The sequence below is a fragment of the Salarias fasciatus genome, chromosome 3 (genome assembly GCF_902148845.1).
Source record: "Salarias fasciatus chromosome 3, fSalaFa1.1, whole genome shotgun sequence".
Classification (NCBI taxonomy): domain Eukaryota; kingdom Metazoa; phylum Chordata; class Actinopteri; order Blenniiformes; family Blenniidae; genus Salarias; species Salarias fasciatus.
Window position 1 is genome coordinate 25,715,658 of NC_043747.1, and position 139,086 is coordinate 25,854,743.

Consider the following 139,086-nt stretch of genomic DNA (forward strand, 5'->3'; position numbering starts at 1 on the left):
TAACAGCATTGTGAAGAAGAGCCGCTTCCAGAATTTGGGGGAGCTTCAAAGACCAGTGGACTGAAGCTGGAGTCAGGTATCAAAAGCCACTGTTCACAGACGTGTCGGGAAATGGGCTACAATAGCCATATTCCCATGGCAGAGCCACTTTGAACCTCAAGACAACGGAAAAAGCGTCTGACCTGGGCTATGGAAAACAAGCACTGGACAGTTGAAGAGTGGTCCAAAGTCCCTCTTTTCAGACGAAAGCAAGTTTTGTATTCATTTGGCAAGTCAAGGCGCCAGAGTCTGGAGAAAGGCTGGAGAGGAGCAAATCCAAGTTGCTTGAAATCCAGTGTGAAGTTCCCAGCGTCAATGGTTTGGAGCCATGTCCAGGCTGCTGGTGTTGGTCCACTGTGTTCATCAAGTCCAGATAAATGCAGCTGTGTACCCAGAGAGTTTAGAGCCTACGACATGCTTCCTTCCGCTGAAAAGCTCTATGGAGATGATGATTTCATTTTCCAGCATGATCTGGCACCTGCCCCATGCCAAACCAGCAGTAACTGGTGTACTGACCATGGCATTACTGTCCTCGATTGGCCTGCCAATTCCCCTGACCTGAACCCCATTGAGAATTTGGTGGGGTATTGTCAAAGAGAAGCTGAAAGACAACCAGCCCCAACAATGCAAATGAGCTAAAGGCCGCTATTGAAGCATCCTGGGTATCCATAACACCTCAGCAATGCCACAGGCTGACTGCCTCCATGCATGATGCAGTAATTCGTGCAAAAGGATTCCCAACCAAGTACTGAGTGCATTAATGGGACATTTTCAAATGTTGATTTTGTTTTGCTGTTATAATTTTGTTTTTTTACTTGGTCTGAGGAAATATTCTAATATTTTGAGATAGGATTTTTGAGTTTTCTTAAGCTGTAAGCCATAATCAGCAATATTAAATAATAAAAGGCTTGAAATATCTCAGTTGATTTGTAATGAATCCAGAATGTATGACATTTTTGTTTTTTTAATTGCATTTTCAGAAATAAGAACTTTATCACAATATTGTAATTTTCTGAGACAGTCCTGTACATGGACGCAAACCAGAGGCACAAGCGTTTTTTAACTAACGTGCAGTTACACCCAAGGCCTGCAGGGGTCATTGTTTCGTATGAGACATGAAAACTCCTTAATTCACCTTTAAGTGCTGAAGTACGTTTACTTAGTTACTTTACACCATTGGCCTTTGCAAATAAAGAATAGAGCTAAAAATTGCTAAAGCCACCCTAAACACGAAAGGTCTTTAAGCCTTTAAGCCACTTTATAATTGATGTGGGAGGTAAAAGAAATCAATGCCGCTGAAGCGGAGGCTGAATTACTAAAGGCAGGCTCACTGAAGCAGACTGAGTCACAAAAAAGTGCTTCAATACCTGTTCCTCTCCAACAGTGGCTTCAGAGCACAGCAGACTACTTGAATGATCAATCAAATCTGTTTTCTAACTATCCAGATTATTAAAGAATAACAATAGATTTGCCATCATAAATTTTAATTTGTAAATCACGTTTTGCATTTGGTTGAAATCTCCAAGTGCTTCTTAGAAGATGAAAAAGAGATAAAAACAAAACTAAAAAACAAAAATTCAAGCATGATAAGAAAATTTCAAGGACATGTTGAATCAAAGGCTTTGTAAAGGAGAAAGGCCTGTAGGCCTTTTTATAGGGCCCTTTCACACCAGCCCTGTAAAATCCAGATTTTAGACAAATTCAGGATTTTCTGGGAGAATCCTCGTCATTTATGCATGTTTCAATGCTCCCCTGAACCCAGATCCACATTTTTTCAATTTGATAAAATTACTTACAGTAATTACTTACCTTCGGTAAGCCATACTTTAGTAACTTAAAGCAGAACTATGCAAGATTGCTTAGTGCTCCCCTACGGGTCTCCTGTAAAGCTCACTGTCGTAAACGTCCTCGCATCACCCCCCCACACCACCGCCCCCCGCGTGCAGAGAGTGTCCCACTCCCGTGTCCTTTTTTTTTTCCGCTTGTTACACAAAGTTTTTTTCTGTCTTTTTGGTTCTGCATCCGTGAGCACCTCAGGGTGGCGTTGCTAACGCTAGCGAGGGTTTCAGTTTGTGTACGCGCTTTTGTTAAATCTTCTCTGCAGCAGCAGTTCCTCGCGCTGCCCCAGGAACTTCCTCCGGTTGCTCCCTCTGTCGTAGACATGCCTGCCTCGCACACTCGAAACTTACTGGAAAACAAACATACTCGGAGACATGCTGCTTTCAGCTCAGGCAGCAAATTCACCACCGCGCTCCCTCTACGTCTACGAGAGGAGGTGCCACTCCTCTTTATTTTTCAGTTACCAAACGGATATTAGAACCAATCAACACACACGCAAAGATCGTCTATTGCAACACAACACAGATATCGCACTCCAACAGCTTTTATACTTGTAATCCTGTATGAGTGCCGTTAAAGGCAGGTTGTTCTCGTAGATGTAGTCGGGTCAGAATCCTCTGAAATTGCAAGTGCTGTTTTCAGGACACAGACCCCGGGGGGAGTGGAAGGGACAGCGAATCACCGTGACAAGCCTTTGTTTACCCCACAGGGATTCTGAAACACATTTATTGAGGTAAAAAAAGTTGCATAGTTCTGCTTTCATGCGAATTGCCAAACGTAAACCCCAACATAATGGTGGGCCCGTGTGAGGCCGTTTTAAACCAGACTGGTCACATAAAACTCCATAATTTAAACCTGAATTGTTCCTTTTGTTGTTTTCGTTGCCGTTAACTATTCTGGCAGAATTTGGTTTCAGAGAACGTGTTGCAAAACTGTCGAACAGAGTCAGTTGTGGTTGTGAAGTGGCTGTGGTTTTTCTTGTTAAATGCTGCATCACATGCATTTTTAACTCTTCTGGCAAAGTAACAGTCAAGTATTGCTCACCAGGTTTTAGACTCGTTACTAACCTGATCAGGCTGCAATAGAGCATTACATAACCTCATAGGTTTGTAAGTCACAGGTATCGGCTCATCTGTGCATTTTAACAACATGTTGCACATGCAAGCTCATCAATATTGAGAGTAAGCCTCTATTATAATGGATAATCAGAGCATTCAGAGATCAGGAGCAGAGGCGCTGCAGACGCCTCTGGAGCCAGCCCTCACGGTGCAGCAGCTGCTCTCACATTCCTCTGTGCCAGAGAGGAAGACGCTTCAATGACTTCAGCACTGAAGAGTGTGACGAAGAGATCCTGAGACTGGGTGAGAAGTAGTGATGGCAAGATGAAGCTTCATGAACCACTGTCTTTATTTCTGAAGCCTCTAGATGGCACTCTTGGTTGTAAGACTGAGGCTGAAGTACTGGCTTTCAAACATTTCCTGAAGGGATAGCACCATCTAGTGGCTTCAGAAAATTAAGACAGTGGTTCATGAAGCTTCCATCTCACCAACACCAGTGAGAAGCTCACCAGCTGGACGGCACACAGCCGAGCGTCATCACGTGCACTTTAAACGAACTTATGCTGCTCTGTCAAACTCTGATTTGAAAAGAAATATAATGGCAAAGAACACTTTGATGACTTGCACCTGTATTTTCAGGAATGTTCTTCCCTCCTGGCTCTTAGCCTTTGAGGATGTATGACTAAATCAATATTTGTCAGAAGAAATCCAAATGTTTCTTTATTAATAGTTGGCATTTCTCAAACCCTCCTGAGTGTCAGTGTTGTATAAGGTGGTAATGAAGATGTTATGCGGTGATTCTTGTTCCATGACTACATAATAAAGAGAGTGGTGTATGTGCCTCAGAGGAGGCTCTCACCTGAGGGTTGATCTGTCCATCAGTAGGATCTGGCTTTGGATGCAGTTGCTGCAGTAGCCTGTGTCCACAGGGAATCGCCTTCAGGAGATCCAGACAGATGGAACAAGAGAACTTCAGTGGATCCAGCCGAGTTATTTTCTCCTCTCACAACAGCCAGAGTTTGAAGAGATCCTCTTCCTTCTCAGCAGTTGTTAAACCTCACAACTGAAATCAGACACACCTTAAATTTCTTGGTCCTTTGCTCTGATTGGACCAGGTTGAACTTTGGCTGCAATCATGTCGATAAGAATTTATATTTTCAACCTTTTTTGAGCCAGGGAACATTTTTTCATTGAAAGAATCACAAGGCACACCACTTAATTAAAAAAAAAAAAAAAAACTCTGTAGTCTGTATTACAATAAAATCGTTCTTGTCAAAGTGTCTTCAATATCAATCGAAGACAATGAAAAAATTGCCTTTTTGGACGATTATCGCTTAGTGTGAGTCTCATTAACCTTTGTGGTTTTTCTCATTAAAGTTTCCTGTTTTGTCACATGCTCCTGCAGGCAGACAAAATAAAATTAAAAAAACTGTGTTAATTTCACATTGAATGTAGTTTTGTATTTTCTTCCCTCCTCTTCACCACTTCTTTTTCTAAGTGCATCTTCCTGTTGCTGTAAAAGTCCCTGTGGTGTCAGGAAAAAAGGATTAAAAGCCTGCTGACATTGCAGCCGCAAATACAGCCAATGTCCAACAAGTTGTTGGAGCTCTGTCACTCTCCCCCATGCTTTACTCACAGGAGTATTTTATTTGGTAAACCTGTTGAGCTGCTGCTGTTCTAGCAGCCATGTACCACCATGTGGCACCATGTGGTGAAGCCATGCATGGAATTCTTGATTTGTGTTTTGAGCCTCTCGGGCTTCCTTAGCCATTTTCTGTTCAAAGTTTTCAGAGTTTTGTGGCGTTCTTCTTCCACAAACACGTTTGTGAAGTTTGCCGACTAGGCCCCCGCAGTGGGTCACATATCGGACAATGATGAGACCCACAGCAGAGAGGAGATCCAGAACCTGATCCAGTGGTGCTCAGACAACAACCTTGTTTTGAACAGAAGCCAGACTGAGAGGTCATCGTGGACTACAGGAGGTCAGGCAGGACAGGGCACACTCCTTTCCTCATTCAAGGGAAACAACAACCTGACCTGGTCCCTGAACAAAGCTTACCTGGTAAAGAGAGCTCAACAAAGACTCTTCTTTTCTGGAAGCTGAAACATGACCTGGATGTTCTGGTTTGTTGTTTGTTCTATCTGGGGCAGGTGTTGTCATTTTGTGTGTAATGTACAGTGGTTGTTGGTGTGTAAATGTATTTTTTGTTTTTATGTTTCTTCAGTTCATTGTTTAAGGCAGTCTTGTGGGGAATCCTGTCATGATGATTCACACTGCGTTCTCCAGTTCTATCATTCCCTTATTGCCGCTCTGTACACTTATATAATGTACAATAAACTTCACATCATAAAAACAAAAAGCATTGTTGTTCAGATCATGTTGCTTCATATGAATGAGATGAGATCCCATAAAATCAAACAGGCCTTAGTTTCTTGGTCCTGTGCTCTGATAGGATCAGTATGAACTTTGGCTGCAATCATGTTGACAATAAATTATATAATAAGTTGTTTCAACCTCCGTTAAACTATGAAATTCAGCTGTTGGTCACATGAGACAGACAGTTCAGATCAAGTGGTTTTCATGTGAAGCAGAGAAAGTATTTGTAAAGTTTTTCAGCTCAAACTGAGAGACAACAAAGACTAGTCTGGAGAGAAGAGAAGCTCAGATGTCTTGGTGTCTCTCATCCTGAACAGCCTCTAAAATCAGTCTGGTGTGTGTGTGTGTGTGTGTGTGTGTGTGTGTGTGTGTGTGTGTGTGTGTGTGGTGTGTGTGTGTGTACCTTGAACATCACAGATTCTTCAAATTAAGTCTTCTTTGATTTTCCATTCAAATATTTTATATATTATATAATTTTAATGTATTTTAAAGGTGCTGTAGGCAGGATTCATCATCTCCGCCATCTTGCTTAAGGTTACCTAAGTAAGACGGCGATTTGAAACCCAGCACAGCCAATCCTGTCCTGTTTTCTCTGACATCACGCCCTTACGCAAGTTAAGCCCCTCCCACAAGAACGTGGTGACGAATGCCCCTCGACCAATCAGCATTCAGAAGCTTATTAAAACTTTGGACAAGCGTTGCACGTTGCCATCTCGTAAATATTTCAGCAGAGTTGCACTGCCTGGTCTGCCTGTATGATAAATGTTATGCTGAAGTGGAAAAAAGATGTCGCCACAGCTGACTAGTTTGCCACAACAACTGATCTGTGGTCAAGCCGCAGGATGGAGCCATATACATATCCCTCACCTTACATTACATCAATGAAGATTTCAACATGAAGACAAAGTGTCTTCAAACAGCATTTTTCCCTGATGACCACACAGGAGTAAACATTGCTGATGGTTTAAAGCAAGCTATGGCTGCGTGGGATTTAAAGGAGAACCTTGTGTGCATAACCACGGACAATGCATCAAACGTCAAGCTGGCAGCTGAACTGAATGACTGGACAAGGCTGCAGTGCTTCGGGCACAGACTCCACTTGGCTACAGGTGAGAATTTTCCTTCTTCCTGACTGTGTGACGTGTGATGTTATTTATTACATAGTAAATTAGAACGTGTCAAACTACTACCCTAGCAAACATAAGGGTGGGTCAAGATGTTCACATATTATGCAAATAAAAAATAAACATAACTTAAATATTTTACTTGAATGATGTGGAGTGGATGTAAAGTAGCAGAAAATGGAAATATTAAAGTAGCATAACTTGCTTTTTTTTTCTTTAACATAAAATACACTTTCTGCATAACTGAAAATAAAGTGTGGTTACAGTATTGGCCCGAATATAAGACAACTCTGTAAGACGACCCCTATTTTTCACATATCATTTTGTGAAAATAAAAATATGTTGAGATTAAGGTTACTCATAAAACAACTTTTTACCGTACATTTCTAGGAAAACTCACAACAGAGATAACATTTCATGTGATTTAAGATAAAGAAATATACTGCAGTATTAAATAAATAACTATATTCTCTTTCTCAAAATCTGAGGCTATGAATAAGCAACAAATAAGAACCTCAAAGGTTCAATAACTGCATTAAAGATGTAAATAACTTTAGAACCATCAAATTCAAGTTCTAACATTAATAATTCAGTCTAATATATCTTGGCTGCTTGGCAGTTATTTTTTGACTCTGCTGTGTTGAACCATCAGTTTAAAGTTGGCATCAAAACTTGACCTCTGTTGTTTGCTCACTTGTTTAGAGTTCAAGCTCCTTCATTGCAGATGGTCACGTTCCTCCATTTTTCATCAGATCACTGTGACCACAGACTTCATATGACTGTGATGCTTGATTCGCTTTCTGGTCACCGGTACTTTGTCGTTATACATGCACACCGTTAAATGGAGCCAATCTATTCCTCGATTATAGTACAACCCCATTTTGGAGAACACGGTTTCTTGAAAAAAATATCGTCTTTCTAGAGGAAAATACAGTATTTTCCTCTCGATCACTAAACCTAATTCCATTATGTGAAAATAATTCTTGATTTGGATCCCCTCAGTCCCCCCCTCAGGATGTGGATCTTCTGAAGTCCGTCTTGGCCTCTTTCAGGTTGGGTCACCCACCAGTCGGGATGAGAACTGAGAGTCGATTTTTTGGAGAACCGATTCCCAGTGACTCGATTCCAAGGAATTGTTTCTCTGTCTCCTTGACGGTTCCGCTGTGTGCGTGATGACGTAACATGCGCAGAGCGTAAGGCTGGGCTCATGCCGGGCTCACACCAGCCACGGTGCGGCTGTGGTCTGGCTCCGGCACCACTACGACTTTCAGCAGGGTCAACTGGAATTACAAGTATTACTTAAAATTGCACCTTTGCAACAGAAATGGTTCCTGACATAAACAGTAAATGAATGGGTGACTGTCAAATCTGTTTTGAATTTTAATTGTTACATCAGGGTTTTTTGCTTCAAGGGTGTTTGGGTGTAAGATGAAAGGCTAAAAGAGATTTGAGTTTTTTGTGTGACCAATGTGCATAATATGTGTGGATCTCCGTAGATATATGTGAATGTTGTGTATCTCTGCTGACCTGGGAGCGGTCTTGTATTGTCTGTTTGTTGTTGTGTTATGTATTTTTTGGTGTTTTTGTTTTGTGTTGTATTTGTATATGGATTGTTTTGTAGATAATGTGGCTGCATTGACACACTGTGAATATGTTGTATGGACCCCAGGAAGAATAGCTTTGGCATTGCCATGCTAATGGGGATCCAAATAAATCAAATCAAATCAGCAAGGATCCTATTTTTCCGCACCCTGGAGCACCATCGTGTCAAACAGAAGCAAGTTGGGTGCCAGAAGGAAAGTAGATATGTGTTCCAAAATAAGTGCTTTTAAAATAAAACCTGTCGTGTTTTTGCCTCAATATTCTTTTTTTTTTTTTTTATTCTGGTGGAATATATAAAAAAATAACGCAATCTAATCCCTATATGCATTAGAAGAATGAACGATGTTGTACAAAGTCATTGTAGGAAAGTCAAATGACTCCAAAATTGCACAAAACAATTCTATGACCAGAGCGGCTCTGTGTTGCCAGATTGGGCGGGTTTCGGCCAAATCAGGGGTCTTTTGAACACATTGGGTGGGTTGATGAAACGGTTATGTGCTTGTGACATGCTTTTTTATTATGCAAATCCGGTTTTCGTGATTTTAACATGCATTTTCTACAGAGATGGAGATTTAGGCTGCTGTCTATTGTTGGACAGTTTTAACATTATGATTTAATCTGGCTTTTAATTAACCTTTTATAGTTCTTATCTCCATCATTTTTATTTTTTATTATCATTTTTATTTTAATCTATTTATCCTATTTATTCGTTCTATTTTTATTATGTTCTTCTAACTTATTTTAATTTTTTACTTTATAATCTTATCTTACTATTAACTTCGTATCATGTGTTTTTATGTTTTAGCTGTTTTAACTCCAGTGTTTCCTCAGGGGGGGTCCTTTACACCGGGAGTTGGTCCTGGTCCTCTGCTGGGGTCACTGCGCTCAAGTCCTCTGGTCCTGGCTGGCCTGGGGGGGCTCCACACCTCGGTGTGCGGGTTCCCCTTGGTGTGACGGGGTCGGGGGTCGAGCGCTGGGGCCCCAGTATTAATGACCGCCTTCTCCTGGTGTGGACAGCCCCACTGGTAGTGTTTTCCCATGATGCTTAGTGCCACGCCATGTCTCCTCTGCTGTGTGCAAATAATTCAGAGTGTGTGTGTGTGTGTGTGTGTGTGTGTGTGGTGTGTGTGTGTGTGTGTGTGTGTGTGTGTGTGTGTGTGTGTGTGTGTGTGTGTGTGTGTGTGTGTGTGTATTGTTGGTGCGGTTTTTATTCTTTTGTTTTTATGACTGTTTTTACTGTTCAGCACTTCGCGTTGTTTTTATAAATATAAAAAAGTGCTCTACAAATAAAGTTTGATTTGATTTGATTTGTTTTGATTATGTTTGGGCTGAGAGAGTTACAGATCTGGGTAACCTCCTTCAGCGGACAGCAGACGCACCTGAGCCGGTGTAGTGACAGTGCTGCGGTCATTCCGTGCCGGAGCTGGACCAGACACGCACCGGCATCAAGCCCAGCATAATTTGGTTTTGAGGTTTCCAACATGGTGTCGAGGAAGAAGCACTCCAGAGTTTGGCTGTATTTCACACGAAAAGATGAAACCGGGGGTGCTTGCAACGCTTGCAAAGTTTTCATTTCATCGTCGCATGGATGTTTTTTTTTCTCCTGTTCAGGCCGCTCCACAACTGGCTTCTGGAACGAAGTCAAGTAGCTGCTTGTGAAAAGATTTCTTTAAATCTGACAGAAAGAGCTGATCAGTATCTTCATAAGTGGTGTTAATCCTTCCAGTCAAATTCTCTGTAATGGTTGGCATAGGGCTTGATGTCAGGAGAAGGTTCTCATTCTTGGCACCATGGAGGGACTGTCTGCTTTGACTCTGTGTGAAGGGGAAGGGGCTTCAGGAACATCTGCAACATCTGGGGATCTCTGGGATTGCTCTGACCTGGATGTTCTGATTTTGTTGTTTGTTCTTGTCTGGTGCAGGTATTGTCATTTTATGTGTGATCTACAGTGGTTGTTGGTGTGTGAATGTAATTTTTCTTTGATGTTTCTTCAGTTCATGGTTTAAAGCTGTCTTGTAGTGAATCCTGTCATGATTAGTCAGTCTCACACTGCGTTCTCCAGTTCTCCAGAGTGGAAACATCTTTTCCCTATAAGTCTTTTAGTGCAATGTCTAACGATGCCTTATCTTGTATGTTACATGCTCTGTTGAATGTTCTTTTATCTTTATATTTCTGCTCTTCATATGATTTGTTTCTACCACTGTAAAGCACTTTGTGACTGCTGATCTGCTAAAAGCACTATATAAATAAATTTTACTTATCTTCTACCATTATTAAACTGTGAGCTTTGAAGTTTTAATAAGTATTTTGAGTTTGTTGCTGGTTATAATGGGGGTGGATGGAGCAGGCTGGAGTGACTCACAGTAAAAATAGTCTCTTTTGTCATCAAGGCCACATTTCTCAGTCAGTCTTATATTATGCATCACGATTTACCTTTAACAGGCCTTCTACTTCAAATAAGGAGTCAGTTTTGTCTGTCACATGAATGGTTGTCTCTCAAAATTCATTTGTTTGAAGCAAGCACCATTTTTCCTTCCATCTGCTGCCATTCAGTTTTGACAAAATTTTTTGCTGAAACACCGAAGTTCAGACATTTGTCTGAATTGATTGCTGCCACATGGATGATCCTCCAGACATGAAAATGTTGCAGTAATTCCATGATCTCTTTATGACTCCAATAGTTTAAATGTTTTTCAAACCTGTCACTTGGTCATTGAAAGAGTTGTTTTTCAAAACTCTCCATCTTCCATTGAGCTCTGCTTTCTCTTACAGCTGTTTTGTAACTATATGTGGCCTCACCTCACGCAACACACACACACACACACACACACACCTACCTGCTTTTGCAACTATAGATCCTGCCAAAGTCAGCTACAGGCAGTTGCAGGCTGTTTTAGCACCCATGGCACTATGGAGTACTTTTGTATCAAGAAATATTGGTAATTCTATATACCGTGTTTTCAGCACAGACATCAAAAACTCAATTTCACAAAACCATGCCTCTCCTCATATTGCCAACTCTCAGGTAAACATGTTACCTAGAACCAACATAGCAGCATAACTGCAAGACCATGACGTAGACCCAGGGCTGACAGTGGAGGGACATAGAGCTAAGAAAAAAAACTATCACCTACGTACCTAATTTTCAAGTCTTTTCCAGCCACCATGTTGTGGAAGGAATTGGACTCACTGCTGTTTGTCAATGTTTGATCACTTTTACGTTGTTTGGCTATGTTCAGTGTTGTAGCTGTTTTATTGTCTTTTGAAGACATTTCAGCCACTCCACTGCCATTGTTGGAGCCATGTGTTATTTCTATGTTTGACCACTAGGGGGAGCATGATGTTTGGAAATGCAGATCAGGCAGAAACAGGTGATGAGTTACAGTTGTGTGAGACGGGAGGCAAGAAGCTTTTTGACTATTCGAAGGAAACACATTACAGAGGAAGAGAAACTTACCCCTCATGCACACTGGATGCGGTCCGGCTGCATTCCGGCTGCAGTCCGGCTCTGGTCCGGTACACCGCAGCACTGTGATTCACACTGCCTGCAGTGTCTCTGCAGTCCGCTGGAGGAGGTTGCCAGATATGTCGCTCTTCCCCATAAACAATATGAAACCTGTTTAACTCAATAGAAAGCAGCCCAAACCGCCATCTCGGTTGAAAATGCAAGTTAAAACCATATTTTTATAATAACGAACATGTCATAAACAGATAATCGTTTCATCAACCCATCCGACGTGTTCAAAAAAGAAGCTTGATTTGGCAGAAATCCGCCCAATCTGGCAACACAGAGCTGATCCGGTCACAGAGCTGTTTTGAGCCAATTTGGTGTCAGTTGACTTTATAGCAGTGATGAAGTACAAAACCGTTCATTCTTCTACAGCGTATATGATTACATCACGTTGTTTGTTCTGTATTGTGGCGTTTGAGCGGCAACTTGTGGGCAAGAAGACGAGGCGAAGTCTGCTCTATTGCTCAATCAAAGCTTTATGGTGAAAACAACCAAGCAAGGGAACATGACACACCCCAAGTCACCCCCCAAGTAACCCCCTAGACCCACGGTCCGACACGTCTAAAATAAAAGGACACAAACAGCACACAACAATAATGCAAAACACAACCATAATGAAAGGAAACGCAAATAAACACAGAACCCCCACATATGGCCCCAAAAGTCCCGAATGGGGAGCTCCCATCATGCCCTGGGGCCTCCCCAGAACAGCAGTTCTGGGGCAGTGGCTCTCTAGCGCCCCTAGCGACCCCCGCGGTCGCTACAGTATTCTACCAGAAGAAGTAAAAAAAAAAAAAATAGAATATTAAGGCAAAAACATGACACCGATTTTATTTTGAAGTCACTTATTTTGGAACACGTATCGCGTTTCCTTCCGGGCACCCGACTTGCTTCTGTCTGTATTGACGCGGTAGGGCTGCGGCTTCCGGAAAAATAGGATCTTTGTGGAAAGAGACCGGAGCTCCGCAGAGGCTCCGCAGCCGGACCGGAGCCGGACCGCAGCCGGTGTGCACCACAGCATTGATTTTAATGACTCCGGATTAGCTGCGGTGTCCGGACCGCTGCCGTTCCGCAGCCGGACCGCATCCAGTGTGCATCGGGGGTTATCTGTGAGCTCACCTGAACAACTTTGGAACTGGATATTTTGTACCTGTAAACAGTGAGTTTATCATTTGCATCCGAGGAAATTATATGTGTCACCACACTCATAGATTGAACCTGTTTGTGTGGAATATTGGTTTATTGGCTCACCCTGAGCATGCGTTCAAAACGATTCTTCCTTCTCACTCATCAGTAGAAACCCAAAAATGTAGTCATATGGACTGGAAAGGACTGTACTGCCATTGTAGAGGGTTTTTTTTTTTTTTTTTTTACCATTTTTAGGAGGTTTAGTTGTTTGTGTGCTTTAATCCATTTCTGCCTGTACTGTTGGCATGTTTTCCTGTTATTTAACTATTTGGCCTACATACTGGGTTGTAGTCGTATTGTGCCAATAACAACACCGTCTGATGCTGGCCCGGCCCTGGGCATAGGCGACCTCGGCGTCTGGCAGGGTCGCCATGCACCGGGAGGGGCGCCGAATTGCAGTCCCAAATTAATATTATTATTTTTTGGGACTGCAATTCGGCGCCCCTCCCGGTGCATGGGCTGTTTATTTATTTTTTGATGGGCTGTTGTGTGCCCCCTTGTGGGCATGTGGAAGCACAGCAGTCAAGGCTTGTGGTAAATTTCTCATCATTGAATGAATGAATGAATGAATGAATGAATGAATGAATTCTTAAGTTTGTGTGTTTATAAACCAGATCTGATGACTGACCTGAAATTCGCCCCAAGCAGCAGCTGTTAAACGGCTCTGGTTGATTTAATTTCATGTCATTCACTTACTGTTAATCACTGATTGGTGGAATAATACTAAGACCCGCCTCCTCGGGACAACTTTTCTGGCACTCCAAGCTGTTTGTCTGCTCTTTCACTGCAGATTGTTTACAGAAAATGAAGCGCAAACATTATTAGTATATTATTATTTAGCATTAGAGATTATTGAGTGCCAGACACGCCCGCTTCGATCACACAGCCACAGAGAGGGAGGGGGGCATGGGGAACACACAGCAGCAAACTGAGACAGAAACCGCGGTTTTACATTGTCATCCTTTCAGTGGTCTACAGGTTTGTTGTTTTCACAAATTTAAACCAGTTTTTTTTTCTTTTGATGGTTATGTTTCACAATGTCAGGTAATTTAGCACGTTTTTACTTGTCTTTTTTTAATTGTGTGAATGCTGAAGGCATTCACACTATTACATTCCTCTTCTGACTTCTTCCGCCGTTTTTTGGCACGCTTCTCCTCCTACAAATTTTGTCCAATTTGAACCATTCATATATCAAATTGTGCAGCTTTTTGAGGACATGGGTGCTATGTTCTAGCTTTTTAAAATCTTTTAAACTTTTTGAAATATTTCAACTTTTGTGCAACTTTTTGCCCCATGTTAACGGATGGAGATTTTTTCAAACTTTGGAACCTTATAGCTTCTTCAAATCTTAACCGATTTTAACCATTCAACTTTTAAAATATTCAACATTTTAAACCCTTTCTTCAACCTTTTTAAACTTTTTCAACTTTCTTGAACTTTTTGAAATATTTCAATTTTTTTAAATTATTTTTAACATTGAAGTGGATGGGAAAACCCTTCAACTGACCTTTCAACCCCTTCAAATTTGAACCCTTATTACTTTGTCATACTTTCACATAGACTAGTCATTTTACTTTTAAAACGTAGGCATTTTTGTCCTTTATTCAGGTATGTAGTATCATCTCAAGATCTTTTACCAAATTCAAACTGTGGGCCTTAAAGTACAGAGAGAATTTCAGTCGCCTTTGGAGTTTACAATGGGTGTGTATTGGAAAAGCTAGAGTGGGAGAAAGGAATTTAGAGTGCGGGAGGCTCTGAATTTTAACCAAAAAAAATTATTTTCTCGTCCGTACGGCCACATTTCTGACTCAATCTGCACAAATTATAGCTCAAAACGTAGGAATTTTTCTTGTGACCCGTAAAATTGACTCACTTTGTCTCTACCTCAAACGGTTCTCTCTCCAGAGGCATTTGTTTGAGGAGAGTGCAGAATTTTCTCCCATCCGCTCCAATGCATTTTCGAGACGCCTGAATCCAAAACTTCTCTCATGTTCGCACCATCGCCGTGGCTGAATGGATGATCCTACAGACATGATTCCTGCACCATTAAATTCATGAAAGGCTTCTGAATCTGACTGTGTGAAAATCGTTTTCAATTTCACCTCTGGGTTCTCCAGGCACGACATTTTCTCAACCATGCGCACTCCATTAAAAAGTGCTGATTCACTGTCATGGCTGCTGTGCAGCTGGTCTCCATAGCAACAGACACACCTGTTGTGCTGACTGCTGCTTGATTAGTCTGGATTTTTCCATTAAGACTGGAGCTCTATTGATCCTCTGTTACTCTGACACTGACTCCACTGCTTCTTCTACCTTTTTCAACTTTTTGCAGTGTTTTCAAACTTTTTCAACCTTTTTAGCTTTTTCAACCTCTTTCAACTTTTTGCAGTGTTTTCAACCCTTTTCAACCCTTTTCAACTTTTTACAGTGTTTTCAAACGTTTTCAACCTTTTTCAACTTTTTTACAGTGTTTTCTAACTTTTTCAACCAATTTCAACTTTTTGCAGTGTTTTAACACTTTTTGAAACTTTTTCAACCTTTTTACAGTGTTTTCAAACTTTTTAAACCTTTTTCAACTTTTTACACTGTTTTCAAATGTTTTGAACCTATTTCAACTTTTTACAGTGTTTTCAAACGTTTTCAACCTTTTTCAACTTTTTACAGTGTTTTCAAACATTTTCAACCTTTTTCAACTTTTTTACAGTGTTTTCAAACCTTTTCAACCTTTTTCAACTTGTTGCAGTGTTTTCAAACTTTTTGAAACTTTTTGAAACTTTTTCAGCTTTTTTCAAGTTTTTGCATCGGTTTCAACATTTTTCAACCGTATTCAACGTTTTGCAGTGTTTTTAAACTTTTTCAACCTTTTTCAACTTTTTGCAGTGTTTTCAACGTTTTTCAACTTTTTACAGTGTTTTCAAACATTTTCAACCTTTTTCAACGTTTTTACAGTGTTTTCAACCTTTTTCAACCTTTTTCAACGTTTTTATAGTGTTTTCAAACTTTTTCAACCAATTTCAACTTTTTGCAGTGTTTTCACTTTTTGAAACTTTTTTGACTTTTTTACAGTGTTTTCAATCTTCTTCAACCTTTTTCAACTTTTTGCAGTGTTTTCAACCTATTTCTCCCTTTTTCAACTTTTTTGAACCTTTTTCAACCTTTTTTGACTTTTTGCAGTGTTTTCAACGTTTTTCAACTTTTTGCAGTGTTTTCAACCTTTTTCAACCTTTTTCAACTTTTTACAACTTTTTGCAGTTTTTTCAACCTTTTTCAACTTTTTGCTGTGTTTTCAAACTTTTTCAACCATTTTCAACTTTATTTCAGGATTTTTCAACTTTGCTGATTGAGCTTTTTCTGCATTACAGTTTAACATTTTCAGCTCAGCATTCACACTTGCAGTTTCTTCAGGAACTGCAATTTTTTTCTAGTTTAACTTACTGTTACTAAACTGGTAAATATGCAGGAAGCAGCGCCCCCCCCCCCCCCCCCACTCGTAGTTTCCGCGGTGGACAATGCCCACCCACACCTGGCATCCTCGTAACGTCACTGGTAGGAAGGAAGAGAAATTATGACTTTCATGAAGTTTTTATGAGGTAGCCACTCACTAACAATGTTAAACGCTCATTAACGTCCATTATTCATATTAGGGTTCCTTTCATGCATCTGGAATTTTCCATGAACTGCTGGGAGTTCACTCATACTCTTAACTTTTACTGGTTCTTTACTGTCAGCAGCAAGTGGCAGGCACACACAAAATTTCATCTGAAATCTTCAAGTTAGTTCTGTTGTTTCTCCAATGAAACCACACAGAGCTGTGTTTCTGATGCCTCTACCGTACAGACTGATCTGCTCCTCATGGATCACCTGAAGGCCCCTCCGTCTCTTCATGTGGAACCTTCCTTATTTGCTGAATCAGCTCAGTCTTCTCTCTCCTTGTGTCTTGTTTCAGTCGCTGTTCGATGGAGCCGGGTCAACATTTCCCATCTGGACAGATTCTGACCCTCCACCAGCCCTGGACTGAACCCAAGACCCTGCTCCACATACCAGGTAAACACAGTTGTCCGCATCCCAGACAGTGGGATGCGGCTGCCTCAATGCTCTTCATGTGTGAATGCTGTCCTGTCACTTCACCTGAGCAGGTGTTTCAGCTTGGCCCTCCCACTGAACTCTCTTCAACTCAAACCTTCCCACAATCCTCCTGTGGCATTCATAACCAGTATAACAATGAGACTGAGGACTGACACGATCTCCATGATCCCAGAGAATCATTTTATTGTCTTTTCACATCACACACTCTTCATTCAATGGCAATGACGCCACCTGCTGGATTTCTGCAGTACGAGCAGATTGACTGTTTAAAGTTCAGGAATCAGAAACAGTCTCAGCATCACACAGAAAGAGAAAAGATCACAGGATTTACAAACATCATCATTATCATCAGTTATTCAACTTTTTTCAGTGATTCCGGAACACTCAATATGACCTGAAATAACAGTCTTTGATGTGATTTTCCAAAAAAAATCAAAGTTTACAAAGGTTTGATTCACTGATTATCTGCTGAATAGTATCCGTATTACACATTAACCTGGTTCATTGAGGTGGAGGACGAGGAGCCCAGACATCCAGCAGCTTTAATAACATCAGCACAGGAAACTTTTCTCAGTCTCACTAACTCAGCTTGTTTCTGTCTCTCCACACTCGTCTCAGATCCTTTCGTCCATGTAGAAAGTCTCTGAGAAGACGGCCGAACATCTGTTCGTTTCAAATCTTCTTCCTGTTAGAAATCTCATCGTCTCAGCTCAGAAAATGTGGAGGCTCCTTTAGAAAACTAGACTAGAAGATTTGATGGAGTCTCTACTGAAGGTTCAGGAACTCTGCAGAGTTTCCTTCATCAGGAAAACAAAATCTAATTCCAGCGTATAGTGGCTGGGTGAAGGGGCCCCTTATGGTGCTCAGGAGAGTCATGGTTTCAGAGACGCTGTAGAAAGACAGAATATCTTCTCTGTGATCCAGGTACACTCCCACTCTGGAGGACTTAGGACCTAAGGGCGAATAGTTATCGCCATTGTACCAAAATTGAAATCTGTCAGAATTCCAACATAACGCCCAAGATTTGCCATTTGATCCAAATAGACATTCTTTTTTCTTCCCTGCTCTGCTGATGTCCTTGTATGTGAGTGCTACATAAACTCCTTCTCCTCTCCACTCCACCTCAAAGTAATGACGTCCAGTCAGACTCTCTCTGCTCAGAACCTGGAGATCTTCAGTGAATCTGTCTGGATGATCAGGATAAGGCTGTTTTTCTGATGTAAAACTTACTTTTCTGTTGCTTTCAGACAACAACATGAACCTGTTTGCAGAGTTTGGATCCAGTGTGATCTGCTGAGAGTATTGTAAGAACTCTGCTCTGGTCTTTGGCTGTGGTTGAAGCAGTAAAAACTCCTGTTGAGCGGTTCTCACTGAGGTTTTAGTCCCTGTGTCTCTGCTCTCTGACACAGCTGCTGCCACATCCTCAAAGTATCTGAGAGGAGCAGTCTGGATGCTGGAGGAGTGTGTGGGCTCACTGAGTGCTGACACTGAGGGGTAGCTGAGCAGAAACTGGGTGTGGTCCTCTGTGTGAGCCAGCTGCTCCAGCTGGACGTCTTTCCTCTTCAGCTCAGCGATCTCCTGCTGAAGCAGCTTCACCTCTTTCTCTCGCTCCTGGATTCTCTGCTGGATGTTTAGTCGACTCTCCTCCAGCTCCTTCTGCTTCTGCCTCCTCTCTGCTGCAGCTGGGACTGTTTCATGGCCTCTGTGTTGGTCCATGGTGCAGAGGTAACAGATACTCTGCTGATCGGTGCGACAGAAAATCTTCATCACCTCATCGTGAAGAGAGCAGATCTTCTCCTGGAGCTTCTTGGAGGGCTCCACCAGCTGGTGCTTCTTCAGTGGAGCTGCTTTGTAGTGAGGTTGAAGGTGTTCCTCACAGAAAGAGGCCACACAGACCAGACAGGACTTGACGGCTTTCAGCTTCCTCCCAGAGCAAACATCACAGGACACATCTTCAGGTCCAGCAGAGCAGAGATCAGCTGCAGCAGCTTGGAGTTCAGTCTTCTTCAGATCCTCCACTAACTCTGCTAACAGGAGGTTCTTCTCCAGGTCAGGTCTCTGTCTGAACTCCTTCCTGCACTGAGGACAGCTGTAGATTCCCTTGATCTTCTCTTCATTCCAGTGTTCTTTAATACAGTTGCTGCAGTAGCTGTGTCCACAGGGAACCGTCAGCGGATCCTTCAGGAGATCCAGACAGATGGAGCAAGAGAACTTGTCTGAGTCCAGCTGAGATCCTCTCTGAGCCATCCTCTCCTCTCAGCAACAGCCAGGGTTTGAAGAGTTTCTCCTCCTGCTCAACAGGTTTGAAGCTGGACCCTCTGGTTTCCTGAGACGTCAGTGATCCTCAGCTGGGAGATCTGTGAAAGAGGAGGAGGCAGAGAAGGGAGAGGCCGTCACAGGCTGATTACATTCAGGAGACCCAGCAGCTTCACTTCACCTTCCAGCCGTCGTTCAGCAGGAAGCTGAAGCTCTCAGCTTCTACTGTTCAACTCACTCTAATAATCACATCTGTGAGGGACTGAGTGACTACTGCGACTCAGGATGGGATACATCTGGATATGGTTTGGAGGATTTGAAAACAAAAAAACACTTAAACTTCCATCTAAACAGATGGAAGTTTGGAGTTTCTGAAAAATTACTCAACCGTTTATCAGATGCCCTTTGCCAAACATTGTCCAATAATTGACAAACGGACTAAATTCACTGCCAGCCTCACAGTGAGGGAGCAGGAATGAAGCAAGAAATCAACACAGCGAAACCTCAATCGGTGTAGTCAGGACCAGTTGGACTGAAACCAGGATAAGGGATTAAGCCGGCAAACTGTTGTTATCCTGTGGTAATCTTGTGGTTATCCTGGACGAAGTTAGCCTCAAGTCGATTGTACAAAAGCTGGCCAAGTTTATCCCGGACAAGTCACCATGGTGACTTATTCTCTGCAGCTAACCTGCTCCACAACAGGCTAACTACCCAGGATAAGATTAAACTGCTGTCAACAATGTGAGAAGTGGGTGTGGTTTACAGCATTTCCTTGATTTTTCTACACATTACATAATTTAATCATCCTGCAGCCAAATCTTATTACTGTAGTCATTGCATCTGCAGGGTCTGGTTGACTTTAGTATTATTTTCTTGCTCAGATTATATGAAGACCAACATAACTTTCAACACAGACGTTTCAGAATCCTGTCTTTATTAATACAAGTCCGACAATAAAAGGTTCACAATTATTGTAAAGACAATGGAAAAAAAAACCTTAATGAAATTGGTACTAAACCACACTGATGTAAAAAATAAAGAATAAGAAATAAAGTAAAACAACCCTGAAGCTACACAATGAGTAAAATGAGAAACAAAGGAAAAATAAATGTATCACACCACTGAAATGGACGACAATATAACAGACAGCATATCCTTTTGTCTTAACTGTCTCCTGAAAATAGGAAAATCGTCCTATTTCAGGACTCCACCTTTAGGAGTGAAAGGGTCCCACATCATTCTGACGCCACTTTTTTAACGGCTAAAATCAGACAGAAATTCATTCTCAGAAGACAACAAATTTATCACTTCATTTGATAATTGCTCTTTGGGCGACACTTAAGTAACCTGACTGCAGAATATTTTTATGTTTGGTTTTCACCTGCTGCAGGTTCTTTTCTGGCCGGACAGTTTTGTTCTTCATGACAGATGAGGGATGAAACAGAACACAGCAGGAGGACAATTGATTCAATAGATAGCACGGACACAGAGTTGAAATTTTCTTAAATAAATATCCTAAATATTGGCAAAATGCTGTTTGACCCCTTGTATTTCCTGTATTTTATTATTATTATTATTATTATTATCATTTTTGTATGATCATAATCATGGATCATATGCAGAATTAGGCCATTTTTAGTGGATGATCTGAGCGTCATTATTTCACTTTAATGAAGCTGCGGCCTGCATGCAGTACCTGTCCTCACCATTGAAGCGTGGGGGCGCTATGCCTTAAACGCCACTTAAAGCAGACGTACAGGCTGTAATATATGGAGTGAAATTAATGGACGTGTTTTGTGTAAAGTCCTTGCTCTGGGGCACCCCCCTTTTTAAGTGAGCCCCCCCGACAGCCGCGGTATAGTCCGCACACTGCTGCTCATCCCGTGTGAAGTAAGATGCTCGTCCTTGTTCCATTTTCAATCTGTGATTCTGTGATCGATGTCGTGGTCTTCTGAAGAACGCCGTGAACGCGCACTTATCCTGATGCTCCACACCTGGCTGGAGTAAGCCGCGTTTTTTCATCCTGGCTTGGCAAACGTACAACCGATTAATCCGAGAAAACACCGACTAGGCTGACTCAAGCCGCGCATTTTCATTTATCCTGGATGTATTTATCCTACTTTTGTGCAATACCCCCCTGCTCACTCATCCTACGACAACAGAGGAAGTGTGAGAGAGTAAAGCAGCTGCTGTGTTTCTTGTAAATCCCCCTCAGTGAGTCCTGTCCTCATCAAACTGTTTTCTACTCACATCAGTAGAAATCCTCAGGAGGCGTCCAGACTCTCTGCTGTCGGCCTCTCTTCTGGAGAAATGAAACTCTCCTGCAGTCTGATCTCCACCCAGGCAGTGTGTCAACATGTGAGCTCCACCCACTGATCTGAGGGAGGGGTGGTCAGGCTGCGAGCAATCACTAGGTGCGTTCGACATGAGAAAGCCAGAGGCAGACCTTTAAGACTTTTGAGCCGTCCCGCCCAGATGTGGCCCGGCGTCACTGATACGTAGGACCTACGGAGGGCATCGAAAACTCGCGAGACCCAAACGAGATCGGTCACAGAGGTAGCCGCGTGAGCTGCTGGAGAGCAACTCACCGCGGCTACCTGGCCCACCTCTCTGTTTCATACAGGCAGGGGATTGGACCCGAGCCCACTCCTCATCAGTTTGATGACAACACGCTTTATTTGCATAAATAAACACCCAGTCCCGGCTCCAGTCCAGTGTAGGGGGGGGGGGGGGGGGGGGGGGGGGGGGCTACAAATGGAGGGGGGGGAGGGTGCACAAAGGTGGCGAAAAAGTAACGGAGCAACACAAAAACAGAAAATAACCAGCTCTCACCTTTAGTAGAGCTGGAGTCTCCTCTTCTTTTTTTTTTTTTTTTTGGAATTTTGAATAGCACAACACTTCATATTGATTTGACCAAGCCAGTGGAGTTTGCTGTTGTTTTTTTAAGCATATAATAGACTGAAAACTTTATTTATTAATTTTTTGGACTGAGGGGGCGAGGCAGTCTGCCCCCCCTTGACGCCTGGTCCGCAGCAGCAGCACGCTTCACATAACAGAAGCCAAAACGTAACTTAAAATTATTTTGTTTTTCTAAATCTTATTTATTTCAGTTAACTGAATATGAATTAACACAATGTGACACACAAAAGAAATTATGAATTCTTTTGTTTTTAATAAGAAAAACAAAATTACCCCTCTGACAGCCAGGGGGGGCAAGGAGGCACAGGCGGGGGAGCATTGCCACCCCGGACGCCGGGCCTGTAAACACCCCCCACGGTGGGAGTCATGAGAAACACAAACATGGAGAACATAGGGTTGTCCGAGTTGGAGGCAGACTTATAACTCCGCCCCACGGCTGCGCCGTCTACTTCGTCTAGCTCCGTCCACCTCTGGCTTTGCCATCGTGAACGCACCTAATGTGTTAAACCGCTTCTGCACAGTTAAAATCACGTCACAAAACAGGTTTTACTCATGGTCAATGATATGCATTCTGGCAGCTGTAAATTGAAGATATGTTTCAGTTCTTTGAACACACATATTTGCTTTTGTAATTAACAGACTGTGTGCAAACTGCAGTGATTAAATCTCAATGCCTGAGTCAAGCACACCTCTTGGTCCTTTGCTCTGACAGGATCTTTTGAACTTTGGCTGCAGTCATGTTAATAATCAGTTTGAACTTTAGTTGTTTCAGCCTCCATTAAACTGTAAAATTCAGGCATTGGTCACTGGAGACAGACACAGTTAAGGTCAGGTGGTTTTCATGTGCAGCAGAGAAAGGATTTCTAAAGTCTTTCAGCTCTTTCAGCTCTGTTCTGATCCTCTTCCTCCATCAAACACTGGTCTGGAGAGAAGAGAAGCTCAGACGTCTTTGTGTCTCATCCTGAGCATCCTCTGAACTCAGTCTGAAGTGTATGTGTGTACGTGTTTGTTTTGAACATTACAGATTTGTTAATTAAAGTGTGCTTTCATTTTCCGTTCAGACCAGATGGAATTTTGGTGAAAATCACCCCAAGATAAATCAGCCCTCATTGCATCACTTTGCATGGGGAAGCGCAGGCGCAGAACAAATAATCCGCCCATTCAACATGATCCGCTGTCTGCAGGTGGTTACAGTGGGACCAAAACGTATTTAATCATCCACCAAATGTTCAAGTTGTCCCACTTAAATGTTGACAGAGATCTGTAACATTCATCATAGCTCCGCTTCAGTTGTGAGAGACTAATGTGAAAAAAAAAATCCAGGTAATCACAGAAGATTTTTAAGGAATGTATTGGTAAATCATTGTAGAAAATAAGTATTTGGTTGATCACAAAAGTTCAACTCAGCACTTGTGTTTGGCAATAACAGAGGTCAAAGGGTTACTGCAGGTCTTCACTCACTGCAGCTGGTATTTTGTCCCGTTCCTCCAGCGGCGCTCCTGTAGAGCAGTTCCGTCTAAGATGGTGCCGCGCGAGTGGCAGCCTGTTACAGCAGCTCCTACTAGGTCGTGATTAATTTCCCTCCTTTCGTTTTTTTTTTCTTTTTCTTTTTCTTTGTATTCTGTGGTCTGCTTCACGGTTTCCGCACCATGAGAGTTTGCTTTGCTCCTTCTTTTACTTTTTTCACTGTTTTCCACCACGTCGGGTCAGTCTGTGCAGAGCTCTATTGTTTACAGTATGACAGTATTTACGTATGGGCGGCTGTGGTCCAGTGGGGAGAGCAGTCGTCTCTCAATAGGGAGGTTGTTAGTTTGATTCCTGTCTCCCTCTGTCTGCATGTCGAAGTGTCCTTGGGCAAGACACTCAAACAGATGAGATGAAACAGATAAGTAAGTGGTCCCTACCCTCACAGTCTGTGGGTACACTTACAGCTCCTCACCACTGCCTCTTCAGGGGAAAGGAGATCACAACATGGTTCATCTCCCGCCGGTGTACACACCTCTTGTGCACAGTCATCCTGCTGTGACCCGCACAGTGAAGACGTGGTCTGCTGAGGCTGAAGAAGCCCTCAGAGACTGTTTTGAGATGACTGTGTGGGAAGAACTCTGCACTCAGGACAGAGCGGTGTTTCTCCAACAATAAGCCTTGGATTAATCCAGAGATGAAGGCTCTCCTTAAGGAGAAGAAGAGAGTCTTTAGATCTGGTGACAAGGAGGAGCTGAACTCTGTGCAGAGGGAATTAAGGAGAGGCATCAGGAAGGGGAAGGATCAATACAAGAGGAGAATGGAGGAACAGCTGCAGCAGGAGAACACCGGAGAAGTCTGGAAGGGCCTGAAGACCACCTCTCCTTTCTCTACCTCCAGCACACAAAGACTGCCTCCTGCTTCTCCTGAAAAATGTCCCGCCCCCCCCCCATCCCCAAAGCCTTTCCCTCACTCCCTCCCAGGTGAGGAATGAGCTCAGGAGGATGAAGACAAAGAAAGCGGCTGATCCGGATGGTATCAGCTTCAGGCTTCTCGAGTCCTGCTCAGACCAGTTGTGCAGCATCATCAGGCTCATCTTGTCACGGTCCGTGACACATCTTCAACGTGAGCCAGAAGCTGAGAAGAGAACCACAGCTGTGGAAGACGTCTAGCGTGGTACCTGTACCCAAAACATCTCACCCCAAGGACTTCAACAGCTACAGGCCGGTGGCTCTGACGTCTCATCTGGTGAAGGCTCTGGAGAGGCTGGTCCTCGCTCATCTCCGCCATCCAGTGAGCGCATCGATGGACCCGCTGCAGTTGGCCTACCAGCCTGGCATTGGGGTGGACGATGCTGTTGTCTTCCTCCTGGACAGAGCTCTGTCCCACCTGGAGCAGCCTGACAGCACTGTGAGGATCATGTTCTTTCATTTCTCCAACGCTTTCAACACGATCCAGCAGGTTCTACTGAGGGACCAGCTGGAGGTCACAGGGGTGGATCACCACCTCTCGGGCTGGATCCTGGACTACCGCACAAACAGACCACAGTTTGTCAGGGCCCGGGACTGTGGTGGACTGCAGCACAGGAGCCCCACAGGGATCAGTCTTGGCTCCCTTTCTGTTCACCCTGTACACTGCAGACTTCATGTTCAACTCGGCCAGCTGTCACCTGCAGAAGTTCTCTTAAGACTCTGCGATTGTTGGTCTCATTTCAAATGATGACGATCGGGAGTACAGAGGACTGATGCAGAACTCTGTGGACTGGTGCCAGCAGAAATGCCTCCAAATTAACTGGAAAGACCAAAGACTTGGTGGCGGTGTCACGCCCTGTGCCCCTGTGGCCAGATGGGGGCGCTCAGGGTCTGTTTTGTGTTTGTCTGCTCCTCATGTTCTCCTGCCTAGTCACCTGTCTCGTTACCACCCTAATGTGTGACGCCTGTGCTCTCCTCTTTTTAAGCCCTGCTTCCCTTGCTGTTTCCTGTCGGTTCCTTGTGGGTCTGTCAGCGTGTTCAGTCTGTGTTCCTTGCCTGTGCCAGCTCTGCTTGTTCCTGTGTTCCGGTGTTTTTGGAATTAAAGGAGTTTTTGATCCACCTGGCTGCCTGCGATTGGGTCCTTCCTTCCCACACTATGACAGGTGGCTTATATTGTACAAAAACGTCTGTCTTAAATTTCTATATAGTCTATATTTAATTTTTCTATATAAGGTTGGCTTTTTAAATGTTAACATTTCTATTCTATTTCTTAATTATTTTTCCTTTTTGTTATACTACTGCTGGAACACTGAAATTTCCCCCAGAAGGACAAATAAAGGACTTTCATTTCAATTTTCAATTCAGTTCAACGTCCTGGGGACTTTGAAGTCCCTCCACAGATTTTCTATGGGGTCCAGGTCTGAGGACTGGCGAGACCACAAAGATGGACAGAGTTTGGACTGGACTTTTAATGTGTTTATCTGCACTTTGAAATTTGGCATTATTGAATGGGTTCCAAGGGGACTCGGATTCTTTGAGAAACCAACATCAGCTTTTGTGTTACAGCTTTTCTACACTTCGACATTGGCTTCATTTTTCAACACCAGAGGTTGGCACCTGGTTAAAGCCCTCCATCTGTAATTGAGCTCTTCTTTGTCTCACAGTTGCTTCAACACTACCAAGTCCAGGAGAAAATAGACTGGGAGTCATGACACTCTGGTGCTTCCACTGTCAACAAAGACATGGAGCCCGAGCATTTCCAGAAAGTTGCATTTTCATTGGCCCAGAGTATTGTTGCCATGGTAACAGGCCCTGAGTTTTTCCTGGACCAGCATTCGGGATGTTTCACAATGACAGGTGATTGCTTGACTGAAACGCTGTTTCTGATGGTATCTCTACCTTACAGACCGATCTTCTCCCCATGGATCACCTGAAGACCCGTCGTCTTTTCATCTGGAAAACTGATTGTTTGCTGAATCAATTCAGCCTTACCTCTCCTTGTGACCCAGCTCCATGTGCCAGGTAAACACAGTCACGCTGCCAGAGGCCGGTTGCTCAAAAACTAAGATCAGGGATTAAGCCAAGATATCTTGTCCATGCGCCAGTTGCACAAAAGTGAGGTAGGGGAAAGTGGGACATACTCTGACCTAAGCTAAGGTATCACTGATGCTGCCATGAAAGAACCAAACCAGCATCAGCCTCAAGAGGTTTTTGGAATATATCTTTATTTTACATCACAAATTAAAACTAAAACTGGCTTCATGTTGAAATTGTTGTGATTTTAACTTTTGATTATTTAATTTTGTTAATATGTAGATAATGCATGAAGAAAAACTTTCAACTCTAAATTTATATATACTGTATATTATTTTTAAAACATTTTTTTCTGATCAAGATGAATGTGGGATGTTTATGGCACCTGATGGGTTTGATGACCTTTTCACTTAAAATGCCACATGATGGAAAAAAACTATTTTTGACAGATTGAATCTTCCCTTCTGGCTCTTAACCATGGAGGATTTCTAATAAAATCAATATGCTACGAGAAGAAATCCAATTATTTTTTCCTTAATAGTTGGCACAAGTAGCATTACACAAACACTCCTGAGTGTCAGTGTGGTGTAAGATGGTAGATCGAGATGCCACACTGTTTCTTGTCCCATGAATACATGATAAAGGCAGAGTGTGTGGCATCAGTGTTGGTGCGTCTGATCAGTGGGATGTGGCTGCCTCGATGCTCTTCATGTGTGAATGCTGTCCTGTCACTTCACCTGAGCAGGTGTTTCAGCTTGGCCCTCCCACTGAACTCTCTTCAACTCAAACCTTCCCACAATCCTCCTGTGGCATTCATAACCAGTACAACAAGGAGACTGAGGGCTGACACGATCACCATGATCCCAGAGAATCATTTTATTGTCTTTTCACATCACACACTCTTCATTGACTGGAATTTCAGTGGCAGTGGCGCCACCAGCTGGATTTCTGCAGTACGAGCAGATTGACTGTGTTACGTTCAGGACTCATAAACAATCTCAGCACCACACAGAAAGAAGAAATCACAGGATTTACAAACATCATCACTATCATCGATTTTTCTACTTTTTTCAATGACTCCAAACCATTAAAAATGTAGAAAGTCTCTGAGAAGACGGGCGACCATCTGTTGGTTTTCCTCCTGTCAGAAATCTCATCGTCTCAGCTCAGAAAGTGTGGAGGATCCTTTAGAAAACCACACAAGGAGATCTGATGGAGTCTCTACTGAGGTTTCAGGGTCTCTGCAGAGTTTCCTTCATTCGCAAAGCAAAATCCAATCCCAGCGTGTAGCGGCTGAGTGAAGGTGGTCTCGACGCCGGAGGCGTAAGTCATTTTGTCAGAGACGATGTAGAAAGACAGAACACCTGCTCTGTGATCCAGGTACACTCCCACTCTGGAGGACTGAGAAGCTGAGTTGTTACCTCTGTGGACTAAGCACCACGCATCATGACTGACTGAAGAATAAACATTTTTGTTCCGAAAAGACAAATGTTTATCATACAGGAGAGCCCAGGATTTCTCATTTGATCCAAATACACATTCATTTCTCCTTCCTGCTCTGCTGATGTTCTTGTATGAGACTGCTACAAAAACTCCTTCTCCTCTCCACTCCACCTCAAAGTAATGACGTCCAGTCAGACTCTCTCTGCTCAGAACCTGAAGATCTTCAGTGAATCTGTCTGGATGATCAGGATAAGGCTGTTTTTCTGATGTAAAAGTTACTTTTCTGTTGCTGTCAGACAACAACATAAACCTGTGTACAGAGTCTGGATCCAGTGTGATCTGCTGAGAGTATTGTAAGAACTCTGCTCTGGTCTTTGGCTGTGGTTGAAGCAGTAAAAGCTCCTCTTCAGCGGTTCTCACTGAGGTTTTAGTCCCTGTGTCTCTGCTCTCTGACACAGCTGCTGCCACATCCTCAAAGTATCTGAGAGGAGCAGTCTGGATGCTGGAGGAGTGTGTGGGCTCACTGAGTGCTGACACTGAGGGGTAGCTGATCAGAAACTGGGTGTGGTCCTCTGTGTGAGCCAGCTGCTCCAGCTGGACGTCTTTCCTCTTCAGCTCACTGATCTCCTGCTGAAGCAGCTTCACCTCTTTCTCTCGCTCCTGGATTCTCCGCTGGATGTTTAGTCGACTCTCCTCCAGCTCCTTCTGCTTCTGCCTCCTCTCTGCTGCAGCTGGGACTGTTTCATGTCCTCTGTGTTGGTCCATGGTGCAGAGGTAACAGATACTCTGCTGATCGGTGCGACAGAAAATCTTCATCACCTCATCGTGAAGAGAGCAGATCTTCTCCTGGAGCTTCTTGGAGGGCTCCACCAGCTGGTGCTTCTTAAAAGCAGGAGATTGATGGTGAGGTTGGAGGTGTTCCTCACAGTAAGAGACCAAACAGACCAGACAGGACTTGACGGCTTTCAGCTTCCCCCCAGAGCAAACATCACAGGACACATCTTCAGGTCCAGCAGAGCAGAGATCAGCTGCAGCAGCTTGGAGTTCAGTCTTCTTCAGATCCTCCACTAACTCTGCTATCAGGATGTTCTTCTCCAAGTCAGGTCTCTGTGTGAACTCCTTCCTGCACTGAGGACAGCTGTAGATTCCCTTGATCTTCTCTTCATTCCAGTGTTCTTTAATACAGCTGCTGCAGTAGCTGTGTCCACGGGGAACCGTCTGCGGATCCTTCAGGAGATCCAGACAGATGGAGCAAAAAAACTTGTCTGAATCCAGCTGAGATCCTCTCTGAGCCATCCTCTCCTCTCAGCAACAGCCAGGGTTTGAAGAGTTTCTCCTCCTGCTCAGCAGGGTTGAAGCTGGACCCTCTGGTTTCCTGAGACGTCAGTGATCCTCAGCTGGGAGATCTGTGAAAGAGGAGGAGGCAGAGAAGGGAGAGGCCGTCACAGGCTGATTACATTCAGGAGACCCAGCAGCTTCACTTCACCTTCCAGCCGTCGTTCAGCTGGAAGCTGAAGCTCTCAGCTTGTTTTTAACTGTAATAGTCACATCTGTGAGGGACTGAGTGACTACTGCGACTCAGGATGGGATACACCTGGATGTGGTGTGGAAGATTTGAAAACACAAAAACACTTAAACTTCCATCTAAACAGATGGAAGTTTGGAGTTTCTGAAAAATAACTCAACCGTTTGTCAGATTCCCTTTGCCAAACATTGTCCAATAATTGACAAACTGACTAAATTCACTGCCAGCCTCACAGAGAGGGAGCAGGAATGAAGCAAGAAATCAACACAGCGAAACCTCAATCAGGCCCTGTCCCAATACTCGCACTCCCACCCTTGTGCCCCTCAATTGCGCGTTCCCGCTGAGGGGTGTGAGTGCGTGGGGTGTCCCAATCCTCCAGAGTGCTCTTTGGCCCCGCCCCCTTTGCGCCCTTGATCCACACTCCAGCGAAGCCCGCATCGGAGCGGACTCAGCCGAAGGAGATTACCCACAGTTCCTAACGGCCGACAAGACAGAAAAACATGGCGGTGGTCAGCGACACTCCAGCGCCAAAAAAATGTATTTTCAAGTGTAAGTATTACGATATTTGATTTTTTTTATTATGATGTACCTGTGGGTGAATTGAAGTTAGCACTGTTACTTAGAAAGATACATCGAATGTGAATTATTATTTCACTGATAAATACACCGTTTTGTATTTACGGATACTGAATTAACCATAACGTGGAGTGGAATGACTGAAATAAAAGTGCAAAAGCAAAAGTGAAACTTGCACACATGTTTAGTATATTTATATTTACCATTTATTCATTTTGTGTATGGAGGTAAGCCCCCTTGAGATTCACCATCTCGTTTTCAAGGGGATGCTTCACATCAGCTAAAATGAAACAAAAGACAATAGATTAAAATTACCGGTTGACGAAAGTCCGGCGCAGCGGCGAGTGCCTGGCGAATGAACCACATTCGTTTCTGGCTCTTCTTTCTCCGTAAAATCATCAACTGGTAATAATGATAATAATAATAATAATGCATTGGTTTTATAGAGCACTGCAGTGCAGTTTTGCAATCATTTTCAAAAGCAAAATTCCGAAGACAACGCCAACTCCCGCCATGATTAGTGTCGCATATCTGATGCAGTGACGCAAAGCGATGACGTAACCATCACCGTCCCAATTCTTCAATTTTTGCACCCTTGTAACCTACGCACTCGAACCCTTACGCGCACTTCAACTAAGTGCACACTCCACTGAGGACCGTAGGGCGTAGTGTGGGTATTGGGACAGAGCCTCAGTGTAGTCAGGACCAGTTGGACTGAACCAAAACTCTGGCTGGGGGGGAGGGTTGTTTAAATACAGTAAATTAACCATCAACAAACATGAAGAGAGTAAGTACAAAGAAAAAGAAATTGATATCACCTCAAAAATGTACTATATATTGTTTGCACACAGCAGTTCCCTAATATACAGTATACACACAAACATCAAAACAGTGCACCCTGTAAACCTGACCTCTGCTGTCAGACCGATATACTGTTCCTGTAAACCTGCTCACTCATCCTACGACAACAGAGGAAGTGTGAGAGAGTAAAGCAGCTGCTGTGTTTCTTGGAAATCCCCCTCAGTGAGTCCTGTCCTCATCAAACTGTTAGTTTTCTACTCACATCAGTAGAAATCCTCAGGAGGCGTCCAGACCCTCTGCTGTCGGCCTCTCTTCTGGAGAAATGAAACTCTTCTGCAGTCTCATCTCCACCCAGGCAGTGTGTCAACAAGTGAGCTCCACCCACTGATCTGAAGGGAGGGGTGGTCAGGCTGCGAGCAATCACTGTGTGAAACCGCTTCTGCACAGTTAAAATCACGCCACAACTCACAAAACAGGTTTTACTCATGGACAATGATATGCATTCTGGCAGCTGTAAATTGAAGATATTTTTGAGTTCTTTGAACACACGTATGTATCTGCTTTTGTAATTAACAGACTGTGTGCAAACTGCAGTGATTAAATCTCACTGATTCAACTGATCTGACAGGATCTGTTGAACTTTGGCTGCAGTCATGTTAATAATCAGTTTAAACTTTAGTTGTTTCAGCCTCCATTAAACTGTAAAATTCAGGCATTGGTCACTGGAGACAGACACAGTTAAGGTCAGGTGGTTTTCATGTGCAGCAGAGAAAGGATTTCTAAAGTCTTTCAGCTCTTTCAGCTCTGTTCTGATCCTCTTCCTCCATCAAACACTGGTCTGGAGGGAGGAGAAGCTCAGACGTCTTCGTGTCTCATCCTGAGCATCCTCTGAACTCAGTCTGAAGTGTATGTGTGTACGTGTTTGTTTATTTTGAACATTACAGATTCGTTAATTGAAGTCTGCTTTGATTTTCTGTTCAAACCAGATGGAATTTGGGTGAAAATCACCCCAAAACAAATCAGCCCTCATTGCATCACTTTGCACGGGGAAGCGCAGGCGCAGAACAAATAATCCGCCCATTCAACATGATCCGCTGTCTGCAGGTGGTTACAGTGGGACCAAAACGTATTTAATCATCCACCAAATGTTCAAGTTGTCCCACTTAAATGTTGACAGAGATCTGTAACATTCATCATAGCTCCGCTTCAGTTGTGAGAGACTAATGTGAAAAAAAAAAATCCAGGTAATCACAGAAGATTTTTAAGGAGTGTATTGGTAAATCATTGTAGAAAATAAGTATTTGGTTGATCACAAAAGTTCAACTCAGCACTTGTGTTTGGCAATAACAGAGGTCAAAGGGTTACTGCAGGTCTTCACACACTGCAGCTGGTATTTTGTCCCGTTCCTCCAGCAGCGCTCCTGTAGAGCAGTTCCGTCGAAGATGGTGCCGCGCGAGTGGCAGCCTGTTACAGCAGCTCCTACTAGGTCGTGATTAATTTCCCTCCTTTCGTTTTTTTTTTTTCTTTTTCTTTGTATTCTGTGGTCTGCTCCACGGTTTCCGCACCATGAGAGTTTGCTTTGCTCCTTCTTTTACTTTTTTCACTGTTTTCCACCACGTCGGGTCAGTCTGTGCAGAGCTCTATTGTTTACAGTATGACAGTATTTACGTATGGGCGGCTGTGGTCCAGTGGGGAGAGCAGTCGTCTCTCAATAGGGAGGTTGTCAGTTTGATTCCTGTCTCCCTCTGTCTGCATGTCGAAGTGTCCTTGGGCAAGACAGTCAAACAGATGAGATGAAACAGATAAGTAAGTGGTCCCTACCCTCACAGTCTGTGGGTACACTTACAGCTCCTCACCACTGCCTCTTCAGGGGAAAGGAGATCACAACATGGTTCATCTCCCGCCGGTGTACACACCTCTTGTGCACAGTCATCCTGCTGTGACCCGCACAGTAAAGACATGGTCTGCTGAGGCTGAACTCTGTTCAGCTGCCCCCCCCCCCCCCCCCCCCCCTTTCCCTCACTTCCTCCCAGGTGAGGAATGAGCTCAGGAGGATGAAGACAAAGAAAGCGGCTGATCCGGATGGTTTCAGCTTCAGGCTTCTCAAGTCCTGCTCAGACCAGTTGTGCAGCATCATCAGGCTCATCTTGTCACGGTCCGTGACACATCTTCAACGTGAGCCAGAAGCTGAGAAGAGAACCACAGCTGTGGAAGACGTCTAGCGTGGTACCTGTACCCAAAACATCTCACCCCAAGGACTTCAACAGCTACAGGCCGGTGGCTCTGACGTCTCATCTGGTGAAGGCTCTGGAGAGGCTGGTCCTCGCCCATCTCCGCCCTCCAGTGAGCGCATCGATGGACCCGCTGCAGTTGGCCTACCAGCCTGGCATTGGGGTGGACGATGCTGTTGTCTTCCTCCTGGACAGAGCTCTGTCCCACCTGGAGCAGCCTGACAGCACTGTGAGGATCCAGCAGGTTCTACTGAGGGACCAGCTGGAGGTCACAGGGGTGGATCACCACCTCTCGGGCTGGATCCTGGACTACCGCACAAACAGACCACAGTTTGTCAGGGCCCGGGACTGTGGTGGACTGCAGCACAGGAGCCCCACAGGGATCAGTCTTGGCTCCCTTTCTGTTCACCCTGTACACTGCAGACTTCATGTTCAACTCGGCCAGCTGTCACCTGCAGAAGTTCTCTTAAGACTCTGCGATTGTTGGTCTCATTTCAAATGATGACGATCGGGAGTACAGAGGACTGATGCAGAACTCTGTGGACTGGTGCCAGCAGAAATGCCTCCAAATTAACTGGAAAGACCAAAGACTTGGTGGCGGTGTCACGCCCTGTGCCCCTGTGGCCAGATGGGGGCGCTCAGGGTCTGTTTTGTGTTTGTCTGCTCCTCATGTTCTCCTGCCTAGTCACCTGTCTCGTTACCACCCTAATGTGTGACGCCTGTGCTCTCCTCTTTTTAAGCCCTGCTTCCCTTGCTGTTTCCTGTCGGTTCCTTGTGGGTCTGTCAGCGTGTTCAGTCTGTGTTCCTTGCCTGTGCCAGCTCTGCTTGTTCCTGTGTTCCGGTGTTTTTGGAATTAAAGGAGTTTTTGATCCACCTGGCTGCCTGCGATTGGGTCCTTCCTTCCCACACTATGACAGGTGGCTTATATTGTACAAAAACGTCTGTCTTAAATTTCTATATAGTCTATATTTAATTTTTCTATATAAGGTTGGCTTTTTAAATGTTAACATTTCTATTCTATTTCTTAATTATTTTTCCTTTTTGTTATACTACTGCTGGAACACTGAAATTTCCCCCAGAAGGACAAATAAAGGACTTTCATTTCAATTTTCAATTCAGTTCAACGTCCTGGGGACTTTGAAGTCCCTCCACAGATTTTCTATGGGGTCCAGGTCTGAGGACTGGCGAGACCACAAAGATGGACAGAGTTTGGACTGGACTTTTAATGTGTTTATCTGCACTTTGAAATTTGGCATTATTGAATGGGTTCCAAGGGGACTCGGATTCTTTGAGAAACCAACATCAGCTTTTGTGTTACAGCTTTTCTACACTTCGACATTGGCTTCATTTTTCAACACCAGAGGTTGGCACCTGGTTAAAGCCCTCCATCTGTAATTGAGCTCTTCTTTGTCTCACAGTTGCTTCAACACTACCAAGTCCAGGAGAAAATAGACTGGGAGTCATGACACTCTGGTGCTTCCACTGTCAACAAAGACATGGAGCCCGAGCATTTCCAGAAAGTTGCATTTTCATTGGCCCAGAGTATTGTTGCCATGGTAACAGGCCCTGAGTTTTTCCTGGACCAGCATTCGGGATGTTTCACAATGACAGGTGATTGCTTGACTGAAACGCTGTTTCTGATGGTATCTCTACCTTACAGACCGATCTTCTCCCCATGGATCACCTGAAGACCCGTCGTCTTTTCATCTGGAAAACTGATTGTTTGCTGAATCAATTCAGCCTTACCTCTCCTTGTGACCCAGCTCCATGTGCCAGGTAAACACAGTCACGCTGCCAGAGGCCGGTTGCTCAAAAACTAAGATCAGGGATTAAGCCAAGATATCTTGTCCATGCGCCAGTTGCACAAAAGTGAGGTAGGGGAAAGTGGGACATACTCTGACCTAAGCTAAGGTATCACTGATGCTGCCATGAAAGAACCAAACCAGCATCAGCCTCAAGAGGTTTTTGGAATATATCTTTATTTTACATCACAAATTAAAACTAAAACTGGCTTCATGTTGAAATTGTTGTGATTTTAACTTTTGATTATTTAATTTTGTTAATATGTAGATAATGCATGAAGAAAAACTTTCAACTCTAAATTTATATATACTGTATATTATTTTTAAAACATTTTTTTCTGATCAAGATGAATGTGGGATGTTTATGGCACCTGATGGGTTTGATGACCTTTTCACTTAAAATGCCACATGATGGAAAAAAACTATTTTTGACAGATTGAATCTTCCCTTCTGGCTCTTAACCATGGAGGATTTCTAATAAAATCAATATGCTACGAGAAGAAATCCAATTATTTTTTCCTTAATAGTTGGCACAAGTAGCATTACACAAACACTCCTGAGTGTCAGTGTGGTGTAAGATGGTAGATCGAGATGCCACACTGTTTCTTGTCCCATGAATACATGATAAAGGCAGAGTGTGTGGCATCAGTGTTGGTGCGTCTGATCAGTGGGATGTGGCTGCCTCGATGCTCTTCATGTGTGAATGCTGTCCTGTCACTTCACCTGAGCAGGTGTTTCAGCTTGGCCCTCCCACTGAACTCTCTTCAACTCAAACCTTCCCACAATCCTCCTGTGGCATTCATAACCAGTACAACAAGGAGACTGAGGGCTGACACGATCACCATGATCCCAGAGAATCATTTTATTGTCTTTTCACATCACACACTCTTCATTGACTGGAATTTCAGTGGCAGTGGCGCCACCAGCTGGATTTCTGCAGTACGAGCAGATTGACTGTGTTACGTTCAGGACTCATAAACAATCTCAGCACCACACAGAAAGAAGAAATCACAGGATTTACAAACATCATCACTATCATCGATTTTTCTACTTTTTTTCAATGACTCCAAACCATTAAAAATGTAGAAAGTCTCTGAGAAGACGGGCGACCATCTGTTGGTTTTCCTCCTGTCAGAAATCTCATCGTCTCAGCTCAGAAAGTGTGGAGGATCCTTTAGAAAACCACACAAGGAGATCTGATGGAGTCTCTACTGAGGTTTCAGGGTCTCTGCAGAGTTTCCTTCATTCGCAAAGCAAAATCCAATCCCAGCGTGTAGCGGCTGAGTGAAGGTGGTCTCGACGCCGGAGGCGTAAGTCATTTTGTCAGAGACGATGTAGAAAGACAGAACACCTGCTCTGTGATCCAGGTACACTCCCACTCTGGAGGACTGAGAAGCTGAGTTGTTACCTCTGTGGACTAAGCACCACGCATCATGACTGACTGAAGAATAAACATTTTTGTTCCGAAAAGACAAATGTTTATCATACAGGAGAGCCCAGGATTTCTCATTTGATCCAAATACACATTCATTTCTCCTTCCTGCTCTGCTGATGTTCTTGTATGAGACTGCTACAAAAACTCCTTCTCCTCTCCACTCCACCTCAAAGTAATGACGTCCAGTCAGACTCTCTCTGCTCAGAACCTGAAGATCTTCAGTGAATCTGTCTGGATGATCAGGATAAGGCTGTTTTTCTGATGTAAAAGTTACTTTTCTGTTGCTGTCAGACAACAACATAAACCTGTGTACAGAGTCTGGATCCAGTGTGATCTGCTGAGAGTATTGTAAGAACTCTGCTCTGGTCTTTGGCTGTGGTTGAAGCAGTAAAAGCTCCTCTTCAGCGGTTCTCACTGAGGTTTTAGTCCCTGTGTCTCTGCTCTCTGACACAGCTGCTGCCACATCCTCAAAGTATCTGAGAGGAGCAGTCTGGATGCTGGAGGAGTGTGTGGGCTCACTGAGTGCTGACACTGAGGGGTAGCTGATCAGAAACTGGGTGTGGTCCTCTGTGTGAGCCAGCTGCTCCAGCTGGACGTCTTTCCTCTTCAGCTCACTGATCTCCTGCTGAAGCAGCTTCACCTCTTTCTCTCGCTCCTGGATTCTCCGCTGGATGTTTAGTCGACTCTCCTCCAGCTCCTTCTGCTTCTGCCTCCTCTCTGCTGCAGCTGGGACTGTTTCATGTCCTCTGTGTTGGTCCATGGTGCAGAGGTAACAGATACTCTGCTGATCGGTGCGACAGAAAATCTTCATCACCTCATCGTGAAGAGAGCAGATCTTCTCCTGGAGCTTCTTGGAGGGCTCCACCAGCTGGTGCTTCTTAAAAGCAGGAGATTGATGGTGAGGTTGGAGGTGTTCCTCACAGTAAGAGACCAAACAGACCAGACAGGACTTGACGGCTTTCAGCTTCCCCCCAGAGCAAACATCACAGGACACATCTTCAGGTCCAGCAGAGCAGAGATCAGCTGCAGCAGCTTGGAGTTCAGTCTTCTTCAGATCCTCCACTAACTCTGCTATCAGGATGTTCTTCTCCAAGTCAGGTCTCTGTGTGAACTCCTTCCTGCACTGAGGACAGCTGTAGATTCCCTTGATCTTCTCTTCATTCCAGTGTTCTTTAATACAGCTGCTGCAGTAGCTGTGTCCACGGGGAACCGTCTGCGGATCCTTCAGGAGATCCAGACAGATGGAGCAAAAAAACTTGTCTGAATCCAGCTGAGATCCTCTCTGAGCCATCCTCTCCTCTCAGCAACAGCCAGGGTTTGAAGAGTTTCTCCTCCTGCTCAGCAGGGTTGAAGCTGGACCCTCTGGTTTCCTGAGACGTCAGTGATCCTCAGCTGGGAGATCTGTGAAAGAGGAGGAGGCAGAGAAGGGAGAGGCCGTCACAGGCTGATTACATTCAGGAGACCCAGCAGCTTCACTTCACCTTCCAGCCGTCGTTCAGCTGGAAGCTGAAGCTCTCAGCTTGTTTTTAACTGTAATAGTCACATCTGTGAGGGACTGAGTGACTACTGCGACTCAGGATGGGATACACCTGGATGTGGTGTGGAAGATTTGAAAACACAAAAACACTTAAACTTCCATCTAAACAGATGGAAGTTTGGAGTTTCTGAAAAATAACTCAACCGTTTGTCAGATTCCCTTTGCCAAACATTGTCCAATAATTGACAAACTGACTAAATTCACTGCCAGCCTCACAGAGAGGGAGCAGGAATGAAGCAAGAAATCAACACAGCGAAACCTCAATCAGGCCCTGTCCCAATACTCGCACTCCCACCCTTGTGCCCCTCAATTGCGCGTTCCCGCTGAGGGGTGTGAGTGCGTGGGGTGTCCCAATCCTCCAGAGTGCTCTTTGGCCCCGCCCCCTTTGCGCCCTTGATCCACACTCCAGCGAAGCCCGCATCGGAGCGGACTCAGCCGAAGGAGATTACCCACAGTTCCTAACGGCCGACAAGACAGAAAAACATGGCGGTGGTCAGCGACACTCCAGCGCCAAAAAAATGTATTTTCAAGTGTAAGTATTACGATATTTGATTTTTTTTATTATGATGTACCTGTGGGTGAATTGAAGTTAGCACTGTTACTTAGAAAGATACATCGAATGTGAATTATTATTTCACTGATAAATACACCGTTTTGTATTTACGGATACTGAATTAACCATAACGTGGAGTGGAATGACTGAAATAAAAGTGCAAAAGCAAAAGTGAAACTTGCACACATGTTTAGTATATTTATATTTACCATTTATTCATTTTGTGTATGGAGGTAAGCCCCCTTGAGATTCACCATCTCGTTTTCAAGGGGATGCTTCACATCAGCTAAAATGAAACAAAAGACAATAGATTAAAATTACCGGTTGACGAAAGTCCGGCGCAGCGGCGAGTGCCTGGCGAATGAACCACATTCGTTTCTGGCTCTTCTTTCTCCGTAAAATCATCAACTGGTAATAATGATAATAATAATAATAATGCATTGGTTTTATAGAGCACTGCAGTGCAGTTTTGCAATCATTTTCAAAAGCAAAATTCCGAAGACAACGCCAACTCCCGCCATGATTAGTGTCGCATATCTGATGCAGTGACGCAAAGCGATGACGTAACCATCACCGTCCCAATTCTTCAATTTTTGCACCCTTGTAACCTACGCACTCGAACCCTTACGCGCACTTCAACTAAGTGCACACTCCACTGAGGACCGTAGGGCGTAGTGTGGGTATTGGGACAGAGCCTCAGTGTAGTCAGGACCAGTTGGACTGAACCAAAACTCTGGCTGGGGGGGAGGGTTGTTTAAATACAGTAAATTAACCATCAACAAACATGAAGAGAGTAAGTACAAAGAAAAAGAAATTGATATCACCTCAAAAATGTACTATATATTGTTTGCACACAGCAGTTCCCTAATATACAGTATACACACAAACATCAAAACAGTGCACCCTGTAAACCTGACCTCTGCTGTCAGACCGATATACTGTTCCTGTAAACCTGCTCACTCATCCTACGACAACAGAGGAAGTGTGAGAGAGTAAAGCAGCTGCTGTGTTTCTTGGAAATCCCCCTCAGTGAGTCCTGTCCTCATCAAACTGTTAGTTTTCTACTCACATCAGTAGAAATCCTCAGGAGGCGTCCAGACCCTCTGCTGTCGGCCTCTCTTCTGGAGAAATGAAACTCTTCTGCAGTCTCATCTCCACCCAGGCAGTGTGTCAACAAGTGAGCTCCACCCACTGATCTGAAGGGAGGGGTGGTCAGGCTGCGAGCAATCACTGTGTGAAACCGCTTCTGCACAGTTAAAATCACGCCACAACTCACAAAACAGGTTTTACTCATGGACAATGATATGCATTCTGGCAGCTGTAAATTGAAGATATTTTTGAGTTCTTTGAACACACGTATGTATCTGCTTTTGTAATTAACAGACTGTGTGCAAACTGCAGTGATTAAATCTCACTGATTCAACTGATCTGACAGGATCTGTTGAACTTTGGCTGCAGTCATGTTAATAATCAGTTTAAACTTTAGTTGTTTCAGCCTCCATTAAACTGTAAAATTCAGGCATTGGTCACTGGAGACAGACACAGTTAAGGTCAGGTGGTTTTCATGTGCAGCAGAGAAAGGATTTCTAAAGTCTTTCAGCTCTTTCAGCTCTGTTCTGATCCTCTTCCTCCATCAAACACTGGTCTGGAGGGAGGAGAAGCTCAGACGTCTTCGTGTCTCATCCTGAGCATCCTCTGAACTCAGTCTGAAGTGTATGTGTGTACGTGTTTGTTTATTTTGAACATTACAGATTCGTTAATTGAAGTCTGCTTTGATTTTCTGTTCAAACCAGATGGAATTTGGGTGAAAATCACCCCAAAACAAATCAGCCCTCATTGCATCACTTTGCACGGGGAAGCGCAGGCGCAGAACAAATAATCCGCCCATTCAACATGATCCGCTGTCTGCAGGTGGTTACAGTGGGACCAAAACGTATTTAATCATCCACCAAATGTTCAAGTTGTCCCACTTAAATGTTGACAGAGATCTGTAACATTCATCATAGCTCCGCTTCAGTTGTGAGAGACTAATGTGAAAAAAAAAAATCCAGGTAATCACAGAAGATTTTTAAGGAGTGTATTGGTAAATCATTGTAGAAAATAAGTATTTGGTTGATCACAAAAGTTCAACTCAGCACTTGTGTTTGGCAATAACAGAGGTCAAAGGGTTACTGCAGGTCTTCACACACTGCAGCTGGTATTTTGTCCCGTTCCTCCAGCAGCGCTCCTGTAGAGCAGTTCCGTCGAAGATGGTGCCGCGCGAGTGGCAGCCTGTTACAGCAGCTCCTACTAGGTCGTGATTAATTTCCCTCCTTTCGTTTTTTTTTTTCTTTTTCTTTGTATTCTGTGGTCTGCTCCACGGTTTCCGCACCATGAGAGTTTGCTTTGCTCCTTCTTTTACTTTTTTCACTGTTTTCCACCACGTCGGGTCAGTCTGTGCAGAGCTCTATTGTTTACAGTATGACAGTATTTACGTATGGGCGGCTGTGGTCCAGTGGGGAGAGCAGTCGTCTCTCAATAGGGAGGTTGTCAGTTTGATTCCTGTCTCCCTCTGTCTGCATGTCGAAGTGTCCTTGGGCAAGACAGTCAAACAGATGAGATGAAACAGATAAGTAAGTGGTCCCTACCCTCACAGTCTGTGGGTACACTTACAGCTCCTCACCACTGCCTCTTCAGGGGAAAGGAGATCACAACATGGTTCATCTCCCGCCGGTGTACACACCTCTTGTGCACAGTCATCCTGCTGTGACCCGCACAGTAAAGACATGGTCTGCTGAGGCTGAACTCTGTTCAGCTGCCCCCCCCCCCCCCCCCCCCCCCTTTCCCTCACTTCCTCCCAGGTGAGGAATGAGCTCAGGAGGATGAAGACAAAGAAAGCGGCTGATCCGGATGGTTTCAGCTTCAGGCTTCTCAAGTCCTGCTCAGACCAGTTGTGCAGCATCATCAGGCTCATCTTGTCACGGTCCGTGACACATCTTCAACGTGAGCCAGAAGCTGAGAAGAGAACCACAGCTGTGGAAGACGTCTAGCGTGGTACCTGTACCCAAAACATCTCACCCCAAGGACTTCAACAGCTACAGGCCGGTGGCTCTGACGTCTCATCTGGTGAAGGCTCTGGAGAGGCTGGTCCTCGCCCATCTCCGCCCTCCAGTGAGCGCATCGATGGACCCGCTGCAGTTGGCCTACCAGCCTGGCATTGGGGTGGACGATGCTGTTGTCTTCCTCCTGGACAGAGCTCTGTCCCACCTGGAGCAGCCTGACAGCACTGTGAGGATCCAGCAGGTTCTACTGAGGGACCAGCTGGAGGTCACAGGGGTGGATCACCACCTCTCGGGCTGGATCCTGGACTACCGCACAAACAGACCACAGTTTGTCAGGGCCCGGGACTGTGGTGGACTGCAGCACAGGAGCCCCACAGGGATCAGTCTTGGCTCCCTTTCTGTTCACCCTGTACACTGCAGACTTCATGTTCAACTCGGCCAGCTGTCACCTGCAGAAGTTCTCTTAAGACTCTGCGATTGTTGGTCTCATTTCAAATGATGACGATCGGGAGTACAGAGGACTGATGCAGAACTCTGTGGACTGGTGCCAGCAGAAATGCCTCCAAATTAACTGGAAAGACCAAAGACTTGGTGGCGGTGTCACGCCCTGTGCCCCTGTGGCCAGATGGGGGCGCTCAGGGTCTGTTTTGTGTTTGTCTGCTCCTCATGTTCTCCTGCCTAGTCACCTGTCTCGTTACCACCCTAATGTGTGACGCCTGTGCTCTCCTCTTTTTAAGCCCTGCTTCCCTTGCTGTTTCCTGTCGGTTCCTTGTGGGTCTGTCAGCGTGTTCAGTCTGTGTTCCTTGCCTGTGCCAGCTCTGCTTGTTCCTGTGTTCCGGTGTTTTTGGAATTAAAGGAGTTTTTGATCCACCTGGCTGCCTGCGATTGGGTCCTTCCTTCCCACACTATGACAGGTGGCTTATATTGTACAAAAACGTCTGTCTTAAATTTCTATATAGTCTATATTTAATTTTTCTATATAAGGTTGGCTTTTTAAATGTTAACATTTCTATTCTATTTCTTAATTATTTTTCCTTTTTGTTATACTACTGCTGGAACACTGAAATTTCCCCCAGAAGGACAAATAAAGGACTTTCATTTCAATTTTCAATTCAGTTCAACGTCCTGGGGACTTTGAAGTCCCTCCACAGATTTTCTATGGGGTCCAGGTCTGAGGACTGGCGAGACCACAAAGATGGACAGAGTTTGGACTGGACTTTTAATGTGTTTATCTGCACTTTGAAATTTGGCATTATTGAATGGGTTCCAAGGGGACTCGGATTCTTTGAGAAACCAACATCAGCTTTTGTGTTACAGCTTTTCTACACTTCGACATTGGCTTCATTTTTCAACACCAGAGGTTGGCACCTGGTTAAAGCCCTCCATCTGTAATTGAGCTCTTCTTTGTCTCACAGTTGCTTCAACACTACCAAGTCCAGGAGAAAATAGACTGGGAGTCATGACACTCTGGTGCTTCCACTGTCAACAAAGACATGGAGCCCGAGCATTTCCAGAAAGTTGCATTTTCATTGGCCCAGAGTATTGTTGCCATGGTAACAGGCCCTGAGTTTTTCCTGGACCAGCATTCGGGATGTTTCACAATGACAGGTGATTGCTTGACTGAAACGCTGTTTCTGATGGTATCTCTACCTTACAGACCGATCTTCTCCCCATGGATCACCTGAAGACCCGTCGTCTTTTCATCTGGAAAACTGATTGTTTGCTGAATCAATTCAGCCTTACCTCTCCTTGTGACCCAGCTCCATGTGCCAGGTAAACACAGTCACGCTGCCAGAGGCCGGTTGCTCAAAAACTAAGATCAGGGATTAAGCCAAGATATCTTGTCCATGCGCCAGTTGCACAAAAGTGAGGTAGGGGAAAGTGGGACATACTCTGACCTAAGCTAAGGTATCACTGATGCTGCCATGAAAGAACCAAACCAGCATCAGCCTCAAGAGGTTTTTGGAATATATCTTTATTTTACATCACAAATTAAAACTAAAACTGGCTTCATGTTGAAATTGTTGTGATTTTAACTTTTGATTATTTAATTTTGTTAATATGTAGATAATGCATGAAGAAAAACTTTCAACTCTAAATTTATATATACTGTATATTATTTTTAAAACATTTTTTTCTGATCAAGATGAATGTGGGATGTTTATGGCACCTGATGGGTTTGATGACCTTTTCACTTAAAATGCCACATGATGGAAAAAAACTATTTTTGACAGATTGAATCTTCCCTTCTGGCTCTTAACCATGGAGGATTTCTAATAAAATCAATATGCTACGAGAAGAAATCCAATTATTTTTTCCTTAATAGTTGGCACAAGTAGCATTACACAAACACTCCTGAGTGTCAGTGTGGTGTAAGATGGTAGATCGAGATGCCACACTGTTTCTTGTCCCATGAATACATGATAAAGGCAGAGTGTGTGGCATCAGTGTTGGTGCGTCTGATCAGTGGGATGTGGCTGCCTCGATGCTCTTCATGTGTGAATGCTGTCCTGTCACTTCACCTGAGCAGGTGTTTCAGCTTGGCCCTCCCACTGAACTCTCTTCAACTCAAACCTTCCCACAATCCTCCTGTGGCATTCATAACCAGTACAACAAGGAGACTGAGGGCTGACACGATCACCATGATCCCAGAGAATCATTTTATTGTCTTTTCACATCACACACTCTTCATTGACTGGAATTTCAGTGGCAGTGGCGCCACCAGCTGGATTTCTGCAGTACGAGCAGATTGACTGTGTTACGTTCAGGACTCATAAACAATCTCAGCACCACACAGAAAGAAGAAATCACAGGATTTACAAACATCATCACTATCATCGATTTTTCTACTTTTTTTCAATGACTCCAAACCATTAAAAATGTAGAAAGTCTCTGAGAAGACGGGCGACCATCTGTTGGTTTTCCTCCTGTCAGAAATCTCATCGTCTCAGCTCAGAAAGTGTGGAGGATCCTTTAGAAAACCACACAAGGAGATCTGATGGAGTCTCTACTGAGGTTTCAGGGTCTCTGCAGAGTTTCCTTCATTCGCAAAGCAAAATCCAATCCCAGCGTGTAGCGGCTGAGTGAAGGTGGTCTCGACGCCGGAGGCGTAAGTCATTTTGTCAGAGACGATGTAGAAAGACAGAACACCTGCTCTGTGATCCAGGTACACTCCCACTCTGGAGGACTGAGAAGCTGAGTTGTTACCTCTGTGGACTAAGCACCACGCATCATGACTGACTGAAGAATAAACATTTTTGTTCCGAAAAGACAAATGTTTATCATACAGGAGAGCCCAGGATTTCTCATTTGATCCAAATACACATTCATTTCTCCTTCCTGCTCTGCTGATGTTCTTGTATGAGACTGCTACAAAAACTCCTTCTCCTCTCCACTCCACCTCAAAGTAATGACGTCCAGTCAGACTCTCTCTGCTCAGAACCTGAAGATCTTCAGTGAATCTGTCTGGATGATCAGGATAAGGCTGTTTTTCTGATGTAAAAGTTACTTTTCTGTTGCTGTCAGACAACAACATAAACCTGTGTACAGAGTCTGGATCCAGTGTGATCTGCTGAGAGTATTGTAAGAACTCTGCTCTGGTCTTTGGCTGTGGTTGAAGCAGTAAAAGCTCCTCTTCAGCGGTTCTCACTGAGGTTTTAGTCCCTGTGTCTCTGCTCTCTGACACAGCTGCTGCCACATCCTCAAAGTATCTGAGAGGAGCAGTCTGGATGCTGGAGGAGTGTGTGGGCTCACTGAGTGCTGACACTGAGGGGTAGCTGATCAGAAACTGGGTGTGGTCCTCTGTGTGAGCCAGCTGCTCCAGCTGGACGTCTTTCCTCTTCAGCTCACTGATCTCCTGCTGAAGCAGCTTCACCTCTTTCTCTCGCTCCTGGATTCTCTGCTGGATGTTTAGTCGACTCTCCTCCAGCTCCTTCTGCTTCTGCCTCCTCTCTGCTGCAGCTGGGACTGTTTCATGGCCTCTGTGTTGGTCCATGGTGCAGAGGTAACAGATACTCTGCTGATCGGTGCGACAGAAAATCTTCATCACCTCATCGTGAAGAGAGCAGATCTTCTCCTGGAGCTTGTTGGAGGGCTCCACCAGCTGGTGTTTCTTCAGTGGAGCTGCTTTGTAGTGAGGTTGAAGGTGTTCCTCACAGAAAGAGGCCACACAGACCAGACAGGACTTGACGGCTTTCAGCTTCCCCCCAGAGCAAACATCACAGGACACATCTTCAGGTCCAGCAGAGCAGAGATCAGCTGCAGCAGCTTGGAGTTCAGTCTTCTTCAGATCCTCCACTAACTCTGCTAACAGGGTGTTCTTCTCCAGGTCAGGTCTCTGTCTGAACTCCTTCCTGCACTGAGGACAGCTGTAGATTCCCTTGATCTTCTCTTCATTCCAGTGTTCTTTAATACAGCTGCTGCAGTAGCTGTGTCCACAGGGAACCGTCAGCGGATCCTTCAGGAGATCCAGACAGATGGAGCAAAAAAACTTGTCTGAATCCAGCTGAGATCCTCTCTGAGCCATCCTCTCCTCTCAGCAACAGCCAGGGTTTGAAGAGTTTCTCCTCCTGCTCAGCAGGGTTGAAGCTGGACCCTCTGGTTTCCTGAGACGTCAGTGATCCTCAGCTGGGAGATCTGTGAAAGAGGAGGAGGCAGAGAAGGGAGAGGCCGTCACAGGCTGATTACATTCAGGAGACCCAGCGGCTTCACTTCACCTTCCAGCCGTCGTTCAGCTGGAAGCTGAAGCTCTCAGCTTGTTTTTCAACTCACTGTAATAATCACATCTGTGAGGGATGTAATTTAATCGTTTGTCAGATGCCCCTTGCCAAACATTGTCCAATAATTGACAAACTTTGAAATACAGTAAATTAACCATCAACAAATATTAAAATAAAGTAAGTAAGTAAAAATAAAATGTCAACTCACATATGTACAGTACGTTGTTTTCACACAACATTTCCCCAATATATACACACAGAAAACATCTGAACAGTCCACCCTGTAGACCTGACCTCTGCTGTCAGACCGGTAAAATACTGTTCCAATAAACCTGCTCACTCAGTCTACTTTTATATTGTTATTCTCAACATATTTATTTAACCTGTCCTTCATACTTCAAAACGTCACAGCCCTTACTAAGCATAGCAGTAAACATTGTGGGATTTTATGAATTATTGTGAGCATTTGTCTGGCAAAATCATTCTGTTGTCATGTTAACTCAGTGTCAATAAAGTTTTGTATTTAAAAAAGCGCGCGCTCCGTCGCACCGGAACAGGAAGTGCGGGAGGTGAGTTATGCTGCCAATGACGTATAGAATTAATTCTATACGTCATTGTATGCTGCCGTTTTTCTTAAAGTTGAGACTAAACCGTCTGGCTTCAGACCCGGGAGGATGTTCGAAGCTCTCAGCAGTGCTGTCGGATGTTCCTCTGCCTGTTCAGTGAAAACCCAGCTGTTGGCTAACGCTAACAGGAAGTGTGAGTGAGTAAAGCAGCTGCTGTGTTTCTTTGTAAATCCCCCTCAGTGAGTCCCCTCCTCATCCAGCTGTTAGTCTTCTACTCACATCAGTAGAAATCCTCAGAAGGCGTCCAGGTCTTTCCGGACGAGAGTGGGGCTGATTTGAGCAGTTTAAACAATATACACGTGGCCTCGAGGACGCTTCTCATTGGACGAGAGGAGGATGGAGTCTCCATGAGTACGACGTAACGGGGGGCGGGGCTGGGACGTGTCCCATTTCATTTCTACCACTGAAAACCCTGCATGGAAAATGATTCAGACCTCATAACGGTCTCGTTGTGTGTGTGTTGTGAGTTTTGATCTTCCTTCCTGTCATATTGCCCTTATTTGCTTATACGTGTGTGTTCTTTATATATTTATTTTCTTCTGTCACTAGTTCACAGTCAGATGTGTATTTCTGCGTGAAATTCTTTTGAGTAATTGTCCATCTCCTCTGGACTGTGTCTGTCTGAACTGGCACCTGAATGAAGCTAAAATACTACTGGAGTGAATTATTTCCAAACTAGAAAGCAAAGAGAGTTTCCAGTAAGGTAAGAAGTGTCCTGGAAATCAGTTGCATATTTGAATTTCTCTGTGTAATTGTATGTTAATGTTGCAAAGTTTTGTGTTTGGTTTGCTCATTTAAATTTTCACCATAATCATTATTATTCATTAACATTATTATACAATGGCAACAGAAAAAAAAGCAGAAATCATTCAGACTTGATGGCAGTAGTTTCCAAATGAAGTATCACAAACATGTATTTTGAATGTAACTAAGACTGCTGAGTCATATAAGATTTGTGCTTGCTTTGCTTTCCTTCATGAAGGAGCTTTGACTTAATTTCTGTGTATAAATGAAGTAGTGCTGTCAGTTTTAAGCATTTGATCGCAATTAATCGTGATAAGTTCATGGAGAGCTGTCAACAGTTATCTTTTTGAAGTTGAGATTAATCGCAACGAAGAATCTAATCCTCATAAATCAGTCCCAATGTCAGGAAAAAGATTATTATCCTCTTGTTCTTTTCTTTGACCCAACTGACAGACCTCAATGGATAGCACTAAAATGAAGTCATAAAACCGTTCATTGCAGACATGGTGTAGTCCTTGAGCTTGGTAGAGAATTGTGTTTCTCAGGGTGATTTGAACTGTTATTCCAAGAAGTTTTAAGCCTTCTTGTTCCAATCGGGTTATTTATTTTACCCGAATGTGAGAATATGTCTGAATGTTTGTCTGTCTTGACCCTGTGATGCACAGATCACCTGTGTAGGGTGTTCCCCGCCTTTCACTTCAGCTTGGTCAATCATGTTTTTAAAAAGCAAGTAAACAGACGAGATAAACATTCTTTCTTTCCCCTTAATTCTTTCCCCTGCACCACTTAAAATACAGAGGATCCATATACACAATTTTTTCATGAAAATCAAAAATCTCCTCTAAATCAGATCAGATATTTCTCCTTTATCAACCTCCAGGCTATGATATTCAAAAATGATCCAAAATGTTTTTCTATGACATATACATACAAAATAATCAGCCTCTAGATGGGAACTGATGCACTTTCATGCTCAATAAAAATTTAGCTTATAGTGACAACACCATAAGCCTGTTTGGTAATACTGGCTATGCTCAATGGTGCATTGCTCACAATGCATTTATCAGCATTGTCACACAGGCTGAGAGCCTGCAGCGGCTCTACAGTGTTGTCAGTGTAACAGAGGAGCACCTGTCTGAACAGATGCCCTCATTGAACGAGCATCAGACCTGATGGTGGTTATACACATCTTGATTCTCAACCAACATGTAAAGTGTTATGTATAAGCAGCGTTCGGTCAGATGGTTCTTCCGCGATCTGTGGTCATGCAGGCCACACGATGTTTGAATAAATCAGGTGTTGCAGTGGTCGTCAGTTTTGTCACACAGCAAGACAGATGTGGGTTCAATTCCATCTTCAGCAAAGCATTTCATCTGTTAAGAGGTTTTTAGAAAATGTAGCAGTAATTTTATTACGTGAAAGACAGCAAATAATGTTTGAATATATTAAATTTGGTAAAATAACTGTGTGGCTGTTTCAAATTCTTAGAAACTATCTTAGGCACAGTGTTTGATTCTTCAGTCAAAGGGCATGTGGGAAATGGTTTATTTCACTTTATCTGATTTAGTTCACAAGATACAAGGACAAGTTAACACACTCAAAATTGTACAAAAATAAAACACAATATAAGACAGGCAACCTTTATAGAATTTCTTGACACATGCAAACACCAACATCTTGCAAAAGAAAAAAAAACAGCTGACATTTAGTGGCTGAGTGAGCACATAATATTCAGTACGTTTACATACAGCCAGTAACTCTTTTCAAACCCTTTTCAAACTCGAATGTTGACCCAGTAGCGCGTGGCCATGTACCGCCCGCCAAAACCCGGAAAAGCTCATTTTCAAGATTAGTAAAACCCGATAAAGACCGCTGGGTTACTCCTTTTCAAACTCGAAAGTGGCGCCATGTAAACAGATAATGAGTTAAGGGACATTGTTTTTGGCTCTGCGCATGCTCCCATCCGCAATGAATCATGGTCTTTTGAGTCCAGCAACGAGTAGGCGCGAAACTCACCACACTTTTGTCCGTGTGAGGCTTCTGTAACGCACGATACGAACTGTTATTCTGAGTGCGCACACCACACATGCTTCCTTCTGACAGTTGGCGACTTGTACGGCCTGCAGAAAAATCATGTACATCAGAACAACCGTTCTGTCTGCGTTCCGTCCACAGAACGGAATCACCGCAGCAGTGTCTACCTCTGCAGACCAGTGGAGGAGGTTGCCAGATCTGTCGATCTAGACCGTAAAAACATCTGAAACTCGTAGAAAGCAGCCCAAACCCCCACCTTGGTTGAAAATGCACGTTAAAATTGTATTTGTATGATTAAAAAAAACACGTCATAAACACATAATCATTTAATCAACCCATCCAACGTGTTCAATAAAGAAGCTTGCTTTGGCGGAAAGTCCATCCAATCTGGCAACACAAAGCCGCTCCGGTCAGAGCTGTTTTGTTCTGAGAACAGCATGACGTGCGCCGTGGTTTGGAAATGGAGATACCGATTGAATGCGCTGACTTGTAAACGGGGTAACTCTCTGTCTGTTACAGCATGTAAACGGGGTTTTCCTAATGTTTCAGAAACCCAGATATTGACCTGAACCCGAATTTTAGCTGCATGTAAACCTAGTCATTCTTACCTGGGATGTTTAGGGTTTCAAAGGGAAACCAACTACTGATGTTATCATTCTGTGACTAATATCACATTTGAAAGAGGTATGGTGGTGTGTGTGCTTTAAGCCGTTGAAGATATCCAACCAAGATATCCTGAGACGGTGAGTGGTTTATGCTGGAGTACTGCTATTCGAACTTCTGGCCTATGTCTTGAAACGCCTTGGTCAGGGATTCAAACGTGGGCCGTTTAGCAGGATCTCCACTCCAGCACTGCTCCATGATCATTTTCACCTGTTGATGGAAAAAGTAGATGTGGAGATTCAGGTATGAAAACCAAAAGTTGTTTTTTTGTTTTTGTCGTTAATATTCTAATGTTACCGCATGAGGGCATTCGTTTGGACACGGTAATCGCCGATTTCTCTCCAGCAGTTCTATGAGGGCCATCACAGTCATCGGTGCAACCCCCACATTCATTTCTTTGTACTTCTACAAAATACAAAACAGAACAGAACTTTAAGGTGCATTTAAAAGGTGGTGTGCTAATTTTATTCAAATAAATTTTTCATAGTTTGATTTGTGACAATGGGCCGATGGCGACATACTACTAGAGGGCTGCGGCGAGGCTCGCAGTGAGTCAGGACCTCATAGAGCGTCACTCCAAAGGACCAAATATCAGAGGAAAAGGAGAATTTGCCCTCCTTCAAGCATTCAATAGCATACCTGCAAAGCGTATAAAGTCAAATTTGGAAGGGGAAAAGCCATACGACAAGAGACTGGATAACATGATTTCGGGCAGCATGAACCGACCAGTAAACTGGGCTGGCTCCCTCCTCACGGACACGGTAGTAGATCTCTCCCTCAGGGATGTATTTTGTCAGGCCGAAGTCGCCAATCTTCACCAAGCGGTCATTTTCCACGAGCACATTGCGGGCAGCTAGATCTCGGTGGACGTATCGCTTTGTGTGCAAGTAGTCCATCCCCTTCAGAAGGGAGGAGACACAGACCATGTGAATGCAGTTAAAATGATTGAAAAAATGACATATTCTGTGAAGTTTCACATTTGTCAGTTTATATCATGCTTGTGGTAGTATTTCATTTAAATAAAGGCTCAAGAAGCTCCAACCAAAAGAGATATTTTACACACATTAAGTCCAAGTTTTCATAGCGAGCACATGAGAGATAATTTTAATAATTTTAGGAATTAATTCACAACAAACTGAAAATTTAGTCAAATACAAAATGAATGGATTAATGTCAAACCAAGTAGATTGACCTTTTGGTTCATGAAGTTTGGATGTGGTCGTGCTCTTTTTACTTTTTTTTTTTTTTTTTTTTACTCAAGAAAAACACAATCTGGCATCTCTGAAGTTTTCATTCCTGCATATGTGCACGATAAGCAGAAATTTACAATTGAAGTCAAGTTAAAGTAACTGAAGTGCAGCGAAGTGACAAACAAATGTCGGAAAAAAAGACCCAGTTTGAGAGAAACTGGAATCCTGACAATTTATCCCTCAAGTAAAACTTTAATTTGCAGATAATTTAAAAATTTGGGGGTGTAATTATAATTAGGGCTGGGTACCGTTAGATATTTTTCGGGTGCAAGTACTTTTTCGATACCTCACATACGGTACCGGTTCCTGAACGGTACTTTTTTGGTACCTGCCTTCACGGCCACAGACGACGCCATGACTGCATTTGCACTTCATGCCACTAGGTGTGCTGTTTGCATGTTCAACCTTATTTTACACAGACCCCACAGAGGAAGAAGGGCGCTGCAGGCTCTCTCTGCATGTTGTTAGAAAAAGAGTGTGAGCCGGCAAGACGTGGTAACATGTTCAATGATGCGGTGCACCGTTTTTTCAGTAAAAGAGAAGAACTGAACGATCGTTTCCGTGCATGTTTATTGACCGCACAGCCACTTTAAGAACCGAAACTGATATCCGTACGTACGCCTCTTGTTCGGTACCAGTATATACCGAAGTTTTTCGGTCGGTACCCAGCCCTAATTATAATAGATCAAGAGAAAAAAAAAAAAAACACGAAAACAACTCTGTTCCATTTGATGGCTTGTTTAAAAACTTCCTATCAGAGCACAGAACACTTGACTCACCTGACAGATCTGCTGAGCAAACATGAGGCACCGAGGTAAGCCGACTTTCCGTTTGGGAAGGTATTCTTGCAGACTCCCCAGAGGAAGGTACTCCATTATTAGCTGCATCACTTGTCCTCCTGTCATCGAACAATTCATCAATGCTTTCATCTTCCTTTATTATTTCATGAGAGCTCAAAATATTGACATGCAGGGGAAGCAGCGGTACACTTCCAATAGATTTCCGATGTTTACAGAGTGAACAGCGGGGACGCGATTGATTCCCCAAATAATCAACTGAGCACTGGTTTAAGAGTGAGGCACTGAGCAAGCTCACCTTTGCACAGGCCGACACTGCATGTGAAACATGTTCAAGCAAACGGCCGCGGACTCACCCAGCTCAGTACAGCAACCCTTGTACTTGACAATGTTGCCGTGATCAAGTAATTTCAAGATCTTGATCTCTTCAATCCAGCCGTCCGGCACGTGGCCGCTCTCTTGCTTCAGAGACTTCACTGCCACGCACTCGCCCGTCCCATCGTTGGCGGGGTCATACAAGTACAGCGTCACCTTCCCGAAGTGTCCCTGTTAAAGCGACGAGAGGCAGGATGACTTTAGGCACAAAGGAGAAGAAAAAAGTTGACATGAATGCAGAATTCAAATCCCACCGCTCCCAAGTCCCGCATCCTTTTCAGGTGGCGTTTATGGAAAACATGGGGATCTATGATTGGAAGAGCTTCACTGGTGGAAAAATCAGGGTCTGCAAAAGGCAAAATCTATTAAATGAATGCAACAAAACAGTAAAAAAAAAAAAAAAAAAGGTGAAAAGAGAACAGTGAATAGCGACGTTTAATCATGATGTCTGTGAGTTCTCTGAGCACAGTGAGGAACGACGGCCTGTTCTCCGGCTCGTAGGTCAAACACATGCTGATAAACCGGGCCAGCTCCTGGGAGGACGGCTCAGGTAAACGGCCCTTTCGCTGATAAAATCGCTCTTTCTGTTGGGGGTGAAAGGGTTGCGGCGTTACAATCGGAGGTCGGGAGGATAATACGGGCACGTGAAGAAAAGTAAAGGTCAAACAGCTGTGGCCTGCCTCAGACAATGTGCTGCCGCTCATGGGGAGATTTCCGTTGTTGCAGATTTCGAGCAGCGTGACGCCAAAGCTCCACTGGTCAGCAGCATTGCCAATGGGAGCGCCGCTGTCGACACACTCAGGGGCAATCCACGGGATCCGCTCCAGACGCTCTACAGGCCAGGACAGAAATCGTTCAGCAAGATTACACTTCCGGAGTGGTTCTTTCACTTTGTTCAGCTTCAAACAGCAGAGGTTTCCAGTACGGACCTTCCCGTGAAAGGACGTTCAGGGGTATCCCCGGGTCGCTCAGCTTGATGAAAGGAGTCGTGTCCTGCTCCAGACCGCGTCTCGCCACCAGAATGTTGTTTGCGCAGACGTTGCCATGAACCAGACGCTTGGTCTCCTGGAACAGTGACACACGGCACAGAGGCTGACGAAGCAGAAAACTGATAAAAATATAATAATAATACTAAAAATAGTCTTTGCGCAATAGATCAGACTTTAAATTAGGCGTACTGATAAAAAAAAACAGCACTACGTTTCCTTTTCTACAAAATGTTCCACTGGCTTAAAGCCGCTAATAAGTCTCAGGACGATGGTATCTAGAAGTAAATTGCACAACACTGGTAAAACTTTCACCACTTCGACCTCTTACTAAGCTGGGTGATTATTGTAGGGAATTGCTTTCATTTAGAATCCGTCTCACAATAAATAAAGTCCAGTTTAGACTCACAAGGTAATTGAGGGCACTGGCGAGCTGCTTCGCCACAATGAATTTCCACCGGGGAGTCACAGCCGTCCTCTCTTTGCGCAGGAAAGCGTCCAAAGATCCGAACTCCACGTATTCCTCCACCATGATGTCTGTGGAGGCAGGGACGGCATGCTATTTGAGGCTGAGCTACACTATTCACCTGATTCTTAGATTTGACTATAAACATTGATAATGAGCAGAAAAAGGGGAAATGGCACACGAGGAGGAGTGCACCGGTGAGACCGAACACTGTAGTTGCTCTTACGTTCCAATCCTTTGACAGACACGCCGTGAATAAACACCAGGTGGCTGTGGGATACTTGGCTCATGAGACTTGCGGTTTCAAAGAATGCCTAAGAGCAAATAAAGAAGGAATTGATATTAATTTCAGTTCTGCTGGATAACTTGATGATTGCAAACTGTGAAAAGATCACATGGCTTACTAGAGCAATATAATTATGTCTCTGTTCTAGGATCTTGAGAACCACTCGGAAGCCTCTGCGATCAGTGTGGTTGTTGTTGTTGAACTCGTCATTGTCGTCGTCTCCTCCCCCCTGCACGAGCAGTCGACCCGAGTAGATGTTGGTTCTGGTGCCGCGACCCAGATGCCTCTCCTGCACATGAACACAGCGTTTCCCGGGCGTCAGCGGCGGGCCAGAGGACACGGAGCGCCGCGAGTGGCCGCCGTCACCTGTATGATCTCTTTGTCCTTGATCTGGTGGAAGCGCAGCTGGGTGAAGTCCAGGGAGGAGTTCCTCTGAACGCGGTGTTCAACACCTTGCCTCTTCACAAGCAGGTTGGATAACTCTAAACGACACAACACGCAAAAAAAAAACTGTCAGTACAGAACCATCTCAAATATACTGGAAGGTTCTTACTAGTGATGGAGACATGAAGCTTCATGAACCACTGTCTTAATTTTCTGAAGCCACTAGATGTTGCTATCTGTTCAAGAAATGTTTGAAAGCACACTTCATTGCCAGTACTTCAGCCTCAATCTTACAATCAAGAGTGCCATCTAGTGGCTTCAGAAAATAAAGACAGTGGTTCATGAAGCTTCATCTCTCCATCACTGGTTCTTACAAATAAACACAGACCTCCTTGTCTTGGCGCGCAGCATTTTTTGACAGTGAAGCTGTCTGAACCAGACTGCATGATGAAGGACTTGAGGCTTCTTGTGAGCTCCTTAATGCTGGAGAATTCTCGGTCCCAGCCCTCCAGACTGAACACTGAACCCTTGTGCTGAATAGCAAACCGCTTGTGGCTCGGCGTCAGACCGTTCTGCGCACGTAAAAAAAAAAAAAAAAACACACACAGACGCAGGAACTGGACATTTTTCTCTACAACTGCACTGCAATACTTTTCAGGGAAGAGCATGGGTGTTGACTTACCTCATTCTTGTTTAGCACAGCTAGGACGATGCGGCGATAGTCAACAGCACTCCAGCGAACGAGGAAGGCTCCCTCCTTTGCTGCCTCCTTTTTCAGCTTGAGCAGCACAAAATCATCACTGGAAACACACCAGAAGTATGATATAACATACTGTGCTGCATTACATCCTGCTGGAGTCTTAATGTATAAGAGTAAACAAGGAATAATATATATATATATATATATATATATATATATAAATCACTTACGACAAAGGCCCATGCAGTAGATTTGCTTCACTCAGCACTACCCTTGGGGGAGCCACTTCACGACAGAGATAGTGGTGGGCGTCTGCAGTCAGTCGGTAGTATCCATCTAGGAGGGAGATGAAGGAACAGGCCTCCTGGCTGGAGTTCATTTGAACCTCCTGCAGACGTGCACAGAAACACCCCTAGCTTACAATCAAGAGCTCCCACCTACAGCCACATACGCGTCCAAAGCATAATGAAATGCTCAAAGCCAATCCGAGAGCCAGAGCTCTTATCATCACGAGCGCATAAAGACATGAAGTACGTCACAAAATAGACGTATGCCATATCAAATGCACCGCAAGCTCACTCACCAATCAAGTATTGCAGCTTTTACATTAACTGATAAACAAGTGCTCTCACCATGCACCGATTGTCCAGAGTGCTAATGCGCACATTAGCTTCAGTAATGGCTATGTGAGTTATTTCTGGGAAATCACAAAAGAGAGTCCACTTGTTGGGAGTGTCTGCGTTCTGAGAGCCGGGCTGCCGCTTGGTTTTCTTCGTGTAGTTCAGGCAGTCGTTCCTGAGGTCAGGATTGTCCTGGGTCTTAGTAAAGTAAGAGTGAACACAAATGTCACATTAGCAAAATCCACAATGTGATAGAGGTCCGCGAGAGCCTTCAAACGGCCGTCTAGCCAACCTTCTGAACCGGCGCCTTCCTCCACTGGATTCCCTTGGTGCCAGACACCATTATCTCATGTGTGGCCGGAGCGCCAAAGTAGTCCTTGCAGACGCCCTGGGCGTGCGCTGCGTTGGAGTGGGAGCTGCTGGCGTCGCCGTCCTCTCTCAGCTCCAGGTGAGCCACGGAGAAAGTCTCTGTGCCAAAGCATGGGGCCAAGTGTTCCAGAGTGAAGATGTACTTCTCCATGATTTTCTGGGCGCTCAGCCAACCTTTATCCTCCAGTTGCTGCTGGAAGCTGCGCACAAAATCTGCAAACATCTGCTGCATCCTGATTTTAGTCAGGAAGTTGTCTTTGGAAATATGCTTAGCAAAAGACTTGGGAATGCAGCGCAAGAAGCTGGAAAAGACAAACGTACATAAGGTAAGTCAATGAGATTAAAAGCACTGGACAAGTGTAATATATACAAAAACTAAAGGTAATTTGTTCATTTTATCAAGAATGAATTTAGAAACCATAGTGGCAATTCATCTGCAAATTTGCAGTTACAGAAACTGCTCTTCTGAACCACTGAGCCCATTTGCTTGCACAAAAAATCTGACCATATCTCAAGCGTTCAGATTATTCAACCGATCTTGTGAACAACAGAATGTAATGCACTTTATGAGAGACCAGCAGTGATGTGATAAAACCCAAATACTGCAATGAGTTTGTTCAAATGTACCCATGCCCTCCCCCTCCTTTTATATCTGCATATATGTAAAAAATAAAATAAAATAAAATAAAACAACATAAAATACGAGATAATAAATCTTCAACACAGTAAACCTAAAGATAGGTGGGGCAGTGTTCAAAAAGACAAGAACAGATGTTCTGAACATAACAGGAAGTGTGAGTCTTATATCACTGCATAAACACACACACGGAAAGAAGCCACAACAGTGACATGAAACCTGGAAACCAGTTTTGTCAACCGCTACATTCCTGGAATGTAGGCAAAATTGCTTCAGAAGTGATCATTAGAAACTTCTGACTTCGTGGAAAAAGGCTCAGTGAATTAAGATACTACCTACAACAACAGTGTGCAGGACACACATTTATGTTTTGTGAACATAATGTATATGAGTCGGACAAAAAAGAAGGGCCTTGTCACTACCTGAAACTCCAGCCCCAATATGTTGAGTTAGAGAAAAGAATGAATTTTCTTCCCTTTATTTTCCCCCAAACCATCAACAAGCAACACATTAGAAAATATAGCTGTAAAAAAACTGATTGTTTCAACAGACTACCAAAGGATTTACCTGACTTTTGCAGCTACGTCTTGTAAAGTCGAGTTGGTTTCTATCGCCTGGTGCGTGAGCTGAATTACCGCCATCCACAAGCACTCCTTTTTAAATCGACTTACTTCCTCTTCTGACTGCATATCTTCTATTTGCACTTCATTCACAAATTCATATTTTGCCTGGTTGGAGCACAGAGGAGACGGAGAGGTTGGACGATCAGTTAAAACACACAAATCAAGACCTTGATGTTCGACACAAACCTGGGAAAACAAATACTCCAGAGAGGAAAATTCAAGCAGAAGGGAGCCCCTCTGGTTTGTCCCAGACTTGTGTGCATAGCGGCAAACAGTTGGCTCCGTCTTATTCATTCCGTGCCAATTCCGAAAGTAAAACCTGAAGGGAAACCGGACAGACATGAGCATTCCTGCTACCTTTCATCTGGTCTTCCTCGTAGGAGTGTTGAACAAAGACAGACTCGCCTGATGCAGAAGTGAAGCACAAGGCTGGAGTTCTCCTCGGGACTGAAAACGTGGTTTGGACTGTACCAGCAGCGCGTCACCGGGTCGTACAGCGCAAACAGCGCATGGTACAGAGGAGTGATCCCTGAGGAAGGAGAAGGTGGAAGTTCAATATACATCACAACACAGAAATAGTTTTCATGTTCATAGGCGGCGCCAGGGAGGGGCTTGAGGGTGCTTCAGCTACCCCTGGGATTTTCAGAGCACCCCCATAGCACAAAAAAATGTCAATGATTTAATTTTTTATGGAATTTTATTTGCAGTTGTGCAATACACATTCAAAGTAATTTTAAATAAGAATATATATATATATATATATATATATATATATATATATATATATATATATATATATCAGTGGTGATTGCTCTAAGACTGCAAGGGAAGCTCAACTTCCCCTAAAATGTCAAAAAATAAGTGGTCCAATATTTACTGTTGTGTGAACATTTAATTGACTAAATATGCGCTACAACACGTTCATCTTTTGTTCAGAATCGGCTACTTATCTCAAGTAATTGACTCGGCTTTTTTCTCACTCCTCGCAGCGGCACGGCGCTTTAAACAGCCGGACGCTGAGCGTCCATGCGGAAGCGAGAGTGGGTTGTTCTGCTGCAGTGAAACTGGACGCTCATTGGATAAAATACTGGGCTGGTCCCGCCCACGGACGCTCAGCGTCTCTGGGGGTCTATGGGGCAGTGAGCTGGCCTGGACGCTGAGCTTCTGCGTGGTGATTGGATGATCTGTGTGAAGCTTGATTGACAGCGAAATGAGCAAATCAGCGATCTTGAAATAAAAAAAATGCACCGAAGTGCTTCTGAAGTTTTTCATTCTGTTGTTCTGAGTTGATTCGGAGGCTTTACTGATGCCTGGAGACTTTGTGTTTGTGAAAAACGACTAGCGTTGTGTTTGGAGACTCGTTTAGGTCACTCTGTGGTTTCTGTCCTCGACAAGCAGCTGTGGAGCTTCTCCCCTTCTCTCACACAGCTCCAGCCTCCAGCAGCTCCAGCTGCTCGCCAGCTGCACACAACGGCAGACAATGTGAATGTTGTGGACCAGATTTTGGTGAAGCCATTTGATAGTCTTCCTTACGAAGAGAAAATTGGTGTTAAACTGCATAACAGATCAACTCCTAAGACTGAGCTGGTGCCGAAAGGTGGGGAAAAGTAACAGGTCCTTTCAGCTGTCCTGGTCTGACAAGGTGAGCTGCTGACTGAAGCGCTGTCACCAATAAAATGTACTGCTGGCCATGCCTCTGGATGAAACTATCTCAGGGAGGTGTTGTCTGGTCACAAGTGGGCTTTGAGGATCTGTCTAACTTTGACAGGGCATACAAAAGGCATGAAAGCTAATAGAATTTACATACAAAAAACAGATTACACATATTACAATGTATGCTGAAAATGAGCTTCCCCTCTTTGGAAGACCAGCAGCCGCCACTGATATATATATATATATATATATATATATGTGTGTGTGTGTGTGTGTGTGTGTGTGTGTGTATGTATGTGTATATATATATATATATATATATATATATATATATATATATATATATATATATATATATATAAAAACTATCAATTAATTAAAAAAAAAGCCAAAATATGCACGAGATGACGCACATAACCTTTGACCCAACTCTTCCGTTTTTGGCTAGTGAGACATGTTTTGTTAGCTTGGTAGCTTGCGAGGTGAACGGTGTGGAGATGGATCACTTTGTAACATATGGGCTTTATATTCTGGATGTGATGTAAGAAGGTCTGTTGATTTCTAAGCTGCATGTTGCTTATTTCTTCAGTGTTGTATTAAAGCAACACTAAGGAACTTTCAGTTTTCGTTGATTTTGGCGGCGCCAGTGGACAAAAGCGGTAGTGTTTTGCCTGAACGAATACAACAGTTCCCATGAGGACTAGCGCGTGGTGTTGTAAAAATGCTGCTCCCGGTGGCATGCTGTGGGACTGAAGTCGCCTACATTTGTTTCCAGTGGCTGTGTGAAGGACCAATAGCGACGAGGTAATGAATCCAAATGAATCTAATGGTGGCTAAACGATGTTATATCATGATGTGACGCATGCCGTAAAGCAGTCCGCACGTCTGGAGCTTTTGAGTGTGCAGGGTTCCTACCGCCCTCCTCACGGTTTCTTAGTCCAAGTGAAAGCAACACTGACGCCCTCAGGCCGTGACAGAGGGGACATTCAACGAGTTCTAAGTCGATGTATCATCACAAAAGATATTAAAATGTTTTATTAAGGTTGAAAAGTTCCTTAGTGTAGGTTTAAGGTAAGGTTAGATGAATTTAGCATTTTAATTTAGAACCTTTAAATCATGCTGAATGGGTGTTAAATACAGACTAAATGCAGACTATTTTTGTGCGTCATCATGGTTGTTTATATGGCATTTAATGGCGTTTCATCGTGAATTTAAAAGCACCATCAGGGGTTTGGTTAGCACCTTGTAGCACCTGGGTCATTCTTTAAATGCGGTGCCTTTTGCATCCCCGGCCTAAATCCAGTTGTATTTTCTGAAAATCATAGAATTAAAAAAAACAAAAAAAAAACTGTTTATTTTAGTGACATTTCACCAATTTTCTGTTAAAAACACAAGGATATAACTCTTAAAACTTTGGTTTTTTTACAATACCAATTTAAAAATTAAAAATGTGCTATTTTGCCATGTCCCCAGTACCCTTTCCACTGTTTCATTTAAGAACATTATGTTGTTGTTTTTTTTTTCCCCCAAAATATTTATGGATATTTTTATTCAGCTATAAAGGGTTCTATATATATTTGATCATTTCATCAGCAAAAAATTATATTTTTGTCTAAAATTGCAGTTCAATGTTTGTCCCTGGATTTAGTATCCACCGTGTTATCCTAAGTTACTGTACCTTTAAGAAGGCTCCACCCACCTCAGCGTGATGCAATCTTTTGATATGTCATTCCAGAGGAGGGAAATTCAATAGTGGTAAGATCACTCACTTTTCTTTTGTTAATTTTATTATAGTTACCCTTTTATGATGAAGATCTAATGTGGTCAATTATAAAATGTCCACCGTGTTATCCTCGTTTTATGAAGAAAATTATCAAATATCATAATTTTAAAAGGTTCCTGGGTAAAAATGTTGAGTTCTTGTCAGCTATCCAAAATCCTGTATCCTTACATGCTAATGAAGCTAGGCTAAAAGCTATTTTTGTTGTAAAATGTCCACCATGTTATCCTCGTTTTATGAAGAAAATGATAAAATATAATCATTTTAAAAGGTTCCTGGGTAAAAATGTTGAGTTCTTGTCAGCTCTCCAAAATCTTGTCAGCTTAAATGCTAATGAAGCTAGGCTAAGAGCTATTTTTGTTGAAAAATATGCACCATGTTATCCTAATTTGGATAACACGGTGGACACCTTCATAACACAGTGGACGCAAGAATGATGCCAATGGATTAATTTATTTAAGTATTTATTTGCCATATCCTATTTATACGAAATAAGAGAGAGAGAGATGCAGTTTTGTCAAAAATATGTTTTTGAAATGTTTATACAATTTTAGTATATTTTGAATGGTATGTTTACGTGGTTAACATGGTGGACACATTCATTATGACATACATTTTTAAAACTTAAAAAAATATATTAAATTTAGCAAATTGGGATTGACCTTTATGCTTTACATAAAGCTTAGAGTCATGTTTTTAAGAAGAAACATCAAAATAAAAGTTTTTTTTTTTTTTTACCATTTCTATGACCCAAAAGGCACCGCATTTAAAGAATGACCCACCTGAAGAAAAAAGAAAAACAAACTATCCTGGCGCCGCCCCTGTTCATGTTCAGTCCTGTGCATGCAGTGGTTCTCACCAACAGCCTCTGCAGCAGAGATGCACAGCTCCTCGGCTGTCACCCTCCCACAGCTGTGAGACAGGTACCTCTCCCCTGCTTTGGTCCAGAACAGGCGGACGTGGACGCCCTGGCCCTGAGGAGGCTCGCTGCCGCCCGGAGACGAGGCTCCAGACTTGGATCGGCCTCTTCTCAACATGATCTGTGACATGGGAGACAACATCTGGGACTGGAACACGTCAAGACGTAAACTGAGTCACTTCAAAACGACATTTAGAGTAGGGCTGTCACTTTAGTGCATTAATTAGATTAATTAATTACACTGCAAATTAGTGCACTAAAAAAATTAATCTAAGATTAATTATAGCACACTTGGTTGGCAATTCAATGTGAATGGAGCTATTGTCTTATTTAGAGGCATGTTATATGTTATATGTTGTAGTATTCATTTTAAATTGCTGTATTAAGTTAGCGTAGGTATTCATTTTGAATTCAGTTTGCTTCAGTGGCTATTTGAGACTCAGCTTTATTTTATTTCAGAATTGTTTTTATCAATATTTGTACTGCATTTTTTAATAGTGCACAAGGCCTAATTGGTTTGCTGGGATGTACTTAAACTTTTTCTTCTTTTGAATTCCTTTAATGAAACACACTGAAAGTGTTATTTAAGTTGCCTGATTGGACTCAGAATTTATTTTGGACGAAAAGTCCTGACTGAGTTTTCATTCATCATTAACAAAAAAGTGGATTTCAAATCTTCTCTTCTCAGTATATTCATTTGATGAGTCATGCACTGCAATCCTGTATCGTCCCTGAATTTGAATTGTTCACTTGGGGACCCAAAGCAGATATGAGATTAAAATGCAATTAATTAGATTAATTAATTACAAATCCTGTAATCAATTAGATTCATTTTTTGATCGCATGACAGCACTAATTTAGAGATTTACTGAATCAAAGATTATTATTTACTTTTTCACTGATGACAACTAGAAGAGTAAGTCAGTTTAGAAGTTATTAAAAAAAAAAAAAAACGACCGTACAGTGTAATAAATGAGGCGGTGGCATGATTATGACACTTCCGGAAGAGGCAGATGTCAGAACTTTTGTTTACGTGTCACGCATTTCACCGCGTATGATATTATTAATACACACCAAGGGGCCCAAACACACAACAAAACAATGTAGCCGGTCACCGGGAAATAAACAAGAGCAACGTGCGTGAGCCTGAAGAGACCCGCGTTAAAGGCTCGTCTTACCTTCAAAAGACCAGTTTTCCCAGGCTGAGCGGGTCTGAGTGACAGCCGGGATACTCTCTGTCCTCTGGCCGGCCTGTTTCCCCCACGCCGCCCCGACTCGCTCGGTACCTGGAGAGGGGAGTGTGTGTGCAGGGACGCAGGGACACACGGACGGCCGCTTCCTGAAAAACACACACGGCCAAGGGAGGGCTGGAGCAGCTGTGGAGAGGAGGGCCGGGCTGTGGAGGTGGATTCACTGGCTTCAAAGTAAAAGCACTTCAAGCGAGGAAAAAAAAGAAAAGCTGCCGGAGTATAAGTCTTTTTTTTTTTTTTTATCAAGAAAACAATCATTTTCAGAAGTTATAAGATACAGTGTGGATCAGAGTGATTCAAACTGACACATCCCACCAATATGCTGAATACTGTTTTAGTGGGAAGTATTCTGCATTCATTCTAATCTCATTTGACTTGTGTGTCCGTCGTTAACTTTCCACAAGGTGGTGCCAAATCTCCAGCGAGAGTGCTGGAACGAAAATAAAGACTTGACAAAAATATGATTGCAAAATTGCAGAACAATCACAACAATGTATAAACAACAGCAAAGTAAGATTTTTTTAATAGAAAAAAAAAGAAATACAGATGCACTTTACCTCCCTGTAATCTCTCCTCCAGAAAATGACAGCAAAATACAACAATGAGCAATAAATTACAGAAGAGCACCCGAGAAAGATAAAAACACTCCAACTTGAACCTCAGCAACTCGATGGTTCCTTCATGAAACCATGAAAGTTCAACTTTAGTCACATTAGAAAGAACTATAGGCTCTATGCACAACTCAACCACTTCCTGAACTTCAGGAGGCTCTTTGTTTCCTGTTTTTCATGATAGGATGAGCTGATTAATACAGGTGTGTCTGAAGGTGTTACAGAGGTCAGACACACCTGTATTAATCAGCTCGTCCTGTCATGAAAAACAGGAAACAAAGAGCCTCCTGAAGTTCAGGAAGTGGCTGAGTTGTGCATAGAGCCCATAACCACTACTTCTGAAATCAGCCAGCAGGGGGCGACAGGTGTCTGCTGGATCAGCGGTTCTCGACCTTTTTCAGTGAGGTTCCCCCTGTGAGCAATTTTTTCATTCAAGTACCCTGTAACCAGGGCAAAGCATTTTGGGTCGAAACAGAGATGAAATCAGACTGTATCTTATAATGGAGAGGAGTTAATCCTAAAAACTTCATCTGTCGAACAAAACCTACACTGATCTGTCTGTCCTCTCCTTTTCGTTCTGTCCCCTCGTCCCATGTGGGATAGCAGGAAGCTGCCATCTCTGAGCCTGGTTCTGCAGGGTTCTTCCTTTTAAAAGGGAGTTTATTTCCTTTCCACACTGGCTTCTGCTTCTCATGTGGCTCTACTGGGTTTGCTCTGTAAGGGTGCCTATTTGGTGATGTAAAAATAAAGCTGACGTGAAAACACAACAAAAATACATAATACAGTCCTCAGTTTCTGATTTATTTGATTTTTTAACTGTAAAATATTTCTTCTGTTTCTTCTTGTTTCTTCAGCTATTTGGAAAAGATATGTAACTATTAGTCAAAACTGAAGGTATTGAACTAAGAGGTATTGAAATGGAAGCACTGCCTTTATATGAAGTTCAGTTTTTAATCTCGTTCACATTTTATCAAAGAATTATTTCATGTTACTGCATATAAATTATTTTTGAACTGTTGGTATTTTTAAACATTTTTAAACACTGTCCTGGAGAATGAACTGAGCAGTCAGAGATGCATTATAAGGTCTCTTCACACACACACACCTTATCATGTGTGTCCAAGACTTTCAGGAAGCTGCACAAGGTGGTCAATGACAGTGTTTTCCTCCAGAGTGTAAAACCTTGACTCCAAACCTGTTCACCCCTCCATGCTGTTCACCACACACTCCTCGGCCTTCACAGTCCGTGTGTGTTCAGGAGTTGTTTAGGAATGTGCAGCAAGTCTGCATTCCTGAGATTCCTCAGGGACTGTGGGATCATGGGATATGAAGTTTAACCCGCTGGGAATGTTTAGCTTTATGCTAATCGGTGTGTTGCTGTCATCCAGGTGCTCAAACAGTACGACTCTGTTGTAACACACTCACAACAAAACTAATACGACAACGGAAAGCACATTTTTTTGTGTTTTTGTTTCAATTCACATGGCAACATTTTGAAAACGATGTAGTTTTCCTGTTGATCCACCAGCTGGATGCCTGCGGTTCATTGTTAGGTGAATCAGCTCAGTCTTCTCCCTCCTTGTGTCTTGTTTCAGTCGCTGTACGATGGAGTCAGGTCGACATTTCCCACCTGGGCAGATTCTGACAAACCACCCACTACATCCGTTAAATAGTTCTGATCATGACTTAATGCCGCGTTCACACCGGCAGCGAGTAGCGCGGCGAGATTCGCGTGATTCGCCCCTGGTTGGCCGCGTGTGCATTTTATGAACCAACAGCGGCTGCTGCTGACTTCGCTCCTCTGCTGCCGGCGGTCTGCTTTATTTGCTTGATAAAGCCCGACGACGTCGTTGTCGCGAGTCCAGGCGACGTGTCTGGATTCATGATATTTTGCAGAGGCGTTCAGAGTACGGTGAGTTTCACCATTTACCCCAGGAGCTGCGTGAGGATGAGGTTCGCTTTCAGCGGTACTTCCGCCTCTCCCGGGCCCGGTTTGACGAGCTTCTGGCCCGCGTCAGCGCGTCACAAGGAGGGACGTCTTACCCAGAGTGCTCGTCTGTGATTGGATGACGCTCTGCGTTGACGCTTCCAAAGTTCAATTTTCCCAACTTCAGGCGTTGACGCCTGCAACACGTGAATGCGTGTGACGCGCGTCGCCAACGCTCGAAAAGCGCGTTAGTTCCGTTGAAGCTCCTCCACTATAGACTTTGAATGTAAAAGCAACGCCGGTGTGAACGCACCATTATTCAAAAACAGAAGATTTGGACTGACAGCAAATGAGTACTCAAACAGATTGCTCCTTGAATAGTCTGTTAAAATAAACATGTTTGTCAAATTGCTGTTTTAAAACAATCAGATGTACATAAAAATACCCCCATGCCCTGGCTCATGGACTCCAGGGGGTCCGGGGACCCCAGTTTGAGAACTGCTGCTGTAAACATGCTGTTACTGTGCAACTATTGTTGTTGTACTGTATTTAAATTGATATAATGACTAATTTTTCAGTCTCTGTTAGCCGTTTGTGTCGCCTCCTCAGGACCGACAAGTGTTTCCACAAAGGCTCGTTTTCACCCGTCTCCATGGAGACCGAGTGGAAAAGTTGAGTTTTCAGTGGCTCCCTGCTCCGTTGTCGTGTCAACGGACCCCCACAGCGGAACCAAAGTTTTGCTTCTTGAACGTGAACGGAAACAGAAAAGACTAAGAAAAAGACAGATAAAAACCATAAAGGATCCTCTTTACCAAGTATCAGTATCAGTAAACCTCGATTCCTTTCAGCGGAGAAGCATTTCAGCTCCAACTAGTGGACCAACATGCTAACTACATCGTTTTCAGAAAGTTGCCGTGCAAATTTGAAAAGTTTCTGAAGTAAAACGGCAAAAACGATGCGTTTTCACTTTAAATGTTGCCATGGAAACGATTCTTTAATAGAGAAGATTTGTTGATAGACAAATATGATTTTTCATCTTCATCCTCGTGTGTGTGTGTGTGTGTGTGTGTGTGTGTGTGTGTGTGTGTGTGTGTGTGTGGCGGACAGACAGAAAAACTGGGGCACTAATCTGGTGGGAAATCATCTGTAATCTCAGAGCATTTCTATTGAGATTAGCACACATATTAAAGCTTAAACACACACACACACACACACACACACACACACACACACACACACACACACACACACACACACACACTGTTCAGCAGCCTTGTGGGGACGTTCCATTGACTTCCCTTCATTTCTGTGCAGACGGGCTGAGCCGCAGCATCACACTGGTACACAAGGTTGTTTCAGCTATTTTCAATCCGTGACGCAGATAATGTGAAATCTGGTCGGTCTTTGGAGTCCGAACTGTTCTCAGTGTCTCATGCTTTTCAGTCATGTTTCATTTTTGGGGGGTGGGGACATTGCACTACACCTAACACAGGTTTATCCTTTAATTATAGCATTTTTATTTCATTTAATAAGTCATTATGCTTTAATGTGCTTTGAACAAAAAGCAGTATTGTTGCATTTCTACTCAGGAATGATGTGAATACATTTCCAGACTGCTGTCTGAGGTTTTATCCTAAATCCGCCCGTTTGATCACGCTCCGGTCAGATGACCGGTGTGAACGGAGGCACATTGGAGCTGCAGCGGCATGTCTGGTATGTGAACTCACACAGTTTGCCTTTATTGGCCCGTTACAGTGTCCAGAGTGAGGCGTTTGCTTCTGCTGGTTGGGAATGAACAGGAAGTTTTACCGAGCATATAAAATGAATCGCTTCAGAACAATAAAAATGTTCCGTGCTTTCATGGAATCATCGAATATTCAGTGATGGTTTGAAAAACTGAGATTCTCTTTATTCCTGGAACAAGAGGTGAAAAGAGAAGGACTTCTTCCACTTGTTCAAATAACTTCAGGCTGACTGTGAATCTGGAGTCTTTCTCTTCTGTCTGTAGAGTCCGCTTCTTTTCCTCCCACGAGCTTAAACGCGTCCTTCGTTCTGTGGAAACACAGGACAGCAGAAGTGTTTGAGGCAACTTTCTGCTGGAGGATTCCAGAAAAGTTGCATTTCCCCCTGTTTCCATGGAGACGGAGCATCTTCCAAAGGTTGTTGGAGTTGGAGTGTTTCACCGAGTTGAGTTTCCCCCTATTTCCATGGAGCTGGACTCAGGGTTGTGAAAAAGTTGCGTCTTCAGTGACTCCGAGCGCCGTCCCCGTGTAAACGGACAAAATGCCACAAAAAATGTTTTGTTTTCACTGGAAATCATCGTCGCGTAAACGAACCCAAACTCTCTGAAAACGTCTGTAATCTATTGGTTTAATCAAAGCAGACAGTGGTGTTCAACGCTGCGTTCTCCCACTTTCGCTCTCCCTCTCACACACACACACACACTGGTCTCTGTATGTGTGCATCAAGTCACATTCCAGCGCTGGGCAGCATTCCAGCCGGTGAGGTCCAACACACCGATCTCGCAGAGTCAGCGCACCCCACACACACACACACACACACACACACACACACACACACACACAAACACACACACACACATTCCTCGAGCTGCGGCAGCATTCCTGGAGACTCTGGCCCGTCAGCAGGACAGAGGTTTGAACCGGCGACCTTCTGGATCCACAGCAGCGACTTGAATCTGCAGCTAAAATGTGGTGACATTTTTTTTGTTGCTGTTGTTTTTGCATCCTCACTTTACCTGAATCTCGCGAACAGACTCAGAATCAGACCTTGGTTTGTCGGCAAATCAGTCAGAGCCAGGATCTCGATCTGGAGCAGACTGAACACGAACCTGAACTATCAGAGACCGTCAGAATGTGGTTGGAATACCTCTCGAGGTATTATGTGAAATACCGTTCTCTCTTGATTATTCACCAAACTACAACAACATGCTCCCAGCTGGACAGAAAGTTTCGTCCTCTGCGTCTGGACATGGAGACACTTCGGCACACAGCAGCTGCCGGCCGTTAGCAAGCGAGCGTCTGGGGCCATGAGAAGATGAGGGAGAGTTTCACTTTGAACGGACACTGGCGGGAGCGCGGCTGTGTGCCACATCTGTCTCAGAGAATTCACATGGCGGCGGCGGCGAAAACCGCTTCAGCTGCAGGCGCGAGCTAACGCTAAGCTAAGCTAGTCCCCGCTGCTGTGTTTAAAGAAGACGCCGAACGTGGAGGAGTCTGTCTCCGCTGATGGATCCGCGCTGACGCTTTGACTGACACTGACAGCTGAGACAGAAATCGCATTTCGGTCTCCTTTTCCCACTGCACCGTCACCATGGCAACCAGTCAGAGCCACGTTCTGATTGGTGGGTTGGTGACCCTGGTGTGTGTGTGTCTGTGTGTGTGTGTATGAGGAAGAGGGAAAGAGAACAGGACAAGCGACAGGTGTTGTGTCCCATCTTCTTTCTCTGCCCTCTGTTTTTCTTTCTAATTTTCTCTCTTTCTGTTTCTCTTTCTCTCTCTCTCTCTCTGTTCTTTATTCATGCACCAAATTTCCCATCATGACCCGAAGTCCAACCCTTCCAGTGACTTTCATTTAATCTGGTTCCTCTTTCATGCCCGCATTATGGCAAAAGTTTAAAGAAACAAAAACAAACAAAAGTCATTTTGTTGTGTGAACGTATGCATGTTAAAGGTGCTGTAGGCAGGATTCCACATCTCCGCCATCAGCAAGATGGCGATTTGACTCATCGAAGATGGCCATTTGAAACGCAGCACAGCCAATCCTGTCCTGTTTTCTCTGACATCACGCCCTTATGCAAGTTAAGCCCCTCCCACAAGAACGTGCGACGATCGCTCCTCGACCAATCACAGTTAGAGCCTCATGGGCTCTTCTGATTGGTCAAAGATACCTGGAGCTGTGGAGATTCCTTTTCAGCTCAGAACAGAGACAGATGGAAACGCTGCGCCCTCGCGGTAGTGCAATTATGCTACACTCCTAAAGGATTATCAATGGATACTCTAACATTTAATCCAAAGAAAACACAGAAAAATTAGCATTGACTAGCAAAATCCTGCCTACAGCACCTTTAATTGAACATTCGTTCATCAATCAAACCAGAATCCGTTGGAATGTTTTGGATCCAGTCCCCCATGTTCGCTGTACTCACCTACTGCAACAGTAAAACCACCACCTAGTGGCTGTGAGTGGAATTGCACTAACATGTTTCTGCACTGATCATTGCTCAGTCCGGTCATTTCACCTTTATATCACCAGAACCAGTAATCTCACCAGGAAGCCCGTCCACCAGCAGGTGAGCTCAGTCGACTAACTTTAATTAGAGTTATTTAAACAATGGGTTTTTTTTTTCATTTAATGAAAATCTCACTTTAGTTCTCAGGGCAACCCTCTGTTCTATCCTTCCATCCTGAGTGCTAACAAGAGGGAATCTTCAATTCCTCCCTCGAGAACAATTCAAGCTGCTTCACCACACGCACACACACACACACACACACACACACACACACACACACACCACACACACACACACACACCACACACACACACACTGAGCTCTCATTAAAATATACATGAGCACTAAGTCCCTTACATCCCTGCAACACCACCTGCATTCATTATTGATGAAAACACACACACACACACACACACACACACACACACACACACACACACACACACACACACACACACACACACAGTGCTCTGCATCTCTGCTGTTTGTTTCCTTTATCAGCCACTTGTTGTTTGCTGCATTGCACCTCCGTAGTGTGTCCCGCCGGCGGCTCGTTAGCTCGCTCGCCACGCTTTCTGCTCCGCTGACCGCCGCTCGCCGCCTCCGTCGCCGCAGACCGCGGTTGCCTTTTGGCGCAGGTGTCATGTTTAATTGATCGCTCGCACACTCTGGACAGCTTATTTAAAGCCTCTGTGCTGCAGCGCCGTCCATTCGGTCCAGTCCACACGATGATGTCGCACAGTGTGAAAAGCCACACAAGAATGTTCGCCGTTCCTGATTTGTTCGCCGTTAGCGTACCGTTCCAGTAGGAGCGGCTAAAGGCTAACACATACCGCTGTGCCGACCACTCAGTCATAGCACTAGGGGGCGTCGAAGAATCGGTTGAGATTGCATGAAACTCGTCGGTCGTGTTTATTTTCCGCCCTAAAGACCAAAGATTTCTTTGCCCCGCCCCCAAAACGCTTGGCATGTCGCATGTTAGCATCGCTGGTGTGTGAGCCCCCAAACTCTTCATCATGTGGAACTATTGACTATTCCTGCAGCCCGGTGAAATTACCCATCTAGCAGCAGGCTCTGAGGCAGGTGACCTCTGACCTTGTTGCCGCTGCTTGCTTGGTTGAGAGGAGAGAGGATGCAGGGCGGAGCGAGCGCCGCCGCCACCAAGCCTCGTCTGCTGGAAATCAATCTCTCACACATTCCTCTGATCCGCTCTCACGCCATTGATTTTTCACACACTTGTGGGATAAGTCAGCCAACACACACACACACACACACACACACACACACACACACACACACACACATCTGCCTCGCTCTTTGAAGTGTGTGTGTTGTTTGAAGTGGTTTTCTGGCTTTCCCGTGTCTGACAGTAGTTATCTCCGAGGAAACACTGAATAACGATTCAGTTTTCATGTTGTACCACTAGTTGGCGCTGTTGGTTGTTTTTGTCACGAAACCACACACACACACACACACACTGCCGAGAACAATACACTCTGAACATTAACAACGGAGATTACCCGACACTCACATGGACAGCTGATGAATCGGATGCTGGGATATGAACTGGGAGTCCAGCCACTCTGGAGGACGCCATGTTTGTTATTCATGCGTGAGCAGAAGCGCTATTAACCACTGCGATCAGCATCACGGCGACGTCTTTGCGTGACCCCTCGTAAAGCAGCGCTACGGCGGCACGGGCCGCACCGGGAGCCCTGCAGAGCGTGGGAACGGGCTGCTTTTAATGCAGAACACACACGCAGGGGAGGACTCTGCATACCAGAGGAGAGGGGGGGGGGGGGGGGGGGGGGGGGGGGCGAGGAGAAGCTGCAGGTTCACACAGCGTCTCGTCACACGTCCACGTCGGGGGTTCTGTGGAAGTGTTTCCTGTCTCTTTAAGATGCTGCAGGACTCCTTGTTCCTGCTGTTGATGCAGAAAAAAAAAATCCGTGAAGGTGTTACAGAAGAAAAACCTCCAGCTGCACGTTTCAGGAATACTGAAAGGCAGAAACAAACATTTTACCGTCTCATTTCTTATGACTTCATCTGCTCAAAGTTCAGCTTCACGCATTCAAAATGAATCAAGTCCAAAAAAAAAGAGTCTGGAAGCAGACGGAGGAAGATGTTGAACCTGGATTCATGGCGGCGTGGAAACAGAGAGGCGAGCACGAGGAGGAAGTGAACTCGACCTCGTTTCCATGGCAACGCTCCAACCAGAAACGCATCGTTTTCGCATTTTTGTTTGAAAGAAGTTTCACGTTTATATGGCAACGTTGTAAGATCGATGCCAAAAATGCTTCTGTGTTTGTGATCAGGTTTGTGCGATGCAAGCGAACGCATCGCGAGGACAGCCGAGACAGATGTTTGTGTCCGGGCTGAGGCCGGAGGCGTGACCCTTCCTCCTCCTCCTCCTCCTCCTCCTCCTCCTGCAGGACGTCCAGCCTGCTGACCTCTCGGGTCAGTCAGCTGTGAGAACGGTGTGACCCGCGCTGAACCCCCGCCGGGCGGCTGTCTTCCGCCGCTACCTGTGGTCTGTCTGGCCTTTCTTCTTTCAGGGATGGTAAAGTCGTTGACTCGCTCGCTTCGCCTTCACTCTTCTTCCGCAAACTTTATGGCCAAAAGAGCCATTTTAGTGGCTTACTGTCAAGTCAAGCTGTTCTGGAGCCATAAAGAACATGTAACCATTAACATGAGGCGAATGCAGCTCATGGTTTTAATGCACAAACAAAAACTATATCTTAAGATGCCTTTATGATGTATTAACTACCGTTTAGAATAGACCCTTTTATCAAATTTAACCTATTTTTGTACCTGATTTTAACCATTTTTGAGCTTTTTTGTTGAGTTTTGAAATTTTAGCCATTTTATCTGTTTTTAACCAATTTTTTATGCTTTTTTTCCTACCATAATTAATTTACTTGTTAGAAATTGGAGACATTTCAGACTTTTAAGCTATTCTATCTTTTTTTTTTTTTTTTTTTTTTGCCATTTCTTGTGGTTTTAGCTATTTTTCCCAATTTTATTGCACCTTTTTGAACCGAAAGCCACGAATCATATAATAATTTCAAAATAAGTTAAATGTTTATTCACGTATCATGTTGTTTAGGCTTCATGGAGCCGCTACAGAGGGACTGAAGAGCCACTGGAGAGGACGCCTTGGAGACGGAGCCTTTCCAAATAGTTACATATCCCCGTTTACACTGGGACACACTCGTTGTGTTTTCATAAAGTTGTGTTTTCAGTGACTCCATACATCACTGATATGTGTAAACAAACCGTCAGAAACCTGCAAACCCCAAAACAGAAAGACCAGATCCGGAATCGAACCCACGCCCCGTTCCGCTGCGAGGCGAGCAAACCACTGCACCATCATGCCACAGCTGTCACTGTCCTCCAGGTGATAGGCATAGAGCGCTACACCCCTGGAGAGAGAGAGAGAGAGAGAGGGGGAGGGAGACACACACACTGTACACACACACACACACAGAGGGAGGGGGAGAGAGGCAGGCAGTCCTCCACGGAGGCTCGTGAAGCAGCAGCAGCAGCAGCAGCAGCAGCACGAGCTCCTCTCCGCACTGAAGCCCGGACAGACCGACCGGCCGGATGGAACTCTGACGTCACGCGCTCTGATCGTCCGGATTCCTTCTTATTTCTCGTCTCTGATTTTCAAACCGCGACATTTTCTGTGGATTAGTCGGTGAATTCGGGACGTGCTTTTCCGTGTCGCTGTCCGGGAGGCTGCCGGAGCAGAGGAGGAGGACACCATGGGTTTCTACGGCACCTTGAAGCTCATCTTCTATAAAGTGAGTAAAAAAAAAAAATTTAATTAATTAAAAAAAAATTGGGGCTGGGTTTCCCGCAGAAACCCGCTCGGGCTCGTGCACCGCCGGGATGACGAGGCGTTTCTCTGCGTGCGCGCGTGGACCACTGCGGAACCGGCAGGAAGACGGACGCAACTCATTCAATGCGTTTTTTTTTTCCCCCTCGCCCTGTCGTCCGTCCACCCAGCGCACGAGCGACTGTCATCATCCTGCAGCCATGAAGGGAAACCTGCAGCAGACCATGGCTCCACATGATGTTCAATAAAACAACATCCAGGGTGTGAAAGTCGTTTTAATGCAGCCAGATTCATGGATGAGCCAGAGGCCAGAGTAACCTTTGAAACATGACTGCTGCATGGGTGCATTATGACAGTGTCAACATTAAAATCAACCATTTGTCTGAAAACCTTGAAAAAGTTGATATTTTTAAACAAGATTCGGGCCCCATTGAAACGTCTGAAAATACATTGTGTTTTTTGTTTCAGATGTTTTGCATTTATTCATTTTGAAAATGATATCCACAGAAATTGCTGCAGTTCTGAAATTAATACAAATTACATGTCGTCCACTCGTTGGCGCTGTTGGTTGTTTTTGTAATAAAACACACACATGCTGCAGAGAACAGCACACCATAAACTAATGATGAGAGAATGCAGACATTCTTATGGACAGAACACCAAGTTGGATTGTTATTATGTTGACTGTCCACACTAAAACTACCAAGTCCAGGAAAATATGAACTGGGACCAATACCAGGAGAACCTGGACTGAGACCAGGACCAGGACAATATGGACTGGGAGTCATGACTCTCTGGAGGAAAACATGGTTCTTATTGTCCATCTACTGAGCTTGTACAGAAGAAACTGAGTCAAGACCAAGACCACAACATCTTTAGACCATGGCAAGACCAAGACTTTGCATGACCGAGAATGAGTCTAGACCAAGACCAGAGTATCCCAAATCAAGACCAAGACTTTGTAGAACCTAGACCAACTCAAGACCAAGACCACAACATCCTAAGACCATGGCAAGACCAAGAGTTTGCGGGGCCCAAACAGAGTCTAGACTAAGACCAGAGCTTCCTAAGACAAGAGCAAGACTTTGCAGCACCTAGAGAAGAGTATCCCAAGACGGTAAAGTCCTTGAAAATGAGCGGTTAAGATTATTCTCAAGTACATCAACACAACTTGTTTGTGTTTACAGGTCTGAGCTGCAGCATTAAAGCTTAAGAAATGATCATTATTAGCGTCCACACATCTATTAAGTACGAATTAAAGCAGTAAATCAGTAAATCCGGCTAAAACGGCATCGAGTTCGGTGTGAGAAGCTAGCTTTGAATCTAACCTGCAGATGTGAACCCAGATGTTCTGTCTCCTACAGTAAACACATTCTGCTGCTTTTCAACCCCTCAAAGTGAAGTTTGTCCTTTCTGGCTTAATCAGATCCACACAGACGCCACATGTGGCACTCGAGGCCGTCGGCTCCGTCAGAAAATAGGAAGCAGATTATCACGGTTTTGTTGCGGCTGTGTGTTCTGAATGAAATCGGCTCGGAGATGCACAAGTATGTTCTTGGGTTATAATTGGAGGAACGCACTCACACACACATGCTGCCTCCTCCTTACTATGTGTGTGTGTGTGTGTGTGTGTGTGTGTGTGGCAGCCGGTTAGCAACGCGTGCTGCTCTATTTTGGACCAGCGCTGCACCAGCGACATTCCTCTGATTTTCTGCATTCCTGCATCCATTCACCACGAGACGACACAGACACCCGGCGGAGGGGCTGCAGGCTGACTCAGGCCTCGGAGTCCAGGCCTTTCTGTTACTCAGCAGCCGCGCTCTGCGGTTCAGGCTCACCGGTGGCGCACCGCGCCCCAGAAATCCACAGATTCCTCTCGGACAGCTTGTCTTGATTCCTCCGTCACACAGACTGTCCAGCATGGGTGATGACACTGTCACCTTCAGAGCTCCTGACTTGTGGTAATTTCAACTTTCACAATCAGGACGGACATTTTCTGGAACCTCTGTTACCTGGAAAGCCTTGATTTTAAATGTTTCCGTGAACTCCAGAGTAAACCCTTTCAGTTTGACCTCAGTTCTTATCAGATGTAGTTTCTCTTAACTGTCAACTTGTGGGGCTTATTGTGTGGTCTGTGTTGGTTTGAGGTTAATTTGTGACTCTAAATGTGTTTGTGTGTGTGTGGGTGGGAAAGTGTGAAGATCTGTGTTTGTGTTTGTCCTGTGGTGGACTGGTCCATGACCCTCAGTGATCCTCAGCTGGATCAAACTATAGAAGATTAATAGATGATATTTTTATCAAATCTTCACACTCAGACGTGAAGAATCAGATTTGATTCAATGGCAAAGTCATGGTGACTTCATGCTAGTTACTCTGTAAGGAGTATGTCTCAGGGAGTGTCTCTCAAAGGTGACTTCAAGTCTTAACTTAGCAAACATCTTCTAATTTGGTACAAAACAGTCCGCCTTGACAGTCACGGCACCTGGATTTTGATTGGTCAGTGAAGTCAGGACCATAATTTAGTGAGTGTTGTCTCTTTTAACCAGTGTCTTCCCCTCTGTCTCTCTGCACCTCCAGATGAAGAGGAAGTTGGATCATGGTCCAGACGGCCGGCCGTTCCCTTCAGGGAAGAAGCACTGCAAAGGCAACGGATACCTCAGGTAAACACCGACAGTAGCCTCCGTTTTCAGAAGTATTACGGGATATTTTTGTCCAATTAAAATCAATATAGCCTCAGATAATGAAAAGAATCAGTCAAAAACATCAATCTTGATGTTTCCCTGTAAGATTTTTGTTGCGCCGTTGGTAAAACTCACTAAAATCTGCAAATTACCGTTAAATAAGAACCATCACACCGTATAGTACACGGCTTTCACCACCAGATGGTGTACTGAGTATTTTAGAGATGAGGGTAAAATAATGATAAAAAGTACTAATATTCGTTAACGTCTGAACTGCTGATGCTAAAGTGGCTCAACATGCCCACCTAGTGTAGCGCACAGGGACTTAAAGAACATTATTAGACGTGTGTCTACCTGGAAGTGAACATCAGTGATGGTGGTAAACTAAGCCAACGGTTTGATTCCGTTTGGTGTGCGTACGTCACTGCTGCTGCTTCAAAGGCTTCACCTTCTGTTTCTCCGCAGTCCGTCCAGCCTGGTTCAGGCCACGCCCACCACGTTCGGCGACCTGCGGCTAGCCAATGGGCATTCGGCTCAGCGGCGGCGCGTCACCTCCGGCCCGCCTCCGTCCGGCCTGCAGGACTGGCTCCACACCTTCCAGGTCGGCTCATTCACACTCATTCAACCTCACGTTTGTGGTAAAGTTTCACTGAAAACCTTCAGAGAATTATCCAGAAAAAGAAAAAACACCAAGTTTTCACTGATCCCGATGCTCCGTTTACACATCATTTCTTCCCTGCAAAATAAACAGATTCTCCACCAGTATCGGTGTGTTTCTAGTCAGGAAGCTTTGATGAAGCCAACAGGTTGTTGACTTTCAGAGCGGTGTTCATTCATGTGTTCAGAGACGCAGCAGGCTGTCCTGCAGTGCTTTTCTGCGTTTTGGTAAAAGTGCGCTGGTTTCTTCCGCTCGCTGCACACAAACAGAGTCGCGGATCGAGAGATGCCTCCGAGCGGCTCTTATGTAACTGAAGGGGGGGAAAAATAAAAACACACAGACAACGTACAAGTACAAACACACACAAATATGGCTTTCTGCTTCAAGCTATGAAGTGCATACGATGTCAGGGAAACAAAGCACGCGATTCGAATTGGACTGAACCAAAGGGAAAGAAATCACAGTGATGAAGAAGAACACAGGAACAAAGATCCAAAGTTTTTTCCTCATCATATAAACGGGGCTTCAGCGTGATTCGTGTTTGATTAGCAGGGTTTTACCTTTTAGATTTGCCTCATTCTTTGCGTTATTTTCAAAGTGTGGTGCAGTGCAGGTGAAACGTGTTGGGTCGTGTCGGATCAGGTGTGTGAAAGAGTGTGTGTCTTCCCCCCCCTCAGGCGTGGAGCGGCCCCGAACGCCTCCTGGCTCTGGACGAGCTGATCGACAGGTGTGAGACCAGCCAGGTGAAGCATGTGATGCAGGTGATCGAACCGCAGTTCCAGAGAGACTTCATATCCCTGCTGCCCAAAGAGGTACCAACCACATCCCACACCGCAGGGTTCACAGCTGCTCGAGAGATACCGAGAGCAGAAAACTGCTGAGAGGGAAGAGAATATCAAGGGGCCGCAGTCTTATTTCAGCTGGATTCAGTCAGTTTAAACAAAGCTGCACGCTCTAAGTGTTCACAGCTTTTCTAGAGATATGAAGAGGCTCCTGTGCCTGGCTAACACATGCTAGCACAGATTTGTACCATTTAGGCTACTGCTGTTCTTCCGTTTGTCTTCCTAAGCTAGGAGGGGTTAGCCCTGGAGCTATCACCGAAGCTTATATAGGTCAGATGTTTCAGGAGTGTACAGAGAACCTGTTTGTCCTCATCAGCTTTTACAATTTCCTGCCGAGAGACCATGTAGCCTTTGGAGCTAACGTCATTTAGCTAACTCACAGGTTTCTACTCCAGCTTAATCTTTGCAGTTTTGTAATTTCTTTGCGTGCTTTCCATAGGTAATGGAGGCAATGAAATAAAACACTATCTAGCACTGCTCTTTACCTTTTTGTCGCAGTGTTAGAGAAATACAGAAATACATGGGAATAGGAAAAATGCATGTAATTAGGAAATATTTTAAGATTTTTTTTGGAATGGTTTTTCGAAGTAATTAAACATGGTTACATATATATATATATATATATATATATATATATATATATATATATATATATATATATATATGGGCAAAACAAACCTAAATATAGCTGTTGGGTTGTTTGGAAACAGATTATATAACTTCCACTAATTTCATATTCTAGTTAAATATAATGTTAAAGAGAAAAAAACCTAATGATTTGCGTTGAGACTTGTTCATTTTCATAATGCTAGCAAACAGTGAAAATCCGGCTGGATTTAGCTGTATGTTCAGTATGATCACTTCCCTGATAACAGACTGCAAGGATACCATTGCTACTTGATGCTAAATATTAGCAGTGACGCTAACCAAAGCTCAACAGAAGATCTCCGACGGTTGGAGCGAAGGGAGCGGTGGTGTAAAGGTTGGTGTTGTGCTGCTGTTGGCAGCTGGCCCTGTACGTGCTGACCTTCCTGGCGCCCAGAGACCTGCTGCAGGCCGCCCAGACCTGCCGCTACTGGAGGATCCTGGCCGAGGACAACCTGCTGTGGAGGGAGAAGTGCCGAGAGGAAGGTACGAGCCCAACACTCACTGAAGCAAAGACCCCGACAACTCAACCATGTGCCAAAAGAATAGTTCTACTGGCTCTGAGTGGCCGTTCTGTTGTTGTCCTGTCCTTCATGTCTCTGCTACATGATGAGATCTTCAGTTTATAGTAGAGTTTTGAGCGTCTGTTTACACAACAACGGAGTCGCTGAAAACACAGCTGAGAACACTTTTCGAACACACCTCCCAAAGCACAACTTATTTATTTCCCCATTTCCAGGGAAACAGACATCATTTTTAAAATGTTAGTGCCAGTGTTTCCACTTGAAACTGTCATGTAAACGAGGCCCAGTGACACCTGAAATGGCGCAGTGTTCACGCCTTTATTTTGAAAGAATGGAGGAACATGCAAACACAGCTAAACACACACACACACACACACACACACACACACACACACACACACACACACACCGACAGCCCTTCTTCAGTCAGCGCAATGCAGTGGCTCTAAGTGTGTGTGCGTGTGCGTGTGTGTGTGTGTGTGTGTGTGTGTATGTGTGTCTGGGCATGCTGCCAGTCAGTGGAGACACGCTGCCAGCACTCAGCAGTCATACCAATGAGGCGGCCTAGCATCGCGCCGCGGTCGTGCTAATGACGCTAGCGCTAACTGGCTCAGCTCATCACCCCCATAATCAGGGCTAATTATCACCAGCACCATTAGCATCCCGACGGTTTCAGTTTAACACGCTGTTCTTCTAGAATGGTTTCAAGAACACGTCTCTCCTCATGGAACGCCGGTCTTCTATCGCCATGGCAACCACAGCATCCAGAATCATCGCTGGACATTTCTATTAATTTCACATGTTGAATGTCAGTCTTGTCTCATCCCTCGTCCTCTCCTCTCAGGCGTGTCCGAGTGTGCGTCGTCTGCTCGCACTAAGTGTGCGCTCAGCCCGTGGAAGTCGGTGTACATCCGACAGCACCGCATCGAGACCAACTGGAGGAAGGGCGACGCCCGGGAGCCCATGGTACTCTCTCTCTCTCTCTCTCTCTCTCTCTTGGCCGGAACCCGACCCAAGCAGGCGCACGTTCCACACGTGAACACGTCTGACCGCCCGCCGCGCTCTGCCCGCAGGTCCTGAAGGGCCACGACGACCACGTCATCACCTGCCTGCAGTTCAGCGGCGACCTGATCGTTAGCGGCTCCGACGACAACACGCTCAAGGTCTGGTCCGCCATCACCGGCAAGGTAACCGTGACGATCTCCCCGGCTGGAGGTCGACCCGCCTGATCTGGTGTTTGTGTGTCAACACAGCGCAGACGGCTTTCTGTAGAACCGCACACAACACTGACTCTCGGACACATTTCAGTCTTTTCTTGAACAAGTGAGCTTCATTCAAAACTCTGAACTGAATGAGGCAGTGAATCACTCTTTCTGTCTTACACACACACACACACACACACACACACACACACACACACACACACACACACACACACACACACACACACACACACACAGGATCTGGTTGGTATGTCAGTCCAGTTTCGGTGGAACATTCCTGAATCAGACACACCTGCTGGATTGTGTGTCTAAACCTGCTTGTGTGTGTGTGTGTGTGTGGGTGTGTGTGGTTGAGCACGTGTACAAAGCGTGCATGTGTTTCTTGTAACACTCTCCGCAAGGATTGAAACATGCGTTTTGTTAGCAGGGAGCATCCTGGAGTATATATACACACACACACACACGCACACACACACACACACACACACACACACACACACACACACACGTCGTCCGCGGCGACGGCGGCCAGGCGTGCGCTTCCCGTCGTCTCCTTGAGACGCCGCAGGCAGCCGCATTTAAATGAACTTTATTAGCGGTGGGCGGAACGCGGCGTCTTCCAGCAACCGTCGCCACGGCGAAGTTCCCCCCTGTTACCATGGCAACAAACACCTTCAAGGTGAACCTGCTGTCATGTCAGTGTGTGTGTGTAGATAGTACTTTTACACACAAATCCATTTCGGCTTTCCTTTTTCTTTCGTCTCAACTTTCACTCAGAAACACGACAAAAAATTAAAAATCTGTTGCTCAGCAGCGCGAGGCGGACAGTCTGACGACGGAATCTTTGCGTTTGTCACAGTGTCTGCGCACGCTGAACGGCCACACCGGCGGCGTGTGGTGCAGTCAGATGACGGTCGCCACGGTGATCAGCGGCTCCACCGACAGGACGCTGCGAGTGTGGGACGCCGAGAGCGGCGAGTGCGTGCACACGCTGTACGGACACACGTCCACCGTGCGCTGCATGCATCTCCACGGCAACCGGTAAAAAACACTCACACACACACACACACTTTAATACTCAACATGTAGCGGTCTCTATGGCAACCAGCACACCGTTGATTCATTAAATCCAGACACACACACAGGATGAGGCAGAGTTGACCAATCAGGTGAGAGAGTGAGGCAGTGCTGTGGCGTCCCGTCCTCAGGGTGGTGTCGGGGTCCCGGGACACCACGCTGCGGGTGTGGGACGTGTCGACGGGCCGCTGCGAGCACGTGCTGACGGGCCACGTGGCGGCGGTGCGCTGCGTCCAGTTCGACGGGCGCCGCGTGGTGTCGGGCGGGTACGACTACATGGTGAAGGTGTGGGACCCCGAGACGGAGGTGTGTCTGCACACGCTGCAGGGACACACCAACAGAGTGTACTCGCTGCAGGTGAACACACACACACACACACACACACACATACACACACACACCTTGTTTTGGTTGTAGTATCTCATCATTTCCTCGTCTCTTTGCAGTTTGACGGCGTGTTTGTGGTCAGCGGCTCGTTGGACACTTCCATCAGAGTCTGGGACGCTGAGACAGGTAGAGACAACAGACTTCCAGAAGGTTAACACTTGCAGATACTAAAATGAAGACCAGGTCCAAACAGGTCCAGAAGTAGTCCTAAGACCAGGTACAAGCCTTTCAGGGAATAGTCCAAAGACCAGGTACAAACCAATCCTGAAGTACTTCAAAGATCATGTCTAATGGGGTCTGAAATCCGTCTGTAGGCCATGTCCAAATGGGTCCAGAAATAGTCCAAAGATCAGGTACAAACTTTTCTGGAAGTAGGCCAAGACTAGGTCCAAATGACTTGAGAAGTTTTCCAAAGAACAGTTCTAAATGGGTCCAGAAGTTGTCCAAATACCAGGCACAGACTGGTCTGGAAGTAGTCTTCAACCAGGTCAAAGAACAAAGTAGAAAACGATGAGGAAACCATCTAAACCCGGGTTAAAGAATGATTTCGAGACCAGCATAAACCCGGGTTAAAGAACTAGTCTAACGCCAGGTCCAAAGCAAATTACAAACTCAACAGCAAATCTCAACCCAGCCAAAAATGTAAATCTGTTAGATCAGAGTCGAAAAACAAACTGAATATTTTAAACTTCGGAACCTGTTGGTGCGCTGCTTTTATATTTATGCTGGACTGATTCGGGACCGGAAGAGGAACTGCGGACTGGTTTCGGGCTAGTTCTGAACATAGTGCAGCGTGACGGTGCTGATCTGACGCCTCCGGCCGTGTCCTGTCCCAGGTGGCTGCATCCACACGCTGACGGGCCACCAGTCGCTGACCAGCGGCATGGAGCTGCGCGACAACGTCCTGGTGTCCGGGAACGCCGACTCCACGGTCCGGGTGTGGGACGTCCGGACGGGACAGTGTCTGCACACGCTGCAAGGTGAGTCCCTGGCGTGGGACGGCGAGCACGGCCGGCCCGGCGCCAGGCGTTTCGAGGACCCTGACCACGTGTCCGCCTCCCGCAGGGCCCAACAAGCACCAGTCGGCCGTGACCTGCCTGCAGTTCTGCCGCGGCCTGGTTCTGTCCAGCTCGGACGACGGGACGGTCAAACTGTGGGACCTGCGGACCGGAGCCTGGCTGCGGGACGTGGTGGCGCTGCAGAGCCGGGGATCAGGTCAGGAGGGAGGGGGAGGGGCTTAGCTCAGGCCACTGAGGCGCTTTGTAAATCTTATTTACATGACTGGTGTTAGACTATATTGAGAATAGAGTCACAGCATGAGTAACCATTAGGCTAGTTCTACCTAGTTAGCTCCTGGACTGGTTTCAGATGAGTTAAGGACAAACTGACTTCAATTCAGACAGATTTTAGCTGATTGGAGACTAATTGGTAATAAACCCTTAATTTTAGAAAAGTGCCAGACGACTTTATGGGTTGATTATCCGTAGTTTTTTTTCTCCCTGGTTCTATATTGTACTTGTTTAAAACTTGCTCATTCAGACATGGATTCATTGGGGTTTACACTAGTTTAATCTGGTTTTAGCGGTTTTATCTTCTTTTAGGGCAGTTCTATCTGTATTCCTAGTTCTTTCTACGTTTTAGGTTTTAGATAGTTTTTCTAATGTTTTCAGACTGGTTTCATGTGGTTTTGTTTGACTTTACTCTGTTATTGCACCACTTCTATCTTCTTTTAGGAAAGATTTATCTGGTTTAGACCAGTTTTACCTTTTTTTTAGACCAGTTGAATCTGGTTTTAGATCATTTTTATTTGGTTACAGATGATTTTTAGATTCTTTCAGACCCGTTTTGTTCTGGTTTTACTTTTTCTTCGACTGATTTTAAATTTTCCGAGACTAAGTTTGAAAGTCTTATGTTTAAACTGATTAAATGTCAGATTTGGTTAAATTCAAGTTCAAAATCAGTTTTACTTTAAAATACATGAAGGAATGTTTGATCAGACCCGTCAGAAGATGGTATCTGGGTCCCTTTGAAGCAGTTTCAGTTTAGATTGTAGTGAATTTAGACCAGCTTTAAAGACATTTTGGTGAAAATGTTTCTAAATTCGATTGGTGGAAGTCTTTCATTCAACCTGATGTGTCGGTGAGTTTAACATTAGACGCAAGTAGCAATGTCTGTGGACTTATCCCGAGCACTACCTAGCGTCTAGCTACCAAGAGATTCCCTCAGTTCTGTGTTTTTCGCCTGATGTGAACGGAGCCAGACGTTGCTTTTGGTTTGTGAACAGGCGGCGTGGTGTGGAGAATCCGAGCGTCCGACACCCGGCTGGTGTGCGCCGCTGGCAGCCGGAACGGGACCGAGGAGACCAAACTGCTCGTGCTGGACTTCGACCTCGAGGACAAGAAGAAGGAGACCGAGTGAGGAGGAGGAGGAGGAGGAGGAGGAGGAAGGACGAGGACTGACGCCATTGCACCCAGACGAAGGACGCCGATATCGGACTGTCTGGTTTATTTATTTTTTACAACAAAGCTTTTGGAAAGTGACTTTTTTTTGGGACCAAAGTCAAGACTGGATCATTTCCGTTTTTCCTTCGCTGTCAGGTGTGAATGTTACGCTGCGTCCTGATTGGTCCTCAGTGACCAAACAGGAAGTGAAATATCCGGTTCAGACGGTGACGACAGATGAATGTTTCATGCTTTAATGGACACCAAAAACAAAAAAAGATAGTTGTAAACGGTTACTATGACAACGTGTGAATGTAAACAAGGGCATTCACTCCTACTGCTGCTGAACTAACGAGTCAAACCAACCAATCAGAATCTACCAAATCTCCCCGGCCGGAGCCACATGAGCGGCGACACATACGCAAATGCGTGACGCCTCTTTTTTTTTCCCACTCTCGTCTCTCTGAGGTCGTGGCGTTCTGTAGCCGATTGAAACACGGGAGCGGGGAATGTTCTGGTTTCATCCCGCGAGGAAGCAAAGCCTCACATCAGCAGCTTCACCAAAAACAAACGTTTAAAGCTGCAGTTTAGTTCAAGATGACGATTTCTCCCACCTCCAACCAAGAAGATACGTTTCTTTAATCTGTCTGATGACTTGTTGAAAAAAACTACTTAAAATTTTGTTTTCTTATAAAGTAACATCTAAAAAAAACCCAATTTTGTTTTTAAGGGAATGTTACAAAATGTTCTAATCAGCAAGTATTTTATTTTTTACAAATGAAAATTTTAAATTTTCTTCTAATTTTTAATTAAAAAAAAAAGTTTCACCCCAAAAAATATAAAAATCTGTCAATTTGGAAGAAAAAGACAAATTTTTGTGACCTCATCATTGCAATGACATCACAGTTGTGACATCAGTGCCATGGTGACATCATTACCTTGTGACATCATTATCATGGTGACACCAACTTCAGCTTCAAAGAGCCCCCTTCTTTTAAAATTCAATCATGAGAAACTCAATTTTCATTTGCGAGAATTAAATAATGTTTCTTCTTACTCGACTCTAAAACTTCCTCAACGCTGCTTTTAAAATTGCACTAAACTGCAGCATTAAAACTTTTATTTTTTGGTTTGAAATCTGTTTTTTGGCCTTTCTTTGATCTTGAATTCCTTCCGGTTTTTCTATTTTATTTTTTTTTTGCTATCAAATCGCCCCACATGAAAAATGTTTCAAGAACGAACACGATGATGATGTAAAGAGCTGCGGTTGCCAGGCAACACCTCCAGCATATAAGCGAGAGTCCCGCGCAACGTTTCCACGGCAACAAGTGGTATTTTCCAGGCGGGAATGTGGATCTTGTTGCAGCTGTGGGGCTCCAAAACATGTAATCATGTAAAAAAAAATGTGGAGAAGCAGATTGTAAATACGAAGAGGATGTAAATATTCAGCTTTTTATAAGAAGAAAACAGAGGAAATATGGTCGGGAGGGGGCGGAGGGAGGACTCTATCAACCAATAAAGAGGATTTTGTAATAAATTCTTGTCTGATGTCTAATTTGTTTGATTCATGACTTTCTTTTAAGGAAACGCCGTTCATACCTGTAAAAGCTTCTGACACGACCTGATGAGTTCTACGTCCAGTCATCCATCAGCAGCGCCACCTGCAGGTATGTTGAGAGCGCCATCGGTGCCCACGTTGTCAATGAGCAAGACTACTGCAAGACCGACCGTGAATTATATTCTGCTGAAAGATCAAGAGGAGCAGAAAGAAACGTTTTCTTTGGTTGGGCCTGATTGGCCCCTCTTGAGGGCCAGTTGTGGAATACAGGCCTCATGTTTGACACCCCTGCTTTAATAGTAAAGGTTATTGTGGCACTGTTTTACCAGTCCGGTCCACTCCAGATGACATCGGGCTGAATGTGGCCCCTCCACTGAAATGTGTTTGACTCTGTTGACCTAGAGAAGCCAGCAGGAAGCGTGTGGTCCAGGTTCCAGCTTTTAGAGAGATGAAGCCCTTCAGACGGCGTCCGCTGGCCGGCAATTACATTAAAAGCCTCCACACACACACACACACACACACACACACTGGTGCTGGCATTGATTTAATGGATTTCTTTCTAAATTAGATCTGAACTCTGAGACCTCAAACGGTATTTTTTTTAGCTCCATCAAGACAGTTTTCTTATTACTTTACTTAAAAAAAACCCTTCATGTAGATTTTTCTGAGATGTAGAAATCAGTTACGAAGCAGATACATAAATACACTAAATGCAGTTTTTATGCTCTATCTAGTTATTTTGAGATGTTAAAGGATCACCTGTCAGGGATTATTACAGTCTGAATAAAAGTTCAATTTACAAGTTATGTTTTAAAAATCTACATTCTCCTTCCTCTTCCAGACAGGTGAAGCATTCCAGTTCATCTCTGCCTGCCGTACCTTCAATATCGAGGCTGCCTCAGACACTTTGTTCACGATTAAAGCTAGGGTCGACGATCTTGGAAAACTAGCATGTAGCACGAATGTAACATCTCCCCGAGGCTCAGCCCAGCTCCCACCCCATTGGAGGAGCTCCCGTTGGGAGCGAACGCACTGGACGCGGTAGTGCAGCGCGCGCGGAAGCGCCACGCGCAGGGAGTTTGTGATCGCCTCCAATGTTATTAACCATTCTGAGTGCCCGCACACAACGCGCATAGGAGCGCTGCGCGCCCGCTCCGCTTCCTTCTATTTTTCATGCGAGCCGCGAGTGCCAAGAGCGCCTTGGCAACGCGTGCGCGCACTGAACCAGGGCCAGTGCACGCCATTGAAATGTACGCGCAGGGGGCTGGTAGAACGGCGAAGGGATTTGATTGGTTCCTGAAGAGCGGTCCGCGCCTTACGATTGGTCGGAGTTTTTACTGTCCTTTGGCCGCTACAGTGGTCAGATTTTTTCCGCACCTTTTTCCGTCCACATAATGTATTGACTTCTCCCAGGGGGCAAGGAGTATTTCACTCAGTATGACAAAAAGTGCTTTTGGACAACATCGTCTACCCTAGCTTTAAGCTATCCATCCATCCATTTTCTACCGCTTATCCGGGGCCGGGTGGTGGGGGCAGCAGTCTCAGCAGGGATGCCCAAACTTCCCTGTCCCCAGACACTTCCTCCAGCTCCTCTGGGAGGATCCCAAGGCGTTCCCAGGCCAGCCGAGAGACATGGTCTCTCCAGTGTGTCCTAGGTCTTCCCTGGGCTCTCCTCCCGGTGGGACATGCCCAGAACACCTCCCCAGGGAGGCGTCCAGGAGGCATCCTAACTAGATGCCCGAGCCACCTCAGCTGGCCCCTCTCGATGTGGAGGAGCAGTGGCTCCTCCCTGATGACTGAGCTCCTCACCCTATCTCTAAGGGAGCGCCCAGCTACCCTACGGAGGAAGCTCATTTCGGCCGCTTGTATCTGGGATCTTGTCCTTTCAGTCATGACCCAAAGCTCAGGGCCATAGGTGAGGGTGGGAACGTAGATTGACCCGTAAATCGAGAGCTTCGCCTTTCGGCTCAGCTCCCTCTTCACCACAATGGACCGATACAACGACTGCATCACTGGAGCTGCTGCACCGATCCGCCTGTCAATCTCACGCTCCATCCGTCCCCCACTCATGAACAAGACCCCAAGATACTTAAACTCCTCCTCTTGGGCCAGAGTCTTTCCTCCGACCTGGAGGGGGCAGGCCACCTTCTTCCGGTCAAGGACCATGGCCTCGGATTGAAGGTGCTGATCCTCATCCCTGTTGCTTCACACTCGGCTGCGAACCGCCCCGGTGCATGCTGCAGGTCCGGGTTCGATGAAGCCAACAGGACAACATCATCTGCAAAAAGCAGAGATGAAATCCTGTGGTTCCCGAACCTGACGCCCTCTGGCCCCTGGCTGCAACTAGAAATTCTGTCCATGAAGATTATAAACAGAACCAGTGACAAAGGACAGCCCTGCCAGAGTCCAACATGCACCGAGAACAGGTCCGACTTACTGCCGGCAATGTGGACCAGACTCCTACTCCGGTCATACAGAGACCGGACGGCCCTTAACAAGGGGCCCCGGACTCCGTATTCCCAGAGCACCCCCCACAAGACACCACGAGGGATGCGGTCGAATGCCTTCTCCAAGTCCACAAAACACATGTGGACTGGTTGGACAAACTCCCACGAGCCCTCGAGCACCCTATGGAGAGTCTAGAGCTGGTCCACTGTTCCACGACTAGGACGAAAACTGCATTGTTCCTCCTGAATCCGAGGTTCGACTATCGGTCGAATCCTCCTCTCCAGTACCCTGGAATAGACTTTCCCAGGGAGGCTGAGGTGTGTGATCCCTCTATAGTTGGAGCACACCCTCCGGTCCCCCTTTTTAAACAGGGGGACCACCACCCCAGTCTGCCAATCCAGAGGCACCGTCCCCGACCGCCACGCGATGTTGCAGAGTGTCAACCTTGACAGTCCCTGCACATCCAGAGACTTAAGGTACTCAGGGCGAATCTCGTCCACCCCCGGTGCCTTGCCACCGAGGAGCTTACCGACCACCTCGGTGACTTCAATCTGACGATTAAGTTAAATTCAGAATAATCATTTTCATTCAGAATGAGATGTTTACTAGAGGATTTAATTTTTATCCTGAATTAAAACTCAAGATATGTATCCAGTGTTTCCAGAATGTTGCCATGTAAATACATAAAATGTTCAGTTTTGTTCGGATTCTAGATCATTTCTCTTCTATTGCTCATCCAGATTAGAACCTTGAGGTTTCTTTTTTAAATTAACTTTTCAGAAACCTGAATCTTAAACTGAGGATTCATTTAACTCCTTTTACTTTGGAAGTGATCAGTACCTGCTCAACTCGGCTTCCTCTGGCTCCCTCCAGTGGTCGAAACTCTGAACTGCACTAATTTATCACCAGAGATGAAAGAAAATCAGACATCAGCAGTCACACTGTGGTCTCAAAACATTTAATTCAACATCATTTAACAAAACCACAGTGAGAAGAAAATCAGAGCAGAAACTTTGATTTCCCCCAGTCTTTGAGGAAACATGTTGCTAAGACTTTATTTATTCTTCTTTAAACATAAAAAACCTGCCAGGAGTGAATGTCCCGTTAAAACTGATCCTCCTCCTCGTCCCGATCACCTGATGGTGCGGTACATCATGAAGTCCACGGTGGTGCAGCGCGGGAACTTCCCGATGGAGCTCTCCTCCACCGGCGTGTAGACCTTGATCTGCCGCATGTGCGTGTCCCTGCCGTTCTGGTGGTTGGCCAGAACCGCGATCTGGATCATGAAGGTGCTGATGGGCTCGTTCGTCCGCTGGAAAGCAAAAAGAGGATTTGAAAAAAACATTAACGGACAGATTGAATCGTGATGTTCTGGATCTGGACGGGACGGTTCCGGGGATTCCCTGACCTGGTTCATGAGTGAGATGTGGATCCATCCGCTGGGCTCCACCATCTCCAGCTGCTGCAGAGACCCAGACCAAAGAGACGAGGAGTGTCAGCGCAGACGCAGAAACTCTGACCTTCCCGGGTCGCGGAGGACTTACCCGGACCTCCTGAAGATTGTGGAAGTTGTTTCCGACCCGGACCGAGATCTTACTGGGCGTGTAGCTCTCATCTGACTTGTAATCAGCGTAGATGCAGAGCATCTTCACCGTCGTCCTCCTCCTGCAACACAAGTTGAAGAAAGACTCTCTCCCAGGTCTGTTTGAGGGTGCTGGCATGTTCTGGATGTTTTGTTCCCAGATTCTGAAGGTTTTACCGGACGTGGATCAGAGAGCGTTTCTTACCTGAACTGGATGTTGACCAGGTGAGGCTGAGACCCGTCGGACTGCCAGTACGTCTCCAGGTTGTCGTCTCTCAGCTGGTCCACTCCGAACCCTGAACACAAAGCAGGCAAGATGCTCAGGATCAAACATACAGGGGAAAACGCTTCAGTTGATCAGAGGGATGGGTCTGAAGTGTACCAGGTTTACAGGAGGACAGGGACCACACCGCCTGGGACCCGATCTCTCGCACCGTCCCGGTCCGCTCCAGCTGCTTGGGGTCAGCGCCCGGTGGGGTCTTGCTCGGCGTGGCCATCCTGAAACCAAAGAGATTTTAAAGGAAGAGGCCTCAGATCGATGGAAGTCACTGAGTTCCTGACTGGAATGGGGATTTCAGATTTCTGGATCTGTCACTGACATTCACAGCTCTCAACCAAACTCCATTGTAAATGACAGTCTACATATTAATCAATAACAAATCGATTATAATGAGTGGGGCAGATTATTTAAAAACTATCAACATGGTTGCGTCTTCAGGGAAAATTCGGCAAATATTTGACACAATTATAACTTTTTATTGCGGATAAACATGCGTCAAATGTAGAAATGTGTGGTTGATGTCGCAGTGCCAATAAAAGAGAAACTGGGGAAACGACACACATCACCATTCATATATTAAATCGATGTGGTGTTCAGACAATAAATATGTTTAAGTGACACGTCGTTAAGTTTGTTTTTCAGCGTTTTAAACTCATGCTAAGGATGCTAAGAATTCGGCTAAAATTGCACGGAGTCTGGATGAGCGGCGCGGCTAAAGCTGCTAGCATTCGCCATTCTGGATAAAAGCTAAACTTTCCTGCAGGAACGAGAACTTAAAACTCACGTTAAGCATCAGCAGGAGCCTCCGGTGTGCTGTTCCGGTGCATCAGAGGGCAGCCGCTGGGTTAAATAAAGTTACAAACGGGTTTTCTTCAGGAGACAGCAGCGACGCTTCAAATTGACTGGTGCGTGACGTCATGACGCCGCAGGTCGCACGCCGGTGACGTCAGCTCCCGCCATCTTTCCAGCCGGCTTCCAGGAGAAGAACACGTTGCTTGGAAAAAAAGAAGTTTCGCCGAGTTTTCGCCCCCCAGACGACCTTCCTCGCGTCTCTTCTGGCAGCCGCGCTCCGGGAGCAGAGGAGAGGTGAGCTTTCCCGGGCCTCGTCGCTTTCGCGCCGCCGGCGTTGGCTCGGAAACAGACGCCGTTGGCGCAGCTGTCAAAGTGTGGGGCCTGCGATGCTATCGCGGAGCTAGCCGTTAGCGTCAGTCATACCTAAACTCAGGCACACATTAAAGAGACACATCCAGGCTTCCTGTTCAGCTCTAAACGCGTCAGATTAACCCATCCGGCCTCGGTAGCGGCGCTACGTTACTGTCTCGTTGATAAACTTTCCCACGGCTCCTGTCTCCCCTCCAGGAAAATACTGCGTCTTCATTTTTTCACCATATTTCACAACCCAAACTCCATTCGATAAACGTCGAAATTAATGTTTTTTAGATTATTTTCACGCTAAATCCCACGTATACCGCACGGTCTGCGGCGGTTCGTGGATGTGGAGACCCGCGGCTGAATTCGGCTGCTGAATCAGTCCCAGATCAGCAGGTCATCTGAGGACAAACCCGAGTTTGATGCTCGTCGCCACCGCCCGTCACGTTGCGGCTGAGCGAGAAAAATCCCACTAACCAGCAGTGACCATGTGACCTGTGTGTGCTCTGCTAATGCCGATTTAACCGACAGCAGTAGCGTGGTCACTTAAAAAGGTTAAAGTCACGCCGTGTGGGATATTTATGAACAGAGGTGAGGGGGGACCATAATGCCCACTTTTTAAATGGAGTCTGGCTGGCTGCGTTGAAAGACTCCTGAGGCCTCAGCATGGAAAAATACAGCAGTCTGAGGCGAAGTGAGGCTGGGAAGCTTTTCAGAGGCTGGTGTGACCCTTTGTTGAAGATATCCCGCCTCGTGTGACTCATCAGAAACAACACCGTCCATCATCTTGTCTCTAACCCTGTCCGGTTATTTGTCCCTCAGCTCCACAGGCGCTCCACGTCCATCACTCCCGCCCGGCGCCATGGCGGACAAAAACACCCGTATCGCCATCGTCAACCACGACAAATGCAAACCGAAGAAATGTCGCCAGGAGTGCAAGAAGAGCTGCCCGGTGGTTCGAATGGGTGAGCGGCGGCGGCGGCCGGGTGAATCTGTGGGAAGCTTTTCCACCTCAGGAGGGTTAATGTGTGTGATTGTGTGTGTGTGCAGGTAAGCTGTGTATTGAAGTGACTCCACAGAGTAAGATCGCCTGGATCTCGGAGTCTCTGTGTATAGGCTGTGGAATCTGCATCAAGGTGAGCTGAGCGCGTCGCAGACGAGCCCGAGCTTCTCCACGTTGTTCGCATGACGCCGACGCCGGTGTTCTTTTTTTCTCCTCTCCCTGCAGAAATGTCCGTTTGGAGCGTTGTCCATCGTCAACCTGCCCAGCAACCTGGAGAAGGAAACCACACACAGATACTGCGCCAACTCGTTCAAATTGCACCGGTATGACCAACCGCGTGGCCGTTTCCGCTCTCGACAGAGTTCTCACTCATTCTTCTTTACTTTAGCACTTCAGCTGATAAGCAGAGTTGCTCAGTTGTGTAACTGCTCCAATGCCAACTGCTACATGCTAAAGAGCTTCGTATGTGTGTGTGTGGCAGGCTGCCCATTCCCAGGCCCGGCGAGGTTCTCGGGCTGGTGGGGACCAACGGTATCGGCAAGTCCACGGCTCTGAAGATCCTGGCCGGGAAACAGAAACCCAACCTGGGAAAATACGACGTGAGTGTTCAGCCACCAGGACCCCCTCTGGATGAAATGCTCCTGACCCCGATCGCTGTGTTTGATTTTCCCAGAATCCTCCAGACTGGCAGGAGATCCTGACCTACTTCAGAGGCTCCGAGCTGCAGAACTACTTCACTAAAATCCTGGAGGACGACCTGCGGGCCATCGTCAAGCCTCAGTACGTGGACCAGATCCCCAAGACGGTCAAGGTGAGGCGGCGCAGGGTGGCGGGGTGAAGCGGAGGTCTGGTCGGTCGGGGCGTCGGGTCTGAGCGGCGTGTTGCTGTGACTCTGTCCGCAGGGCTCGGTCGGCGCCATCCTGAGCAGGAAAGACGACACGGAAACACAAGACATCGTGTGCGAGCAGCTCGGTGAGGACCGAGGAGTTGAACCGCCGCCGCGCTCGTCCCCGTCCCCGGCCTTCACGTCTTCCTTCTCTTCCAGATCTGAGTCACCTGCGCGAGCGCAACGTGGAGAACCTGTCCGGAGGCGAGCTGCAGCGGTTCGCCTGCGCCGTGGTCTGCATCCAGCGGGCCGACATGTGAGGACACGCCCCCCCCCCTGCCCCGCCCCGCCCCGCCGCCGGGCGCTCGCCGCTCTGACTCTCCTCTCTCCTGCCCGCAGCTTCATGTTCGACGAGCCGTCCAGCTACCTGGACGTCAAACAGAGGCTGAAGGCCGCCATCACCATCCGCTCGCTCATCACTCCGGACAGGTAGGGGTGGCGGCGGGCGCACGGCAGTGACTAAGATCCAAACCAGGGATGCATGAAATATTGCTGTTGATATTGATCGTTTTTTAGCCTATCAGTATCAATTTTGGTAATTTTTTTAACATATCAGCCGATATCTGTCACTTTCCAACGTATCGGCGTTGGCCGGTCGTTTCTCAAAAGGTTTTATTGGTCCAGTAAGTAAAACTGCTCCTACATGAACATGTCACGTTTGGGTCAGAGTTGGGTTTTTTTTTTTGTTTTTTTGTTTTTTTTTCCATGGTTGCTTCCTCGAACCAGTTTTTCAGTGTTTGGACATTTAGCTTAAAGGTGGAATACAACATTTTCTCGAAAAGACGAAGCCCCACGTCTGTTACTCACTTTTTGAACAACGCGCATGCGCCAGACCATCCGCCCGGCTCTCCTGCTTCTCCCAGAAAACGCGGAAGTGTACGAGCGCGATCTCCTCTTCTCCGGCGTGCACGGCTCTGTACAGTTTCTGCGATCCGCCTCGCTCATAAATAAAGCTTTTTTTTCCCGAAACAGTTACAGTTTCATTATGTCAGACTCGCCATCGGTAAGTACGAGCTCAGAAGCTCACCGGCTACATAAACACTCTGAATGCGCAAAAGGGAGAAGCTGATTGGGCGCAAGCACGGAGAACCGCCTTACGAAAGCAGCTCGTCAGAGTGATTGACAAACAGACCCACCAATTATTTAGGTGATCCACCCGGAAATCAAAATGTTGTATTACACCTTTAACATTAGAATTTAATGTGGAGAATTGACCCGGACTGCAGTGTGTGTTATCAATAGGGATGTAAATATGGATTTTTTTTTTTTTTTTGGACCGATGCCAATTTTTTTCCCCATCACCCCGGGTCGTTGGCCGATTTTGGAGTGCAGATTGTCTTGAGCCGATGCTGCTTTTGCTCCCTCAATTTACATCAGAAAACGACGCAGTGATGACAAATATTACAGATCTCAAGCTTAAAATAAGAAGATTTATTGAACAGTAAAATATTATAGCAGCTTTGTTCAACTTTACTTTCAAATGAACTAAAAGTGTTTGGCGCTTTTAACCCTGCAGGTGCGCTGCAGAGTCTTCTGGCAACAAAGGGCTGCCCGTGTATGCCTGTCTGTAAATCATGCCAGGGAAAAATAAATGCGCGAATCCACCTGTGTATCGTAAAAAACTCAAATATTGGCAGATATGTCGGTCTATCCTTGGTTATAAATAGAATGTGTGTATCGGAGAGGTCCTCACGACGTGCGACATGATACTGAGCATAAAGCGTAAAGCTGAACCTGTCAGTTTGATATTAGACGGATCTTTATCTGCTTTCAACAATTAGCATAAATTGCCGCTGCTGTTTGTTTTCTAGTTTAATGCTTCCTTCATTAATGAGTCTGATAGAGTTTCACATACAGCGATAACATCAAGACCTTTAATTTCTGAAAGTCAGATTTTACTTTCAGCGACTCGGAGCGTCGCCGTGGTGTAAACGCAGACCCAGACCTCGACCCCGCCCCTGCTCACCGTCTCCGCTGTGCTGCTTTCAGGTACATCATCGTGGTGGAGCACGACCTGAGCGTGCTGGACTACCTGTCCGACTTCATCTGCTGCCTGTACGGCGTCCCCAGCGCCTACGGGGTCGTCACCATGCCCTTCAGCGTCCGGGAGGGTGAGACGCGCTCGACATGGGGTCACGGGGTCACCGGGTCAAAATTAGATCCTCTAAAACCAAACACTTCAGAGACCTCAATCCAAACGTGAGGCATTCAGGGACTGTCTGTAAAGTATATTATCTCCTGATGAAAGTAGGATGTTCAGGGACCATCGGAAAGCACATTATCTCCTGATGTATATGAGGCGTTCAGGGACTTTCTGTAAAGTGTTAGTATCCAGCCGTTAGAGGAGAAAAGCTGCGGTGAGGCGTTCAGGGAAGATCTGCTCCTTGCTGCGCGTTCAGAGGCGTGACGCTCCGCCCCGGCTCCCCAGGGATCAACATCTTCCTGGACGGATACGTTCCCACGGAGAACCTGCGGTTCCGAGAGGCCTCGCTGGTCTTCAAGGTGGCCGAGACGGCCAACGAGGAGGAGGTGAAGAGGCTCCGGCACTACCAGGTCAGCTCAGCGCCGTGGAGTCGCTCAGACCGACGGCGCTCGGTTCTCGGTTCCCTCGCCGCGCCGTTTTAGTTTCTGATCTCTGAAATGTGGCCTCCGCCTCTCCTCAGTATCCAGACATGGGCAAGACCATGGGCGAGTTCACGCTGGACATCAAGGGAGGAGAGTTCACCGACTCCGAGATCATGGTGATGCTGGGAGAGAACGGTGAGCACACACACACACGCACACACACACACAAACACATCCAAGTTTCATCCAGAGATTTGATAAATTGACGTTTTGGCTCTTTTTAAATAGTTGTACATGTTTTTAATCATTATTCATTTAGGAACTGGAGTCATTTCAGGGTTGGTTTGTTCAAAACGGGGCCTGAGTGTGTGTGTGTGTGTGTGTGTGTGTTTTGTGTTCAGGCACGGGGAAGACGACCTTCATCCGGATGCTGGCTGGAGGCCTGAAACCCGACGGAGGAGGAGACATTCCCATCCTGAACGTCAGCTACAAGCCTCAGACCATCAGCCCCAAGTTCAAGGTTCAGCCTCAGACAGGAGAGCGCCAGTCCCCCAGCTGGACGGAAACACACACACTCACCTGTCTTTATGTGTGTGCAGGGCAGCGTCAGAGCTCTGCTGCACGAGAAGATCCGAGACGCTTACACACACCCGCAGTTCATCACCGACGTCATGAAGCCGCTGCAGATCGAGAGCATCATCGATCAGGACGTAAGAATCGCCGCGTCCTCCCAGAGCGGTCAGCTCGGTGGACAGTCCCTGAGCTCGTCCAGCCTGGACCGAACGGGAACTTGTTCCTTTTATTTAGTTCTGAAAGTCATCAGGATCAGGAGCATTCGACTCGTTATGCCTGAGTGTAAATTAGTAGTGTGTAACAGAATTGTTTCAGCTCTCTGGAGGAGCCGCCCGTGTTCTGACTCTTTAATCTTGACGTTCGGACCTTTAGAGCAGGTTTAGAATGCTGGTCAGAGCTCCATTCAGCCTGGAGAGCCGAAATTTCCTGGAGGTTGAAAAACGACCTCGCCGAGGTCGCCGGGGTCACCTGACGCTGCAGGACGTCAGGTGACCCCGGCGAGGTTGAAACCAGGTCGTGAAACGGTGAAACTCCTCCTTTAGGAGCGATTTGAGGCTGACTGGACTCTGGAGGGACGGACCGGTTCAGGCCCGGTTTCCATGGCAACATTTCAAATAGAGACATTTTTTTTTATTATTCCAGCGTTTCCGTGGAAACAGCGCGTCGCAGAAGTTCCATGTACATGGCGACTGAAGTCATAGTTTCCAGAAGACTAGTTTTCCTCCGTTTCCATGGAGACGGAACGTTTCCAGGAATCTCCACCCTGTGTTGCGTTTTCACCTCGTCGTCGCCGTTTGAGTTTCCGTTTCCCGTCAGCGGACTGACCCCGCCCCCTCCGCCCCCCCCCCCAGGTGCAGAACCTGTCCGGAGGCGAGCTGCAGAGGGTGGCCCTCACGCTGTGTCTGGGCAAGCCGGCCGACGTCTACCTGATCGACGAGCCGTCCGCCTACCTGGACTCGGAGCAGAGGCTGATGGCCGCCCGGGTCATCAAGAGGTACGGCGCTCCCGCCTCACGTCCGCACAGCGTGGCGCTCACCGCCCCAAAACCAACAAACACAAGGAAACAATAAACAAACAAATTCAAAAAAAAGAAAAAAAAGTTAGACTTCTACATATCAGGGAGGGATGGAAGTTTTCACAGCTCTTCTAGAGGTATGAAGAGGAAAGGCTGACGGCAGGGAGCTAGCGCCGTTAGCCCGGCGTAGCAGTGACGCCATGTGGCCCCCGCAGGTACATCCTCCACGCCAAGAAGACGGCGTTCGTGGTGGAGCACGACTTCATCATGGCCACCTACCTGGCCGACAGGGTCATCGTGTTCGACGGGATTCCCTCCAAGAAGACGGCGGCGAACACGTGAGCGCCGGCCGACCCGCTGCTTCACCGAGCGTTTTAGAGTGGGGTTAACGTGTGTGTGTGTGTGTGTGTGTGTGTGTGTGCCAGGCCTCAGAGTCTGCTCGCCGGCATGAACCGCTTCCTGTCGCTGCTGGAGATCACCTTCAGGAGAGACCCCAACAACTTCCGGCCGCGCATCAACAAGCTCAACTCCATCAAGGTGAGCGGGAAAAACCGGCTCCCTCGCCGCCACCCCCGACCCCAGCGGTCTGACCTTTGACCTCTGCCTCCCCCCCCCCCCTCCGCAGGACACAGAACAGAAGAAGAGCGGGAACTACTTCTTCCTGGACGACTGAGGCGGGAGGCGGAGTCATCAGAGAACCGCCGAGAAGGAGGAGCGTCGCTTCATCATGACTCAGCAAGTTTTAACTCGAGCAGAATAAAGCTGAAGCTTGAACCCAGCAAGGCCCCGGCTCTGTCATTACACACACACACACACACACACACACACACACACACGCTTCAGGTGAAAATGAAGCGTTTGTTGGTGGTTTTTACACATTGTAAAAATGTTTAATTTTAGTTATGCAGATAAAGAAAACTCACCCAGTTGAACATGAACACAGCAGCAGCGTTTCCCACCAAACAGCCCGGTATGATTTATGACGGCTGTGACTCCCAGGAGACGACGCTTTTCAAAATAAATCTCAAGTTCTATTGAGTCTGTGAAATAATTTAAAATTCTTCGTATCTTCACAATATGTCAAATATTAGTTCAAAATGCGGGAAAAAAAAATGTGGGTAAAAAAAAAAAAAAGTTGATACAGTCTGAATAAATTATGTAAAAAATGTCCTCATTAAAGTAGACCAGCAGGATATTTAAAGTTGTGCTTTGATCTGTGTTTTCAGACTCACACCAGGGTTTTATTGTGTTACTTCTGCTAGCTTGCTCCAACAGCAGTAAGCATAAAACAGAGAGGAGGTTAAGAAATATAAATATGCACCAAAAACATTTCCAACTTACGCTTCAAGATAAACCCGAGCAGCCTTTCCTGGAGTGAAGGAACGAAAACGGCCGAATCTCCAGACGCTGCTGTGGAGCTGAAGACGTGAGGCGAGACGACGTGACGGGGAAGTGGTCACTGCAAAAATAACACATCGAAAGGTCGTGGAGGAATCCAGGAGGAAGACCAGCTCGCACATGAAGGGAGAGTGAAGGTCTACACGAGTGATGGCGAGATGAAGCTTCATGAACCACTGTCTTAATTTTCTGAAGCCACTAGATGGTGCTATCCGTTCAAGAAATGTTTGAAAGCACACTTCATTGCCAGTACTTCAGCCTCAATCTTTCAACCAAGAGTGCCATCTCGAGGCTTCAGAAAACAAAAACAGTGGTTCATGAGGCTTCATCTTGCCATCACTAGTCTACACTCATGATCAGTGGAAAAATCATACTTTGCATTTCCGCTGTTTTCTGAGAGAGAAAGTCAAGAAGTAAAGTATGAAAGTAAAGGACAGAAAACAGAAGGAAAGACATTTTTTCTCTACATCCATTTTCTGTTGTTTAGGTTGATATTTCTGTTCGTAGTTTCACATTTCTGTCCTTTTCTTTCATTTTTCTTTTCTGTAATTCTGAAGGAAACTCAGTGAAATACGACAGGAACAGACAAATATTTGAACAAAAAGGGCCGAAATAGGATAGAATCGTACAAAAATATGAAAGTAAAGGACAGAAATAACATAATGGACAAAAAGTATTTTGAAAATAGGCATATGTCTTCTTTTTTCTTCTGTGCTTGACTTTAATATTTCTGTCCTTTACTTTCATGTTTCTGTTCTTTACACTGCGTTTCTGCTGTTTTCTGAGAAAGTAAAGGACAGAAAAAAGTAAAAGACTGAAAAAAGTCAAGTCAAAATAAAGTGAAAGAAATCTTTTTTTTTTCAATTTTCACACATCGATGGCCTTACCTCCAAGATAAAATGAAATCAATCAAAAAAAATTCCATTTTCACTCATCGATGGTTTTTATATAGCCTTACCTCCAAAATAAAGTGAAAAAAATTCAATTTTTTTTTTTTCAATTTTCACTCATCTTACAATAGCCTTTCCTCTGAAACAAAATGATTTTTTTTTTCCAATTTTCACTAATGGATGGTCTTATTATATAAAGTGAAAAAAATATATATTTTTTTATTTTCATTCATCGATGGTCCTTACCTCTGAAATAAAATGAAAAAAATTATCAAAATTTTCCTTTTTTAATTTTCACTCACCGGTGGTCCAAAATAAAGTGAAAAAGTTCCATTTTCTTTTCAACTTTCACTCATCGATGGCCTTACTGTAGCCTGTCACGCTGATAATAATGAAGTGCTTCGAGAGAATTGTCCTCCTGCACATAAAGGACCATCTCCCTCCAGACTTCGACCCCGACCAGTTTGCGTATCGGGCCGATAGTCCTGAGGACGCCATCGCTGTAGCCCTCCACACTGCTGAGTCACCTGGAGCAGGGCGGAGCCACGCCAGGCTGCTTTTTGTGGATTACAGCTCAGCTATAATACCATCATTCCTGATATCCACATCACCAAACTAGCCAGCCTCATCATCCCTCCTCTCACAGGTGCATGGATAAAGGACTTCCTCACCAACCAACCTCAGTCCGTGAGACTTGGCCCCCACCTCTCTCTCTCACTCATACGCTGAGTACTGGCTCACTGCAGGGGTGTGTGTTGAGCCCCCTCCTGTACTGCCTGTGCACACACCACTGCACTCCGGCTCATAACGGCAACTTAATCGTGAAGTTTGCTGACGATACCACCGTTTTCGCTCTCGTTTCTCAAGGAGATGAAGCAGCCTGTAGAGATGAAGTGCCGAAGTTAACAGCCTGGTGTTCAGATAACAACTTAGCCCTAAATACCAGGAAAACCAAGGAAGTCATTGTTGACTTCAGAAGACACAGATCTGACTTACAACCTCTGTACATCAACGGTGAATGCGTAGAAAGAGTCCAGACGTTCAGGTTCCTCGGCGCGCTCGTCTCTGCGGACCTGCCATGGTCTGAGAACATCACCGCCGTCATCAAAAAAGCTCAACGGCGGCTGCACTTTCTGCGGGTCCTCAGGAAACACAACCTGGACTCCAGCCTGCTTATGACCTTCTGCCGTTCGTCAGTGGAGAGCCTGCCAACACCCTGCATGACAGCCTGGTACGGCAACTGTACTGCAGCAGACAGGGCGAGGCTTCAGCGGATCGTCGAAGCCTCACAGAGGATCATCGGCTGCCCTCTTCCCACCCTCACAGACATCTACACTGCTTGACCTGGGCTAAAAGCATCATGAAGGACAACTCCCATCCTGCATCTCACCTGGTCGGGCTCTCTCCTTCAGAACGACACTAAAGGTGCATGAAGGCACGAACAGACAGACTCAAGAACAGCTTCTTCCTTCGTGCCATTACCTTATTGAACTTGAACTGACATGTTTCTATGCGGGCGACGTGCTTTGATTTTGTATTTTAAAGTATTTATTATTATTTTGTCTTTTTACTAAGCGCTACTTATGTACTGCTGGAGATGCTTGCAATCTCATCGTACTTGAATAATGACAAATAAAGCCATTCATTCATTCATAGCCTTACCTTCAAAATGAAGTGAAAAAAGTTTTTTTTTTTGTTTCAATTTCACTCACCAATGGTCTTACTATTGCCTTGCTTCCAAAATAAAGTGAAAATAATTTGAATTTTTTTTTCAATTTTCACTCATCGATGGTCTTACTATATAGCCTTACCTCCAAAATAAAGTGAAAGACATAAAAAAATTCTAGTTTTCACATATCGATGGTCTTCCTATAGCCTAACCTCCAAAACGAAGTCAAAATTATCAAAAACCTAAAAAAAATTCAATTTTAGCCTTACCTCCACAATAACGTGAAAGAAATAAAAAATATTTTTCTATTTTCACTCACTAATGGTCTTACTATACAGCCTTACCTGCAAAATAATGTGAAAATAATAAGACTTTTTTTTTTTCAATTTTCACTCATCGATGGTCTTACTACAGCCTTACCTCCGAACACAAAGTGAAAAAATATTACTTTATACTCATCGATGGTCTTACCTCCAAAATAAAGTGAAAATCATCAACAAATCTAAAATTTTCTTTTTAATTTTCACTCAGCAAAATTTTTTTTTTCAATTTTCACTCAGCAACTGTAGCCTTACCTCTAAAATAAAGTGAAAGACATAAAAAAAGGTTCAATTTTCACTCTCCGATGGTCTTACCCCCGAAATAACGTGAACATTTTTTTAATTTTTCCCCCTTGATTTTCACTAACCAATGGTCTTACTACAGCCCTACCTCCATAATAAAGTGAAACTTATCAACAAATCAATTTTTTTTTTCCAATTTTCACTCACCAATGGTCTTACTATAGCATTTCCTCCAAAGTAAAGTGAAAGACATAATTTTTTTTCCAATTTTCACTTCCTGAGTGTCTTACTAGCCTGACGTATAAAACAAAGTGAAAAAAATAAACAATTTTTTTTCAATTTTCACTCATCGATGGTCTTACTATAGCCTTACGTCCAAAATAAAGTGAAAGACATCAAAAAAAAATTCTTTTTCAATTTTCACTCTCCAAATAGCCTTGCCATAGCCTTACGTAAAAAGCCTTACGAAAAAAAGAAACTCTTTTTTTTTTTTTCAATTTTCATTCACCGATGGTCTTACTATATAGCCTTACATCCAAAATAACCTAAAAGACATCAAACTTTTTTGGGGGGAAATTTTCGCTCATCGATAGCCTTACATATAAAATAAAGTGAAAAATTATAAAAAAAAAAAATAAATAAAAAAATAAAATTCTCACTACTGATGGTCTTACTCTAATGTCCACTTTCTGGTCTTGTTATTCAGTTTTCTGTCCTTTACTTTCATGATTCTGTTTGTTACACTGCATTTCTGCTGTTCTCTGAGAAAATGAAGGACAGAAAAAAATAAAGTACCGAAAAAAGTAAAGGACAGAAAAATGTAAATAACAGAAATATAAAAGTAAAGGACAGAAATCAGAAGGAAAGTAAGTGAAATACGACAGGAACAGACAGATATTGGAACACAAAGGACAGAAATATGACAGAAACGAACACGAATTGGAACGTAATGGACAGAAATGTGTGGTCTTTTTTCTTCTGTGATTGATTTTCATATTTCTGTTCTTTATTTTCATTCATTCATTCATTCGTGTTAAGATTCTGTCCGTTAATTTCACACTTCTTTATTGTCCACTTTCTGGTCTTGTTATTCATTTGTCTGTCCTTTGCTTTTTTCTGTTCTTTAAATTCATGTTTCTATTCTTTACACTGCATTCCTGCTTTTTTGGAGGAAGTAAAGGAACAAAAAACCTAAAGGACAGAAAAAAGTAAAGAAAAGAAATATGAAAGCAGAGGACAGAAATCAGAAGGAAAGTAAGTGAAATATGACCGGAACCGACAGATTATTTTTACATAATGGACAGAAATGTGACAGAATCGTACAGAAATATGAAAGTAGAGGAGGGAAATATGAACGTAATGGACAAAATATTTTGAAAATTGGAGAAATATGTCTTTTTTTTTTCTTCTGTGCTTTACGTTCAGGGCTGCATGGTGGTACAGTGGTTAGCGCTCTTGCCATCACCTGGGTTCGAGCATTGGCCGAGTCTCAGGGCCTTTCTTTGTGGAGTTTGCATGTTCTCCCCGTGTGTGCGTGGGTTCCCTCTGGGTACTCCGGCTTCCTCTCACAGACCAAAAACATGCATGTCAGGTTAATTAGTCACCCTGAATTGGCCTCAGGTAAAGGACAGAAATTAAGAATAAAGAAATTGAAATATGAAACAGAGTTTTGAACATCAGGGACAGAAATTTGACAGAATTATGTTGTATATTGTATTCATTTGTCTTCTGTGCTTTACTTTCACATTTCTGTTCTTTATTTTTACTCATTCAATGATTCTGTCCCTTAATTTCACACTCCTTCAATGTTCACTTTCTGGTCTTTTCGTTCAATTTTCTCTCCTTTACTGCCTTTTTCTGTTCTTCACCTTCATATTTTTATACTTTGATTTCATATTTCTGTCCCTTACATTCATTTATGTTACTGTCATAATTCTTGTTACGACCACGGCTCTTAAAGGAGGAAGGAAGTAACATAAAACCCAGATGTTGAAGGTAAACAGAGGTGTTTAATAAATAAAAAGGGTTACAGAAACTAAGGGACACCAAAAGCCGAACTCAACAAGATGAGGGGAAACAAAACTACTACAAAAGGTGATCCCTACTGACAAACAAAGCAAACGCTAACTAAACGGCCACACAACTGCACAGGCAGTTCAACAAAACTCAAGGCCGAACACAGAGATCAGTTTTCTACTACAGAGCCAGACGAGCAAGGAGAGACAGGTCACTGATCAGACACGGCCTCTCACAGACTGATCCTCCCGCCAGGCTTTTGAAGAGCAGGCTCCTCCCATGGCCACTCGTGATTGGAGGCCACTGCATCCTCTCCGATGGTCTGGTGCCTCAGCCAATAATCCAATTACCCAATCCTGGAGAGCCTGAAGGTGAAGCAGAGGGAGAGAAACAGCCACACCTGCACGTACACACACACGCACACAACACAAGCCACAAACAATTCTATACTTTGTTCTTTACACTGCATTTCTGCTCTTTATTAAGAAATAAAGTAAAGAACTGCAATCAAAGCAAAAGACAGAAGCATGAAAGTGAAGGACAGAAATCAGGACAGGAAATGAAACACGATTTTCAGTACTTCACATCCATTTTTCTGTCATTTACTTTGATATTTCTGCTCTTAGTTTCACATTTCTGGGCTTTTCTTTCATTTCCTGTTCTTTCCTTTCATGTTTCTATCCTTTACATTGCATTTCTGCTCTTTTCTGAGAAAGAAAGTAAAGACCTGAAATCAAAGTAAACGATACAAATTTGAATGAAAGTAACAGAAATATGACAGGAAAGGACAATTTTCAAAATGAAAGTGCAAACTGAGGGAAATTGAACACACACTTCTGGGGGACTCCTGCTGTATTTCATCATGTGCCTTTTTTTTCTTTTTAAATCAATTATTTTTATTTTCCATGGACAATAAAACCAATTCCATATTGGTGATGGACGAGCTGAGCTCAAAACATTTCCAGTTTCTTCTGTTCAAGTAGTGAGGCTGATGAGTTTGTCAATGTTCACCGTCTGTGGTCTGCCGTCAAACTACCCTGCAAAACGCTGTACTCCTTCAAACACGGTAAGCGAATTTATCTCAAATCAAGTGAGATGAGACATTTTGATGAAGTCTAGAAATAAAGAATTTCGAGTTCTGTTTCGCTTAATGTATTTCTATTTTGAAAATCGTGACAGACCGAAATCAAAGGAAGGTTACAACTTCCAAATTCTGACTGAGAGAAGGAGAGTCCGTAAACAGCAAAGACGTAAACTAGAAAACTGGATTCTTTAGTATGAATGTAGAAAAAATACAGAAGAACCATGAAGATCCGAGAACCGATAAGAAAAAAAAAACAACAAGAAAACGCCAGACGCTTTCCAAAAAGAACTTTTATTACTCCAAACACATACAAACTGTACGATAAAAGGAAGGCACTGGATCTGTGCGTGCTGCATTCAGGCGGCGCAAAAAAAAAACCAAACAAACAAAATAAAATCAAAGGAAAACCACCGACAGCGTGGCGGGGAAGCTAGCAAGAGTCAGCGTTTCGCAACAGGCGCCAACCGCTAAATTCATGCATCAAAACAAACAAACAAACAAACAAAAAAAAAACCTCCCACAGAAGCCGAACATGAGAAGACCTGGAAGTGAACAGCAGCAGGATGGAACTGTCGCACATAGAGTCAAGACCGACGTCGTCAACTGATTGTCCAATGGAATCTCAGGAGGAACAGCTAGTATGCTCTGTCATGGCCACGCCCCCTGTGGGAGGGGGTGAACTGGGTGTAGGTAAGCCCCGCCCCCAATTCCCCTGGATATCTCCTGCCCCGGGGCCGCCTGCTCCCTCTGTAGCCCCGCCCCCTGCCCCCTCCTCTGTGGCTGTGGGCCGCCTCCTCCCAGCTGTCGTCCGTGGGGTGCGGCGGCGGCGGCGGCGCCCCCTGGGGGATGTATAGGGGCATCCCGAGGCCGCGGAACGGCGAGGAGGAGCCCGGGCTGCTCCGGCCCACCGACACCGCCACGTCTTTCCGGTCGGCGTCGGACACCAGCGTCACCTGGAGGGAAACGGAGGAACCTTCACTTCCTGTTCTGCAGCCTTTGGAACGTTCAGCGGCTCTTCTGGGTTCGAACCAGCTGTTGGGCGACTAACGACCTGTTACCATGACAACGCCCTCCAGTCAAACCCTCCAGAGCATCATGGGAGTACTTTAAGCCACTGAAAATGCAACTTGTTCAGGGTTTCCCTCAGGAAAAAATTCAAGCGTAGCGGCCATCTGGTCGCCGCCGCCCGACGGGTGTCAAAACACACAAACGACGACGATACACGACCAATCCGCGCCTCGCACACTGAGGCGGGGCTTCCCCGGTAGTTAGCGGATAACACTTGCTAGCGTAGCGACATTTGTTTAAATTTTTTAAACGTAGCGGGCAAAAATTCAAGCGTAGCGGGGCTGCTACGCTATAATGCTTTAGGGGAAACGCTGTTGTTGAAAACATGCACTCTATGGAAACATTGTTTTTTTCTTTGTTTTTTTTAAAGTTCTGATTCTAGAAAATGAAACTTTTCAAAAAGGCTACAACCTCGCAAATTCTGTGGAAAAACAACTTTTTGAAAACCCTTCGACTCTGTGAAAATAGGAGAAAATAACTATTTGAAAATGCCTCGACTCGTCTTTAAAAACACTCCAACTCTGTGGAAAACGCAACTTCTCGAAAATGTTCTGATTCTGTGTGGAACAACTTTGAAAATGCTCAGAATCGATGGAGAACAACATCTTGAAATCATTCTGATGATGTGGAAAACGCAACTTTTCAAAAATGCTCCGAGTCCGAAAAGCATAACTTTCTGAAAACACCCCGACCTTATGGAAAGCACAACTTCTTGAAAACACTCCAAATGGAAAAAACAAAAAAAAAAACTACTTTTTGAAACTCCAGCTCCTACACTGCCCTGCCTGGACGGTTTGAGTCGACGCGGTGGAGCAGTGTTGCTCCTGGTGCGGTCCGACCTGGACCGTAAGCGTGCGTCTTACCAGCGATCTGTTGCTGAGCGGCGGGTCCATGAGCATCATGGGTCGGGTCACGCCGTCTCCCGGCTCCCTGCCACCTGCAGGAGGAAACAGGACTCAGCTGTCTGTGCGGACGGCGGCTGCCGTGAAGACGCCGCGTGGACGGAGCGCACGTACCGAACCCGGGCGCCACCATCACCGCTCTGTCGCTGTTGGCGTTAGCCATGGTCGCGGCAGGGGGAGGGACCCCCAGCAGACTGGGGCCCGGAACGGGGCCCAGGCCGGGCATGGGGTTCCCGTTGGGGGGCAGGCGGGGCTCCATCGCCCCCTGCCGGCCCTGGAGGTCTTCGGGGACGTGCTGGGGCGGGTAGCCCAGAGAGGGAGGGGGGTACTGGGGCATCACCGGGGGGTACACCGGATGCCCAGGAAACTGCCCCTGGTGGTAGCCCTGAGAGGAGGGCGGGATGGGGTACACCGGGGGCGGGGGCGGGAACCTGCTGGGGTAGGGGGGGTTTCTGGGCGGGGGGAGCTGTTGCCACGGCATCTGCTGGGGCGGCGGGGGAGGGGGCGGGGCGACCGGCGCCCCGTACCCGGGCTGACTGTACTGCTGAGGCGGGGGAGGGGGGGGCTCCGGGTGCCGGGTGGGGGGGTTCACCGGGGAGGGGGAGCGAGGGGGGGAGGGGGGCTGCAGGAAGTGGGTCTGCATCAGAGGGAGGATGTACATGTAGGGGAAGCACATGGGCATGGAGTAGGCCTGCAAACAAGACGGGACACTTCCTGTTAGAACGGCTTCCCGACAGCGAGGACCGACACCACGACTCACTCCGGCTGCGCGAGCCGACGGTACGCGAAGGGTTATCGAGGACCGTCAAACACAGTAAGGAGCTCGGCTCCGCCCACACCGTGGTTCCTGTTCCGGCTGCTCACCTTCACTCCCAGGTTGAAGAAGAACCTCAGGACGTTCATGTCTGCAGGACCAAACAGAAACAGGTTGGCTTTGTCACCGGCTTCTTTCGCTTTGGCGGTTCTCGGCTGTGGGGAGCGGCTCACCTCGGGGGAGGTCGTCTCCGGACTTGTTGGTGGAGTAGGGCAGAGTCGGGGCCACGTCGTCTTTGTCTCCTTGGGGCAACCTGTTGTACAGGAGGTCCTGGTAGACCTGGGGCAGCTGCAGCAAGGGGGCGGGGCCTGGAGGGGGCGGGGCCTCTCCCTGCATCATGTCCTGGACCTGTGGGGCCAGACCTGGACCCTGGCTCTGGATGTGGGGTCTGGGAGGAATCGTGTCCTGGTCTTGGAGTGCAGAACTCTGGGTCTGGATCTCAGCTGGGGGGGTTCTGGTCTCCGGATTTTGTAATCCTGCACTTTGGAAATGAATCGGAGCTACAGGGAACATCTTGTCCGGGTACTGCAGAGGAGCCTCTGGATTCAGAGTCTGGATCTGGGATCCTGAAGGCATCAGGTTGGGGTCTTGCATTGCTGAACTTTGGATCTGGGATCTGGAGGGGATGGCTTCCTGGTTTTGCAGGTTCTGGATCTGGGGCCTGGAGGGCACGATCTCTGGGTTCTGGATATGGGATCTGGAGGGGACGGTTTCCTGGTTTGGCATGTTCTGGATCTGGGGTCTGGGGGGCATGGTTTCCTGGCTTTGCATGTTCTGGGGTCTGGGGGGCATTATCTCTGGGTTCTGGATCTGGGGCTTGGAGGGGATGCTCCTGTGGTTTTGCATGCTCTGGTTTTGGATCTGGGGCTTGGAAGGCATGGTCTCCTGGTTCTGGACTTGTAGTGCAGGACTCTGGGAAATGACGTCTTGGTGCTTTGGAGCAGGAGCAGGACTCTGACTCTGGATCTGGGCTCCAGAGACCTGGGTTTGTGTCTCAGCCGGCGGGGCCGAGTTCTGGATTTGGTTCTGGAGCAGAGCGGATCCGGCTTTTGGCATCGACTCTGAAAACAGAAAGAGGAGTTCTGTTACGACTCTGCTGGAGTTGTTCCGATTCCGATACCAGTATCGGAAATTGCGCCGATACTGCTGAAAATGCTGGCATCAGTATCGGGGAGTCCTGGAGTCCAGGCACCAATGCGATACCACGTCATTAATTCAATTAGTAATCTATGTACTGGTCAGCTCTGTTAGCTCCGTTAGCGCTGACACTTCTTCTTCTGTAATGTTTTACGGCAGCCTGCATCCCGTTGGTTGCACTACCGCCATCTGCTGGTCGTTAGCTCTGACACACTTCTTTGCCGCGCCGCTGTGCTGCAACTTGCTGTTTTTGGCCGACGAGGAAGAATGGATCACGTGACAGACGTACAGCGCCTTTAAAGAAGTCTATTGTTTTGTTTAGAGTGCAGCTTCTGCTCTTTGGATTTTTATTTTTTTTTTTAATGTAACTTCACAGGTTGGTTTTGGACTGTAACATTTAGGAAAGTAATCTTTTAAGTTGCTGTTGAACTATTTTTTTTACTATTCTATTTAAATTCCGTGTTCATTTTACTATGTTATGTTTGCACCTTAAAGGATTAGTGCGGTTTATAAATTTTTCACGTTGTTTATAGAATGAAGAAAAACAATACGGTGTGTAGCCTCAGGTTGCCGTGGAAACAATGAGCCGTACCGCGCATGCGCATGGCAGCCATAAACGAAGCTTTCAGTAGATTCGTTTAAGTTACTGTTGCACTACTGTTATTTATATATACTGTTGAAGGGATACTTCAACATTTTGGCGTAGTGAATGTGCGGATTATAACGTGTCCACCAAAGTGTTTTGGGGTTGTTGGATTGAGTATTTGATGAGTTTGATGAGGGGGAACAAAAATACCATCCATTGTGTTCGTCCCGAAAACCTTCCTCGACTCACCTCTGATAAAACAACAGCTCGCCCTCACAAAAAAGTATGCTGTTCGAAATGACTAAGGAATTGCACTAAATGGGCCAATTTGCCAAAATGTTGAAGTATCCCTTTAAAACTACTGTTCTATCTAAATGCCTTAATTTTACAATACTGTGTCTGGAAATTAAAAATGCAACAACATATATTCCGAGATTTGTCGTTGCACTATTGTTTCATATTGTTCTATTTAAATTCCCTTTTAATTTAAAAATATTGAGGCTGCACTTTAAGTTATTGAAACGAATTATCCCTAGATTTATTCAGTTCAGTTGCATTTGCACGACTGTTTTTTAAACTGTTCTATTTAAAAATAAACGGCTTGAATTTGCTGCATTGATTCATGTTTTACAAAGAGTTTATCAGCCAGGCCTCACCACAGTGATAATAATGTGACAGTCATGCAGGTGTGGCATGGTGTTATTTTACAACATACTGGTATCGGATCGGTACTCGGTATCGGCCGATACCCACAGTAAAAGTATCGGAATCGGAAGGCAAAAAATTGTATCAGAACATCTCTAGACTCCGCCTCCGTTCTGAACCGTAACGGTTAGCGATTAGCGGTTAGCTTTAGCGGGGTCTTACTCAGAGTCGCTGCCGTCGGATCCTGGAACAGCCCGACCGGACGGGCGAGGGGGGGCGAGGGGGCGGTGGGGGGGCTGGCGGAGGGCCGGGGGAAGCCCGTGGGCGAGGGCGCGATGGGGGCGATGAAGGTGGGGGGGGAGGCGGGCGGGGGCGTGCAGGCGGGGGGCAGGACAGGGGTGAGGAAGGAGAACATGGAGGGAGGGGCCGCGGGAGGGAGGGGGGCGAAAGGGGGCGGGGTGGCGGGGGCAACGGCCGAAGAGTACGACTGCGCGCCTGCTTTCGGGGCGCGGGCGGACGCCGTTGCCGTGGTTACGTCCAGCATGGAATCCCCAAGGAAAGTCAGCTCAGCAGCCGGGGGCTTGGAGCGGGTGGGGGCAACTGGAGCGGGGGCGACTGGGGCGGGGGCGACTGGGGCGGGGGCGACTGGGGCGGGGGCGACTGTGGCGGGGGCGACTGTGGCGGGGGCGACTGTGGCGGGGGCGACTGTGGCGGGGGCGACTGGGGCGGGGGCGACTGGGGCGGGGGCAGTTCGTGCAGGGTTGGAGGCCTTTGCAGCAGGTGCGTTCGCCCCCGGGGCGGGCGGGGTGGAGGATCGGGGTCGCTCTCTGCTGGACGGAGACGGCGGCCGGACGTCTTCAACTGGACTTTTCTGGAAATGACAGACGGAGAGAAAGAAAGACAGTCAATAAAAACCCGGCGCAAAGTTTCATCCATTCCATCGTTTCATCCATCACTGAAAAGTCGGGGGGGGGGTTACTTATTGCACTTTTAAAATAAAGGAATGTTTTAATCGACAGAAATGAAGGAAACTTGTTGGATGTTTCATCTCACCGTCTTGTTTCTCTGAGGCTGGTTTCTTCTCTCGCCTGATTTTTTCTTCCCGCCTTCAGTCGACGCCGAATTCTGTTTCTGGCAGACGAAACAAAACAAAACTTTAGAGACAGACGTGGACTAACGCTTCATCAATCTTCCAAGATATGTTTCAGAGCATCGTCCTCCCACTGACTGAGCTTTCAGGTTTAAAATCTTCTCATTTGGCTAAGGACTAAAGGAAGCTGTGGGGACCAGAGAGGCGAGACGTCCTTCGTCTCACCCCCAGGGCTGGAAAGCTGAGCTCGTCCCGGAGCTGGATCTCCACCAGCGCCACGTTCAGCTCCTCCTCCTCCCGGGCCTTCAGCAGCTCCTCCGTCAGGCCGAACGCCTCCTCCACCAAGCTGAGGGACTTCCTGTCAACCCCAAACGTGCAAACGCATCAGGACAGCGCCCTGTCGTGGCTTCCAGCTGCGTCGTCGTGGAAACGGACGTCCCAAACGCTACTGGAGGTGGTGTTCTGACGTAGAGGGACGAGCGGCGGGACGGGTCACCGACCTGCCGCTCTTCCCGTGCTCGTCCACGGAGGACTGGGCGTGCCAGGAGTGCTGCTTCTGGACGCGCCCGCCGGATCCCTGCGTGCCGGACGAGGACGCCGGCGTGCTCCTCCCCCGTCCTCTGCCCCTCCCCTTCTCCTCCCAATCTGAGAAAAGAAAAAAAATCCAGGTTAGGACGAGGAACGGCGGCCCGGCGACGAGCGGCGAGCGCGAGCTCCACCTCCGTTGTTGAGCTTCCTGTCTCGGCTGACCACGGTGCTCCAGCCGCCGTCCTCGCGCGCCGGCTGGATGGACCACAGAGGAACATGTCTGCACAGAAACAGGCCGGATGAGACTCTCCTCATCCTCCCTCATCATGCAGCACCGCATCAGAGTCCAACTTGAAACGTGACGGCAGAACGAAGAGCTCACTTCATGCCCAGCTCCTCGATATAGACCGACATCAGGCCGTTCTTCGGAGGAACCTCCTTCACCGTGGCGCTGTAGCTCCGCCCGTTCGACTCCAGGCGAACCTGAAGGCAGCACACCGACGTGGTTAACGGAACAGAGGAACCTGAAGGCCGGGCGATTCGCTCGGCACACACCTGGCAGCGGTCGCCCACGGAGAAGTGCATCCCGGCGGCGATGCAGTAGTCCATCTTCTGCTGAGCTGAAGGGAAACGGTTCAACTGAAATTAACTTCCAGCGTTCCTCACCTTCCTTCTTAATCATTTAAAACCACTTCAGCCTTCTAAGAAACAAACATCCTCTGGGTTTATGTTCCAGAAGACGAGTGGTGCCGCCGCCCCACGGCACTGAAAAGCCCCGTTGACCTGTGCCTTCTGAAACCTATCATCTACGGACACTTTGAGACTCCAGAAAAGCGCAGTCTGGAGGCTCCCGCCCTCACCTCTCTTGCTCTTCTGCCAGACGTCATACTCGACGTTCCGGAGCAGCGTCGGGTTCAGAGACCGCCGCACTCTCTCAGGCAGGTGCCGACCACGCCCACGACCCTGCTCGACAAAGACAACAAAAACAACATGATTCGGATTCGGTATTCTCCAGGCGAGCAGGTGTGTGGAGCTGAGGAGGCGTCCGAGCGTTACCCTGTAGCTGTTTGGTTTTGGTGGCATGGAGCTTGTTCCGTTCTCCACCCTGCAGCACAGAAATGTAGGATTTTAACTCAAGAGCTTTCACAAAATTACGGTTCAGACCACGGCTCAAACAACAGGATAAGGATGACTGTGGTCGTCGAAACAGAATTCTTTAGAAGCCGTTGCCAATGAGCCACCGGACTCGGTCCTCTCACCCCGGCGGCTCGTCGACGTCCCCGTCGGAGTCGTCGCTGCTGCGGCAGGCGGCCAGGCCGTCGTCGATCAGCACGCCGGTCGGGCGGCCCGGCCGCTGGCACGCCGCCAGGAGGTTCCGGTCCACCTTGAACACGCCTTCGTACAGCAGCTCGTAGAGGATGGCTGCGTCAGACCAGCAAAAACAGGAAACGACGTCACAAAGACGCGCTTCGATCAGATGAATCGGCTCGTCACAGCACGACCAGAAAACATGGCGGCCACCAGAGGCTACGGCTCGGGGTTGACCCTGAGCTGACTTAGGAATTTAAAAAAAAAGAAAAAAAAAAGTTTTAAAATCCTAAGAGCTAAAAACAAATTAATTCATGGTAATAAAAAAAAAACTAAAGTTTAATAAAATGAGTCAAAACATCATAAAAAAGTGAAATGTTGAGTGAAAAAAAGTCATTTCTGGTATTACAAATTAAAAATGTGGAGTTATTTATAATTTCCTTAGGAGGACTTTAAAAAAATCTTGAGGCAAACATTGTAAGATTTTACATTTTGAGTAAAAATAATACGGGTTAAAAAAGTTTGTATTATCAAGTTAGAAAAGTTAGAGAAACTGCTAAAAAGCCTACATTTCCAAGTAAAATGTTGAAATATTGGAAAAAAGTCAGAAAAATGAGTAAGCAGATGTTGACTGTTGAAATAAAAGACTGAAAGGTTTGAATATTGAGGACCACAGTGAGATTCTAGGGCAAAAAATAAAGTTTACATTTAGAAAGGCTTTAAATGAGTTTGAATATTGATACAAAAAACTATGAAAGTTTAGAAAATTCAGTTACATTTAAATAATTTCAAGAAAATTTAAATCTTGAAATGAACTGCTCAGTTGAAAAAAAAGAATGATATGGATAAGACTTTTAAATATAATCGGAACTACAAAGTTAAAATGAGGCTAAATGTTTAAATGGCGCCGCGAACGGCCGAATTGGTGTCACTGCATCAAATTCCTTGTAAGGGCAACTGCACTTGTCCAATAAAAACGATTGTGAAACGTTTCCTCTGAGCTGAATGGTCTCGGTCTGGACTGACGGTTGAGATGCTAACAGGGAGACTCACACTGGCACAGAGCGGCGTTCTTGATGTGGCTTTCCGGATAAACGCTGTCGTAGTGATTCCCGTTCAGGAAGCACAGCTGGACCTGAAGAAGCACATTCAGTGAGAAGAGAAGGCGAGCAGGAAACACGCGCTTCACAACCATTAGCCCTGCAGTTAGCACTGATTAGCTCGATAAAGCTAGCTCGCGTCGCCTGACCGCAGCATTGAGGTCTGAAGTCGTTCCACCTCCGAGCTAACAGGAGAGAAACTGTACAAGTGTTCGCAGCTTTTCGCAAGATGTGAAGAGGAGAACAAACCGAGATGTTTGGTTCTCCAGAAGGGAGGCTTTGGCTGCATCTATTAAAGTGATCAGAGCCGATCAGGTCAACGGATATTAGAACCACTTTCACAAGAGTCTGGTACTTTGATTACAGAGACAGATTCTCCGGACTGACTCCAGGGCGGGGGATGGAGGGTTTCCAACACATTGCTCTGGAAACAGGAGCTGGACGGCGGTATCGGAGCCAAACCTTGTCCTTGAAGTTGTTGTCGGTGATGGAGACGGCGGGTTTGCCGGGTTCCTGGAAGATCAGGAAATCCCTCCTGGAGGAAGAACACGAAGATTCCCATTTACCAACTCATTTAGAATTCGATTCTGATTAAGAAACGTGAGACAGAAGTATCCGTCTCCGGACATATTCATCAATAAAGAAGTGTGTGTGTGTGTGTGTGTGTGTGTGTGTGTGTGTGTGTGTGTCTGTTTTAAATCGGGAAATGGTTAGGATGCACTGCTCAGACATTTGCAAATTATTATTATTTTAAGTCAACCTAAAAAATAATTAAGATTTTATTATGAAAAAAGAGGTATATTTTTATCATCTCATCCACCTCCATCATGGTGCTTAAAAAAAAAAAAAAAAGAAAAAATACATAAATGAAAACTTCAGCTGTGAATTTTTATTATGAAATGCGTCATTTCCTCAGTCAGTCAGTTAATTCCGTTGAAGCTGAGCAGTTAGTTCTGAATCTATGCTGATTGAGACAATATGAATCTGTGAAATCAGTCACTGAAAAGCTTTTCTAAGAATCCGGATATCTGATAATAACTGCTGCGTCATCATTGCTTCTTAGAAACAACAAAAATGTCGGGATGCATCGATACTGGGGGTGTGACGAGATCTCGCAAGATTAAATCATGACGAGATTTTTCGTCTAAATGAAAAGCTGTATCTCGGGCCCAGACTGTCAAGACTATAAACACACAGCTAACAGAGAGGACCAGACAGGAAAACAGCCAAAATGCGGTCAAAATACAGTTTTTAAGTCCGTCTTCCAGCGTCCTGCAGAAGCTACTGATGTTTTGTGGATTAATAAAGCTTCATCTTCTTGTCTTGTCTTCTTCTGTGTTTTTTTGTGGCTACAGCATTGGAGCGCCACCTAAAGACCTGGACTATGAACTATCTGGTTTTAAGTCATTCTCATGATGTCCTGTGGATCCAGACACACTTAACCCCGAAATTATTCCTATTCCAGGCAAATTTAAGCTCAAAGTTACTTTTATTCAACCAAAAAGTTTTTTTTTTTTTTTTTAATTTACCATACACAATACAGGCAAATTGCAAAAGTTAATAAGATGATGTACAGGAAGCATTATTGTGGGGAAAAAAATACTCCTCAGCTTTTATTCACATATGAATAAAAAGTAAAGTGTCATGTCCACAATTATTCACACCCTTCTCAATATTAAAAGTCTTCATTAGCTGTTACAGCAATTAATCTCTTCCTAGAATTACTGAGCAGTTTTTTTTTTTCATGTCTCCTTTGGGATTTTTGACCATTCAATTTCAGCAATGAGCCCAACTCTTGTTTTCAACATGTCCTCCATTTAGTCCTCCTAACATGTCCCTCTAAAGACACACCTGTCTCCATGGGACACTACCGCTTTGATTTTAGGGTGTCTCCTCATCAGACCTGTGCACAAAATGCACCTGTATTGTTTTATGACTGTCAAATAAAAGATCTGTTTTCCAATCATGTATTTTGTCATTTTAGCTTTCTTAAAAGCAAACTGGACATCTTGTCTCATCTCATGATCGTGACCCCAATATCGTGTCTCGTCTCGTGAGCTGAGTGTCTCGTCACACCCCGGTACCAACATCCGGTCCGGTACTCAAGAGGAGGTGAAAACTAGCTGGTACAACACCAGAAACCTGATTACAAGTGACAACTGGACCAGCTACGCTGCAGGCTAAAGAGTGTCAGGGATCACACACCAGTGATGCTACATACTAAACATGATGAAGGTCAGACTGATTCACACATCTTATGAAGTCTGCATTTGGCTTCAAGTCATTTAATAAGTACTTCTACTAGTACTTGGTATCAGAAAGTATCTAGAGGTTTGTCCTGTTACTCTTTCAATTAAAAAATAATGCTGTATTCAGAGAGAACAAGCGGGACGATGCTTTACTCACTTGTACATGATGGACAGAGCGTGGATCTCCACTTCTCCCACCCATTGCTGCCAAACACAGAACGCTCGTTACTTCATCAAACATTTAGAGGACCGAGTGAATGAGTGTGAGCTGTTTACCTGCGGGTCCCGGAGCTTGAAGAGGTAATCCCCAAAGTCTCCTTCAATAAACTGCAACACAACAGACACAAAGCCTGGATTGACATCGACGCCGCTCACGTTTTACATTCATTATCGATTCGGATAGCTAAAAAATATTTTGAATCATGCACGACCATCTTTGTTCTCTGGATCACGAAAATAGATCAAAAGAACACACTGATAAAAACATAACCTTGTGGAGTTACAAAAGCTTCGTACCGCCTCGTAGTCGCTCCGGTTCTGCTTCAGGAAGTCCACACATTTGGCTCGGATTTCCGTATGGAGGTTCTGACAGTGCAGCACCTGGATGAGGACACGATCAAGGAATCAAGTTCATTGTTTTGACAACAAATCAACTATTTCTGAAAACACAAATCAACTATTTCTGAAAACAAACTCCAAAGAGGAAACATTAAAAACAAGAGACACAGACATCAGAAGAAATTACATTCATAAACAGTTTCTCTCTCACACACACACACGCCTGTTTTACAACATCCCAGTCCAATCTAAACACACCCAGTTACATTTTAAGCAGTTTAAAGTCCATTAAAAATAGCTTGATTCTCATTTAAAGAATCCAGATGTGTTTTCAAGTGTCTTCCTCTGGATTTAAGCATCCAGATCTTATTGAAATAGTTTTGAAAAAACGCTTGCTCTCTGAACCGGAAGTCAATGGAGTAAAACAGATACTTTAAAGAGTTTCACGTTCTAAAGTTGAGAAACGTCCTCTAAACACTTTGAAATCATTATGGATGCATTTTTAAGCATTCTTTCTTGAATTCGGCTAACTTTAATACAAACTCGCAACTAATAAATCGGCCTCTAAACCAAGCTAGCAGTGACTAATAAACTTCGCCTGGGCTCCGTCCTCCACTTTTACCTGCTCCGCGACGGCCCGGAACAGACACGATCCGTCTTTGGCGACCTTCTTCCGAACCAGGCCGATGGACTTGAGGTATTCGTCCATGAGCTTCTCGGCTCCCCGCTCGTCGCCGCTCCGCACGCCGCCCTCCATGCTAGCCGTGGCGGGGGAGCTAGCCGCTGGAAGCTCGCTGTCGCCGGGTCAAAACTTCCGCCTCTGGCGTGCCGGGAGTTGTGCAAAACGCCTTCCGAGGAGGGCTAAAGTGGCGGCGGCCAAAAGCGAGCCTCGGAGGGGGGGACGGCGGCCGCGGCTGGTTTCGTTTCCCGGGAAGCTGCGCCGAACCCGCGGTGCGCCGCGCGGCGGTTCGTCCCGTAGAAAGTGAAAGTTGTTCAACCCGAGCTCAGCGGTTAGCTTCAGGCTAACAGCTAGCGACGCGCCCCCTTCGGCCGTGACGTCATGACGTCAAGACGTACGCAACGTGCTGGCACGAGACCATGCGGGGAAAAAAATAAATAATTTACATTTTATTCAGTTCTTTATTGATTTTTGATTAACACATTAGAATATTATAAACATTACATCAAAAAGTATATAAAAAAAACTATTCCAAAAGCAGAATGTCACCCTCTGCTCCCCCTGTCCACTTCATGTTTATGTTTAGGATAAAAGTCGACAGCACATCTTTTGTTTGAGTTTCATTTTTGTAAAGCCATTTGATTTTTATTCATTACTGTGAAAACTTGTCTGTCACATGTGTTTATTGTCACTGTTGATTGAGCTTTTTTTTCTTCTTTGTTCAAAAAAAGCTTTAAAAAACATCGTTTTCATTATTTTCATTATGATTATGTATTTTTTTTGTCCTTTGAAAGAGTGCTATCAATACATCCCTGCCTCATATTAAAAGATCTCCAGACCGTGGACATTACTCTGCTGACGCTGACGGATGGCTTCACTTAATTCTGTCCAGGTGGTCTTTTTACAAGTACAGGTACAGGTACAGGTACAGGTATTGGTCCGATACCTGATACTGTCATTGTGGCATCTCGCATACAGGCTTTCACAAAATAGGTTTGAAAAATTAGTTCTTTTTTATTATTATAGAGATGATGAGTCCTGTTTCCTGTTCCTCAGATCTCAGTGACCTTTGTGTTCCCTCTTTTGAGCCTCGTCCTGAGCGAGCACGCAGACCTACAACATGCCAGGTAACCATGGCAACCCGCGAGGAGGAGGCGGATGGGGTTCCTGACACTTCTCCTCCTCCTCTGTGGTGAGTGTGACCTTCATCCTTCGTCTTCATCCTCCACCCCAGCTGTTGGCGAGGAGACGCCAGCCACGGTCTGATTTCAGTCTGAGAGCTCGGCGAGCGCCGCTTCACGTGCACGGTGACCCCACATTCACGTGCACGCCCACAGAGGAGGCGTCGGTCTGATGGGATCAAACTTTATTGACGGTTCACGGTGCGTTTGGAGGATGAACACAAATAGAAGCACACAGAAACGCTCAGATGATGAATTATTGGGTTCGAAACGACATCCGTGATTTTATTTTGGTAAGAAATAAAAGTTTGTTTATGATAAACAAACAAATATGCCAATAAAATAAATAAATAAATAAATAGATAGACAAAAAAAAATGAAGGAATGAATGGAAAAATAGTGGAGGCCGCAAAAAAATTAAAGAGTAGAAACTGGATTTTTTTTTTTTCATTGTTTCAAATGAAAGTGTTTTGGGGTGAATCTGCTGTGTGTGTGTGTGTGTGTGTGTGTGTGTGTGTGTGTGTGTGTGTGTGTGTGTGTGTGTGTGAGTGAGTGAGAGAGAGAGTTTCAGCATTACAGGGTGAATCACATCAACAGGAAACATTCATAAGAGTGAAGTCAACAACAACACAGCAGAATCCCTGAGAGAGAAACAACACGAGCAAAACAGACGGATGTGAAAGGACAAGAAAAGAGAGAAGAGGGGACGAAGAGATCAAGAATGAGGCAGGAAACCATCACCCCCACCAACTGATGACACAAAAACTTCACAAAGATGTGTCACTGAACAACCATCAACGGGTGCAAAACGGCGCAAAACGACCTTGATGAGATAAGAATGGGCTGCGGAATCACTGACCGGTAACACAAAATGAACCAGAACGACCAAACAGTGACGCACAAATGACAAAAGGAGACAAACAGGACACAAAATCATCGCAGTGATATACAAAATGTCAGGAAAATTACAGAAAACGACCTCAAAGTGATGTAAAACAAGCAAAAAGTGGCATGAAAAGACCAAAATGTGACAAAAATATGGAAGAACAAAACTGTCATAATTTAAACACTAAAATCTAAAAATGGACTCAATAAACAAATGTGTTTGTAAATAAATTATACAAAATAAATATACTATATTTTCTTCATTAAAAACTCATAAAATGTAACCAAAAACGTATTTACTTTGTGTTTTTCAACAGTTTTAATGTAAATGTGGATTTAATACTTCCATTTATTTGCTTTTCCATGTCAGTTCAATTTGTTTATTTATTTGGTGTTTCTTAAATTTCTGTCTTCGCTCATTTTCATGACTGAATTTATTTCAGAATTTTTTTTTCAAATTTTCTTTCCTCCAAATGATATTTCTCTATTTTATTTTCGTCTGCCCTACAGTGTCTTTTATGTTAACGCTAATTAGCCAATAGACGAGGGGCTGACCCCAAGACACGCCTTGAAACCCCGCCCCCTTATTTACATAACGAGGCATAAATACAGAAATGTAAAAAGAAGACACAAGATTAGAAATAAGAAACACATAAATGTGACCGTGAATAAAAAAGGTGTCAATAGATAAAGAAATAAAATGTCAGATTAAAAATGAGACAATTAATATACATTTTTAGTCAAATTTCATGTATCATATATTGGCGTATAATTTTGTTTATTGAGCCCATTTATATATTTCTGCATTGATTTTCAATTATGTCAGTTTCTGTCCTCCGAGGGTCCAAAATGGCAGCGAAGTGGCAAAGTTAGATTTAGCGCGTTCAGCCTGTCGGAGCGCAGGATGGAGGGCAGCAGGACAGAAAGGAGAAGGCGTCACTCAGGCTTCAAAGTTTAATAAATATTACTTGTCAAAATCCTTTTTGGAAACTTTATTGAACGCTTGACGCTGCTCGTGGCTCGCTGATGGTGCTGGACGAAATGAGGCGACCTTTGACCTCTGCGTCGGTCGTCAAGTTTCTGCCTCATCCGCCAGTCGCTTAACAAAATAAATCAACAGTTGTGGTTTCGTGAAGCATTTAAAAAAGATTTCATGACTCTTTTTGTTTTGTTTTTTTTCCCTCTTCTTGTCTAATTAAAACTACATATAGTGCAACTTTAAATTAAGACATTTGGGACTCCTCGGAGCCGCGTGTCGTCATGTAAACACAAATACGTCATCGATATACAACACAAGTATCAGAAATAGTACCACGGTCCCCCAGAAACCGACCGCTGCTCAAAAAAAAATCCTCCAAGTCAAACAATGTTTTTAAGCAACGCTGCCGATATGGGACGTTTCTCAAACCAGACAAGCGACCTGAGGACGTTACATTCATGGCTTTCTCAAGTCTGAAACACCGAATACCAGAAGTTACACACCGCTAAAAATGGAAACATTCTCATTAGCCTCAGCGGCGTCATAAAAACTCCAGTGGACGAGCGCTAGCATTGTAGCAACACTCTCAGTCGTCATGGCTGCATTCAAAGTTCAGCGCTAATAAGTTATTATTTCCAAACTTGCATTTCCCGTCGTCTCGTCTTAAGTGCTAATTAGAATATTTAACAGTTATTTTACATACATTGTCGCAACATTCCCTTTAGCTAGAGCTGATGCTAATTCGCAGACATTAGCATACAAACACATTAATGTGTCACTTTAAAAAAAAAAAAATCCTTGTTCTGAACATAAATCAGCGTATTTTGGAGTTAATGCAATTAGCCATGTCGGCATACCAACAAATTCATTCCCCATTTAAACAACAGTGTTTTCTTTGACATGTTCTATAATCTTCAGGATGTTTCTGATGAAGACGTTCTGGAAAACCGACACAAGCCATAGCTATAAAGACCTAATTACCAAAAGAGAAGAAAGCAAAATACTTCATTCAGACTGAAGGTCATGATCAATGTAAAGACGGGGTCACAATTTCAATTAAGCGTCAAATGCTTGATGTTTGGAGCAAGCTAGCAAATGTCACATGCTAACATGCCGAAAACTCTTGACACTGTTGTGGAAACGGGGCTAGAAATTGTCGGTGTTAATATAGAAACACACAAAACTGACATTACCGTCAGATACACTCAGCTTTTTTTCTGCTTTTAAGCAACTGCTAGCATGCTTAAATGCTAAACCGCCCATTTTCGCTTTGACATACCGATGGTTAGTTAGCAAATCAGCATGCTAACCGAGTAATGACATTCTCAGTAGCGCCACTGTTATGTTTTCTGCTAAAAGGTAAATACAAGCATGCTAACGTGCTAAGCTAGGTTACTGAAAATGGATGACATACGGTGAATGACGAATGGTGCTAGTGCTGGCATTGTTAGCATTTTAGCATTGCACATGTAAAAAAAAGGGAAAGTGAGCTGCTGGTGGAGACAAGACGGTTATATTTTGGTTGGGAGGATTTTTCTGTGGAGGGTTTCTGGAGGACGCGAGCGACGGGCAGTAAATATGTCACAGGGTTAAATAACCACGAGCTGGGTGGATAACATGACGGCTGAAAGCAGGCAGCAAAACATCGACGAGGAAGAGGAGGAGGGAGAGGGGGGAAGGAGGAGGGAGAGGAAAACTAGATTAATAAAGAATCTTCAGATTGAAGTAACTCAAGGAGCGGTTGGTTTGTAACGAGGAGGAGATGGAAGGAGCTGGAGCTGTGAGAGGAGGCGGTGCTGGGGGAGGAGGAAGAGGAGGAAAAGATTCATAAAGAAGTCTTGAGACCGAGGTAACCCAGGAAGGAGTGTTTGGCTGGAAAAGAGGAGGTGCAGGAGGAGGAGGAGGAGGAGGAGGAGGAGGAGGAGGGGGAGCAGCGTGGTTTCAGGGACAGGAGCGTGGTGATGGGCAGGAGCGGCGATAACTCCCTCCATCCGGGGAGCGAGGGGTGAGGCGGAGGCTTGGAGGAGGCGCAGGGCGGCGTGTGCAGCCGCTGCACGTGTTTGTTCAAGCGCTGACTGTCTCCGTGCACGTAGGAGCGGTGCGTGTGCACGTGCTGCCCGGCGGCGGCGGCAGCGGCGCCGATGGCGGCGCCGTGCTTGACCTTGCGGTGCAGCCGCAGGCTGTCCCTGCGCTTGGCGCTGTACGGGCAGAGGTCGCAGGTGAAGGGCCGCTCGCCCGTGTGCACGCGCACGTGCTCCACCAGCTTGTTGGCGGTGCGCGTCAGGTGACCGCAGCGGTCGCAGCGGTACTGGTTGCCCTGGCGATGGCCCTGGAAGTGAACCAGCAGCTCCTGTTGCCCTGGAAACGACCTCTGGCAGATGCGGCAGCGATGCTCGGAGGTGCTCTTCTCGGGTTGGGTTGCCACGGCAACTGCCAGCGTGCAGCCAGAGGCTGCGGCGGCGGCTGCGGGACGGGCGCCGGGGCAGCTGGGATTGAAACAGACGACCACACAGACATCCTTTAGTGAGCTGGACATCGTCCAGGTGGAGCGAACGCCAGCAGCCGCCCGGTCTCGGCCCACCTCGTCTCTCTGCTGTCGCCCTGAAGGTGCGTCTCCACGTGAGCCCTCATCTCCGCCTCCTGATTGGTGGAGAGCTCACAGGTGCAGCAGTGCAGGGAGAAGGAGCCGTGCTCCCACGGGCGGTGCTCCGTCATGTGACTCTGGAAGAGGGCGTGGCCTTCGGTCTCAAAGCCGCAGACGTGACACCTGCAGGGGGTCGGGAACCGTCAGCTGCTCAGCAACACACCCAGCATCAAAATCCACAAGTGAACTGGACTGAAACCGGTCCAAACATTCTCTGAGCTGGTCCTTAACACAGAGCTGGTGCAAACTGGTCTAAACAAGACTTAAACTTGTCCTGAACGTAACCTAAACTAGACCAAAGCTAGACTAAATCTGGTCTAAACTAGTCTGAAACAGACACAGATATCTGACTCTAGTCCTAAGTCAGTTTTATACCAGTAAACTAGTTTGAAACTGGCACAAAATGTCCAAACTAACCTAAATTAGTCCTAAAACTTTCTTAAACAGACCTGAACAGGATGAAACCGGCAGAAGATGTCTCAAACCAATCTAAACCAGTCCTAAGTAGTCCTAAAACTGGCATGAAATAATCTGAAACCACCATAAGATGTCTAGAACTCATCTATATTAGTCCTAAAACTGTTGTTAACTAGTTTAAACCAGCATAAGATGTCTCAAATGTGTCTAAAATACTTCTAAAACTGTCTTAAACTGGCCTAAACTAGTCTAAAAACAGCATGAACTGTCGAAAACTATCCTAAGTAAACCAATCTGAAATGTGCATATGATGTCTGAAACTAGTCTGAAACAGATTTGAAACTGTGTCAAAACTGCCCTAAACTCGTCTGAAACCAAAATAAGATGAATACAACTAGCCCTAAACCAGTCTTAAACTTTTAAATTTGAATTGATAGGTCTATAACTAGTAGTCGTAAACCTGGTCTAAACATATATAAGCTAGTCCTACTACTTCAGAAAAGGCCGGAGCAAGTCTTAGCTTGTATAAACTAGTTGAAACTGTCATAAGACGTCTAAAATTAGTCTAAACTAGTCTAAACGACAAGAAGACAATCAGCCCAAACCTCGTCTGACCATGATGTCCTTGGCTACTCTGACTGCTCCATAACTGGTCGAGGACTCGGACAGTTTAGATAGGTCTAAGCTAGACTAAACTAGAAAAAACTAGTACTTACATGACTTAAACTAGGCTGATAATTGAATAATCTAGTCTAAAACCAGTCCGAAGCTGGTCTAAGATAAGTCTAAATTATTTAACATGGGTCTAAACTCGTCTGGAGCTTGCTTCTTTACAGGTCTTAAACTAATGAAATTCAGTCTAGAAGCGTTAACTCCAGTTGCCATGGCGTCAGTCTGGAGCGAGGTGATTGGCCGATGAGCCCCTGGAGGCGTGGTTACCTGAAGAAGAAGGCGGAGCCAGCCGAGCTCTGATCCCTGCTCGGAGGTTCTGAAAGAAAAGGTGAAGAACAGGATGAGAAACAGAGAAACGGGAAATGTAAACGAATGAAGATGAACGGTTACCGTGTGGAGGATCCGGGGAGGGGCGGGGCTGGTTCACCTTCATCACCGGACTACATCAACACAAACACAGCTGTGAGGACGGGCCGACACGCCACCATGAGCGACAGGAAGCGAGACGTACCTGCTTCTGGTGGGCGGAGTCATCCTCTCCTGCTGCTGGCCGCTGGATTTACCCGCTCGCTCTGCAAACGACCAGACCGAGAGAAACCTGTTTGATCGTTGTGACTCCTCCCATCAATGTTAACTAACTAACTAACCTACGGAACCGATAACTAAACTTATTGCACTTTGTCTGTCACATTTTTGGCCACATTACGCTCCAACCTTGGCCGCTCTTGCTCACCTGAGAGCTGGTGCAGCAGCGTGGACGCCAGGTTCACCGACATGTCCTGCCACAGCACGGCCCGGAGGCACTGGTCCTCCATCTTGGCTCCAAAGAAAAGCTGCTGCTCCTCCATCTTGGGCCCGGACACCAGCAGGTTCTCCACCCTGGCCCCGGACAGAAGCCCGTCCTCCATCTTGGCTCTGGAGAAAGGTCGTTCTGCGATGGCCGTATTGAAGAAGAGCTGCTCCTCCACTTTGACTCCGGAGACACCGCCGTCTTCCATTTTCACCCCAAACTGACACCTGCTAGCGTCGCTGTCGCTGCCGGCCGCTAGCGAACTCGCCTCCTCTATTTTCAGTCCCGGGAGCCGCTGGTCCGCCATCTTGGCCCCAGGATGCAGCTGCTCGGCCATCTTGGCCCCGCGGTGACCCCGGTCTTCCTCTGTCTGAACTGGGAAGACATTCAGGGTGGGCGGGGTCACCTTCTCTGCGGTTGGTCGGTTCTGGACCATGGCGTCCACCTCCATCGGCTCCTCTTCCTCTTTCAGTCTCACCACCAGGCCGCTCTCCTCCTGCCGCTCTGTGATTGGTGGGAAATATACCACATGGTGTGTTCACTTCCTGTTACAAATCAGAGTTCTTGCAGAGCCAAACAGATTCACCGAAGATTGAAAAGGTTAAACCATAGTTGAGAATTTTAGAGTTTGAGCTCAATTGTTTGACTTTTATTTCAAATGCTTTTTTTTTTTTCAAATTGTTCAATTTTCTTAACTAAATTGATGATACTTTATTATTCTCCTTGGGGAAATTCCTTTTTCCGCATTTAGTTGATATTACAGTATGAATTGTTCACAACCTGTGAGTCACGTTGCTCACCGATGACTAACGAGTCATCACGTCCATTAACTCCTTCACTGAGTCATTCATGCTACAGCTGACCAGCTGCAAAGACGAAAACAGACATCTGGTGTCGGGTCACTGGATGAGTCAGTCAGTCAGCCGTTAGCTTAGTTACCGGCGCTAATGAGCTGCTGGCTTAACCACCGGCATCAGCCAGCTGTTAGCTTAGCCTCAAGCTTCAGCTAACTGTTATCTCAGCCACCGGCATCAACCGCTACCTTAGCCACCGGCGTCAGTCAGCTGTTAGCTTAAACACTGATGTCAGCCAGCTGTTAGCTTAGCCTCCAGTGATTAGTGAGGGAGGAAGTACTGAAGCTCAGTACTACTTAAGGAAAAGTACAGAAAACCAGCAAACCAGCAGTCAAAGTAGAAATTTTAACAGTCCTACTTAAAGGTGCATTAAGGAGTTTTACAACCTTAAAAATACTTATTTTCCACCATAAATATGTTACACATTTTTAATGATGTGTACAATGTGCCCTGACATATTCATTACAAGTACCTCTAACAGCGCTAAACTGTCACTTGAAAGTCACAGTGCCGGTCCGGCTCCAGCATTTTTTTGGGGAGAATTTGAAAGGAATGACATAATGCGCGCTCCGGCTGGTTAGGTTTCGTTTTGTCCGCCATTACTCCGCCAGATGCTTAGTGAGCAACAACTGAGCAGGATCTTCCAGAAAGTAAGAACAGACTGGCTTCGAGCACTGCCACAGCTCCACACAGACTCCACCAGGGAAAAGAAACTTAAATCTTACTTGAGCGCTACTAAACGAGCGAGGAAGGAGCTCCCCTCTTCCGTGCACGCGAGCCAAAGGGACGAGTTTTTCACTAAGCTGCATTACGCCCAAGGCCTGCAGGGGGCGCTGTTTCGCATAAAACGTGCAAACTCTTTCATGCACCTTTCAGAAAAGTAACAAAGTACTGACGTTTAAATGTACTTAATTATTAAAAAACTCACAGGGTGGGGTGTTTCTTAATGTTTCAAATAAAAAAAACACAGTATGGGGGTGTGTTACCCTGTTACGCAACATATAATCTGCAGAGCTTTAAATCACAATTCTGAATTCAGAGGTTCTGTGGAAATGAACATTGTTTTGTAATCGTGAAACTTTTCCGAATTGGAAACATTAAAACGATGTTTTAACGTGAATCGTAGCCGTGGAGAAAAGCACCTGCTAGCTTCCGGAGCAGGTCGGACGCCAGCGTGTCGGTGGCGGCGGCGTTCCCGTCGGGCGTGTGCGTGAGGCAGGGCGGCTCGGGGCTGGCCCCGGGGCCGTCCGGGGAGAGGGCGGGGCCCGGCTCGTCCTGATTCCCCGCCTCCTCCCGGCTCCCAGGATGCATCTGGGCCTTCTGCGTGGCCTCTGAGGAGAAGGAAGAGCGGCTGAATTAGTGGAGTCTGATTCCACTTCGCTGTAATCAGATTACTGCAGAGCGGACGGCGGCCAATCATGGACGCCAGGAGACGTGAAGCGTCCAACAGATCTTCCTCAGATCAGATGTTTATTTATTCGTCATGAGGAAAGTGGAACAACATGAATCACTTTAAAAGATTCTGATTCAGGAAACTGGACAGAAACCGTGTGTGAGTGTGAGTGTGTGTGTGTGTGTGTGTGTGTGTGTGTGTGTGTGTGTGTGTGTGTGTGTGTGTGTGAGGGGGGCACCTGACAGCCTGATGAGCAGGTCAGACGCCATCTTTGCGCTGACGTCGGGGCTGAACAGAGAGGTGGCTGCTGGGAAGGGACTCGAACCTGCAGCCCGCGCGTCGGGCGAGCGCTCGCCGTCGGAGTGTGTTCGTGTGGCTGCATCAGGCGCAGGCTGCAACACACTCGACCCACGCTTCATTTTCCCGTGACAGAGAGAGTGTGTGAGTGTGTGTGAGAAGAGAGGGAGTCAAAACTCAGAGGAGAGGAGGGCAGGAGAGAGAGAGGAGGAAGAGGAGGAGGAGGAGGAGGAAGGCAGAGTCACTAAAATAAGATCAACATATGGAAGAGAGGACAACATGGTGGAGAGGAAGAGGAAGAACGGAAGAGAGGAAGAGGGGGAAGCGAGCGAGGATTTGCTCTTCAGACCGAGCTGTTGCTGCTCTCATTGACCTGAAAGAGAGCGAGGAGGAGGAGGAGGAAGAGGAGGAGGGGAGACAGGGAGGATGAAGGGCGAGAGAGGACACAGAGGAAGAGGAGGAGGAAGAAGAGGAGGAGAAAAGGAGTGTGAACAAAGTGAATCTGTGAATGAATAAATTATTGAACGAGCCGATAATAAGGGGATAAATCATCGCCGGTATCGCCATGGTAACGGGCCCTGCTGTGCCGTCTCCTGCCCTGACCTCCGCCGCCAAACAATCGCACATCACCATCGATTATTATCGGCCGCGAGCGTGTCCTCCTGCTGCCCCCTGCTGGCCGTCCCACTGCCCCCTCCTGCCCCCCGCTGGCCGGCCTGATCACTGCGCGCACAGCGGTACGCAAAATATTGACAAATAAATAGACAAATAAATAAATTAACATGACATAACAAAGCACAATGAACAAAGGGATAAATCAATGAATTAATCAAATTTGTTCAAAGAAACATAAATAAATAAAATGTGAATCAATAATCAAGTGAAATAAAGTTAAATCCCCGCAAATATTTTGGAAATTAAATTAAGCAGCGAAGATGAATGGAAATAGCCCGGACACACCAAATAAATAAATAAATGAATAAACATGAAATTGCAAAGAAGCAACAAAGACGCATCTGATAGGTGAGGAAATAAAGAAACCTGTGAAATTACAAAAAAGAAATAGCCTCATGTAAGTAAATAAATAAGAAATAAATAAAGAAATATTTGGAGAAAAAACAGAGGACAAACCATTTTTGATGGATCCAAAATAATTCGGAATTCATTTGCAATAAATTCACTTTGATAGCATTACATTTTTCGAGTTGAGACAAAGCATCCTACTATTGTGTTAATAATAAAATAATATTAAAATAAATACATTTACTAGTGAAAAGGTCTGGCCTTGTCGGTACTAGTTTGGAAACCTAAATGCATAAATTAAAGATGATAGGTCTTGGACAATGTCTCATCAAAATGAACACAACAAAATGTAATAAAATAAACTAAATGAAACTAAATTTAGCTTCAGGAGTACTGCCCTGGTTTGGATTATTGGGCGTCCACCTGAATTTAATTAAATTATGAACCCAAATATATTTTAATCTTTTTAATATTAACCATGCAACAATAACTTGAAATAAAATGTGAGAATAATTTAAATGATTAAATGATTTTAAATGAATGTAGGAAACTAGAGGTAAAATAAATAAATAAATGAACAGTGTGAAATGATGGGTCCATCGCTCGACCCTCACCACCTCCTCCGCCTCCGCGCGGTCTGCCGCGCCGCGCCGCGCCGCGTCCCGCCGCCGCAGCGGAGCGGCAGGACGCGGCGCGGCGCGGCGCGGCAGACCGCGCGGTTCCCCCCGCGGCGCCGCTCCCGGACCCCCTCCCTCCGGTACCCCGGTGTCAGAACCCCGGGGGCCCGCGGCCAGCGGCTCACCTCTCCCTCCAACTGCAACATGGCTGAACGGCACTCCGGCTCCGCAACACCCCGAGTCACAAAGTCCTCCCCCGGAGCGGGACGCCGCGCCGCGCCGCTCCGCTCCGCTTCCCGCCGCCGAGCCGCGCCGCGCCGCGCCGCTCGCGCTATCTGCCCGCTTTATTCCTCCGCCGCCGCCGCTTCTCTCGCCGGTACCGGGAACAAGGGCAGGTGTCAAGAGCTCGAGCGTCCGTCCCCCCACCTCCTCCTCCTCCTCCTCCCCTCTCCTCCTCCTCCTCCTCCTCCCTCCTGCAACATGGCTGAACGGTAACCCGACCTCACAGGACCTCAGAAGTCATCTTCACGGGTCAGCTCGCGTCGACAACCCGCCTCCGTTAACCCGCTCCCGGGACGAGCCGCAGACACTTACCGGTACCCAGGGTGCAGGTGGCGGCGGAGCCGGCGGAGGTGGTGGAGCCGGCGGAGCCGGCGGAGGTGGTGGAGCCGCAGTCCGGGGCAAAACCTATATATAGACTATAGATCTGCTCCATGTTCAGTTTCCATCTGCTCCTGTCACATCTCTCCTCCTCCTCCTCCTCCTCCTCCTCTGGAAGCAGGAGCCGCGGAGCAGCGGGAGGTGATCCGTCTCCTTCCCCGAGCCAGAGGATGACGGGTCGGTCACCGAGCAGGGCAGAGGGAGGTTTCCGCCTCCTCTTTCTCTCCGTGTGAGAAAAGGAGGAGGGAGGAGGGAGGGTGGAGGTGCAGAGTGTACTTCTACTGCAAATAATACTCCAGTCCGGGAGGAGAACCGGCTCCCCGCTGCAGTCTGACTGAGACCGCCACATAAGACATGTCAGAGAAATGTAAATCCTGGAGAACGTTCCCTCAGCCTGACCTGGTTCTTCTAGAGTCCAGATAAAACCGGACCAGAACTCTTTAGAGCAGACCGGGATTCTGCAGAGTCGACTTTTCACCCTTTGAACTCATCCTGGAAGTAGTTTCTTTAAAATGCAGCCAGAAATCAAACTGACTGGACCCAGACGCTTGAGACAAGAAATTTCACTGACTCGTCCTACAAAAAGCAGACTTTAAACTTAATCTAGAGTCCTGGGACTCCAGCTGGACCCTTTAGGCCAAACCAAGACTCTTCAGAAACCAGACCAGGACTCTCTACAGATCTGATCAGGACTCTTTCGAGACCTCTCAGACATGACTGTTTAGAAACCTAACCAGGACTCTTTAGAGACTTGACCGGGACTCTTTGGACTAGACGTAGACCCTTTAAAACAGACCAGAACAGACAGAACTAACCTAGACCATTTAAAAATGAGTAGGACTTTTTAGACCTGACCAGGAATCTGTAGACCTGACCAGGACTCTTCAGAGACCTGAGCAGGACTCTCAGACCAGGTCTTTACGGAAACCTGACCAGGTATCTTTAGAAACTTTACTGGGTCTCTCCAGACCTGACCAGGACTCAAAGCACGGCAGTTTACAAGCTTGACCAGGACTCATCAGGAACCTGATCAGGACCAAAAGACAGACCAGGACTCATTAGAAACCAGACCAGGATTTCTTATAGACCTGACCAGGACTCTCAGACCCGGACTCCTCAGACACCTGACCAAGACTCCTGAGAAACGTAGCGAGGACTCTTCAGAAATCTAATAAAGGACTCCTTCAAGACTTGACCAAGACTCTTTAGAAACCTTACCGGGACTCTCTAGACTTAAACAGGACACTTTAGAAACCCAACCAGGGTACTTTAGAAACCTGACCAAGACTCTCAGACCAGGACTTTTCAGAGACCTGATCAGTACCTTTAAAATAGACCAGGATTCCCTAGAAATCTGGCCAGGAGTCTTGAGAGACCAAACCAGGACTCCTTAGAGACTTGACCAAGACTCGTTAGACCTGACCAGGTACTGGTTCTTGAGAAAAGACCAAGGTCTTTCTTCACAGAGTCATCAAGTCACAATAGAAACAACATTTTTTAAATTCCCCAAAAACCAATAAAATACTCCAAAACAAGTCAACATCACAGTACATTATGGAATAAATGTAAATAATAATAATCTGCATAATTAATGTGTTTTTCTTGCAGGTTTTTATCCTTAAAGGAGGATCAGAGCACTCCACTGGTGACTGTAATGAAGGTGAAGTCATGTGTACAGACAACAAAGAGCAGGGAATCAGACCGGGGTCCCAGCTGTGACCCGGAGATCCTGGAGGAGGGCGGTCACAGCTGGGAGACATCCTGCTGTACAGAACACCACCGCCAGAGAGGAGGGGTTCGAACATGAGACCCAGAGGAGGGGTTTGAACATGAGATCCCGAGAAGGGGTTCGAATGTGGGACCCCAAGGAGGGGTTCAAATTGAGAGAACCCGAGGAGGGGCTCCGACATGAGACTCTGAGGAGGGGTTCAAACAGAGAACCCGAGGATGGGTTTGAACATAAGACCTCGATGAGGGGTTCGAATGTGAGACCCGGGTTTGAACATCAGACCTTGAAGAGGGGTTCGAACATGAGACCCTGAGGCGGGACTCAAACATCACCTGCAGATGGCACCATCACACTACACATCTGGATACTCGAAGAACTAATTTTCAGATGCGAGGAATGAAACTCAATAGCTCATTCAAAAGTAACTGTAATTAATCAAGTAGTCCTAGCCAGTAACCAGGTCACTCCACTGCCCCAACATTTAACAGAGGAACTGTCATAAAGTACCAATGCTCAGTAGGCGGGAGCGTCACCGGAGCTTCATGGTTAAAATGGTTCCAGTGGAAGACGACCCCTCACCGTCACTGAGGATCTCTTACAGCAGGTCTACATGCTGTGGATCTACGTTCCTCCCTCCTCCCTGCAGATCCTGGACCCCCACCCGCCCCCGCCCCCGCCCCCGCCCCCTCCGAACCCCCCAGTAACTGAGCTCTGTCTGCAGACCGAAGCAGCAGCAGCAGAGTCCCTGAAGGTGAGATCCCGTTTTTATTATTCTGAATGCGTGAAACTTTGTGTCCAGCTTCATGACGGCCACTCCGGCTGATAATACTCACAATTATTTTAGTTCGTATTAGTTGATCTGTTGTCATTTAATGACACACGCCTAGAATTTCTGATTCATTTAGATTTATTTTTTTCTCAGACTGAAGAGAAAATGCATTGTTTCTGAATATATTAAGCTTTATTAGTCCCAAATGACAGCTCTAGTGTTGCATCCACATGGCAACATTCTGAAAATGATGTGCTGCAGCCGGAGTGTTTTGAGAGGCTCTGAGCAGCGCTGTCATGTAAACTCAGCAAATCTTTAGCATTTCCTCTAACAAAACCTTGCAAACAGGGCCAGAGCTGTTTTACGCGTTTTGATTCATGTAGTTTGTTATTTTTAGTATTTCTTCTCCTTTTTGTAATTTCTGTGATTTTCTGATTCATTTTCAAATTTCTGCTACTAATTTAGTAGTTGCTACTTGTTCATCTGTATTTTCTTGTTGTTGTTTTACCTAAAGTCAATGCTATTTTTGCTGATCTCGGTATTTCTTGTAACTTCTTTATTTTTTTTGTTACTTTGTTTCACTGTTCAGGTATTTTATTTCAAATGTACAGATACGTCTGAAAATGTGGCTCCTTTTCGTTGTTATTGTCATTTTTTATATTGTTACCTTGACAGTTTGTCATTATCATTTTAGGTTTTTTTAAACTCTTGTTGCTGGTATTTTGACTGTTTTTCATCGTTTCTCTTGTTATTTTGATGGGTTTTCATTCTTCTTCTTCTTTTGTTTAAAATTCCTTTCATTGCTGTTCCTGTTGTTTTGACTCTTTTATGTTAATTTTTTTCAAATTTGTCACTTCAGTGAATATTTTCTCATTAATATTTAAAGAATTTTATAACCTTTTTAAGTTATTTTTTATTGCTCCCTCTTTTTTGCCTGAAACATAAACATGTTTGTGTGTTTACAGATGGTCTTTCTCCTCCACTGGTTTTATGTGGGCGTGGCCTTGTTGTCACTGGCCCCGCCCCCCACTGCATCCTTCTCTCGTGGCGCTAGCCCCGCCTCCTGCCGGGGGATGACCCCGAACCACATCCGAGCCCACCCACAGGACTCGAGGCAGGGCTACGTCACCGTGCACACGTCCGCCTCCTCCTACCTCCCCGGACAGCTAGTGACAGGTACTAGTTAACCAGTTAACTAGTGAGCTCACTGGTTAGCTCACTTGGCAGACGACTACGCTTTATTATGTAACCCTATCAAATATCAGAGATATTTATTTTACAAAATTATTTTCACATAAAGTGATACCAACGCCACACAACTCATCAACGGCCATACTTACATAATTAAAAAAAAAAAAATTGAATTAATTCTTCTGAAATAATTTGGAAATAAAGTTTTCTTTTCTTTCTCAATTAACTTTGATGCTACAGCTTTAAAAAGGTCCACATCTTCAAGCTTCTGTCATCCACTCTTTTCATGATTTTCATTTCTCCTATTAAAGCTAGGGTCGGCGATCTTGGAAAACTAGCATGTAGCACGAATGTAGCATCTCCCCAAGGCTCCGCCCAGCTCCCACCCCATTGGAGGAGCTCCCGTTGGGAGCGAACGCGCTGGACGCAGAAGCGCCACGCGCACGGAGTTTGTGATCGCCTCCAATGTTATGAACCTTTCTGACTGCCCGCACACAACGCGCATAGGAGCGCTGTGCGCACGCTCTGCTTCGTTCTATGTTTCACGCGAGCTGCGAGCGCCTTGGCAACGCCCGCGCACTGAACCAGGGCCAGTGCACGCCATGGAAATGTACGCACAGGGGGCTGGGAGAATGGCGAAGGGATTTGATTGGTTTCTTAAGAGCGGTCCGCGCCTTATGATTGGTCGGAGTTTTTACTGTCCTTTGGCCGCTACAGTTGTCAGATTTTTTCCGCACCTTTTTCCGTCCACATAATGCATTGACTTCTCCCAGGGGGCAAGGAGCATTTCAGTCAGTATGACAAAAAGTGCTTTTGGACAACATCGTCTACCCTAGCTTTAAATAAATCACCTCAGTTTGAGTCCAACGCTTGCTTTGGGCGGCCATCTTGGAATGTGTGCGTCATGGTGACAGGAGAGAACGGGCAAGACGAATGGAATTAATTTAAAGCTTAATACATTCATACATGAATGAAGAACTATTAAATCTGACTATAAAATCATTAAAACAAACTCTCCAGTTCACAATTAAGTTCAATTTAGGATAAAAACCACCTTTGTAATAAATTCAGTTCTAAGCTATTTCCAGTGTGAGGCTGCCAAAGCTAGCTAGCTCGTTAGCAGTCATGCATGTAAATTTTGGCTTTTATGCAGTAAAATGAATATCTCAATTAAAGTCTTTAAGTTTACTATAGAGTTTACTAGTTATTTCTTCAGAAGTACTCATGCTGCCAACTAGTTGAAGTAAAGAAAAAGATGTTGCCTGTGTGCTCAGTGACCGTCCGAAGCTCTCGGGACTTCATGGGCTTCCTGCTCCAGGCTCGCAGTGTGGGCGCCGTCGGCCTCGGGGTCGGTGCTGGGAATGGGTCTCTGGGAGGGGACCCGGTTCTTCTGGGGGGCAGCTGGGCTCTCACGCCCCCTGGAGCTCACACCCTGCACTGCCTCTCGGAGGACGACACGGTCACACACTCCGACAAACAGCTGAAGAGAAACCTGTCGTTTGTGTGGAGAGCTCCCGACACGCCGATTGGAGACGTACGATTCTAGTAAGTCAGTAGACTTTGGATCAGGACAAGGTTTTGGCATCCGGTCGACCGCCCAGCATCTAAACTTGTGTCGTCTGTGCTTCAGCATTACCGTGGTGCAGTCCTACTTTGTGTATTGGGCGGGTATCAAATCTGCAGTGTTGCATGATGGGAGTGTGATGAAGAAAGCAAAGGCAACCTTCACCATCCCAGGTAGGGGAAAGAAAAAAAAAAGTAGCTGGGATTTAATGATGCATTGAAAAATCAATGCAAAGATGTGACAAGTTTAATAAAGCATTGAAATTAGCCTTTAATGATTGAAGAGATTTTCTTAATTGTTTTACATATTTTAAAATTGAGTTAAAGGTGCTGTAGGCAGGATTCCGCATCTCCGCCATCTTGCTTAGGGTTACCTAAGCAAGATGGCGATTTGACCCATCTAAGATGGCCATTGGAAATCAAGCACAGCCAATCCTGTCCTGTTTTCTCTGACATCACGCCCTTATACAAGTTAAGCCCCTCCCACAAGAACGTGCGACGAACGCGCCTCGACCAATCACGGTTAGAGCCTCAGGGGCTCTTCTGATTGGTCAAAGATACCTGGAGCTGTCGAGATTCCTTTTCAGCTCAGAACAGAGACAGATGGAAACGCTGCGCCCTCGCGGTAGTGCAATTATGCTGCACTCCTAAAGGATTATCAAGGGATACTCTAACATTTAATCCAAAGAAAATACAGAAAAATTAGCACTGACTAGCAAAATCCTGCCTACAGCACCTTTAATTCATTTGATTCTTCACAAAGAAAAATACTGTAAGATTCTTCATTTTTTTAAAATAAATAAAAGTAAATATACCTTACTTCAGGAGTCCATAATGACCATACCGTTTTTAGGATTTCGGTAACACTTTACTTGAAGCACCCAGTATAACACGTTATAAGTACATTTGTAAAGCATTATAATGCCATTATAGCACATGTGGCTATAGCTATAAACACTCATAAATGATCACAATTCCAGGACCTAACCCTAACCCTATGCTGTAGTGGGTTATAAAGCATTGTGATCATTTATGAGTGTTTATAACTACTTATGTGTTGTACCGGGTGCTTCAAGTCAATTTTTATCGGGATTTCCCACCAGATAAATATTTTCTGGAGCAGCAAAATTTAGAAATTCCCTGAAACCAAAAGAAGTCCAAAAAATATCCCTACAAAAACTGAGATTACATTCATCTATTGTATTGTGTATGTCTTTTAGCTTTTGTTGCCATTTTCAGATTTTTTTCCTTTTTTTTCCGAGGGGTTTTCCAATTTTACCCATTTAGAACAAGTTTAGAAATTACAACATTGGCTTCAATAGAAATAATGAAAAGATTTCGGTCACAATTTGTCTGGAATAATTTTTTTTTTTAATTCGTATTGTGAATCAAATCATGAGCTCCATGAATCTTTATATCTTGAATACTCTATGACAATAGACTTTTCTTCCTCTTCTTCTTTAGTACCTCCAGTGTTGCGAGTCCTTCAAGACTCAGATGATGATCAGAAAGAGACAAACACACATTTGACTCAAACATCCCCAATAAGACGAAGCACTCAGCCTCACATCTACACATCCATGAAGAGTCAAACCCCAGTCACTGGTGTGGCTTCAGAGGAGAGAAGCTCTTCATCGATGAAGACCTTCAGAAAGTCAACATCAGGATGGACTGAAGAAACGAGGACTCACCCTCATACCGAAGACCTTCTGAGTTCTCTCCCTGTCATGATATATTTCCCACAAGACACAGAGGTGAATGCTGCCTCTACTCTGTTCCCAAACTCCTCAGTGGCCATCTCCATCAGTACTCCTTCCCCACTCCAAGACAGGAGCCATCCAAACCCCAAGGGTCCAGCACCATTGATCAGCCCTCAAGCATCAGAATTTGAAATCACCACCGTGGGTATGACCGCCATCCGTCGCAGATACCACCAAACACATCAGACAAAAGTGAGTTTCCAGAAGCCAGAAGATCTCATTCAGGAACTAGAAAGTTTGATCAGTCTAACTGAACCCAAAACCAGTCCTCCACAGTTAATCTTCCAGAAGTCAACATCTGAGCCTTCAAAGGTAAAAGTCTCCTCACCAAACCCAATCCTTCCATCCAGAGCTCATACTCTTCATCCGTTTTCCCAATCTGGTACAGCTCCAGAACCTACTGAGGTCAGTCCTCTATCAAATCAGAGCAGAAATCCTTTAACGAGTCCTGCTCAGACCTTCCTCCTCCTCCTCTTCAGCAGCTCTCCTCGACCTCCATCTCTGAACAGTTCTCACCATGTCTCTCCAGACACCAGCACGACTCAACCCGAGGTCAAAGTTACAGTCACTCAACGAGACCAGTTTCAAAGTGAAAAATTACCTGAAACCTCGAGAACCTTCCCTCAGCCGTGGACCAAACCGTTATCTTCAGTAACTCCAGAGGGTGAGGGTGAAGATGACCTGATGCTTCAAACAAGTTCAGAAACTACAAGCGTGGCCGCTGCTTCAAGTTCTTCATCTTCCACTAATGTCGACTCTTCATCCTCCTCCAAATCCACATCTTCTTCTGTGGATCCTACTGTGTCATCCATGGTTTCCCTGCGTCCAACAATCCTGAAACAGTCGTCTTTATCTTCCACAACAAACCAACCCTATACAGCTGCTGCTCTTTTCAAGCTCACCACTCTGTCACTGATTGACGTTCCTGTTCAACAACCTTCTGTCCAGAGCTCTCAGCCATCTTTAGTGTCTACCGTTCAACCTTCTGTCCAGAACTCTCAGCCATCTTCAGCCTCTACCGTTAAACCTTCTGTCCAAAATTCTCAGCCAACTTTAGTCTCTACCGTTCCTGTTTATCAACCTTCTACCCAAAACTCTCAGTCATTTTTAGCCTCTACCATTCCTCCTGTAACCTCATCCAGGTATCCGTCTGGATTGCCTTCACCCATCTCATCGACTTCTTCTGTGTCTCCTTTCACCTACTTTCAGTTGAGCTCAAGTTCAGCTTCTTCTTTGCTTTCTGTCTCGTCTTCCACCTCACCAGTTCCACCTGTGGAAGATCGTCCAGGACCGTCTCCAGCTCCACGTCGCTCTCTGAACACTGCCCTCAAGTCCTCGTTGGTCCCCCTCCCTTCTGAGAAACCCACCGTGAGACAAAGCTTGACAACTCACCACCACGTTTCAACACCTGATTACAATCTGAAGCCGACCACTTCAAGACCAGCAGTACATCTGAACCCCAAACCACATCCAAACCTCAAACTCAATCCGGGCCACGAGGCCAAACCGAACCGTCCAAACAGCAAAACGAAACCTCCCGCTGAGACTCCAGAGAAGGAAGGGAAGTACCCGGAGATCGTTCCTCGACACAGCGACTGGGAGCTGGGCATGCTGCTGGGCTGCTCGGCCGGCCTGGGCATGGCGCTGGTGGTTGCCGTGAGATACGTGTACCGCAAGGCCTGCGGCAAACAGACCCAGGTGACGCTGAACGACCGGGAGCGAGAGTACCCCAGAGGGGATCGGGGTCTGATCCACGTCCAGGAGTGTGGAGATCTGGTCCGAGTCCGAAAGTTCCGCGAGAACAGCTTCGTGCTTCTGGCAGAGTACGACATCCTCGCTACGCCCACAGACTGAAACAGAAGCCGCGACACCAACGACCACTGTGAGGAACTGGTGAGACGAAAATACACCAAAACTGAAC

At 45.6% G+C, this 139,086-nt stretch overlaps 11 protein-coding genes across 15 annotated transcripts; 2 read left to right on the forward strand and 9 right to left on the reverse strand.

The window, feature by feature from the left end:
* Positions 1-17,030: 17,030 nt before the first annotated feature.
* On the reverse strand, positions 17,031-21,353 carry LOC115381333 (tripartite motif-containing protein 16-like). Its single transcript, XM_030082626.1, has 2 exons — positions 21,331-21,353; positions 17,031-19,181 (listed from the first exon to the last, which is right to left on the reverse strand). The coding sequence occupies exon 2, from the start codon at positions 19,069-19,071 to the stop codon at positions 17,590-17,592; it is 1,482 nt and encodes a 493-aa protein (XP_029938486.1). The 5' UTR covers positions 19,072-19,181; positions 21,331-21,353; the 3' UTR covers positions 17,031-17,589.
* Positions 21,354-27,329: 5,976 nt separating this feature from the next.
* On the reverse strand, positions 27,330-31,189 carry LOC115381293 (tripartite motif-containing protein 16-like). 2 transcript variants are annotated; one of them, XM_030082581.1, is made up of 3 exons: positions 31,076-31,114; positions 30,216-30,292; positions 27,330-29,317 (listed from the first exon to the last, which is right to left on the reverse strand). In XM_030082581.1, exon 3 carries the CDS (start codon positions 29,205-29,207, stop codon positions 27,690-27,692), a length of 1,518 nt encoding a protein of 505 aa, XP_029938441.1. In that variant the 5' UTR covers positions 29,208-29,317; positions 30,216-30,292; positions 31,076-31,114; the 3' UTR covers positions 27,330-27,689. The 2 variants fall into 2 exon arrangements, with proteins under 2 accessions (XP_029938441.1, XP_029938435.1); XM_030082575.1 differs by lacking the exon at positions 30,216-30,292 and having other exon boundaries at positions 31,076-31,189.
* Positions 31,190-35,693: 4,504 nt separating this feature from the next.
* Positions 35,694-39,554, reverse strand: LOC115381275 (tripartite motif-containing protein 16-like). Of its 2 annotated transcripts, XM_030082570.1 has the most exons (3): positions 39,441-39,479; positions 38,581-38,657; positions 35,694-37,682 (listed from the first exon to the last, which is right to left on the reverse strand). In XM_030082570.1, exon 3 carries the CDS (start codon positions 37,570-37,572, stop codon positions 36,055-36,057), a length of 1,518 nt encoding a protein of 505 aa, XP_029938430.1. In that variant the 5' UTR covers positions 37,573-37,682; positions 38,581-38,657; positions 39,441-39,479; the 3' UTR covers positions 35,694-36,054. The 2 variants fall into 2 exon arrangements, with proteins under 2 accessions (XP_029938430.1, XP_029938425.1); XM_030082565.1 differs by lacking the exon at positions 38,581-38,657 and having other exon boundaries at positions 39,441-39,554.
* A 4,504-nt stretch (positions 39,555-44,058) lies between these two features.
* Positions 44,059-47,031, reverse strand: LOC115381328 (tripartite motif-containing protein 16-like). Its single transcript, XM_030082612.1, has 2 exons — positions 46,976-47,031; positions 44,059-46,047 (listed from the first exon to the last, which is right to left on the reverse strand). Exon 2 carries the CDS (start codon positions 45,935-45,937, stop codon positions 44,420-44,422), a length of 1,518 nt encoding a protein of 505 aa, XP_029938472.1. The 5' UTR covers positions 45,938-46,047; positions 46,976-47,031; the 3' UTR covers positions 44,059-44,419.
* Positions 47,032-50,002: 2,971 nt separating this feature from the next.
* Positions 50,003-62,160, reverse strand: LOC115380910 (non-receptor tyrosine-protein kinase TYK2-like). The gene is made up of 23 exons (XM_030082212.1): positions 61,983-62,160; positions 58,096-58,219; positions 57,877-58,009; positions 57,635-57,795; positions 56,354-56,732; positions 56,074-56,259; positions 55,672-55,829; positions 55,424-55,541; positions 55,130-55,313; positions 54,724-54,839; positions 54,476-54,646; positions 54,298-54,385; positions 54,015-54,142; positions 53,549-53,684; positions 53,300-53,451; positions 53,053-53,203; positions 52,874-52,965; positions 52,601-52,790; positions 52,227-52,345; positions 50,924-51,096; positions 50,719-50,836; positions 50,495-50,602; positions 50,003-50,407 (listed from the first exon to the last, which is right to left on the reverse strand). Exons 1-23 carry the CDS (start codon positions 62,158-62,160, stop codon positions 50,303-50,305), a joined length of 3,468 nt encoding a protein of 1,155 aa, XP_029938072.1. The 3' UTR covers positions 50,003-50,302.
* Positions 62,161-73,642: 11,482 nt separating this feature from the next.
* Positions 73,643-85,914, forward strand: LOC115381236 (F-box/WD repeat-containing protein 7-like). 2 transcript variants are annotated; one of them, XM_030082516.1, is made up of 13 exons: positions 73,643-73,885; positions 76,498-76,580; positions 77,067-77,202; positions 77,937-78,071; positions 79,109-79,232; positions 80,115-80,236; positions 80,344-80,457; positions 81,353-81,534; positions 81,702-81,927; positions 82,017-82,083; positions 82,794-82,937; positions 83,023-83,172; positions 84,242-85,914. In XM_030082516.1, the coding sequence occupies exons 1-13, from the start codon at positions 73,847-73,849 to the stop codon at positions 84,373-84,375; spliced, it is 1,656 nt and encodes a 551-aa protein (XP_029938376.1). In that variant the 5' UTR covers positions 73,643-73,846; the 3' UTR covers positions 84,376-85,914. The 2 variants fall into 2 exon arrangements, with proteins under 2 accessions (XP_029938376.1, XP_029938385.1); XM_030082525.1 differs by having other exon boundaries at positions 80,115-80,230; positions 80,338-80,457.
* A 3,432-nt stretch (positions 85,915-89,346) lies between these two features.
* LOC115381751 (anaphase-promoting complex subunit 10) lies at positions 89,347-91,205 on the reverse strand. The gene is made up of 6 exons (XM_030083345.1): positions 91,051-91,205; positions 90,369-90,484; positions 90,192-90,282; positions 89,949-90,069; positions 89,813-89,866; positions 89,347-89,716 (listed from the first exon to the last, which is right to left on the reverse strand). Exons 2-6 carry the CDS (start codon positions 90,481-90,483, stop codon positions 89,537-89,539), a joined length of 561 nt encoding a protein of 186 aa, XP_029939205.1. The 5' UTR covers position 90,484; positions 91,051-91,205; the 3' UTR covers positions 89,347-89,536.
* A 9-nt stretch (positions 91,206-91,214) lies between these two features.
* Positions 91,215-98,230, forward strand: LOC115381204 (ATP-binding cassette sub-family E member 1). Its single transcript, XM_030082476.1, has 18 exons — positions 91,215-91,352; positions 92,238-92,380; positions 92,466-92,551; positions 92,644-92,741; positions 92,900-93,017; positions 93,092-93,229; positions 93,321-93,390; positions 93,464-93,560; positions 93,644-93,733; positions 95,294-95,415; positions 95,733-95,857; positions 95,968-96,064; positions 96,271-96,389; positions 96,469-96,579; positions 97,294-97,436; positions 97,673-97,795; positions 97,883-97,994; positions 98,083-98,230. Exons 2-18 carry the CDS (start codon positions 92,278-92,280, stop codon positions 98,128-98,130), a joined length of 1,800 nt encoding a protein of 599 aa, XP_029938336.1. The 5' UTR covers positions 91,215-91,352; positions 92,238-92,277; the 3' UTR covers positions 98,131-98,230.
* A 7,197-nt stretch (positions 98,231-105,427) lies between these two features.
* LOC115380884 (OTU domain-containing protein 4-like) lies at positions 105,428-118,038 on the reverse strand. 2 transcript variants are annotated; one of them, XM_030082179.1, is made up of 22 exons: positions 117,685-118,038; positions 117,021-117,104; positions 116,781-116,831; positions 116,662-116,708; positions 114,718-114,790; positions 114,209-114,290; positions 113,218-113,269; positions 113,107-113,163; positions 112,904-112,952; positions 112,708-112,810; positions 112,403-112,467; positions 112,230-112,330; positions 112,039-112,127; positions 111,820-111,964; positions 111,545-111,677; positions 111,283-111,360; positions 110,452-111,100; positions 108,035-108,922; positions 107,912-107,952; positions 107,162-107,738; positions 107,009-107,082; positions 105,428-106,030 (listed from the first exon to the last, which is right to left on the reverse strand). In XM_030082179.1, exons 1-22 carry the CDS (start codon positions 117,817-117,819, stop codon positions 105,713-105,715), a joined length of 3,891 nt encoding a protein of 1,296 aa, XP_029938039.1. In that variant the 5' UTR covers positions 117,820-118,038; the 3' UTR covers positions 105,428-105,712. The 2 variants fall into 2 exon arrangements, with proteins under 2 accessions (XP_029938039.1, XP_029938033.1); XM_030082173.1 differs by having other exon boundaries at positions 113,107-113,269.
* Positions 118,039-119,659: 1,621 nt separating this feature from the next.
* LOC115382635 (zinc finger protein 219-like) lies at positions 119,660-125,053 on the reverse strand. The gene is made up of 6 exons (XM_030084457.1): positions 125,031-125,053; positions 124,910-124,959; positions 124,787-124,835; positions 123,368-123,553; positions 122,736-123,272; positions 119,660-119,672 (listed from the first exon to the last, which is right to left on the reverse strand). The coding sequence occupies exons 1-6, from the start codon at positions 125,051-125,053 to the stop codon at positions 119,660-119,662; spliced, it is 858 nt and encodes a 285-aa protein (XP_029940317.1).
* A 511-nt stretch (positions 125,054-125,564) lies between these two features.
* Positions 125,565-128,265, reverse strand: LOC115382643 (zinc finger protein 827-like). The gene is made up of 4 exons (XM_030084469.1): positions 127,795-128,265; positions 127,306-127,494; positions 125,686-125,813; positions 125,565-125,582 (listed from the first exon to the last, which is right to left on the reverse strand). The coding sequence occupies exons 1-4, from the start codon at positions 127,973-127,975 to the stop codon at positions 125,565-125,567; spliced, it is 516 nt and encodes a 171-aa protein (XP_029940329.1). The 5' UTR covers positions 127,976-128,265.
* Between the last annotated feature and the right edge of the window lie 10,821 nt (positions 128,266-139,086).

What these genes read in the sequence shown, in the direction of transcription:
- LOC115380910 (XM_030082212.1), bottom strand. Translation starts at nt 62,160, where the DNA reads ATGTTGAGAAGAGGCCGATCCAAGTCTGGAGCCTCGTCTCCGGGCGGC. An exon ending in GCGGCAGCACATTGTCTGAG is followed by an intron (nt 53,204 to 53,299) that starts GCAGGCCACAGC and finishes CACCCCCAACAG; the next exon opens with AAAGAGCGATTTTATCAGCG. An exon ending in TTGCTCAGCAGATCTGTCAG is followed by an intron (nt 51,097 to 52,226) that starts GTGAGTCAAGTG and finishes TCCCTTCTGAAG; the next exon opens with GGGATGGACTACTTGCACAC.
- LOC115382643 (XM_030084469.1), bottom strand. Translation starts at nt 127,975, where the DNA reads ATGAAGCGTGGGTCGAGTGTGTTGCAGCCTGCGCCTGATGCAGCCACA. An exon ending in CCTGCTCATCAGGCTGTCAG is followed by an intron (nt 127,495 to 127,794) that starts GTGCCCCCCTCA and finishes CCTTCTCCTCAG; the next exon opens with AGGCCACGCAGAAGGCCCAG. An exon ending in CCTGCTCCGGAAGCTAGCAG is followed by an intron (nt 125,814 to 127,305) that starts GTGCTTTTCTCC and finishes CACCAATCACAG; the next exon opens with AGCGGCAGGAGGAGAGCGGC.
- LOC115381751 (XM_030083345.1), bottom strand. Translation starts at nt 90,483, where the DNA reads ATGGCCACGCCGAGCAAGACCCCACCGGGCGCTGACCCCAAGCAGCTG. An exon ending in CTGGTCAACATCCAGTTCAG is followed by an intron (nt 90,070 to 90,191) that starts GTAAGAAACGCT and finishes CTTGTGTTGCAG; the next exon opens with GAGGAGGACGACGGTGAAGA. An exon ending in ACAATCTTCAGGAGGTCCGG is followed by an intron (nt 89,867 to 89,948) that starts GTAAGTCCTCCG and finishes GGGTCTCTGCAG; the next exon opens with CAGCTGGAGATGGTGGAGCC.
- LOC115381333 (XM_030082626.1), bottom strand. Translation starts at nt 19,071, where the DNA reads ATGGCTCAGAGAGGATCTCAGCTGGACTCAGACAAGTTCTCTTGCTCC.
- LOC115381236 (XM_030082516.1), top strand. Translation starts at nt 73,847, where the DNA reads ATGGGTTTCTACGGCACCTTGAAGCTCATCTTCTATAAA. An exon ending in TGAAGCTCATCTTCTATAAA is followed by an intron (nt 73,886 to 76,497) that starts GTGAGTAAAAAA and finishes CTGCACCTCCAG; the next exon opens with ATGAAGAGGAAGTTGGATCA. An exon ending in GCGACGCCCGGGAGCCCATG is followed by an intron (nt 80,237 to 80,343) that starts GTACTCTCTCTC and finishes CTCTGCCCGCAG; the next exon opens with GTCCTGAAGGGCCACGACGA.
- LOC115381275 (XM_030082565.1), bottom strand. Translation starts at nt 37,572, where the DNA reads ATGGCTCAGAGAGGATCTCAGCTGGATTCAGACAAGTTTTTTTGCTCC.
- LOC115382635 (XM_030084457.1), bottom strand. Translation starts at nt 125,053, where the DNA reads ATGACTCCGCCCACCAGAAGCAG. An exon ending in ACTCCGCCCACCAGAAGCAG is followed by an intron (nt 124,960 to 125,030) that starts GTACGTCTCGCT and finishes GTGTTGATGTAG; the next exon opens with TCCGGTGATGAAGGTGAACC. An exon ending in CTCCCCGGATCCTCCACACG is followed by an intron (nt 124,836 to 124,909) that starts GTAACCGTTCAT and finishes CTTTTCTTTCAG; the next exon opens with AACCTCCGAGCAGGGATCAG.
- LOC115380884 (XM_030082173.1), bottom strand. Translation starts at nt 117,819, where the DNA reads ATGGAGGGCGGCGTGCGGAGCGGCGACGAGCGGGGAGCCGAGAAGCTC. An exon ending in TCCGGGCCGTCGCGGAGCAG is followed by an intron (nt 117,105 to 117,684) that starts GTAAAAGTGGAG and finishes GTCCTCATCCAG; the next exon opens with GTGCTGCACTGTCAGAACCT. An exon ending in GATGGTGGCGCCCGGGTTCG is followed by an intron (nt 107,083 to 107,161) that starts GTACGTGCGCTC and finishes TTCCTCCTGCAG; the next exon opens with GTGGCAGGGAGCCGGGAGAC.
- LOC115381293 (XM_030082575.1), bottom strand. Translation starts at nt 29,207, where the DNA reads ATGGCTCAGAGAGGATCTCAGCTGGATTCAGACAAGTTTTTTTGCTCC.
- LOC115381204 (XM_030082476.1), top strand. Translation starts at nt 92,278, where the DNA reads ATGGCGGACAAAAACACCCGTATCGCCATCGTCAACCACGACAAATGC. An exon ending in GCTGTGGAATCTGCATCAAG is followed by an intron (nt 92,552 to 92,643) that starts GTGAGCTGAGCG and finishes CTCTCCCTGCAG; the next exon opens with AAATGTCCGTTTGGAGCGTT. An exon ending in AGAGGCTCCGGCACTACCAG is followed by an intron (nt 95,858 to 95,967) that starts GTCAGCTCAGCG and finishes GCCTCTCCTCAG; the next exon opens with TATCCAGACATGGGCAAGAC.
- LOC115381328 (XM_030082612.1), bottom strand. Translation starts at nt 45,937, where the DNA reads ATGGCTCAGAGAGGATCTCAGCTGGATTCAGACAAGTTTTTTTGCTCC.